A 115758-nucleotide genomic window follows, 5' to 3' on the forward strand; every position below is an offset into this window, starting at 1 on the left:
CCAAAGGAAAAGGATGAGTGGCGCAGTGCTCACTTTCCAATATTTTTGCCTTTTCGAGTTCATGGCCTCGAAATATATCAATTAAATTCGAAGTTGGTAAACATGAATGCGTTCAAATTGACCATGTTCCATCAGACAACTTTTAAATTAATATGATTACGATAATATGAGAAAATACCTCGCTTTCTCTTAAGACGGTTTTGCCGGTTGTGGACTGGAAGGAGGTTGCTATTGACACCGAAACCGAGAGTCTTCCCCGGACCCGCTTGTATCGTAAAGGGACTTCCCCTGGAAATGCGCACGCACCGACTTTGGTACCGAACAGAGTGGACTGCAACACGGTCTGTTATTGTACATTCTGTGTGTGGTTTTTGTTGTTCCGGTGCGCGGGTGTCGATTCCAATTCGATCTACAGTGACACAGTGGTGCACTAGAAGAATCATTCCACATCAGTTGGAGTAGAAACTTGGTTGAGGCTAGTCGTGTAGTTGCTGAAATTCCATTTCACCTTTGAATATCCAAAATTCGGTTTGATTTGAACTATTGTTAGTTGGCTGTTTGGGTACAAGTATAGCATAAAAACAAAAATATATGCATTTTTGTGCAGTTCCGTATTGTACTGTATACTCCCCGGAAGTTGCTGGGACTTGGCTTGTAAATGTGCCCTTTCTTAGGATGCTCGTTTAATAATGTTCTTCGAATTAGTTTTTTGCTGCGTGAAAAACGGAAGAGTGATGTTCAAGTGTGGCAACAATAAGATTGTTCAAATAAAGGACTCTCGACATGAATTTCTAGTGCAGACTGCACTATTGTAAATTGCTGAAAATGTAGCTCGAAACGGAGAGCATTGTATAATCCTGTGTAATTGAAAAGTGCATTATAAAGTTCGCGGAGTGGCCTGTTTACCAAAGTGTTATAAGCTATAATTCATTTCATATAATTTTTAGCGTAGTATACGTAAGAAGCAAATAGTCGAGTTATTTATACAATAGTTAAATATATAATACGTGTAACACATCGCTTTGAAGCTGTCTCACCCTGCTAGTAGTTAAAAATGTGTTCAAATATGAATGCCATATTTGTAATAAGCGCAACAATTTACTGTATAGGATTTATCATATCATCACATTATTGTCTAGGATCACAAAATTTAATAGGTAAGCCCCAATGAAATTGGATACAATCTTTTTATGCTTAGGTATTTTGTTTTTTCGTTCCTTCATGTAAGAGCTCTTAGGGGGTATGGGAATGACCAAATAAGTGATTGTTCGTCGCATTCTGTCGTTATCTTTCGGAACTGCTTGGTTTTGCTACTGTTGCCAGGACATTAATATGTCTTTCATGTCTGTTATGTAAGGATTCAGTAACATAATACCGAAGGATTGCAGTGAAAATGACCGAAGCAATAAAAATTGCTTAAAGCAGATGAATTATTTAAAGGGGATGTTTAGATTTAGCTAGACAGTAATGAAAAGGGAGGCCTGTGATGTGATTGCTATGATGTTATTTATTGCTGAAAAGACAGTAACTTTTCCGATTATCGATGAAACACATACAGTACATATATGGCAGGTATTTAATCGACGATGTTGGCAACAAGTTTTAATTCATTCCAAATAAAAACCTACCAACGGGGAAGAAAAGGGAAATCATCTTTGAGAAGAGTTGTGCCACTATAATTCAAGAGGAGCATGACGTCCTGCATGCTGAATTGAAACTGGTAATATATTTGATGGAATTTGCTTACGATGGCGTTTATTTATTAAATTCGTTCATTTTCAATTTTGCAAAAGACTAGAAGAAGTTGGTTTAAACAAATTTTAGTGTATACAGCACTTCAAAAGAAATACGGCAATTTAATTTATTACGAATTCATATCTATATTCTCAATGTCATTTGTAAAATTTGCATTTGATACCGAAAAATTTGATCCTTTGTCACTATCTGTTTTCCTTTACGATAATAACACTGGCTAGCATGGCTACGAATGTTCAACTTCAGGTTGTAAGTTAACATTGAGAAACCTTTAACTTTTTTGCAAATTTATACTTTCGATACCTTATATTCTATGTGACGATATGTCATTTTCTGGGCCGAAAATCAGAGCTTAAGATTTAATGGCCCCAAAAGCATGTGCCAGCTTCCAATGAGCCGTACGTCTCCATGCCAACAGAGTTCTTATATTCATGTGTATTTATATGTGACTCCTGCTAGCTTTTATGTGGAGTATAGGTCGTCAGTATAGCCCCTTTTTATTGCTTGTAAAGATATTGGCAACAACTTTTCCCTTGACCTGTATTACAAAGCCTCTATTTCATATTTTTGGCTTTTGGAGAAGTTGGGAATTGCTAATTAATCACGAGTATTTTCTGTGTGTGCTCCTTATTTTAATTAATTGAAGTACTAAGAAGTTGATAGCTAAATGGAATGGATGGAATGGATGTTGCTAATGATGCTTTCGACTATGGTTCTCTAATATCTATTTGAAGTGATTCACGTTTTCAAGGTCATAATTACCAATTGTTAGGTTTTGCCTTATCTTCGACGTAGATAATTAGTCTTCTAGTCTTCTGTTGATTCCTTGTTGATTCCTTTAATTGTTTAAGCAACTTCGTCCAGATAAATGAGCATTTTTTTTCGTATCATAACCAACCGGATAGAATATTGATTTTTTTCCCCTAGTTGTGTGGATTTGTGTTCACTTTAAAATCGTTTGTGTATTGAAATCTGATGTTTCTTACATAGATTTGATCTGATTTTAAGGACCTTCAAAAAAATTGGATGGGTCGGGGATGTTGTTTCGTGATCAATTATATTATATATTGCTCTTTATTCTCAGATACAGTTGATAACTTTGTTTTCAACATTACATTTCTTAGTTCTGCGAAATTGCAGACTTCAAACCCTCCTAAATTGAAATGCTCTCTTTTATCGATTTGAGGATTTGGTTTTTATTTACGTAGGTTTGTGGGATAACATTCTTGTTGACTATTGTAAAATCAGTGACTTTTGTATGATCACACTGGGAGGTACTACCTTACATCGAAGTATCAAAGAAATCTTTTGTACCACAAAGTTGGGTTGCGAATGGTATCGGTAAGCTTGTGAAGATCTGTTACAATCGAATTCCTAATGAATTTTGTATGAATGCATTCGATTGGAAAATCTAATATTTGCTTTTACCGACAAATATGCTGTACTTTGAATACCAGGTATGCTCTTGCGATTAGGCTTTCCATGAATATGAGCGTTTGGCAACGGCTTTTTGGGAAATTTCATTCATTGGCTGGTTCACCTAGTATTTACCTTAGAACAAATACAAATTTGAGCTCCGAAATCAAAAGAATACACTTGGAGATTATTAGGGGTACAGTATTTTGATTTACACGTGGCCCACCAATGCTATAGTTACATGTTTCCTATAGGAAGTACGCTTTGTCTAGTGGAACTTTTTGTATTTAATTTGAGTGCGGATTTCGGATTTACCGAAATCAACTTTTTCCTGTAAGCTGTAGTTTATGCAATTCAAAATTGAAGGCTTTCATCTTAATTTGCTGTACGGAAGCGGCAGTGGTATTTGTATTTTCACTAGATGCCGGATACCAATCGACCCAGTTGCGAATGAAAACCTGAGTCAAAATAATCACGGGCGAGCGCAACGTTTGACCACATTGTATCCTAAAAGATTACCGTAACCCTATATTGAATCGTAGCGGTCTTGAATCAAGTGCTCTTAACACATTTCATTTTATTATTATTAGTAAAGTCAGAATGTCATCTTAGCTATCATCCTCTGAGAATATAATAATCTATTTAATGCAGTGAACGCACTAAAACATGTGCATATACAATTTTCTCCGCAACATTGAAACAAAAAATTTATTCAGTTGAGTGTTTGGGTACTTCTTCGATGGCGCTAAATTCTAAATCGAACCAATTATCTCGATTCAAGACCGCGTCCTCCAGTTAGAAAATCTTAGAATTGATCTGCAATTTGCATCCACTGAATCCACCCAACGTTTCCTTGGCTTCCCTTTAGGTCGGCTAACGTCGGCTTTGCCATTCAACGCTCATTTCAGAATCCTTCCCTCATGCATCCATCCGATGTGGCCAGTCCATTGCAATTTGCGGATGCTGGTGGGTCGGCAAATAATTCGTACAATTCATGATTCTTATTCGCCTTTCTTTCTTTCTGTTCGAAGATATCGATCTTCTTTACCAACATTTGGCTCAAGGTCCACGTCTCGCATCAATACAGCAACACGGGATGAATTAATATCTTATAGATAGGTAGTTTATTGGGAGGATTGCATAAAATGCTTTATGAGCTGTAGTAATTTGCCTTTAAATTTCGTGTTTTTCGTTTCCGTCCTTCGAGAGTAGGGCTCCTAGGTAGATGAATTGGTCCCCCTGTTCGAAATTATACTCGCCCATTGCAAATGTTCTGCATACTAATAGCCACCTTTGTAGTTTGGGTTATGTATTTCGTTTTGGTTTCATTGACCCTAAGCTGCCCTTCATTCGCTGCTGACTCGGACTTCTCGAACACTTCCTTTGCATGAAGCATCGATCGGGCAAGAATATCCACGTCGTCTACGTACGCGATCAGTTGCGCGGATTTTACCAGTAGCGTACCTCTGGTATCAACTGAGGCCACCTTCCTGACGACGTATTCGATCACCAAGTTAAAGAGATTGGGGGCGAGACCATCTCCTTTTTTAAGTTCTGACACTATAGGAAAGTTTTTGGCTACTTATTGAGGACAATGTCGTCTGATATTCAAGCAGTGGTCTGCCATTATATGTATTTCCTGTTCACTTCTTTTTGGAGTAAAGGTCGGCCACTTAGTCTTAGTTTTCCTTGAGACTATGTTTCAGTTTCCTTATTGTTGCACATAATGTTATGCAATTAATAAGCGTTGTGTCCGGATAGCTGAGTGATTAGAGCATAAGGCTGTCGTACGGGAGGTCGCGGTTCAAATCTCACTGGTGGCAGTGGGGTTTGTATCCTGATTTGACGTCGAATACCAGTCGACTCAGCTGTGAATGAGTGCCTGAGTCAAATCAGGATAATAACCTCGGGCGAGCGCAATGCACATTGCCTCCTACAGTGTGTTGTAGTATATCGTTACGGTCTTGAATGAAGTGCTCACTTCAAGGCCCTGATCCAATATGGATTGTTGCGCCAACGATTTTTATTAATTGATAAGCGTATAACAGTGTCACAGCATAAAGGCGAACACAAATATCCATGATTACGGGGATCCGATTCGGCAACGACATCGAGAGGTTGACTCTCAATCATCTCGACCATTGCATCATTATACTCATGTTCAATTGAACATGAGCCCCTAAAAACGCTCTTTTAGTAACAGCTATAAGGTTTGCAGGAAACTTATCAAAATGACACTTCCTTAAGTCAATCTTAACACTCATGTTACTTGTAATGTCATGGAGGGCTAACAACATTCTTAAACCTGGCTTGTTCTTTTCTTGCTAAGAAGTTCTTTATAATTGTTACCAAAGACAGCCGTCCCTTCTTACAGAGTTTTACTTCCTGGTCACTCCTGTTTCCAATGGTTGCTTCCAGTTCAGTTGACTCATAACACAAAAAAAACAAAGATTAATCGTGAGAGCCTTCTGCTGCCTGTAAGCCGAGGATATTTTTTATATCGTTATAAGATGAACTGAATGACAATTGGTGCCGGTGCATAAACAATCCCGTTGTAAACATATTTCAGATTCGCTTTAGAATTATCAATCAGCATTCCTTTGGGTTTTAAGTGGTAACGCCTAAATTGCTGAGAAGGCTACTAATATCATGCCAATGAACAAAGTGTTTATGATCTAGTGGCGTCACACGTTTAGATCACATCCGAAATGAGGATATCCGCGATTGTTATGGGGTTGCACCGATTGTATAAAAGTTACGAGAGAGGCGTCTTCGATTGTATGGTCACGCAATTCGTGCCAACGAGAATTCACTTGCCAAGATTGGTCTGAACATCGAAGTCGATGGTAAACGACCAAAAGGCAGACCTAAATAACGGTGGCTTGATACGCTAGATAGGGATTTGAAATTCTCGAGATTGCACCCAGATCAGGCATTCGATATAGCCAAATGGCGAAGCCGATCACGACGAGCCGACCCCGCTTGTGAACGAAACAAAGGCTGAAGAAAAAAAAAGAAAGAAGACCAGTCGACCCAGCTAAGTCAAATCAGGGTAATAATCTCGGCCGAGCGCAATGCTGACCACATTGCCTCCTACAGTGTACTGTATAGTACCGTTACGGTCTTGAATGAAGTGCTTTAACACACTTGAAGGCCCTGATACAATATGGATTCTTGCACCAACGATTATTATTATTATCTTTTCAGCTAGAACGAACGGCTGGTGGTTGATATTCGCTCGTAACTTGTATTGATGAAAAGTGCTAACTTTTTATTCAGCATCTTACACGAATATTTTAGTGAAAAAATTACAAATTTATATGTTTCACAAGGAATTTTATGTACCAATTCACTGCAAAAGAACGTTATCATTGATACGACCACAAACAAACTTGTCCCCAGCCGCTAAAGAAGTCGGCTGGCTGGAATATCGGCGAATTGGAGGTCCCGCCGACTGAAGATAACGGACAAATACTCTCACCACGAAGTAGATAAGAAACAGTGCGTGCAATTCATGGGCTTAAAAATCATAAGTCGCCAGGAGCCGATGGAATTACAGCCAAACTGGTTAAATATGGAGGCGGGAAATTGCACCAAGCGGTTCATCAATTTATCCTCAAGGTGTGGCACAGCGAATCAATGCCTGATGAAAAGGGGGATATCACGCAGTACGGATAGCCCCACACTCCCTGAACATTATTGGCACATAGCAAAGAGGCTTCATTTCAGACAAATCAGCAAAATATTAGATTTTTTCTTTGCACAACTGATGGAAAAACTGTTGATATACGACCATCAGAGAGAATTCGGTATCTCGACAAAATTGATACGACTGATTATGCTGACCTTGACCAATGTGCGAGGCCAGATAAAAGCAGCAAGATCTCTCTCGAGACAATTTGACATCAACAATGGTCATCAACAAAGGCCTATCGTAGGCCAGGACGCCAGATAGCCTTTAGGGATATCAAATTGGTGGACTTCCGCGCAAAATCGGGATACCTGGAGTTCCTTATTAAAGCAGGCCTAGACCGGATACCGGTTCTTGTGCCGTTGATGATGATGAAATAATTGCAGGATATGGTTCAGTTTTATCAAGAAAATATTGTGTGGGGTAAGTTATTCAAAAATGGTTGAGTGGTTCCGTTCTGGTCACCAGGTAAAATGAAGGAATTGTTGTGCAAAATGACCCTTATAGCTTGAATGGACTATAGCTGATCACAGTTCGGTGAATTGTCCACCCCACGAGAGGGAGTGGAATTCTTCCCGGGTTGGTAGTTTTCTCGTGGACCCGAGCTAGAAGCCTTACTGAAAAAACAGATGTAGAGGGGCCCCATATAATTTTCACTCCGGGTCCAGAGTTTCTCTATAGCCATGATTATGGCATAACATGGATGGCAGCAAGAATTTTCAAAGAAAAATTTTTTTTTGCAAAAAAGGGGCTCGGGCTGCTAATGAACTCAACCTTTTGGAGTGTATCATAATGGGGGAAATGTGATTTAAATGAAATTAAGATCATGCTCGCAGTTTTCTTTGATTTCCTAAGTGGCTAAATTAACGCGTTATGAAGCTTTTAAGGGGGTCATCCCGTGTGAAGATCGTTTTTTGGCTTTTTTTTAGAAATTTTTTGTGAAGAACTGGATAAAGATACAAATACGAATTTTTCACCATAGACTTACTAATAACTTACTAATAACTTAACTGACCATTAATCTGCTATACATAGACCATGAACCCTAGGTTTCTTGAAAAGACAAAAGTACAACCTAGGCTTATTCGATATTGTTTTTTTTTTTAATACGAACTTATGCTTTAGGACGTAATAAATACTTATAGAGTTAAACCATTGTCGTATGCATGGATTTGTCGATATATATCTGCGATAATCTTTCATATAATTCAAACAATGATGCAACACATTTATTAGGAATTCTATTCTTTTTGTGTATATGCTAAAACAAATTAAGTGATAAGATGGCTTTTGTTACAATCGATATGTATCGCATCAGTGGTATACATAGGTGACAATATTACCAGTAACACCATAATGCTTGCGTTAATACTACGTTTTATTATATTTGTATATGAAAGCCTTCCACGTAAGCGGGTCTGTAGCTGGTCTCTATATCAGTACCAAATAAATTATTGGATTTGCCAGCTAGATGCACTTCCGGCTAAACAAAATGTGCACCTATTTGAAAGAATAGAGTAGTTTAATAGAATCGATGATAAGTTTATTGACAGTCAATGCAATGGGTCATGATATCTTGATTCGAAATGATTAAAATAATTATTTTTTATCCTTTCACCCAGCGCGTCTGTTCCTGGATGTATACGAACCGGTAGTATCCTTAAACCTTCCAGAGGTACTCATATTCAGCTTCCCTACATGATTTGAGCCCTAAGTTCTCTTGAAAGCACAGAGGAAATACAAATAAAGTATATAATGATGTTGAAAATAGGGAGTGCTAAAGTCAAGCATCTATTAATTAATGAAGCTTTACACATGCAGAGCGACAAAACAGTTTATAATTGTTTCCTTGTTTGTTGCTTTTCAAGAATTCGCAAAGGAGTGAACATTAACTGCTCAACAAGCGAAGAAATGCTGTTATCAAATTCGTAGAGTGGTTCCTTTTTATGTTGAACGAAAAAATTGCGTGACCAAAGTAGAGAGCCCCGTGGTTTCACATAAATTGTCGCTCTTAGCATTGAGAGACCGGAGTTGTGGACATCAAATCTTGCAAAAGTTTTACTGATGTATTTAATATTTGCTTATATTTTTTGGTCTATGAGTTGAAATGATGGATTCGTTATTTGCTTTATATGTTATGTATAAATGCCATTTTTAAGGGCAACAACAAAAACCGCACTGGTCAAACACAAGCACGAACAAGAATAAGGATAGGGGAATACAACTTTGAGACCGTTGACAATTTCTCCTATCTAGGGTCGAAAATCACAACCGATAACAACTACGATGATGAAATCCGCGCACGGTTGTTGTCAGCCAACAGAGCCTACTTCAGCTTACAAAGACTGTTCCGCTCGAAACGTCTCACCATAGGGTCAAAGCTCTTACTGTACAAGACTATGATCTTGCCAGTCCTCATGTATTTCTCGGAAACTTGGGTTCTTAGCAAGAAAAATTGCGAACTCTTGGCCGCGTTCGAGAGAAGAATCCTCCGAAGAATTTTTGGCCCCCTACATGAGGATGGACGATTCCGTAGCCTACACAATGACGAAATCTATGAGCGATACCATGACCGTCCGGTTGTGGATAAAATCCGGCTCAATAGGTTACGGCGGGCGGGTCACTTAATCCGTATGGATGAAGATGATCCCAACCGGAAAGTCTATAAGGGCAATATCTATGGTAGGAAAAGAAGACGAGGCAGACCCTGCCTAAGATGGAGCGATGGCGTGGGCCAGGACACCAGACAGCTTTTAGGGATATCGAATTGGTGGACCTCGGCGCAAAACCGGGATGTCTGGAGTTCCTTATTAAGACAGGCCTAGACCGGATACCGGTTGTTGCGCCGTTGATGATGATGAACAAAAACTTAATAAAATCGGATTTATCTTTGTCTTTTTTGTCGTTGGAAGATGTTAATGTTCAAAAGCTATCTGCGGTACTGCCATTTCGGTATTACATCGCGAGCAAGATGGATTAGTTACGAACTACTGCTCGTGTTGTTATTTCCGCTTTCCTCCGGAACTCCAACGTCCTCAGCAAATTCTGAATTGTCTAAATTAATTTTCTGACCGCTCTCCAAGTTGCTTCAGAGGCTAGAATCTGGTTCACGAAAGTCGTGAGTGTCAATAGGGCTTCAGTGTTTATTTCAACCTTTCCGCTTAGAAGTTAGGCTAGGTCGTAGCTAATTTAATTATGACTTCGATTAATCCATTTTGAAACATCTAGGATAATTCTATAAGTTTTCATCGAATATGTTCGGGTATTAAATGAAACTCTCTTGGTTGATACTTTTCAAAGCTGGTATCAGTTCTGTCATTTGATGCAAAAAGAGGGAGTACGAGAGCTGGCAAATGACTTTTAGATTCTGTGAATCAACCAAATTACTAAACTGAGACTGTATGGTGTCTAGACTCCGAAATACCCCCATACTACCGATTTTGGTGGAAATCGTACTATTCCTAACAAAGTGATAATAGCTCAAAGTTGCCATTTTTTTGCAAATTTACAGTAATCAAACTAAATAGTCAGACATAATACGAGTATATGCACTTTATACCTGGAGGCCGAGCTTCTGGTTTTCTGTTTGTTTATTTTTTCATCCATTCGTCAAAGTAGGCGTTATAAACCCAATATAATACTACCTAAATCTCATTCCGAATAGTGAGTGTGAACCTATGTGTTTTGGAACTGTTGCAGAAACTAATCGTGTAATGCATGAAGTTCATCCTGAATGCACTTCACTCAAAAGAATACATGGGTGGTAACTTTGCGCTTTCGGAATTGTGATCTGTATGTGAAAGGGAGAGATTCCTTGGGCTGTGGGGATGTGGGGAATTCAGAATCTTTTCAATTGTGATCAATCAATTATTTCCAAGCATTCAAGCTCTTTGAAAGGACTAAAAAGCAAGTAAAATGGAAAAGGATTTTGCGTCAAATTGTCAATAGTTGTGCAAAATGGTTATTAGGATAACTCCAGTGTAAAAAATGCGTGTCAAGTTTGGACATCCATCAGAATTGGCAGTCAAAAAGAATGTGCATAGTTTCAAAGTAATGCTTCACAAGTGTTGAGATATCAAGGATATTGTGTACTATGAGCTATTGAGTAGTTAGCGCTATTGAAGTGTTTTGTGTTAAATATAAAGTTAGAACCCCCTCTGACAATCAGGTCGGAGTGAATACTGAAGTCATTCACAACAAAGCCTCTGTAACACTTATAAAGGGGAATGGATGTCGCAATAACCGCAGTTATCAGATAAATGAGATGAAGCATCAACAAATGATCACAACCATCTGAAGAATGTTATCATTGATACGGCTACAAACATACTTGGCCCCAGTCTCAAAGAAAGTCGGACAATGAATGTAAGCTAGCAACGGAACGGAAAAATGCTACATACCGGGCAATACTGCATCCTCAAAGAACAGAGGCACAGAGATCACGTACTCCGTGGAGTGGAGTAGCGACTTCAGTCTGTGAACTTGAAATGCACAAGGAGAAACCGCACCAGGCGCATAAGTCTTACCAACAAGTCAGCAGAATGAAGCTTTATACATTTCGATGTTCATCCTGCTGATACAAAGAGGCAAGTTTTATTTCCTACCTTATGGACATATTGGAGCAATGGGTTGAGTATTTTGATGAACTGCTCAACAACCAAAGTATTGTCGAGTTGGAGGTCCCGCCAATTGAAGTCGACGGACAAATGCTACCACCACCAAGCATGGAAGAAAGAGTCCATACAATCCATTGGCTTAAAAGACATGAAATTACAGACGAATTGGTTAAATTAAAATTGGTTAAAGAGACGAGCAAATACACCAAGCGGTTCATCAACTGATCCTCAAGATGTGGGACAGCGAATCAATGTCTGCCGATTGGCAACGAGGTATTACCTGTCCTATACATCGCGCGGGATATCACGCAGTGCAGAAATTATATTGCTGAGTACCATCTATAAGATATACTCCGCTATCTTACTAGGCCGAATAGCCCCATACGTCCTGAACATCATCAGCCTGCGGCGCAGCAGGATTAACAACATTCGAAATAAATTTCGAATGCTGTTAACCCCGCTGCGCCACACGCTCTCCTGCATCTCAAAAATTACACATTTGTAAAAAGCCCATACCAAAGAGGCTCCACCCCGGGCCAAGCAGAAACAGATCAGACTTTCTTTGTGCGGAAAGCGATAGCATAGCCAGGGTAAAATTGTACACGGCCACGCGAGTATTCGGTAATCCGACGAAATTGATAAGACGACTAGATTGACGCTGACCAATGTGCGAGGCTAGATAAAAGTAGCAGAATAACTCTCGAGACCATTCAACAGCAAAAACGGTCTAAACCAAGGTACGCCCTACCATGTATCTTTTTAAACTTGGCCCTGAAAAAGTAATCCGTGATGCTGATGTAAGTGTGACATTATGGGAAGAACAACCCGTGATGTACAGTCCACCTTCATCCAGATCGAACAGGAGGCAGGAAATGAAGGCAAGACGGGGTACATCGTGGCAGCACCAAACACGAAACAATCAACAACATCAAGTGGCACTGGTCAAACGAGAAGAATAAAGATAGGAGACTACAACTTTGAGATCGTTGATAATTTCTCCCATCTAGGGACCAGAAAAAGAATACTTGGCAGACGCTAAAAATTCCTGGCCTCCTTCATGAGGATGGACGATTCCGTAGACTCTATAATGATGAAATCTATGAACGATACCACTACCATCTGGTTGTGGATAAAATCTGGCTCAACAGGTTGTTGGTATGGTAAAAAAAGAAGAGAAGCAGCCCCTGACTGAGATGGAGCGATGGCGTAGGTCAGGACACCAGAACGTATGGAGTTCCTTATTAAGGGATGCCGGACACCGGTTGCGCCGTCGTTGATGATGATGAGTGAAAAATTCTTAATATTATTCCAGCATAAATCTAATCATAAGGTGGGTAATATTATCTGCAAACTCACCACACTCCACTATTATTAGCAGTTGCATTAGATGACATTGCACTTTCTGAGTAATTCCTTCATTCACTACATACCAAGGCAACATTCAATGATATTAGCGCTATAAAATCATTTTTCTAAAGTATTCAATATTATCTAATTCATGAAATCTGAAAATTGCAATATGATCAGACAGAGAAGAAGGGTATTTTCTCTGAGGTCCCCAAAGGATTTTTGTAGTCATGATATGGGATGCTTCGGCATGTGATGGGGAGACATGGTCTTGCCAACCGTAATAATAATGGTGAAAGGTGTATAGACCCCTGCAATTTTCACCGTACATGATCGTAAGTCTTTCATTCGTATCACATCCGCTGCATTTTGACCTCTCATAGATTTGATAGCTGTCCACTGCAACTTGCGAATTGGAAGTAATGCGGAATAAATAACAATGAACAGAAAGAGATTGTGTGGATATCCTATATTTTAACTAAAAAAAACCTCTGCCTTTCCTGGGGAATTGTTTTACTCACTAATTTTAAGATTATGGAAATTGAGAACTTTCCAATGGGTCGGAAATATGTTGGAGATAAGTGATTGTTAAGTTGTAAGAGGGTCAATTGAGAGCTTCCTGCTACTGTGACAATAATATCCAAAATAATTGTGGGCTGCATGGGGGACACCTAGGAAGCTTGACAGATAAAGTGCATTCTGGTTCCTGTTCAGGATCTGCTTGCGCATTGATAACATCAAACTCCTTCGGACCATAGGCGAAGATTAGCTCCCCATAACACTTATTCATAGGTTTCGAGTTTTTATTGACTCTTGTTTGGGGATACAGATTGAATAATATATACCATATTTTTTGAGAATTGCGGGGTCCTAAGTTCGCATCAACTTGATCCCGGGCCGGACCAAATGCATCAAGTTGATGAGGACTTAGGACCCCGCAACTCTCAAAAAAATATATTCAGCTCTGGCCAGGCTCTGATCAATATTATGAGCGGATTTGCGCTCAATATAATCGGTAGTCATGCTCTACGAATTATATAAAGGAGCACTTAACATCTGCGAGCCGCTTAGGTCACGCTGCTCTCAGGGCAGAGGTGAGACAGCGTCTGAAGATTTGCCTCTTTCCTGGTAAAAAATCGTAAAGCCGTGTTTGCCTAATAATACATACCATGTTTGAGGTTCATACTACGTTAGTTTGTCTGTGGTTTTATGTTTTTTGTTTCAAAATTAAAGGAGAACTTTTAAACCATTACGAAGTAGCTTTAGCTCATTCTGTCAATAAGCTATTGACTATAATACCGGTCTATTGTGCATTCAGATCCTGTCAAAATTAATACAATACTTTGCTGTTAATGTGTTGTTCTATTCCAGGCGTATTCATAATGTTGATGTTTGTTTATACACTGCAATAAAATGATTCATTAACCTTGATTTGACTTGATGGAATTAATAAATGTATGAAATATAAATGACAGGATCACGATGGTTATTCAACAAAATATTAAGTAGATTTATTGGAACTAATTGAGCTGGAGTGTCTACCAATTTAGAGAGAAAAGGTGCTCCAAACAAATGCGTTAACATTTTTCAATATTGTGTTACGCACAACTTCTGATATGCATAGCTTTTTTTTTCCAGCATATACAATAATTTTTCTAGGAATTTAACAAAAACCGCTTACGATAATTGAATACTGGAAAAAAACAATCAAGATAGAGTTTTTGATTTTAATTTTTAGAGCAACAGGAAAAGTAGGTTTTCAATTTGAACAGAATTCTATTTGTCTTGAAGTCCGATTTATGAATATGCTTCTTTCATCCATTTTCTTTATATTATTATATTTTTTTCGAAACGTTCTCAGTTTGGATGTCATTTATCGAATTGGTTGCCCAACCATTCACAATGTGAGAATACTGTTCATCTTTTATTTGACATTGAATGTCATTTTTCGTTGATGCGTATTGAAAATTCGTATTATAACAGGTGATGTGGCTATAACTTCTCAATTATCACTATTGAATTAGTTTTTCAATATGCTGGGGTCATCTTGTTGTTTTCCAATGGAGAATATTAAGGCCATATTTCCGGCTTCATTTTCAGATCCATGGTTATACTGAGGACTTGCTTCGTATTAGCATTTTTGCTGTATTGATTTTCGCGAATCATGTTTTCGTAATATGAAAGGTAGTGGTAATTGGATTGAGATTTACTACTAGAAACTAAATATGTAATTGATTAATAAGAGGAATAATAAAATAAACAACTACCAAAATTTTATTATGGTGAGAGAGAGATTCATTTTTTGTAAGAAAATTATTAAATTATGTATGTCAAAAATCCAACAAAATTGGGATAAACCACAAAATTTTGCGGCAGGAAAACACAATTTTCGCATTTGGAAAGCGATTATTTCTACACAGCTTACTCTATTTTCACAAATGAACCTTTTGCTTGAGGAATCGCCTGGTATAGAGTTTATCCAGAAGTTTTGAAGCAACCTGTATAAGATTTTAAATAAACATAAAAATTTCATCAACTTCGTATATGTTTATGCACAAATATGGTATATGAAACATTTCTGCTGATTTATAATTAGTATGAGGAAAAACTATTCAATATCCTCAAATTTCATCTAAAATCTTTCGTAAATATCATATCCTTTCCCAATGTAAAAGGATAATACCGCGTAAAGCCACACAAAACAATTAACTTTTATTGGCCCTCATTGTCTTAAATCTCCGAAAATAATTTCCGTAGAGCGTGACATTGCACCCTCGTTTATTGCTTCTGTGCACAAAAAACAACAATTCGCCTGTTAGCAAGGTTTCCGATATTTTTGCATATAAGCTAATGATTTAATCCCATTCTTACGCCGACTTTCTCTCCTACAAATTGCACATGCCCAAAATACAACTATCATGAAAACTCGGAAAAACCCTCTGCATTAAGATATCTATATTCTCTCTACATTTAACTCGGGGGTATGTCTTTCAAAAGCATAACAGACTTTATTGTAAGTGACAACATTTCAACGTCGAACGAAGGGTAAGTGCAGGAGAATAAATGGTTGGCGAATTTGTCGTTGTTGTTGTTGTTATTTTTATTTGGGCCTTCCTGTATCAAACCCCCGTCGGTGTTAACAATTCGCCACGGCCGATTTGAATGTGGCAAGTAAATTGTCGAGTTCACTTGTTTATCGGACCCCTGTCTAACATTTCGTGATTTATCCCTTCGGAATTGCACACATTCTTTTATAATTTTCATTTATCATGTGTGCGTGCATAGTAGAAGTATTCCCAGGAAATTTACACGTATGTTCTCTAGATTATCCCTTGGAAAGAATATCAGCATTATTTTCAGTGTGCATATTGGTTTTTTTTTGCAGAATTTATCGAGGAATGGGGCTGTTATGATTCGGAAATTCGGTTAACGTGTGGCCATTTAGATTCAAAAATAGCAATTTTGGAAGCAACCTTTTCTCCAAATTGCACTGAAGAAGAATGCATAAAAGGTGATCTGAAAAGGTAAGTGAATTTCTTCTTAATTGAATTGAATTGACAATTTTTATGTCAGTATCGTTTTAATATATGAATATGAAATATGAATTTATAATATCACTAACGTTTACACTTGACAGGTTAATGCGAGGCCATCCTCGATCTAAAGTCGCAGGCTTCACATCTGCTGAAACAGAGGCAGGCCAGAGATTCCTTGAGACACTTCGCAAAAGTGATTTGAACTCTAATGCAGAGCTAGTCGACGTAGAGTCAGAAAACGTAGAAAATGTAGAACCTGTTCCCCAACCTAATTACTTAGTTGGGGTAAAAGAAAAGCGCGCCTCCTTACGAGCTTCTTTAGAACGCCTTATTGTTAAGTATTTAAGGCAAATATCGCCAAGTGAAAATTTTCAAGAGTTCGGTAAACAATTGAAACGGTATCGGCGAAACTTATTATCATTATCGGAAACCCAATCTGAGGAAATAGGTTATGATTCAAAACCGGATCGAGTAATGATCGGGGCGCGTAACGTTTCGTTTGACGATTACGAGATGCAAGATCGTGCCGCTAGTAGTGAAGATCGTTATCGAAAATTTTACGAAAACAGAGCTTTTTGTGCTGACCAGAAACGGAAGATCGGTGCCCTGCAAAGGCTTCAAATAGACGAAACATTGCGGAAACCAAACGACACCAGGCAAAATATCCGTAAAATTTTAAATAAAAGGTAAGTATACGCTTAATTAAGATGAAATGCATGTATATTTACTTCAATAATTTAATAGATACTGTCAGCCCATGTTAGGATTTTGAATATTAAGGTTCAAATGGGATTTTTGAAGGCGGAACCATATCCATAAAAGCTTCCAGGATTTATTTTCACTACTAACATTGACCATGTGTCCTGTAATATGTTAAAAGCTAAGTACGCACTACTATCTAGGAAGTCCTTGTGTCCCTTGCAATTTATTTCCCCCAAATGGTACACATAACATAAATAATATGTTCTCCCTCATATAACCTGCCATTTGCTTTGGAATGAAGCGAAGTAGAATATGAATCATTTATAATTAGGGAGCGTCAACTTACACTCAACCTGCCTTTTAGGAATTCCAGATATACATACAGTAGACAGACTTCAAGTTGTTGCAATGTGTACGTGCAAGTTGTACAGAATACGTGCTAATTACACTACTAATTCAGAGTAGATACCACATATAGAGAAGTAGTACTAAGAGTATTATCATCTCAGCAACAGAATACATTAAAATGTTATTAGATTCGAATAATATTGGACTATGAAACAATTTCGAAATCATATTAGAATTTCATGAATTTCATGGAAATTATTCTGAACAGATAGGCGAGAAATGTTATCTGTTACAACATACTTGTACATATGTATACAAACCCAGTTTAGATTGCGTTAAGAGTTTTTCAGATTTTGATTGCATCGAATAGTTCGTGGTGATGGAAACTTTGAATTCAATTGATTTTGATTTGTTATTCATATGTCGCAAGTGTCGAAAATAATTGAAAATGCATCAACAAATTTTAGACAGTTCAAAATTTACAATTTCATGAAAGAAACATCACAACCTCTACATAGTTGATTATAAAAACGGGTCACATATGTATGGATGTACATTAATTATTTAATGGAATTTTCGTGAAGTTTCGCAACCTATCTGCATTCCTGTTATGCTTATTGTCACTTACGGTACCTGATATCTTCTTGCTACTTTTGAAGAGAAGAAAAGTTCAGATGTTTTCACTATTAATTTTTTCAATGCTAGCGGATCAACTTTTTTTATTCTTTGTAATAACCAACAAAATTGTATATCAGTTTGTTCTTATATGAATTCAAGAATACTTCTACTTCCTTGTACTTTACAGGGGAATGAAAATATGTACACTAGTCCTGGATTGAAACAGTTTGACAATTCTGTTAAACTTTCATCTTTCAGATAAGAAGTTATGTGAAATTATGCTGCACATTTTTCCCGCTTCGCTTCTGAATTGAGTTGTAGTTTATACAATATATATAAAAAGCTTATTAGAAAACAGACAAATACCACATGACAATTGTCCGACAATATTTTAAATTAGAAATGCTGCTGCTGTCAAGGGTTTGAAACAAGTCGGGACCCGGAAGCTGATCGCTTCAAGTATGAAAGGTTTTGTGTATTGCTTATATAAACCTAGCTGGTAAGGTTTATGCATTTGGTTTGGCAGACTATTCACTTGTCTATGATACTGACATTCAAATTCTTAGAATCCAAGAAATTTGCACAAAAATGACAACTTTGACCCATTATAACTCTGTTAGTAATAGTGCGATCCGATGATTCTGGGATAAACTTAAGGGGGGTTCCCAGTCAATTTGTAAAAATATACTAAATACATTAATAAATTTTTATTAACTAGAGTACTTTGAGGTCTAGATACCATATGCATGGACCAGTGTTGGGCATATATCCGTATTCGAAGAAGCGAATATTTTGGTATTTGCACAAGTGAATACGAATGCGGCTGTATTCTCACGTCCGAAAATGAATACAAACGTATTCGTATTTACGAGTACGAATACGAATTCTGTTGGATTAATACGAGTATTTCCAAGTGCGAATACGGTCTTTTTGGATTGGAATGTGGATAGCGAATAATACCGCCTTAATGATCTGCCCATATTGTACGTATGTATGGTGAAATCGGACTTAATATCCAATGAGAAAATTAAAAGGCTTTGCAAGTGTAGACAAAAAAGTATGTAGATATAAACTCGAAAGGTAATTTTAAGCCTGAAGAATTGCGAAGACATTCTTCTTCTTTTGTGGTTAAGCCAGCCTCAGACAGTTTGTATCAGACAGCAAGCAGACAGATATTTGTGTCTGAAGCAAACAGGTGGTTGAGCAACTCACACAGTCCGTGCATATAAATAATTGTCCCTTGCGAAATATGCATACCCATATAAACATTAAGTTAAATGGGGAATAGTTCCTCACAGTGCACACATAAATTTGCGTACATCTCCTTAGCAATTTCGAACAAAAAGAATAGGTAGAATAAGAAGTGGAACGCTAAGATTTCTTTTTCAATGAATTATGATGCTGCAACCATTTATGACGAAAGGTTTTAAATTATAGTTTATTAGGAAATTTAACAAAATATATTTTTTTTCTATTGAGTTTTTGTATTTTTGTTAGTTGGATACATTTATCAGACAATGATAATGCTAAATTTCCGGGATTTTCACGCTAAGCAGCCATCAATTTTTTTTGCTGCGTCTTTGAGGCTCCTAGACGTTCTCGACTAGATCTAAGTCCGCATTCCTGGCCAGACGATAGGAGTCAATTACTTCATAGCCATTTTCAAAAACTATCCCAACGAAAAATCTAAAGAAAATTATGGTGTTCCATGCACATTGTATCCGAACTCCGAAATACTCTCCGTTACGATATCTGCTCAAATACTAGGTCCATCCTATGCATCCGATGCAATAATATATATAGGTTTTAATATGAAGCAGCATTCTAAAAAGTTTGGTGGAAATCCTACTATTATTAACAAAGTTATAGTATGTTAAAGTTGCTTCTTTTGCGTCAAATTATTACTCCCTAATTGAATTGAATATCGGGTATATTCACACTACGGGTTATACATATAGCAATAAAACCAATATTCTTACACAACAAATCAACAAATCTTTCTACACCTGAAGCGCCCAACTTTCTGTTTCCGACTGGTTTGTATCTGTTTTGGGTGAGCTTCTTCACATTTACTGAGGAAGCTCTTAGTGTGAGTTCTACGAAGTTAATCGATACCTAAATGGTGCGCAATTGCATTTTAACTTATTATGCAAATGCAACTGTCATGCATTCAGAGTTCCTTACAAACTTTCATACCTGAAGCTTTTAGCTTCTGGTTCCTCGATTTTTTTTTAGTAAATCAACCAATTAGACAGTGAACTATGATTTTCCCATCAGATAGCAGATATGCCCAAACCATGACTAATAGACTCCCCGCCTTATTTTCACTAATGACGGAAGTTCTTCTACAGTGTAATCTGACAAAACTCTCAAAGACCGTCTTTGGAAAAAAACTGTTTCAAATTATCGACATTTTAAATTTCAACCAAATTCGAACGCACTTCTTTGCTGCTTGTGAAACTTCCAGAAACGTACGTTTTATCGCCGCCCATGTAAAGATACGAATGAAGTGCCTTGTGTACCTGTGTTCGGGCATTATTTCCGCCAAAGCCTTGTAAAGATTGTCTTTGCACATTAACTGTACTCCCTCCAATGCATTGTTTCTATAACTTTTACGCTGGCACATGTAAATCAATTATATAACAATTTGTCGAAGATTTTCATTAATTTAATTTCTCACACTTGTAAAATGGAAAATATGTTTGAAGCAATCGATGTGAGACAAACACTAACCAACATTACAATACTTTTATTTTACTTAGTGTTACTGATATGCGGTAAACAACATATTGAATTTCCCGTTTTTACATCTTTCTTTTCGGGTACGATGTACTTGACAGAATTTATAGCTTGCTAAGAGGTTAGATATTGTCTTCTATTTGTAATCAAGCCTAAAATTGATAGACCAGTAGCTTACTCCAAACTACAATTTTTATTTTACAGTGTAGATATATTTCGGGAGCAACTAACCCCCTTCATCAGCACAAAGCTACTAAAAACTAGCTTGCTACCATTACTGTCGAAACATAAGATTAATTGAATTAATTTCATGCAATAATTTCTTACTTCTTTGCTAAAAATTGATTGGTTACTTCAAAAGTAACAAGTAATAAACACTAAACTGTACGCTTTCACGTAGGTAAGACTCAAATTGCTCGCTCCGTGACTTCACCTGGAGTGTCAACCAATCACCGCGTTTTCTCTTCCGGCGCTAATTTTTAAACCATTATAATTAATAAATGAGCGTTTCTTATTGGGATTTTTTCAACGGATATGGTAATTGGCCAGGTGAAACTACTATTTGGGCGTGAAAAAACAGAGTTATTTTCTGACACAAGGAGTTTTCTCCGCCGAGTTGATGGCAATACCGATTCATATGAGGACAAATCTCTTCTGATTTGAAAAATAGTTTTTCTGTAGACATGCTTCTCTGGTCCACTTTTGTATTAGTTCGGCTTTCTTTATTTCATGGTCTTTCAATCGTATATCAATCGATAAAATTCCACCTCTGGTGAATGATATGGCAATCTACTGCAATATGCGTTTACGGACGGCTCCTTTAAACAGAGAACGTAGCATTTCGGAGAAACTAATTCTATTAGAGAAGAGCGGGTGTATTATGAAGTTAAACTAGTTTTTGTTAGTTTTTGTTCACCAGAAAACTATGATCTCTTTTAATTGCTTATAGTTTCCTTCTAAGTTGGATCTTTGTAAATTTAAAATTAATTGGACATAGTTAAAATGAGTGTCGGACACATACTATTAAACGGGTTGAAAGTGTCTCCTTATATTTACACGCTAAACCAAAGCAAAAATGTTAGTTTCTGCAGTACCGCCATATTTAACCAATTCGTTAGGCAGTGGAGTAATCGATATAACAAGACAGTCAAGGTTTCAGAGAATCAACTGACCAAGCCGAGGATAGGGTAATTGTTCAAATATTCGAGCAGTGCTGCATCGAACTTACCACTTGCCCGAGCAAAAACGAATTTTTTTGGTTACAGATATAGCACCACAGCGTTGACGTCAATTTGGAAAATGTTAGCAATGTGCTGGAGAGACTATCAATCGTGAATTTTCGAGGGTAGTTTTTACTGATTAGTAATTGCTTTGGAGAGGATAATGACTAAAAACGCACTTTTGAGAGAATAATACAAAATGAAATTTCTTTTCATATACTTCTGCTTCGACTCGATGTTGCCTACTTAAATCCTTTCTGCTGCATAGATCGTTAGCCTAACTATGACAGATACGTCGCAAAAATTTCAAAACGCATTTGTGTTTCTTGTAACTGTATTTTGTTTGTAGTTGAGAGCGAGAAAAGTCTTCATATCCAAAATGCGATTTTTCAAATGGGTTTTTCTCAAAATGAGCATATTCATATTTTCGGGAATGCTAACTTAGTAATGAACCGACCATTATGGCGTTTGGAGGTGTGATTGTTTATTGAACAGCAAAGAATATGAACCAATTTTGGGATGATATTTTTTGATTGATTTTGATTATTTTCAGCTGTTATGAGATTAATATTCTTAGTAAGTGAATTAGTAATGTAAAATTAAATCCCTTTTGGTTTGAGATAAAAATTGGAGTCGCTACATGCCTCGCAATTGGAGAACTCATTTTACGAAAGTCAGGGGGATAATGACGCGTAACTTATTTTTGCTATTTTTATGTTATTTTTGGTTTAAATTATTCCAAATTTCAAAAGTGGTCCGAACTGTGATTGATACATATAGTGTCCGAATTTGATTGAATTCTAATTAATTCTTCATAAAAAAATACGTGAAAGTAAACCTTTTAATATGGTTTCCCCCTAATTGACACAGTTACTACTTAACAAAGAACTCATAGGCAAGCTCTGTAAATAATTTAAAAAAAGCTGTATTAAAAATGACAAAAACAAAACATCAAGCGACATTAACTTTCTACCTCTAATCAAGAAATTTTCCAGTAATTTGATACGAAAAAAAATCAATCTGAAATATTTAGGATGGAACTCATAAAGCTTCCTGTCATAGTTGTAACGTCCCCCATTGAGGAAGTTCGCCTTAACTTGAATATACCCAACAGCCAACCAACCTATATATTACTATCAATTGTATTGCAACGTTGCGGTCTTAGCCCCAAAGTGATTTTCTTGTCTAGGTGATATGTTCGTATTATCCGATATAGGTGTTTTACTAGAATTCCCTCCTGTCCAATGTATTTTTTCGACTGCGTATGTCTTACCACTTATTGGAACATCAATAATACTATCAAGGTGTGCTCTTTGAAATCGGGATCGACTTGCAAAAGACGGATTCCTAGGGTTGAATTTGTGGTAAACACATAGTAGGGAAATAACGGGGCAAAAGCAATGTATTTATTTTGTTTTCATTCCATTTAGTCAATAAATTTTGAGAGTATTTTATTAGAACTATCTTTGTTTGTCCCTGCTTTCGTATTTAAGTATCCTTAATGTAACTCGACAGGCGAGTACTTGGATTAGAAGCACCATAAGGTCTACAACATACATACATACTGTAAAAAGCAACTTTTGACTCGATTTAGTAGTAATTTGTGTCCTCCAAAACAATTTATTTGTGAATTACAAACAACAAATCTTTGAAGTAAGATTGTATACGTACAAGCATACTCAGTTCAATTATATCCATTCTCCCATATCCGTTTGTTTCGAGCCACTAACCGAGCAAATCGATATTAACGTCGAGCAGAAGAAATGTGAACCAACCGATTTCCTTATATTGCCAGTATTACAAAGATGATGGTGATGATGGTACTGATGGAGCATAACAGTCCAATGCTCATGAATAATTTATGGATTGCAGTTGATCCGTTTGTATCCTTTTATGGATACTTGAAAAATATATTTGACTTGCAATACCAGATAGTTTTTCCGAGATTAAAGGGCTAAGATCTATGAAATACAGTCAATGTGGTTTTGGTCGATTTCCACTTTACGAAAATGGCCTGTGAGTAGTGGTTTCGCAACAATAAATAGGATGCGTTCTGGTTTTTTCTTTCTTTACAGTCCAATCTTTAGAAGATTATTCTAAGAAATTCCATTCGTTTTATACCAATTGTGTATGTATTTTCTAGTATGCAGTAATCTGTTGAGTATTGTACACATTCCATACGAACGATTCCGTTTCGGTCATTAATTATTTTGCGCATATAACTTTATTAGAGGTAGAAGACTAGTAATTATGAATTTAGATGAGAACTCTAACGCGTGGTTGAAATCGTTTGTAGGTCTGTTGCTTTGAGAACAATATACGGAAATGGCATGGGTAACTTTTCTAGTATTTAGCTCTCATAAATCAACACAGATGAAAATTGCTTTAAGCCTTTTAAGGAAACAACAACAACAACTTGAACAACAATTTGAAACTGAAATGCAATCGTACACATTTAATACGCTCAGTAACTTTGATGAAGTTTGTTTTGAACTCTGAAACATATTAGCTTGAAATATAATGATATGCTCAAATCGAGTTCTTGAGAGTTTCAAACAAAAAACTGGGATTTCAGTTACGCATTTGCTGTTGTTTATACATTCAATGGATCAACTATCTTGAGCCGTATATATACCATAATTATAATACAAAAAAAATGGATTTTCTGGCGCGACAGTTCGTTGGTGGGGGGGGGGGGGGGGGGGGGGGTTGGGGAGTTGTGTTTTGGGTGAAGCGCTAGGCTCTCGTTACCCAGGATTCGAAACCATATTGTCATGAATGTTGTGTTTGTTTGTCTTTTATACTTGTCTCGTCATTGTGAGTTTATCACTAATACAGCATTAACCGTGATAATGATGAAACTGAAGCAAACTCTCACTGAAAATCGAAATGTATAGCACTGAAATTTAGATGAACAAGTCGGGTAACCGGAAGCCGGGCGCTTCGGAGATAATGGTTTTGTGTTCATCCTATGTGAGAAACTCTCTTTCCACGATTTTCCATTCATACTAGCTAAGAATACAAAATATTCCATCATATTTTGCCAAATCCCAAGTCACATAAACGTACATACAAATCAACGATATAAATACTGTGTTCACCCTAAAATAAACAAACATTGCCTATTACCGCATGACGATGCATGCATATATATGTGTGCATCTAAATTGATGTAACGCATCTTCACGCATTTCCACTTTACTTCGTGTACAAAAACATACATATATATGTTAGGTACATTAATTAAAAACCGTTGGTAATCAGAACATTCGTCTATTATTTTGGTTACTACCGGCAAGCTTTATTAGCATATACATATACATACACATGTCTACCTGAAGTAATTGACACTGAAATGCAAATAACTAAAAAAACTCAAAAAGGGAAAACCAAAAGGTTCCCATCGACCCCATTTAAGTTCACTTTATATGATGATGACGTCATACATGGCTTGGGTGCCATAAATTTACCTGAATTGCGAAACTTTGATCTCTTATAACTTTGTTAAAAGTAGTCGGATTGCCTTAAAATTTTGCAGAATTATGTCCTATATAATCGCAGATTTCGGAATGGGATGTATTTTTAGGCCTAGATTTCATATAGTTGCATCATTGTGATTTTTTTCAGATTTTTCAGTTGAGTAGGTTCTGAGAACGAGACCTGTTTTGTATCTTATCTTCCCTATGTTTCATCCAATATCCGAAATCCGAATACTAATTGAGTCCTTTCATTTGATACCCGACATGACCAGGTTCTGTGAAAAAAATTTACACCCTCCTTTCGCCCCTTTAAAATCCAACCGTTTTCTTATTATGTATTTGCCCCTATTATCCGAACCACGATTATAATTTTACATCATTAAACATTAAAATGGCGGAGTTGAAAAGAAAAATCTTCAAAAATCGCGTCTATTTTTCATTGAAAATCCAGAATAAAAATGAGAATTTATTAACGGAAATACATAATTATGGTTCACAACTATAGGTGTGTAGAATAGTATGTAAGAATTTTAAATGATTGGTTTAACAGACGTTTAATCTAAAAATAGATTTCTGGAAACCGTCACATAGAAAAACTACCTTAAATGTATGAGGGTGTGGAAAATTGGGATTTTGTTAGGCAGGACAAGCTTCTTGACATTATTCACGAAAAACACTATAACTCTGTAACGATAAAAGATAGAGTCAATTTTCCATGGAAGAATTTTGCTCAAAAGAGCGGTGCTTTCCGCCATTAAAATTTCTACCATTGTCAACGGGATGGTCCAGGTAGGTCACTGGTTGAAGGCCTGGGCTGTTGCTATTCAAACCTCATTGGTGTCAGTGGGATTTGTATCGTGACTTGACGTCGGATACCAGTCGACTCAGCTGTGATTAAGTACCTGAGTCAAATTAGGGTAATAATCACGGGCGAGTGCAATGTTGACAACATTGTCTTCTACAGGGTAGTGTAATCCAGTACTGTACCCTTACGGTCTTGAATAAAGTGCTCTGCAAGGCTCTAAGCCAATTGAATTGTCGCGCCAATGATTATTATTATTATAACGGGAAACTCTGTGTACTTTTTTCTCACTGCTTTTTTTCTGTTTCGTATTGCCGTATAAGTTTTATATATTTATTTATTTTTGTGGACATAAGCATAAATGAAATTCTACTGTATTTGACTACAATTTTAGTAGCACTTCGAGACAAACAATTAATTAAAATTATAAACAAGTCGGGAAATCGGAAGCCGGGTGAATCAGATATAAACAATTTTGTGTTTCCTTATGTAAGGAAAGATGAATGCATGACAGTTCCGCTTGTATATACATAGTTAAAAATTCATATACTGGACGCTTCAGTTATACAAGGTTTTGTGAATTTCTTACATAAAAATATTCGAGTGGATGTTTGTCTCATTTGTACCTGGCACGTAATGTATACGCATATATTATGTCAGAGTATTTACTTTCGTGTGCTATTGACATTCAAAATCAAACTTGGCGGAATCATGCTCTAGCCCATATCGCTTTCATGATTCTAGGATGAACTTAAGATAATTTGTCACTCAATTACTAAAAAATATATTAACATACTATAATTAACTTTATTTGAACAGTTATCGGTATAGAAGGTATTTTTTTTAACACATTCAATTTATTTACACTGCTAAGCTTAAGGCTATTACTTAATACTAGAACTTATTTCTAACGACATTAGTCTTTTCTAGAAATTAACCTAAAGCTTAATAATAAAAGTAATATACAGTTCAACTTAACCTAAGCTTACAAGCTAGTGGGGGGAAAGCCAGGAAAAACCCCCCATAATATTAAGATTGCGTATGGAAAAATTACCGGTAAAAGGATGGGAGAAGGATGCATAACGGGAGGGTTAAAATTATTGGGAGATGGAGTAGACAGTGTCAGAGCGATGTTCGTTGTAGGGCCGATGGTAATACATTAACCTACCGTTGCGAAAAACGCGACCTAAGGAGTGAAGGTTTAGGATGTCGGAGGGGGGGGGGGGGGGTATAGAAGGTATTTCAGAGTCTAGGCAATTTATACTAGCAGCTTCGTGTTTTTTTTTTAGATTTTTGTGTTGTGTAGGTAGGCTCAAGAATGGGTCCGTGAAAGAACTGGCCATTTTTCAGCTCCCGCTCTCCTACATTTTGGATAAAATTTTACAATTGAGATCAGCCCCCTCAAATTCGACGCAGAGCTATGTAACTTACTACATGTGTGTGCGTTCACAGCTCCCACCTTCCTACCAAATTTGGTGTCAATCGGTATAACCGTTTTTGAGAAAAATGCGTGTGACAGACAGACAGTATACTAAGTTTAATAAGATTTTGTTTTACACATCTAGACACAATTTTGATACTAGTAGTGGAATTTCCACGAAAATTTGCAAATATTAAGTGAGGTACTATCCTCTATGCTACTGTTTCTTAGAAAGCAGTTAAGGAGATTTCCACCTTTAAACTCCACGTAAATTTATGTCATTCTCTGTATGCATGTATATCTACTGACTGCTTTGGAGAAAAGTGCGTATAGCAAACAGAAAGGCAGACAATAAACCGTTTTGAATAACGGACTGGGGGAAAAGTAATAATTCATATGTGGGACTTTAGTATTTAGCTCGTATGTCAATTATTGTTTCACACAAAACTTTAACAGCTAGTGTGAATTCTGTGAAGAGTTCCACCCCCATCACACATCCTCGCATAATTTTGGAACCTCCGACGAAATTAAGGGTTCGCCTTACATGTCATGGCTGTCTCCCACCGCCCCAACGGTTGATTTTGGACTCCCCCAATCCTTGACAGTTCATTGCGAATATTTGCTTGCGAAATTTGGACCTTGCTCCGTAAGTCTTGCTGATAACAAATGTTTTTTTTCTTCAGCTCTTTCTCGTAAATCAGCGCTTCCCAACTATATTTTCAAACTTTATATTTAGCAGATCACAAAAACTTTTCTTTCATTGACCTTAGGAAGAATTTTTGGCCGAAAATCTGTATTTTCGACTGGAAAATTGACCATACTTTTAGGCATTTTGCTTATTAAACTGATAAGACACATTTTTTTTGAAAGTTTTCAATTTTTCACAGATTTTTTGTTCGCTTCCATTTCGCCTCTAAAGAAATATGAGCTAATTTATTTATTTAAACTATAATTTACTTTCTTTTTATTTTTCATTAAGGAAATTTACATTTTACTATAGAAATTATTATTAGTCAAATTTTTTCCAAGTACTTTATGTTTTTCTCTGCACCCCCAAAGCGTGCAAACATTAATTTATTGAAAGAATCCCATGATGCGCCATTAATATGTTAGTTCGATACCGTGAGGACCCGACATCATATATTTTGAGTGATTTGAGTCATACATTCACATTCTGGAACATTTTTTTAACATTCTGTTGAAATGCGAATGTTTGTTCGTTCAGTGTCTCCGACATCTCAACCAATTCCAATTTACCTGAATAAAAAAAATAGCAACTTTGTTATACTTAGGATATCGTCGTTTTATTATTGTGGATCAAATATCCGTGTCCACTGCTTCTTTGATAAATCATGGCGATAGAATGCGAGGTCATCAAAACTATCAACAACTTATCCAAAAAATATGAATCCTAGCAAGCTACAATTGACGGGTATAGTGATACACGTTTAACGTTGGTTTTCTTTTCAACGTTGTTAATTCAAACAATAATCACTGAACTGTTCGTACTATTGTTTCCAATTATATCGTGATTGCCTCGCAAAAAAAGTACAATTTAACGGGGTCTCTACAATCTTTCCACTGTTCCGCTCTACATATTGTCTCCAGTCATCGTACTCAGGGGGTTGATCTTATTCGGTATTTAAACCGAGCGAGAAGATATAGCAGACTTGCAGAAATTGCAATGGCTGTATGGAATTTACTGCATGTATGGAATTTACTGCATGTATACCCCTCCTTACAAACCACATTGGCTAATATGCTTTAATTTTTGTGGGGTGGGATGGTTTCCGTTACTTCAAAGACAGTTGTAGGAAGTTCATGTGGGTGAGATACGATTTGTATTAATATTGACTTACTTCTCTCATCTCCTTGATTGCTTGCTATCATATAACCGATGACTAGCATATCGCATCTCTTACTGGAACCATCCAAGAGGCTGCGACGCTGGTTAAATTCTTCTATCTTTCAGAGTTAATAGTGGTCAGATATGAAAATACTTTAGTTGCCAGTTTAGAGCTAACCAATATGTGCTATCGAAAGTGAACTGACCGTATCTATAAAATGTTCATCTATATTATTATTTTGTTGACTTTGAGGTGGATTCTATTTCTGGTTACGAATCCTCAAATTGAGTCGAATAAAGGATTTTGATAAATATGTGCTGTTAGGCTTTATTGAAATAATGTAGGATAAAAAAATGATTCGTAGCTAAAAGTTGCCCAGACGAAAAATCTGCGAAAATACTTTTTAAATATTATTGTTGTGCAACTTAATGGTTTCAAAAAACCTTACTGCGATATAGCAGTATGGGTGGAAACCCCTTGTAATACATTCAAGGATAGTCTTATCTGATTTAAGGCCCTGAAAAGCGTTTTGTTGTCTACATGTGCAAATGGATCCATCCCATTATTTCTGTAAATCATCCAGTGTTCGAACCTCCTGAGCTTTGCTTCCAGCGCGCTCCTGGATATTCTTACAACCATACATGCAGTAAGAATGTCCGTATTATAATATTTTATATGCAAAATTTACTTATGAACATTTCTATATCTAAAATTGGAACAACTGAAAGAAACGGTCTATTTGCAATGTTTATATGTCGTTTCACTTGGTCCCCGTCGCTGCTTTTTTTTCTCGGTTACTTAGAAAGGAAGGTAAATGCATCCACGCAATTAATATTATAGTTCCCACAGTTTCCCATTATGTTACTGGTGCACTTCATCATATTGGGGTAAAACATTTCATGTTGGTTACGCTGTCCATAAACTGAGTCTAAACTATTCATATCGTCCGTGAACATCAAATGCTAGTGGACCTAACCAATAGCATACTGGTGATCGGTACGTAATTCTTCCAGATGAGGCACTTATCTCCCTGTTTTAGTTTATTTGAAATCGACTATGTTTGATCCGTTCTGGATCATCTAAGTCTAAAAACTTTTCGATGTTCTCCATATACGACTTCCATCTTTTATCAGAATTTTACTGCTTTTACAGTAACCGCGGTGGCAATTATTTGACTGTTTGATATCTTGGAAATGTACTGTAAACATCTCTGTCTTATTAGGATTATTCTTGCGATACCGGCAGCAGTGTTTATTTATATCAATTGGGATTGTTGTTTGGATGCGTCTTGTGATTTGCACATGGCTGCTTTAGTGCCCGTTTTAATGAAAAACCGTGGAACATTTAGCTCAGCTATTAAATGTACTAATATGATAGTATTCACTATTAATACAGGGCTGCAAATATTTCCCTGGAATAGTGAATTTCCTTTGAGTTGGGGATTTAGGATTCAACTAGAATAGAAATTCGTAGGTTAAAACCTGCGAATATTGAAGTTAATTTACGAATTAGACGTTAGTCACACTTCGAATAAGGATTTTTCGAATAGGCACACGCGCTCCTCGATAATGGTATCGAGGATGTCTGGAGCTCGGTTCCTTCAACTTGAGTACGAGTTTCAGTAATCTTGGCTGAACATTTTGAATATGAGTGGATTGATGGGACTCTGAAAAGTACTCCCTTTTCGCTTGCGGCACTGTGTCTCTGTATCTTGGTAAGCCTAGCAATAAAAAGACGTAAATGTGATGTGATGTGGAATTGTTTTTCAAAGCTTCCGCAAATTGCACTCTTTTGATCAGGAAGCCGGTTTTATTTACTATTTCAATTAAGACATTCTGATTTTCGTCGCTCCCTACTGCTGCATTGCATGCTGGATTATACGTCCAGTGTCGGCTTTTTAGTACTAAAAGTACTAAATTAGGTACCCTTTGAAGTTCATCAGTACCTTCTTTTTCTTCAGCCTTTGTCCCATTCACAAGCGAAGTCGGCTCGTCGTGATCGGTTTCGCCATTTAGCTCTATCGGTTTTATTGACCTCAGTACTTTTTCTCATTTTCAGTATTGTGTTTAGTTAAATAAATACTTTTCAGTACTTTTAAACAGAAAACAGGATCATCAATAAACATGGACCTCTACAGGATGTTTTAGGGGTTGCAGGAATATTTTATCTTTCAGCACTGTGAATTACCGAGAAGAGGTAGAAGTGCGCAATTAAGCCTGGGAGTACACATTTATATAGAGCATAATACTAGAACGGCCATGAGAGAATTTGATATATATCCCGACGAAATTGATAATACTGACTAAGCTGACTAGGATGTCCTATCATGCGTCCTCTTTAACCTGGCCCTGGAGAAAGTGATCCGTGATGCTGAGGTAAATGCAAGGGATACGATCCTCTAAGTTCACCCAACCCGAAGACAACGGAGCGGAGGTGTCTTCCATACAGAAAACGAGGAGTGGCGGAGTTCTCGTTGAAGTGGGCCCAAAGACGACTAACAAGAGTGCGTTCTGCAAAACGGTCAAGGGGTTATTGGGGGAGAAGGCTCTTGCTTCCAGCCTAGAGCTCATGTGCTCTCTAGAAATCCGGGATCTTGACTGCTTCAAAGAAAAGGTCGAAATAAAGGAGGCGCTATCGCGTGAATGTCCAGAGGTAACACCTCTGTAAATGCTCGAGGCCAAAAGCTCGCTGTGGTGGAAGTCCCCGAGCAATATGCGAGCAAGCTTCTTAGCAGCGGAAGCATCAAAATCGGATGGGTAGTATGCAGGATGCGAATGCGGATAGTTTCCACCAAGTGCTACAGGTGTCTGGACTATGGACACACGTCAGCAGCTTGCAAGGATTCGGACAGGAAGACAGCATGCCGGAGATGACGCCAAGTGGGTCATCAAGCGAAGACCTGCAGTGAAAGTGAGAGTTGTGTTTTCTGCAGAGATCGGGGCGCGTTTGGTGAGGGCGTCGCACACACTGCGGACCCGGGACGGTGTCCGATCTTCAGGGCGGGATTGGAGAAGGCTAGGGTACGAGCGACATGATCCGCATTTTACAAATTAACATGCACCGGAGTGCAACCATTCTAATTCTAAAAATGGCCGCGAGAACCGGATCCACGCCAACGTTTCGGCGCCCAAGCAGTAAAGGAAGCATTCCTGACATCGCTTTTACGTCGGAATCTCTGGCATCATCGGTGGACGGGTGGCGAGTCCTAGAAGACTTCTCGTCATAGCTCTTTGAGCAGGCAGGGCGGCGCTAGAGGGCACTCCGGGGGGTGGTAGTTCGAAGCTGACACCGTCACAAATTCAGTGATGAAATTGATAATGACGGCGTGTGAAGCTTCCATACCTCGGAGAGGCCCCAAGCGCGAAAAGCCTTCTATGTACTGGTGGACAGCAGAAATTGCCGATCTATGGAGGGAGTGTCATAAGCCCCGCCGTTTGGCACAACTTTGCATGCCAACGAGGAGGCATATGCCATAAAGGCACAGTATAGATCAGCAAAAATGAGACTCCGCAGCGCTGTAAATAAAAGCAAAGCTCGCGGCTGGCAAAATCTTGTTAACGAGGTGAATGAGGACTCGTGGGGACTTGGCTATAAGCTTGACACTCGGAAAATCGGGGCTCTGCGGAGGCCCTGCATACTAAGTACCGACCAGGTGGACCGCATTGTGCGGGCATTGTTCCCCAGACTTCCTGTACGGGTTGATGTAAATAGCGCGGAAAGCGTCGAGGATTGCCCCCTTTTCACAATGAGGGAGCTCGAAGAAGCGGTTCTCACTATGAAAAACAGGAAGACGCCAGGCCCTGATGGCATCCCGGCGGAAATTTACAAACTGGTGTTCCGCTAACGGCCAGAATTTCTGCTTGAAGGAGGGCGTTTTTCCTTGTCACTGGAAAGTGGCCAGACTCGCGTTGATCAGTAAGGGTAAAGGAGACCCGGAGCTCCCGTCTACATACCGACCACTGTGTATGCTTGAAATGGCCGGAAAAGTGTTCGAGAAGCTCATCAGGAGTAGACTCGCTGAAGCGATCCGTGCTGTCCGGGACTTATCCCCAAGGCAGTCTGGGTCCAGAACAGGGAGATCTACAGTGGATACTGTTATGGAGGTCGTAGATGCGGTTCATCGAGCCGAGGCACACAGCCGCCAAGCTCGACGGATAATGCTCCTCATAACGCTGGATGTCAGAAATGCCTTCAATTCCGTAAGATGGGCAGATATGCCAGGCACACTAGAAAACTCTTTCACATGCACGGTTTCAGCATTGCGTTGGGAAAACCGAAGTAATCATCTTGACCAGAAGGAGAATCTCGACCCTACGTCCCATATCGATCGGCGAGTTGACAATAGAGTCAAAAGTAGCGGTTAAATACCTTGGTTTAATGCTCGACTCGAAGATGAGCTTCTTCGAGCAAATCAAAGCAGCAGCGGACAGGGCTGCAGCTGGAGTCGCGGCCTTGGCTCGGCTAATGGCGAATGTCGGGGGCCCTATATAAACGGGAAGGCGCAATCTCCTGATTGTGTGTTCCGCAATGATGTGGTGGACGACGCTGAACACACTTTTTCTATTGCGAGAGGTGGGACGGCTTTCGTCAGCAGCTTTATGCAGACACAGGAGAACTCTTTCCAGACAACATTGTCAGAGAGATACTGAACAGCACTGGCAGCTGGAATCGTATTGCGCATTATGTTCGGGCTCTTCTTATTCCGAAGAAGTTTGGACTCGACCGGCGGAGGGATCGTACGGTAAGGGATTCGCTGGACAAACAATTCCCTTCCTCCCCTCCCCTCCCGTTGGTGAAAGCAATTCCCTGACTTGAAGGCTCCCAAAGCCGAGAGAGCGGGGGGGCTAGCCCGAAGTAATGTGTGAAACGGTTCCAAGCTAGTTCTCTGATGACAGGAAGGTGTTTAGTTGGTAGTCCGACACCGTGTTGTTGCGGGAGTCCAACACTCTGTGCGTAAACGCATTCACCTACCTTATTCCCCAAAAAAAAAAACGATCAAGCAGGCGGCGCGAGATCTTTGCCTGCACATCAATGAAGGCAAGGGAAAGTGTATAGTGGCAACGTCAGCACCAAAAACCAACCAACCGACAACATCAAACCGCACTGGTCAAACGGGAAGAATAAAGAAAGGACACTACAACTTTGAGACCGTTGATAATTTCCCTTATCTAGGGTCAAAAATCACAACCAATCACAGCTACGATGATGAAATCCGCGCACGGTTGTTGTCAGTCAACAGAGCCTATTTCAACTTACAAAAACTGTTCCGCTCGAAACGTCTCACCATATGATCAAAACTCTTAATGTACAAGACAATGATCTTGCCAGTCCTCATGTATTCCTGGGAAACTTGGGTTCTTAGCAAGAAAAATTGCGAGCTCTTGGCCGCGTTCGAGAGAAGAATCCTCCGAAGAATTTTTGGCCCCCCACATGAGGATGGACCATTCCGTAGCCTACATAACGACAAAATCTATGAGCGATACCATGACCGTCAGGTTGTGGATAAAGTGCGGCTCAATAGAGGCGGGTCACTTAATCCGTATGGATGAGGTTGATCCAGCCCGGAAAGTCTATAAGGGCAATATCTATGGTAGGAAAAAAGACGAGGCAGACCCTGTCTGAAATGGAACGATGGCGTAAGTCAGGACACCAGACACCTTTTAGGGATATCGAATTGGTAGACCTCGGATGTCTGGAGTTTCTTATTAAGACAGGCCTAGACTGGATACCTATTAATTGTTTAGGATAAGTGAGGGATCCTAAGTCCACAACCACTTGTTGTTGGACCGGACCAAATGGAGAGCAACTTACTCCCACGTTTATTTGGTCCGCGGATCCCTCGTTTGGGGCATGGCACCCAAGCATTAAAAATCGTAAGACAAACGGTTTCGTCCATTCATCCTTATCCTAAACAATTAATTTAGCTTTAGCCAGCTCAGGCTCAAACTATCGGTTTCTACTGGATATAATTCGCACCCTTGGCGTGTTTTCCTTAACATATAAATGGAGCGTTTTCCATCCGATGCCACTCACGGTCACGCTGCTCCCAGGGCAGAGGTTGAGGCAGCGTCTGAAGAGTTGCCTCTGCCCTGGACGAAACCGTTTGTCTTACGATGGATACCTATTGTTGCGCCGTTGATGATGATGATAACACTAGAAAGTTCGATTGAAATATAATCATATAAATTTTTCACTTCACTTCACCTAGCCTAATAACCTTTTTAATATTTTCAACTTGCCTCGAAGTTGGTAATATATTGAAAGGAGTTCATTCAGATCCAAGCAATTTGATTGGTTCACTTAAAGGTGATCTGATTTTGTTTACAATAACTGGCTCACCATTTGGTTTAAAAATAGAGATTCAAAAGCATATTTCCCAATTCAATTCATTAGAGTTTTAATCTTCTTCATTCATAATATGAGATTTCACGCGCTTCCCATTTTGACAATGTTCACCCAGCTACTTTCCAATTTGAGATAAAAACCGCCCATTCATACTTAATGTGTTAATGTAAAATTTGCTCACTATATTCTTGTTTGAATTAAGCCTTTGTTTACTTCACTGGACCCGCGAACTTGCTCCATAGTTTATATTCGAGACTTATTTACGTATACACGCTGGCATACAACTCATAAAAACGTAAACAAAAAATATATATCGTGCCAAATTCACGAGTAATTTCTTCAATGAACATATTGAAATTAACTTGCCAGAAAAGCTCGGAAATTTGTTTTGTCTGAATTATCAACGAAAGATAATCGATCCTAGGTACTGAGGCTGAGACTGCCAAGATTCTGGCAATGTGTGACTTTTCCCTCAAGTTTGTTGAGTGGTCTAGATCTATTATTTTGGTTTTTATGGAAATGTGCTGCAATGAGATTCAGTATTTTTGTTGAATCTCTTCCAATATCGTATTATATTATTTCAGATGTCTTCAGATCTATTTTGGAAAAATATACTGTTAAATTAATGAGAAACTAGATTTGATGATTCTACTTTGATTAATTCCATTCAAATTAACTTATGAAATATACTTTTATTTTTTTGAACATTTCAGTAGGTAGTAGATAATTTAGAACTCTGAAGCTTCCCTTGAATTGGTTTGCGATTGCACTTCCTATTCGCCAATAAACGCTTGGTCCTCCACATTCAATTTAGATACAAAGTGAACTACGCTCCTGTTTTCTTCTATCTCCCTAAATCACAAACTACCCTTGGTGCCCAAATCAAATAGGAAAAATCAATAACATATGTTATATAGTCAGTTAACAATTTTCCCCAACGAACTCCTCAAGAGAAACATAATACTTTATGGACTTTCCAAAAGACATTTTCGACCCTTTTCGTCTCACCGTTTCCGGATTTATCATTTCCGCAAAGCATTTCACTTGCAACCTACCGGCAAATTTTATTTTCACCCAATATTGTAGATTGCATAGAAGTATATTCTTGGCATCATTCTCAAGTGCCACCCTATTCGAAAATGCAACCCTGGCCTTCTACACATCAGTGGTGGCCAAAAAATAATCAATATCAAGAAAAGTTTCCTTCTAAGATGAGGGTGGCTTAAAGTTAAGAAACATACTTTTGCTGAAAACAAACTCCTGATGAAGGAATCTTTCTGTTTAAGAAGTATTTTCTGGTGGCAAAGAAAGAGAGTGATAGTCCCTACTCCAGTCTTATGCTACGAACGTGAATAACTGCAGGGGAAGGAAAGTATCCAAAGTTGGTAGTACTATGATTTTGAGTCCGTACGCAAGATAAGTGTTCACAAAGACAAATGGAAATATTTCCATACAGCGTGCATGAACGCCAGACGAGACTTTGCACAATCTAAAGAAACATATGGTCCTGATTCTTTCCCGCAAGGTAAATATAAAAACTTATATAATCAGGAGTCTGCAGGAATGATGAGTGAGTACTGTAAAGATGCACGGGTCTTATCTTCGCAAAGATACTTTGTCTGTTGTACGTGTATTTTCATCATCTTTCATTTTGTCCCCTTCTCCACTGTCATTCTCTACGTCGAATGGACTCCCTTATTTGTTTTCCACTTGAAAATGTTTTCTCGGCTGTTCAGTGAAAAGTATGCGGCATGTTTAATGGTTATCCTTGAAATCACCACCTCAGATAAACTGACATTGTGGCTATACGTTGCTGTTTCAACAAATTATTTTTGAAAAATGGCTGTTAAAAACTTGTGTATGCTGTCGTCAAGAGAAATTATATATGACGTGTGTTTCCATAAACGAATGTAAATATTTCTAGTCTAGCTTAAATGTTTTAAAGATATGAGAAGGATGAAGCTTTTATATGCACTCTATCTATCTGAATTGAATATTCTTTCCTGCCCAGAATAGACTTAAAATGAAAGACAATACTTACTTGGCCTACTATCATAGATATGTGGAGCGAGAAACTTTCGTAGTGTACTTATGCAAGTACAAGTATGTTAAAGTGAAGTACTGTGAAAAGTAGTTCTCAGGAAAAAGATATTTTGAATGAAATTCCATACAGTCAAAGTATGTATTCTTCCGGTGAACATATACAATTGTATGTATCTTCCATTCTTTAAAAACAATAGAAAGGCTTAAAAAGACTGCACTGGTTTCAATACCACAGACAATTGTTATGTGAGGTTTTAAAGTGTCAGTATTAAATTTTTTATATATACATATATAGATACAAAGCTGCATGTTTGTGGAAGACTTTGTTGAAACCAAAGAGGCTTTTGGCTATAGCCTAATATTCTCAACGACGAATCTTTCTATTGTACTTCTTGAATGTCATGAAAAAGTATCATCATTACAATATTTTGATAACTGAGCACATACCAGTTGTATATTTGGGTTCACATCGAGTTAAAAATTAGAAATTCTAATATCGGCCTCCAAATTCAAGCGTTAATAATTTTAGTTTTATCGCATTTTTGATTGATATTTATACAATTCTTTTCTGATCCGAATGGTAAAAATTTCGTACATGAGAATATTGAATCAAAGAGAAGGCATGTTTCCTTAATTGTAGAATATTTGATAGCCCACAAGAACAGTTCCAGGATGACAGAAGTATCGAATCTGTCCAAGGGAACTGCAATTTACTTTGTAAAATAAAATCTAGAAATACACAGAATAGTAATATTCTCGCATCCACTAGATTTAATTTCTCTGTTAATGGTATGGTTTTCTCTTGTTTCACAGTTAAGCGAAACCTAATCACTATGTGGTTTCTCTATGGATCTTTTGGGTTTACGGTCGAAAAATAATCCAAGGAGACAACACTTCAATAATAATTACTTTAGTTTACCGCTTCTTTGCTTTGCAAAAAATGTACTTAATTAATCTGACAGCAGTGTTGTGTTTTTAAGGCTCCTGCAAAATAATCCCATAATTTTAACTTTTGATTTACTCAAAATTCTTCTACACTTGCTTGCATATTAAAATATTCTGCTAATTTTCTCAGGGATATGTTAACAGAATAGTTAGCATCCTCATGGAGTAACAACTTTTTAAAGAGTTTTCATGAAGTCGGTATTTTTTTATGAGCTGTAAACATTTAACCCCCCTAGAATTATAGATAGAATATTTTGCTATTTGTAATTTTAATTTCGGGCTATAATGTACGATTAGTGAAGGACTAGGATCTTCTTCGATGAGAGATCCTCAAGATCAAGAGCCTGTGTTCGCAGGACCTTGTTGCAGCCAACTTACGCTACCAGGTTAACGGTAAGAGGAGAAACGTCATAGTTGTCTCTGCTTAGTTACCCTATGATTTTTTGTATCCTCCGCAGACGCAAAAACTACGGGATCTGGTAATGCATGCAGAATCAAGTGGCCTTGAACTCTTGTGATGCGAAAGCTCAGCATATTTGTTGGGGCAGTAGCATGCAATTCTAAAAGAAGCTGTTTGATTTTATCACTTCAGCTGGTCTGATGACCGCGAACGTAGGGTGCGCCCTTCGTTCGTGGGGCCAATAGGAAATGAAGTAATTGACATTGCAATCTGCACTTTAAAGTAGTTAGAGTTGATTAGAGACTGACGAGTGCCAGACTAGATGAGATCTCACTCTCAGATCATCGTTACTCAGATTATTGCAGGCGAACAGTCTTTAATACAAAGACGAAATTCGATAGAAACGGATTGGACAAAGTGGAGCTCCCTAGGTGACTAAGGACTCTTTTGGCGATAGAAGATCAATTGGAAACTCTGAATCGCACATTTTTAGAGTCCTTTGAAGAGGCTTCCCCTATTTCCCGAGGCCAACGCGGTGAAACGGTTCGATGGTGGAAAAACTCCGGAAATCAACCAGTCGACTTCTAAATCGTGCTTGCAAAAGCAATAAGGATGAAGACTGGTTAAATTTCCGGAACTCACAGCGTGAATATAAGAGGCTTATAAAACTCCTTTAGAGCATACTGTGAAGAACTGGAAGGTGAAAGGGATACTTCCAGGCTGTGCAAAGTCCTTAATAAAGATGAGTCAGCCAAGTTGGACTCTAACTATTAGAAAGTCGGGTGGTACTTTCACGGACTCTAGAGTTGAGTCTATACAGACTCTCTTGAAAGTACCCCACCCGGGGATCTTAGAATTAAGAAGAGAATTGGCGGTTTCTGCAAACTTTTCGACACGAAGGTGTTGCAAGGGAACACTTCAAAGCACCTGGCATGGATGGCATCTACCCAGCCATGCTAAAAGAGGGTATAGAACACTTAGAGCAACTTCTACGAAATATTTTTCGAGGATGTCTTACTCTGAGCTATGTGCCTTCCTCTTGGCAGAAAGTGAAGGTAGTAATGGGGAAGCGGAATCCACTGAACTTTTTCTATGCGAGTGTCCTGCTTATGAGCGCATCAGACATCAGATGCTTGCTGCTGATGATTACATCCACTAAAGGAAATCCTGCGATAAATAAACGAATCCGGGATATTTCGTTAGACGGGGGAATCGAGTGCAATGGACCACTAGATTCTGAGTGCTCAGAGCTATGTTAAAAAATAACTTTACTTGCTCGTTTAAAATAAAGTTTTTCGTGTTGATTTTTGTGTGTAGGCTCAAATTTTGACCGATTATTTATGTGCCTAGTAAATCATAATTTTTTTAGGGAAGTGTACGTGTTATCCCGCAGCACGTGAAGTGTTTCTTGGACCAAGCTTTGAGGGTTTTAACTGTTGTAATCGACATTGCTGTGTGAAACTTTAAGTAGGATCTGATTAACATTTTTCGGAATATGGAAGTCTCAGATATGTACACAATGCCTCCAGCTATAACAGGTGAGGCAAAGAAGCGCGCACCGGCATGAGGTGGACGAAGATAAAAAAAGGCAGAAAATTTAGATAACGAATGGCAATTTTATGGTTTGGGGGTGACAATTTTTCATTTTTTCGTATATTAAAACTTTTCAAAAGTGTCAAACAGTAATTTATGCTCTATTCCCTCCAAATTTTGATTATATTATATCTTAAGCTATGGAAGAGAACCAGTAACGAGATTTTGATTAATAATTTTTCTTGAGAAGTTAAAGTTAAAGAAACACCTCATCGGCTGACCCATCTCCGTATGGTTCAGAAATGTACATCTAAATCAAGTACCCGCGCTCAGAAACTATCAATCGATAAATCGAAAATGGTGCCTCTGTTTGACATCTAGCCCTCAAATACCTACTACTCTAATATCTGCTCAAATAAAGTTGATAAAAGTGTATTACTATACTTCCTAAATTTGGTTCATATTAGACACGCAAAATTTTGCGGTTATACAAGCCATAATAGGAGCATTATACTAAAAATTTTGACGGAAATTCTACCAATACTAACATTGCTATTTTTTTATTTTATCCCCCATTTTATATCCAGTGGGAATATGCTTCAAATTTATTATTACCGCAGTCAGTGATAGGCAAGTGATATTTTTTTCAGAAGAGGGGCAAGCACAAAGCGCGCACAAGCATCCATGGCGGCCAAAATTTGAACTCCGCGCAAGAAGATTGAGAGGCTGGCACCCAATCCACTCAACCGTTACGTCGTCAAAGCCTTTAAACAAGCTTATACAATTTAAAGAAAATCATGGAAACGATGATGACTTAACATTGACCTTCGAAATAGTGGCTGCAGAAAGAAAGAAAAGTTCTGAGTGGATCTGAAAAATAGAATGCAGAGACAGAATCTGGTGATTATGGTGTATTCATCAGAGGAAAGTGATTGATACAAAATCAGTGATTCGAGAATTATCTAAATTGTCACAAAAATAAGAGGATAGTTATACTAGATTTTATGTCGACAGTAGGAAGCAATTGGGTAGTGTTGTGCAAATAGTTTCCAATCAAGGATCAACGTAAAAATATATACAGGATCATCGAAAAATCCTAGGTTTTATTGACACTTGCTTGCAGTATTTACGTTATATTTTCTACTTTTGAACAGTCGCATTATATCCCATGTTGGTTTTCCTTAATAGTAGTCGAATATCCTTCACTTCAGTACCTTTATAGAAAAATATTGAAGAATTGCACAAAGCAGGACACAAGACAATTATAGTCTTTTTTGAGTGCTTCCCCGAAACTTTCAAATGTGGCTTCAAGTAAGACGCGTTTAAAGTTTTGGCAATCGATTTTTCGTAAGAAAACCCACTAATTCGATGTTCCAAAATTGTATTTTATGTAAAGTGTTGATAACAGTGTAGGATCGAGGATATTATATAGAAGGAACGATTGGAGTAGCTACTGCCGGCTAATTTTCATTTCTATACATACTGCGCGCGCTTCATTCTTTGTGCTATAGCTTTAAAAAATATTTTGAATGCCTGAGGTTTTATCTGTACATTTTCAATATGCCATGCTGTCGAAATATGTAAAGAATGTCAGTATATTCTGACCCTGCTGAACAATCATATATTTTGCCACCATCTGTATAAGTGCAGTGCCCTTATGACGGGAATGAAGGGGCTAGTGAACGCTGGCGGAGATATGAAACGGTTTTAATGTCGCTGCCGCAGTTCGAATTCTAGTTTTAGAATGCGATAGAGCAGTTCAATCCAGAAGATGAGTTGCTTTGGTATTATTATAGTTGTTATCGCAGTACATATCAGATGATCTTTTGTGGCACAGGGCACGCCTTGTCTAGATCAAGGATAACATCTAGAAAGTGTGAGTAACCGCGCGGCGTATATTGCATCAAAATTGCCGCAGTTCTTGGTTCATAGTAATTTCAATGATATCAGTGTTTGTTCAGGATGGGCTCCAAAATCTTCATAACAGAGGTTATGACCGAAACGGATAATTCGAACATTCCGCTGAACTGCCTTTCCTTGTTCATATTGGAAGGTCTATACTGTCTTGCCAATCAGATGGTTTTATATCCCCATCAATAACCCGATTGAAGAACTCACTGAAACTTCCGACACTTCGCTTTCCAAAGGTTTTCAGATCCTGTTGACTTTCCCGATTTCAGTTTACTGTGAAGCCCTTTTTTAATGGTCTGATGAGGTAACAGCAATCGCTCGCTGGGGCTAGTTACTCTGAGCCACGTTCTTAACCGAATTCCATATTTTTCAGACATTCGTAATGGTCGCGACTGCTGCTGCAGGATAGCAATTAACGCAGAGTTCTTTATCGCTACAACTGCAGTTACTGTAGATCTGCTACTTCCATACATGTTGCCACCGATATTATTTCTTTTTGTTATCGATGACTTTCTTCATGCTACTTTGTCGGGATACATGGAGGAGTTCAATGGATTATAACGTCTTTCCTCAAACACATCGACTACACTCATGACATCTGTTTGCTCTCTTACTGGGTCATGGACCTCGGTCAACTGCCTCTGGATTCGGAGAGAAAGGCATCTAGAGTTGGACTAAAGATAAATACCAGCAAAAACCAAGCTTCTCAGTCTGACGGGTTAACACTCTCCTTATTTACATTAATGGTCAGTACATCCAAGACGTTGATAAATTTGTATATCTAGGAAACGTGGTTCCTGTCGATGGTGGCACCGAATTGGATGTTGCCCGACGCATAAACAGCGCTAGACCCGCTGTCTTGTAAAATCTTTAAATGCATTTATCTCAACATCTGAAAGTTGAAGCTGTTCTGTGCTATGTTTTTTTCTCTTTTGCTACATTTGAGTAGAACATAAAGAGTGACCCCCATTGTCAATCGAAAGCTCCAAGCCTTCGCCAACAACTGTCTGTGACGTATCATCGGAATGCGCTGGTCTGATACTATTATAATCGAAGAATTTCGTTTTTTGGTCGGCGCACAGGCCTGGTACCCGTACGCAATGTGATCGGGAGGCAGAAGTGGCAGTGGATGCATCACACCCTAAGGAGGGGCGACAATTACATTGCTGACTATGCCATGCAGTGGAATTAACTGGCCGGCCAGTTTCGAAGATGATGTATAGTAAGATTTAGAATTGTGCAGCTATCCCATCTACATTTTATTTATCTTTTTCTCAGTAATTTTATTTTATTTGACTAAAGATTGCACTGGATGCGTCGGCTTTACCTGGAGTTGGGAATAGTATATTATATAAAAACAGGAGTTCAGATTGATAAAAACGATTCGCAACAAACATATTTGGTAATTAAATAAATTAGAAATCGCAGATAATTACGCGTTGCATTTTTACTAAAGTACGTTTTCGTTTAACTAGTACTAAGTTTTAACGAATTTTCGCATGCTATATTTTTCACGATAACCTCCAAACTCAACCTCTATTGATTTTCTGACAATTAGAATGCTAAAAATACATACTGCGTATCATGTCTTCACCACGATGTTTTCCCCCAAAATTTTTGTATGGTGTATGTAAAAAATTAATTGGTTGGTAATTTGCAGGTGTTTAGATCATATCTTTGTGTCGGACAAATGCTTAGGGCTTGTCATGTGATTCGTTTAGTTTGAGGATGATTTTAAACTCCAGTATTCGGTTTGTTGTAATTTGGACTATTCCTCGTTCAGATAATGTTTTGCATTGCTCGTTATTTCATTTGGATCTATCTCAGCAGATGACTTTGAAAACCAGAGGTAACCGTCCCTACATTCCTATAATTGTATTCCCTTTTAACTTGTAAGGTTCCATAACAATAGGTTTTTTGTTAATTAGAGGCCAAAAGCCGTAAACACAGGTTAAAGTGTTAAAACGCATCATTCTTCAGTTAGTGCTCATTGCCACATATTTCATTCTGAATGCGTGATTGTTTCAAATTTACGATAGAAAAGGCGATAAGTACGCTTGGGTAACTGCAGGAGGAAGAGAACAGGATAAATGTTATTAAATTGGGGGAAAACATTTTCATCAATGGTGTTCACTGTATTTATCTGCTTCGAATAATTTATGAGATATAATTGAAACGAGGTGATGGCGGGTAATATTGGAAGAAAGTGGAGGGAAGTAAACAACCGGCTTTTTATGTTTTACACACTATATAACATCCATTACGGCAAAGGCGGAGTGCAACGGAGAATATGCGGAGAAATATAAAAATCGCATTAGCACTTATGAAAAACATCGAAAAATATGCAGTGCAAAGATCAGTACATGGTTATAAATATATTCAATTCTTTATGTTGTCTGAGGTCGACATGCCATCTGTTAGACAAAACTTTAGTATTTGGAACGACTTCGATGTTTCCTCTCTGGGAAGTACGTTACAATCCATTAATCTTTCCATTGGCATGCCTGAGCCTAATAGACTAAGAGCCTATTAGGATCTGAGGCATTCATCCATGAAACTCAAACTTATCTTCTGATAATGCCATATAATTACACAAATTGATTTCTTATGATATTACCGCTAAGATGCTCGCACCATATGGATAACGTCAACTGAGTAATGCATTGCTGTAAAAAAGTGTACTAGTTCAACACGAAGGTCATTATCGTCGATCCCAAAATACACCCGTGCCATGTATCTGAAGCAAATTCTCGATTGTGTTAAACTACCCGTAAAAAGATCAAACAATTGGCCATTACATTGTTAGGCGGTAACATATATAGAGTGAAACGGTTCCCTTTTCAAAATAAAACTTACCAATCATCAATACAAATCGAATAGCATAATTTATTCTATTGATCAGTGTCAGTAGTTAAGTACTTGAATAGATAAGCGCCTAACTGAATAGCTAGTATCTAATTATAATTTGGACCTACTCAGTTCAAATAGTTTGAACCCTAGGCGCAGGGCAGGAAGCAGTACCCGTATATGCGCTTACAAATGTATGGAAGCCGAAACACGTTAATACTATAGTAAATATGTTCATCCAATAATTAACTGAAAAGTAAGAAGGCATGCTTACTGGAATTGATTAGAACGTATCTACTTTGTAATAGATTCGAATCAAAGCGCCTTTAAGCAATAAACTGTATTTCTTTTTGGTATGAAAAACAATTGTATTCTGTTCTGTATAGTTTTATTAATTAAATTTGATAGCCTACCGGCTGCCTGAAATGTGTACTTATTAAATATTCCACAAGTGAATTGTTATTGCTTGCACTAGGTGTAGTAAAGTGAATGTACTGTCATTGTTTTCTGAAAATCATACAGTAGTACGTATCTACTTGAGGCAAAGATCCACCGTGTGTATGTTTTTACGTATTGAGTTGAATACATAATTATAGATTTTTCGGTAAGATGATGGCAATATTTCGCGTTCAAAAATACACGACATCCTTAAATCTATGTTTGTAGAACGGTACTGCTGACACCGTTCGAATAACGTAAGTCTTGAACAAATTTAGCTACTTTTTTCGATATTTTAGCTAAAATGTTTCAAATAGTCCAATGACATGTTCAGACAAATAGTATATGCACAGGTCTCCATATTTTAGTCGCAACTTTTGGTTTCATTTCTGGGACTTATTTTTAGACTTGCCTTTAACTCAATAAGGTCATATTAATATGAATGATTCTTAGTATGAATACAAAAGCAATGTCCTATGCTATATCCTAGTATGTTTTGCTAACAAATATTTTGAATGAAATTGCAATTGTCATATTTGTACCATCCTTTCCATTATTTCAGATGTTCCGGGAAAAATCACTGCAGCTTTCTTTTTGCTGCCGACGATCCATTAGCAGTGCTATGGGATAGTGGTCTAGTTCATATCAAATATGTTTGTATGGATGGTAAGTATATTGTGATATCACAATGTTATGAATATTAGTTTGAGAATTAGGTGGAGGCAAAAACTTGGGTGTTCCAGTTCAAATTGATTTCGTGGTTGGTATTTTCTGTGATGTTAGAGCTGGAACTGGGAATATAGGCGACCTTATACTATTATTTGGTAAAAGCAGTAGTATTTTCGTGAATTTTCTATTTGCACAGCATTGCTTACTACTGCATTGGAATGACTGAGATACAGTCTTATGAACAAATCATTACGAAAATGAATGTCCCAATAATTCATATAGTGAATCGGGATTACCATTTATCGGGAGTGCGAAATAACGAAAATTAATTCTGGGTCCTACAAATTGGAAGGAATTAGGCGAAAATACAAATAATCGATTTATGAATTATCGGGTTTCCACTGTATGGACATATAGTACAAGTGAGAAAACATTCAGTGCACATATTGTTTCCTACATTTGATACCAAGTCGAGAAAACAAAAGCTGGACGCGTCAAATATGAAAGGTTTTGTGTAATTCTTATATAAAAATGTTTGAGTGGACATTTGTCGTATTAGTACCTAGCACGTAATATAAATGCATATGTTATGTCAGGATGTTGGCTTTCGCGTATTATACTATTATTAACTTTATTTGGACAGATCGCTTTGGAAAGTATTTCGGAACCTAGGCATCGTATAGTGGCAGTTTTGTGATTTTTTTTTCAGTTTTTTTTTTGGGTTGTGTAGGCTCTGAGAATTGGTCCGTTAAAGAAATAAAATGATCGCTTTCTTCTAGTTGTGACATAGAACCCCAGTCTTCCGTTGGCGATTATTTAGCTTACGGCAGAGGTATCAAGATGGTCTATTTGATATTGGTGCGAGCGCAGACACATCACTCGCATTCGCATTTGAGCCACAATTACGTCAAAAGCTTCCCTTACTTAATTAATACATTCAGGAACGAAGGCCCTTTGTCAATTTGTTTGGCCGAGATCACCTCATCATATGATAAACGCAGCCAATACAATTACGTCTATCATGTTAAAAAATATTGCAATGGCCGTTGCTTGGTTAGCCTCTTACACGTATGTGTACCCAGCATCTGGTATGTTATCTGCATCCGACTTATTATCGTTTCAACTTTGGACTGCTATTGCCTGCAGCACACATATAGTGCATAATTGGCAATAAAACGGCCACCTTATTTTTAAGGTCCCCATACATGCAAAATGGGGGTGTAAATTTTTTTTTCATCAAATATAGTCGTGTGGGGTATCAAATTAAAGGTCTCGATTAGTACTTTCCGAAGTCGGTCTTAGTTTTGATATTTGTTGAAAAGGTGGGGAGTGCGGGGGGTTGAAAGTGGTCATTTTTTTAACGAACCCATTTTCAGAAACTACCCAACCGAAAAATCTGAAAAAAATCAGGGGACTGCCACTATATGGTGCCTAGGCTCCGAAATACCCATACCGATACCTGTTCAAATAAAGTTAATAATAGTACATTACTAGAATTTTTAGTAATTGACAGGAAAACCCCCCTTAAGTTCACTCTACGCTTCTCTGCAAATTCAAGACTATGAATGTAAATATTATTTGAAAGTGGAAATTTTCACATAATATATGCATATTTTACGTGCTACATGCTAATGACAGAAATGCACACTCAAATCTGTTTATAAAGGAAATACACAAAACCTGTCATACCTGAAGCGCTGAGCTTCCGGTTTCCCGACTTGTTCATGTCCTATTTTTGTTAAATTCCTTCCGAATAAATCTTTTACATGGACGCACTGTGCTTACATATGCGATTAATTGCTTCAAAAGTTTCCGCCAAATTGATTGTATTAAAAAAATTATCTGTATAAATTGTGGGGCCTAATTTTTTTTGGAAGGGTAGGTGAATACATTTACGTCGTCGGACTACCAGCTTAACACCTCCCCGTTGTTAGAGAGCTACCTTGGAACTGTTTATTACATTACTTCGAGCTAGCCCACAAACTCTCCCGCCTTGCGGAGCCAAATCAGAGAATTCCTTTCACCAAACGAGGGGCGGAGAGAGGAGGAAGGGAACTGTCAGTTCAAGGCACCCCCTGCCATTCGCTCCTCCACCGATCAAGCTCTGTCTTCTTTGCAACGAGAAGAACCCGAACGTAATGCGCAATACTATTCCACTTGTCAGCAAAAAAAGGTATGATGGGTGTCGTCCATAACTCCTTTGCAAAACATATAATCAGGATGTCGTGCCTTTCCAATCTTATGCAGGTAAGATTGAAAATCTGCATGTCCACTTAGGAGCTAAAGAAATAGTTAGTTTCACAATGTTTCCAATTCAGCCACTTTCCTAAGTTGCTAATGAGCCGCGCAGTCTATCTGCTTCTAGTTTCATTTTGCCAAGAGAGTTGCCAATCATCTAGTGTACGTTGCCGTTCTTCACGAGCAACCACCTCCCTTGATTCTTCTCCCTTGCACTTGTGTATGGCTTTCCGCTCTTTAGTAAGAAAGGCAAGGGGGGTCACTTCCGCGATTACCATCCGGTTTTCACTTGCTCGAAAAAGCTCGTCGTTGCGTCGAGAGTCCATGGTACTTTACCGTTGGTTTTGACTCGATTATGGACTCGCCGATCGATATAGGACGCAAGTTCGTAAATCTCTTTTCTGTCAGGATGACTACTTCGGTTTTTTCCAGTGCAAGGTTATAACCATGAGCAGTCATCCATCTGCTTACTCGTCGCATCAATATGCCAAGTCTGCGTTGCGTCTGTTCGACAGTGCGTCCAGTAACAAACGCCGCGACATCATCTGTGTAACCGATCAGACGCGACTCTTCTGGCATGTCGAGTCTAAGCATACTATCACAGGAAGCTTTGCAGAGCTCCGGCCTTAGGATCAATCCCTGTGCTACCCCCGATGATGTAAGTATTTCTTCGTCGGCTTCTGCACAACTTTCTGGCATTGATTCACTTTACGTTGTTGATTCTACTGCTTGTCAGAGGAAATCATTGCCTTCAATGGAAAGTATATTTTGATTCAGACAACCACCATACTTTATGCCGTATTTGGCCGATTTTGAAAGTGGGTGTTGGGTAAACCTGGTATGACCTCTGTACGGAAACAATTGTTCATTGGTTGTCAAAGGATTGTGTAGTGTGTATACCGCTTCTAGATTCGTTTGCGAGAGGGGCGGCTTCGATGGTACGATCACGTAATTCGCGCTAACGAGAATTCACTTGCCAAGATTGGTCTGAACATCGAAGTGAATGCTAAGCGACCAAAAGGCAAGCTTAAACAACGATGGCTTCATACGCTGGATGAAGTTTGAAAGCCTCGGGATTGCATCCAGATCAAGAATTTGATGTTATATTCTGCGAGGCCTTGGAAAAAGACTAACCGTGTTCGAGAATAAACAAACTTAACAAAGAACAAGTGCGAAAAATTTGTACAGCAGTTTGGTAGATGAAGATGACAAATAGGAAATCGGAGCCGAATAGTTGTATAGTGCGACATGGTGAACTCGAAATCTTCATCACAAAAAAAACTTTGATGGACTTGGATAAGTTGGATAGGTGAAAATAGTTAAAACTATAGTTTGGAGAGATGGTGATGGAAGCTAACTGATTGAAAAGTTAATTTTTAGGACAACGTTTAGTCAACATCTGTTGTTTAATATATTTGATGATAAATGGACTGTCACTGTTGTATATATGGTACGCATTTATGGTAGACTTTTATTTTCGTCTTCGTTCAAAACTAACGCAAATAATATCATGTTTTTTTTTTGTTACCAACTAATAATTTAAAAAAATCTCCAATCTATAAATCATTTGGCCCTCATAGAACATCAAAGCTGCACTGTCTTTCCTTTCCCTCCGGTTAATTAGAATATGATACCCACCAAAATGAAAATCTTTTCCAATAGCGCCAAAATTTATGTGGTTCCAACATCTGCTTTATTTTCTATGTTTTAACGCCGCGACGCCAAATTGGATGTAGTTAATTCTTTTTGGTATCTCTCATCTACTATAAATAGAAGAGGATCAATCACTGAATGTACAGAGATATTTGTAAAATACGCACCCCATAATCTCATAAGCAAGTGTTACGAAGAAGTTACTCTACTGTATAATCGAAATATTTCTACCTCAGTTATCACTATCGACAAAATGTTAGGTATTAAATGGGTGAATGGAATATAGAGTGATTGAATGAAATTTCGCATCCTTGAAAAGAGACCATTGAACATTTTCAAAATTCACGTTCTATATTAGATTAGTACAAATCTAGAGCATTTACGGTAACACTTTTACGGAGACCCATATGGACGTATACACATGAATATTGACGGAAAAATATTCATGCATCAAATAGACGTTAGCACGCGCCATTTGAAGTTTTACAATTTTGGAAGTTATAGTAAACATATGGCTATAAAATATGCCAAATTTTCTTTGATATTATGAATATGTCTTGTCAAAGAAGATCTGATAATTTATGAGCTTATTTACTTCCCACGATAGTGAAGATATGAATTTACTACGAGCGCGTTCACGAATTGTGTCAAGTTCAGATTTACTAGACATAAACGTTCAGCCCAGTTTTGTATGCACGCAAAAATTTCATAATCCAGTCCTCGATTTTAAAATTTATGTTAGATTTTACCTCATATCTACTTCATAAGATACTATATTAGGACAACCATCATATCAAGTTCAAATTTAGGGCGATATTGGGGGAATTTGGTCTATTATTGAGTGGTTTCTCTCAAATTTAAGACTCATTTTAAGTAAATGTGGCAAGACAGATAGGTATGCGACCATGAGCTTTGATCCAAAGATTTCGCAATCCTGATAACGTGATCTAACAGAAGAAAACTACTACCAAAATTAATATCCTTAGGCTCGGGTCCCTACCCTAGAATGCAATAACCTATATGGGAGATGCCTTTCACTAGTGAAAGTTCTGCTGGAAGCTAACAGTAAATGGAAGGAGTCCTAAAATATTTTATTAAAATGAAAAATGAATTTATCTGACCAAATTTATTACATGTCCGGATCGCTGAGTGGTTAAAGCACAAGGCTGTCGTACGGACTATTTGATTGATGTCCGATACCAGTCGACTCAGTTGTGAATGAGTCAAATCAGGGTAATAATCTCGGGCGAGCGCAATGCTGCCAACATTGCCTCCTATGGCGTACTCTAATCCTGTAGTGTACCGTTCCTGTCTTGAATGAAGTGCTCTAACACACTTCAATGCCCTGATCCAATTGGATTGTTGTGCCAGCGATTATTATTATTATTACATTTATTACAATCTAATAATAGTAAACAAAAAGTGTACCTTTTCACTGATTCTTTGTGGAAATTAATAGTCTGCAATTAATAGTCCCGTGCAATGTCACGGGAAGTATTTTCAAATCATTGGTGAGTCTTCCGCTCGCCAGTACTTTTTAAGGTTTTGTGTAAAACAAAACCTAATTAAAATCAGTTTTTAGCCAACAATGGATTTGTCGCCCTTCTTCAATATATGACTGACCTCCTGCCACTACCGCCTTTTAATCAACTCGTCCACGAATTTAGCGCTGTTAATGTCCTGCCCATTAATACAAATAGGGAGAGAGCGATGGCCGGTCAGACTGAGATCCTTGGTTTTATTGGTGTTTGTCTTCAGTCTGACTCTACTTACCTCTCTTTCCAAATGCATGGCCAATGTCTATGATTTGGTGCGAGAACAAACATATGTTTTCAGCGTTCTCGAGGTATTTGAGGGAACATGCTGTGGTCCATTGAAGTCTAACATCCTGCAACGGTGACAAAATACTACCCTGACTGACACCACTTTGAACCTCAAATTCCTTTGAGATTTTACCTCGGCGGAGCACGTCCCATTTTGCGTTCTGATAATAGCTAATAGTTTCTCCCTAATGCTTCCTGCGGCACTCCAGATAGATATTTCTGATGACGCTGTGGAACACCTCGAAATCGATGGAGAGCAGATGAAGCGAAGATCTAAACTCTACACACTGTTCCAAAATGATCCATAGGGTATTGATGTGTTCAATGTAGGAGGATCCACAGCCTTCGAGGTATTCCATAATTCATTCCAACATTATTTTAGCTGTGTGGATTGGTGAGTAATATATATGAATTTGCATGGCGTTTAAACGGTGGCTCCCAATACGTGCAAAAGGGGTGTGCAAAGACTTATTTTTTCTAATGTATGTGTGTGGGATATCCATTGAAAGCTCTTAATTAGTAATTCACAAGCAGTTCCCATCCTCATATCTAGTCAAATAAACTTCACTTTTGAAACATGTGTAAAATGTGTGCAATGATGAGACAAACCTTTGCGAAGTAGTGACAGTGATGTGACAAACCTTTGTGTTGTAAGTAGTCATGGCGGCTGCTTTGATCTCTTCCCCGTCTACTTTTTTTACCACTTTCCCAAAATGACGTTTTATATTATACACCTAGTTCATTAACGTTTTAATTTTTTTATATACATTTCCACCTATGTTTAAAAAAAATAGTTCCATAGTTACGCTTCCCGAAGGTGTGGAATTTTTACCTACTAAAACCACATCTCACTAAGCATCGTGTGAGATTCCCAATTAACTAGCTTCCCTTGCATATCTCGAGTTCACATTTATTGGGGAAAGACCTTAGGATCAACTCCGTTGGTTTTATTGTGGAATTGGCTATTGGAACATAAACACAAAAATGAGAGAGCGAATGAGAGTGAACAGATACGAATCCAATTGATTATATGTCGAGTTAGGAAACCAAAAAATCTTTCCAATAATACCAACAAGGATAGACCGATATTTCGAGGACTAGTCTTCCTCAGCTAGTCTTAGTCTCGGTATCAGTATAACGTCTATTAGCACGTTAATGAAGTAGAAATCCATTTTTTATATTAATCCGTTTTCCTCTCCCAGTGCGCACATTCCTGTGATACTAATCATCCTGAATGTACCAGGAGGCGTCTACTATGCTTCTCAACACTTTGTTTTGAAAGTTTGAGTAACTTTCAAATTAGTTTCTTTGGCAATGATATTGACTTAACGCGTTCAGTACCCGCTCGAAAACAAGCGTTTTTGATAGTACCCCATCAACCTCTTTTTCTTCTTCGTAATTAGGTCAGTCCAGAATCCAATGGACTTACTGTTTACTTTGAAGTGTTGAAGTCATGAGAGAGGTTTGAATTAGTGAATGTGAATGTGTTAAAAGTCTATTTATATAATATATGATTAATTTGTTGTTGATTGTGAACTGGAAATCCCAACAACTAGTTACTTTTTCCGTATCTAGAATGTAACGCTTCCTTCATTTCTAAAACATTTCTTTTCCAGCTGTGCTTAGCAATGTCGAATGTCGTGCTTAAATATTTAACTTAATTTGCCTGTGGCAGGTCGTTTCCGTTGAGAATGATTTTGTATAAATGGAAGTCCCGTTGGGAAGACTTTTAGCAATAACATTGAGTCCGCTATCCGGACACAACCTTGAGAGGTCTGTTTTTATCTTCATATGTGCACAATGCATTTTTTCTCATGTTTAATCTTTTCTGGAAGGACTTGTGTTCACTTGCTTTGGCAGTAAATATGTACATATGTATAATAGCTGTAAAGTATTCCAGAAGTTAAAATTGAAATTAAAGCAATTATTATCTACTCCTTAATTATTGTTATCATCAGAAGGTTTTTAAGTATTTGAACGGGTACTGTTTATTTTAATATAACAATTGATTATTGTGCAGCTAAAGTGCATATGAAATTGTCAAGTGATAGAAGATAGAGAATTTACGGTATCCATACTACCTACAATTGAATTGCACATACCGCTAAGCTCCCAGTAGGTCCTGACTAGACTTGTCAAGAATTTGTTATAAGTAGAATTAAAGATTTTCATGTGATCTAATTCCAATTAAATGACAAGACGACACCTGAAGCTCGGCGCTACAGGTATGGAGCGTTTTGTGCATTTCATATGTGTTTTATGGCCTTATTAATTTTTTTTTAGGAGAAATCTGTATGAGATGTATTTGGAAGTGTAAATTTTATGTAGAAGCACCTGTTAATTTTTTCAAATTTACGGGTTGGGTATTCTGAGAATAAATGCTGTCTCTTTTCAAATTTGTTCTTTTTGATTCCTCACTCTTCTATTTGAAAATCGTTGTCAAATCTGAGACTCGCTTTGAAGAGCAATAATCGAGTTTTGCATCCCTTTTTCGCTTACATGTTGACCCCGTCCCCTTAAACTCCACATAAAATCGTGCATTTTACTGCCTGCGTGGGATTTCGCAGTCTGCATATGTGTACCAAATTTCATCTCATTTCCGAACCTTAACACATTATTGCCTGCGATTTCCTGCTAGAACTATGTCGTGTCATGGATATTATTTTGTAAGTGAAGTAATGCGAAATATTTTAAATAAACTCCAATAAATTTTATTTATATTGAAAAACTTTTAAAATGTTTATTTGGTATAAAACTGTGTAGCAATCACTTACATGGTTTTGCTGCGCTTTGAATAGCATACTTCCTACCTTCTAGTTCGATTTGTTTTTACGCCAGCGGCTATTTATTCTAAAACATGATTGTTCAGTGTTCCTGACAGCCTGAAAAAGCGCTTTAAGAAATACAATATGGTCTGCCAGGTAGTGTGTTGCATTCATTTGATCACAGAAATCCAAATTTTCGTGATCAAAGTTATTCTAGACTATCTATCATACAACATTACCACCAACGTTTTGTTAGCATTGCTGACTTTTGAAATAAATAATGACAGAAGGGAAGAGTGAATTCTTCTTCCAGTTTTTTGCCGTTTAGAGTTGCTTCTTTAAGAATTAGCATATGTAACTCATCTTAAAATTGAAACCTATACCCATATGGATGGGTATATACTAAATTCTTACGGAACAGTTGGAGAGATGGAATATGCCTTTCGTCCATGCTACATATATGATTAAAAATTCCAAACTTTAAGGTGATTTTGTATTCTTCCAATGGTTTTCTAAAAGTCCTTAGCATTTGGTAGGTTCAGAAATCTTCGAACGTCACATTGAGCCGTTTGTGGTTGTTCTTTATTAAATTGTAATTGTCCTGAGATAGTTTGAATCTGCTGCTTTGTTTTTTTTTCATTTTTAGTTTCCACACGACTGATGTTTCTTAGATGAACGTTTATTAAAATAACCCGTTATTACTTGACATTTTATTGAAATCAATCAACCCTTCTACGACAACCAGTTAAGATCAAAACGGAGAGAGTTTAATTTATCGTGGCATATTGAACCGGATTTACTCCTAACCAAACAATTGTGGTATCGATTACAAATTTCTTCGTTATATAGTATGCATAGGCTACGGAATTGTCCATCCTCTGGAACCCGACCAGAAGTTTGCATTTTTTTTTGCTAAAAATCCATTCTGGATAGAATTCGTGAGGAGGAAAATCAAGTGAATACCAGCAATACAATCATATTGAAGAGATAAAAAGATATAAAAATAAAAAACTATTTACTATTGTTCTTAGACAGTAGTAGTATCTCTCAAAAATAAAGTAATCAAATTTATTGTCGGGGCGCAATTGTATTGCCGATTGCAATTAAGGATAAACATATCCAATATGCACTGCATGAAAGCGAATTACTTAGAAATGAAATTCTCTGCTTGTTTATTTAAAATCATTGATTTTACTGTTGCGATCATATCACAGTTTTGAAAAAAGACTTTTACTTCTTTGCAAGGTACCAATACTTCCATAATGATCTTTTCAGGATAGCTTATATGTTATAATATAGTAAAGTTGAACTTCTCAAGTCAACTTTTTAATATGAATTGAGATCATATCACTTATCTACTATAATCATTTGAATCATTTTTCAGTATGTAAGTCTTTCAATCGTCTTACAAGTCTAATAAATAAATTGACTGTTAAAAAAAATATATATTTCGGAAACTTGGGACTTACGAGGGTTTTATATATATATATATTGTATCAACAACAAACAGACAGACAGTAAACCGATTTTAATAAGGTTTTGCGTTTACGCAAAACCTTAAAAATGGCGACATTGCAGCAATTCTCTTGAAATCTGTCGAATTTGAGATGCTGTGCGGAATGTAGTATAACTAATTTCAAACAAAAATCGTTTTAATCGTTTTAAACTTGCTACGCTGATAGTTTTTAGATATATTTATTTTTAAAGTATTGCCGAGTATCTTAGATTCAATCGGAACATACCTGTTTGTGATCTGTGGCCACGTTTTTCTGTAATGAGTTATTAACGAGTTATCCACCTGAATAAAGATAAATATAGTTCCAATGAGCTTGAAAATGTAACAGTCTCCTTTCTTTTTAGAATTTCATTAACGCTGGCCTAATGGTCGTGCAAGTTTAGAAGGTTCCTTCAAATAAATTTGATAATATGATTATCGAACAGTTAAACCTCTCGCGTAAACATGGTTGTTTCCATAATATCCCTCATACCGATATCTTCTTAAATATACATAGTTAATAATGGTGCATTATTAATTTCCAGAAAAAACGGTCTTAAGTTCAGCCTAGATGTACAATTTTCTAGTGAGTAGGATGTAGATGGATCAGGTTATTGGAAAGTTTGAAAGAAGTGTCCAGTTTTAGCATAGTGATAGTAGGCCAAATTTGTTCCTTTAGCGTAAATTTACTGCACTGTAAAGTGCCCTAATGGAATGTCACTATCACATTAAAATAAATGGTCTGACATATTAAATGGATATACACTGCGCACGAATATGTAATGTAACCGTCGGGTGCTGAACATTGTTACACGAGAAATACATAACCTTTCATACCTGAAGCGCGAGTGTTCCGATTTCTGATGCGTTTATTGTCTCATTTTTGGCTAGCTGTGGTTATGGACATAAACAGTCGTATCGGCAACTCCACTTTGATTACTAGAAGAAACGTAAGTAGCGTCAAGAAACACGCGGAGATTTTCAAATGGCAAGGCAGAGAAGAAAGGAAAGCTAAAAAATTCATATAGATCCGAGATTTGGTGTTACCGTTAGAAAGAAGATAAAATCGAAACCCTGAGCGAAGAAAAAGTATACATTTTTAAGTACCAACAAATATATAAAGAAGAAGAAAAAGTAAGGGTAGAGGATTGCAGGCGACGTGGATCCTTTTAGTATAGCGAGGAGTTTTTGAACAGAAAAAACTAGAAAAGCAGCAAATTCACTATACAAAATATAAGCAGAAGCGAATGAAGATATAATTGTCAAAAAAATAATTTCCTTAATTTTTTATGCCCTTCGGATTTGAAAACATTTAAAGAACTTTTGAGTTACTTTTCGTACTACGTATTACGGCAGCAATGAGTACTATACTCACTGCGACACTTCAAGCTATTCTAAATCTACCCCCCATTCACTTGGAGGTGAAACGGAAAGCAGTCAACGACGCATATAGACTCGATAATATTGGAGCGTGGAAAGGCGGCCAATCATACGGTCATGCGTCTATTTGGAAATTCGTTGACAAACATCCGGTAGCTCTGATGAAAAGACATACAGTGCCGTACTCACCAAAAGATAAGAACGGTCGATAAATGGCCATGAGTCTTTCAGATTACAGACTTAATATTCTTCACCAACGGGTCAGTCATGGAATGCAGATAGGGCGTGGGCGTGTTCTCGGGGAATCCGATTATGGAACTGGCCTGAACCCTCGGAAAAATGACGACCATATTAAAGGCGGTGATATATGCCATTTCATTGGCAGTAGAAGAATGTCTCCGATAAAAATGGAGGGGTCGCACAATTCGAATCTGGCATCAAGGCAGCATTATCAGCACTAAACAGCAACGAACGACATATCAAGTCAGTTGGTGTGGAGTTGTCATTAGGTACTCCTGAAACTTAGCCGACTGAAGGAAACATTCCTGATGTGGGTGCCGGGCCACTCAAACATCGCTGGTAATGAGGAGGTTGACAGACTGGCTCGCCGAGGGTCTGGATTCACGATGGTGTGGTCAAAACCAGCTTTTGGCATCCAGCTATCCAAGGATTCACACAGCCAAGTGGAGAAATTTGAACTCTTGCCAGAGCGGCTGTTGTCCCTTAAGAAATAGGACATGAAAACCCTAGTTGGGCTTTTAACGGGACACTACTCCTTAAACTACTATATGGGAAAGATCACCACCTCAATCTTCAGATATGTGCAGCCAATGTAAGGAGGAAGAGGAAACGGCCCTGCACTTTATATGCAGCTGCGCGGTCTCCTCAAATCTCAGACGAAGACACCTTGGTAAGGTTTTCTTGAATGAACAATCTGCACACTCTCTGCCTCTGGAAAATGTTCTCAGATTCGCTAAAACCTGTGAACGCCATAGGTGGGAAGGCATTGAATAGACGATTTACGGGGATAGTACAATGAACCTAACAGTGGCTTGAGTACCCGGAGTTGCAGCTACGCCCAGTAAACAAAACTAACTACAAAGATTCCAAGGAAATTATCCAATCTATTTCGATTGCTAAATTAATATACCATTATATACATATATGTACATTGAAATGAGGAATCACATTGATGAAATCTTGGCCTCATAATACATCCCATTCCAATATCTGCACAAATAAAATTAATAATAGTATATTGCCATGTTTTGAAAATTTACCGGAAAGCCTCCTTAAGTTCAGCCTAAAGGTAGAAAATTTGACATCAGCATAGACGATAATATAGGACATTATCCAGGAAAGTTAGAAGGCAATATTATTAACAAAGTTATAGGTCATGGTTTCGCATTTCAGGTAAAGTTATGGCACCCAAGGCATGTATGACGTCATCATCATATACAGTGAGCTTATATGAAAGGTGGGGCCGTGGGGACGTTTTAGTTTTCCTTTTTTGACTTGTTGTAGTTATTTGCATTTCAGTGTCAATTACTCCAGGCAGACATATGTATGTATATGCTAATAAAGCTTGCCGGTAGTAACCAATGACATGTGTATTCTGTTTACCAGCGGTTTTTAATTTATGTACCTAATATAGATGTATATGTATGCTTTTGTGCACGGAGTCAAGTGGAAAAACATCAATTTAGATGTGCACATATATATGCATGCATCGTCATGCGGTAATAGGCAATATTTGTTTATTTAGGGTGAACACAGTATTTATGTCGTTAATTTGTATGTACATATATGAATCTTGAGGTTTGACAAAATATGACGGAATATTCTGTATTCTTAGCTATGTACGAATGGAAAATCGTGCATAGCGAGTTTCTCACATAAGATGAACATAAAACCTTTATACCCGAAGCGCCTGACCTCCGGTATCCCGACTTTCTTATATTTTCTCTGAATGTAAAATCATTAAAGTACCAATTCGACATCATCATCATTATCAACGGCACAACAACCGAAATCCGGCCTAGGTTTGCCTTAGGAACTCCAGACATCCCGCTTTTCGCCTAGATCCACCAATTCGATATCGCTAAAGTCTGCCAGTTATGCCTGAATATTCCGCATCTGCCCGGCAGCCGCAACGTAACTGGGAGGCTCTCGCCTGTTTGGATTCTACCAGCGCCCGGCGATGAAATAAAAAATAATTCGGCCAACCAGCCAGACATGTTTGTCTAAACTGGGAGTGAGGATTTCTTGTTTGTTTAGAATGTGAATGAGAATTTTATGGACATTTTTACCGCTGGTGAAATTCTCGTCTCAAAGCCTTCCATTTCCTGAGTGGAACTATTGCGGCTTGCCAGTATGTGAATGGTGCATTGAGTTCAACTGGTGGGCGGGGTAACCGACAGGCGGAGCTGTCTGGCGTAGCGTCTTGACCTACGCGGTCGTTCCATCTGAGGCAGGGTCTGCCTTTTCTTCTTTTTCTAACATAGGTATTAAACTTATAGACTTTCCTGATTGGATCATCCTCATTTATACGGATCAGGTAACCCACCTACCGAAGCCTATTGAGCAGGACCGAACGGTCGTGGTATCGTCTATAAAGTTCGACGTCATATAGGCTAACAAATCGTCCGTCCTCATGTAGGGGGCGAAAATTCTTCAAAAAATTCTTCTCTACATAATCAATACATAAATAAATAGACATCAATTCAACATATACATTTCCCAACTTTTCCTTCTGAATTGCAATATGAACAATGTGTGTCCTTAGATATTGCTATAAATTTACATAGGCGAGTAACGATGAAGACACTTTCAAGATTAAGTACCATCGCTTGTAAAGTCCTGCAGCTGTACATACACATGCATGCATACATATGTAAATATCAGACGGCTGTTATCCTGAAATGTATTCCTACTGAGAAGAGTGTATTGAGTGCACTTTCAACTGCCTTGAACACAAAAAACACCGGAACGGCGACTACCAAACGGCCGGCGCACCAGTCGAATTATACAAACAACTTGATTTCATGCATTCATTCCCAACTAACGTATGTATTAAATCATTTGATATCCTGATGACACGGTCTTTTTCAGGGACGGCTAGTTCCCTAGTTGCTCATTGTAGCCGTCCAATTTACCTTACTGCTTGTCTATCTTTTCGGTGGATTCACGCTCAGCTGACCGTGGCACACGTGGAATTAATAGTCAGCCGTTCAACTCAACGATGTAAACTGTTCCGTTGTGTATTGACTTTAGTAAAGAGCACATTTACGACTAACGAAAGACTGAAGCTATATTTATGACAATTTGTTTGAATTAATTTAGTTGGCAATTTACCGTAGGGCGGTCTTATTGAGAAATACTACCCAACGCCTGCACAATTCAATTTACGTTACAACTCCAACTCTTTATTCTATTTTTATAAGATCTGAGATATAACCTGATGACCTTATTTACACATAAATTTTCGAAGATGTTTACTTGTACGGAAGTATCGCTTTTCACAAGAGGGATCATCAATACGCTATATTAGATGCACCCACGTACTTGCATGCATGCTCTTCGCCATATGTGCCGATGAGGACGGGAAGAGATGAGTATGTCGAGTACGTTGCGGAAGATAGCGTAATATATTTCGAAAGCACTTCAATGTAAACTCGATGATACTTGTCAATCTGTTAATTTATTCATTTATATCTAAATTGTAATAAATACAACGGGTGGAAACAAAAAATATCTCAATTTCCGTTGGGCTTTGTGTCAGGAAATTGAAATGCTCGTAGCTGGTTGATATGTTTTTTTTTTCAATGAATTCCTCTTCGTATTGAAAGAAGTTTTTGTGATCCTGATGACACATCTTTTGTAGTCTTTTGTATTGAAGGGACTAAGCCAACATAAAATCCACATATTTAACATACCGACTGAGGTTACGAATATCGACGAGGTAACAATTTTCCAATATTAGAAACGGGGTTATTCCAATAATATTATCTTTCTTTTCTTTATTCGTAAATAATATATGGTGGCAACGTCAGCACCGAAGACGAAGACGAACCAACAACATCAAACCGCACTGGTCAAACACAAACACGAACAAGAATAAGGATAGGAGAATACAACTTTGAGACCGTTGACAATTTCTCCTATCTAGGGTCGAAAATCACAACCGATAACAACTACGATGATGAAATCCGCGCACGGTTGTTGTCAGCCAACAGAGCCTATTTCAGCTTACAAAGACTGTTCCGCTCGAAATGTCTCACCATAGGGTCGAAGCTCTTACTGTACAAGACTTGCCAGTCCTCATGTATTCCTCGGAAACTTGGGTTCTTAGCAAGAAAAATTGCGAACTCTTGGCCGCGTTCGAGAGAAGAATCCTCCGAAGAATCTTTGGCCCCCTACATGAGGATGGACGATTCCGTAGCCTACACAATGACGAAATCTATGAGCGATACCATGACCGTCCGGTTGTGGATAAAATCCGGCTCAATAGGTTACGGTGGGCGGGTCACTTAATCCGTATGGATGAAGATGATCCCACCCGGAAAGTCTATAAGGGCAATATCTATGGTAGGAAAAGAAGACGAGGCAGACCCTGCCTAAGATGGAGCGATGGCGTGGGCCAGGACGCCAGACAGCTTTTAGGGATATCGAATTGGTGGACCTAGGCGCAAAACCGGGATGTCTGGAGTTCCTTATTAAGGCAGGCCTAGACCGGATACCGGTTGTTGCGCCGTTGATGATGATGATGATGATTCGTAAATTACTACTTTTAACAATTAACTAATGCAAATCTTTACTGGAAATAAGAGATCATATTTTTCTGCATTTGATGGCAATTACTATCAAGGATTTGATTAGTGATTGATTTTTGGCTTCTTACAGGAGGATGGGCGGTTTCGTAGCCTATATACTCGTATAACGTTACAAAATGTATAAGCAATACCCCGACCGAGGCTGCAGTGAGCGAATCACCTAATCCCTATCCAGCTCAGAAAGTCTATAAGGGCAATATCTATGGTAAAAAAGAAGACTTGGTAGGCCCTGCCTAACTTGGAGCGATAGCGTAGGCATACCGGATAGTTGCAATTGACTAACTTCGGCACAAAACCAGGATGTCTGGAGTTCCTCACTAAATCAGGCCTGGATCGGATATCGGTTGTTGCGCCGTTGATGATGATGAATTCTTCTGGCTTTTATGTATCAACATTTAGGTTCTCGAGGTGTCATTACGACTCTTTCAATTTGGGTGCCTATTGAAATGGATATTGATATGCGCAAATATTTGTTGGAAACGAGAATTGCATCAAAAGCCTTTGCATTCACCCAAAGGCACAGTGTGGTGTGCAATTTCCTCAGCTGGAATTATTGGTCCCTGGTTTTTTGAGGAAAATGAGGTTACAGTGACACTGTATTCGGACCGGTATGTAAACATGCTACAGAATTTTTTTTTCCCACGGATGGAAAATTTGGATTTGGGGGACAATTGGTCCCAACAAGACGGTGCAACAGCACACACTTCAAGAGCATCGATGACTGTTTTGAGGGAACACTTTCCAGAGCGCCTTATCTCAATTAGAGGCGATTTGGAATGGCCGGCACGCTCTTCCGATCTTTCCCGTTGTGATTTTTTTCTATGGGGTTTTTTGAAATCCCGTGTTTATGTGAACCGTCCAAGAACCCTACAAGATTTGAAGACCAACATCCAAGAAGAAATTGCCAACATAACACCTGCTATGCTAACAAGAGTCATGACAAACGCCAGAAATCGGTTTACGCAATGTATGGAGAATGGGGGACGTCACCTAACAGATTTGATCTTCAAAACAATGTAAATAAAAACTTTAGACATGTACCTACATTATAAAAAATAAATAAATATTTTCCGATGCATACAATAGTTTTTATTGAGTTTTGAAAAAAGGAAGTTATGCTGCCGCACCCTGTATTTGTCAGAAAGGCGGGAAGTAAGAGGGGTGGAAAATGATGATTTCTTTAACGGACCCATTCTCAGAAACTACCCAACCGAAAAATCTGAAAAAAATCATGAAATATTCTCCATATCGATATCTGTTCAAATTAAGTTAATAATTGAACATTACCATATTTTTAGGGAAATTGAGTAAAAACTTCCTTTATATATTTTATAGTTATAACAATTTATATTAGTATAGAATATAATATGGACCATATTGTCGTTCGATAAAAATCATACTATTACTAACAAAGTTAGAGAAGCTCAAAATTGGCTTTACCGTGTACTTTTACTGCAGCTAAATATCAATACCCCACTAAAGTGAGTAGTCTGACATGCTAAATGCATATACATAACGGGCTACGCACAAATGAGATAGTTCTGCACTCATACCTGAAATGCCAAGTTTCCGGTTTCCCGACTTGTTTTAATAAGGAATAGTAGCAACAATAAATTTGACAAAATTGGCAGGGAACACAGTGGCGCAGGTTCTTTATCTCATCTCTCGGAAGTCACGGTAATTCGCGATATTTTCTCAATGCTTCCAAGAAAAAGAAAAGTAACCTAATAATATCTTATCAAGTTACATTACCTTCCGCTACGATAGCCCAGCGCCCTAAACATTTGAGCCATCCGGACAGGGGACAAGTTACATTGTTAAATGCAATATATAGCTACTTAATAATTAATTAATTAATTCTTTATCACGGCCGTGTTTTTCCTGTTGTTGGAATGGAGTCTGGTGTTCCTAGTACGTTTGATCTCAATGTAAGTGGTTTGTCTGTTATGTCAGTCATTCTGTTGATGAAAGATTGTTTCCAAAGAGTTAAACTGAAAGAAAATTCTCAGGTTTTGATCATAGGCAATTTTAAAGTTGTCTAGGGACATAATTTATTTGATGTTGTAAGGTTTTCATAAGAGTCTTTGTTTCTGTTCTAGCAAATAATAACTGTTTCGTTTGAAGTTCCTTCGGTTTCTTATTGAATGATCCTCAGAGTGGGATGTAGGAATTGTATAGATTTCCGCTGTCTGTATATTGAATGCAATAGCTTTGTCCAGATCTTATGGTACCTACATATAAATTCCTCATTCTTGCGGATATAAAATTCAAACTTGTTTTTAATTAGGACCGTGTCTTCTAGTTAGTTTTTGATGGGGAAGAGCTTAGTTGATAGACTTAATAAAAATTGTCAATATAAGTAAAGAGTCTATGAAATTTTATAGTAGTTATATGTGCGTATTCATATCCATGACATTATCCTTCGAAAATTGCCCGCTACTATTTTCTACGACTATTTGTTCGCCTAGATATCTGTCACAGTAAAAGTTGAATTCAACATCATCCTTAAATCTAATGAAACCAAGGGGGTGAGATCTTTGGGTGAAGAATGAAGTTCGGTTTTTCGGCAGGTGTTTAAATCATTATTCTAGTAATGAATACTTACCCGCTGTGGAATTATTACGCAAAACAAATTCACCTACTTTTTTAGAATGTTTACTGAGGTTTGATGTTGATGATTTTATACGGAAAAACATGATACCTAATTTATTGATTAAGCCACAGAAATGATCCTGAAAGTGAACGTTTTTATGATAATTGGAGTATCTATAAACCCTTATGTGTTTATATGAAATGCTGCTATACATTGATATTTACATTTTGGATTTTTGCTCCGAAGCGCCTCCTAATTTTTTGACATTTTGAAAAAACTTATTAAAATTATTGCTTCAGAAATGTATGACTTTCAATTCGCGAATTTATTTGGCCTTATACTGCACCAAAATTCAATACCAGCAAATCCTAAATTGTAAACTTACGAAAGTGAAGAACACCTAAAAAGTTAGCGATTCCTAACATAAAACATGATTTTAGTCATCAGTTCATTAATTTTGTCAAGTTCACTTCCACCCATGAAAATTACATTGCTTTGATAGCACTCGTACATAATGAATTAAAATTGGCAAAAGCCATATTGCTATTGCAAATTAGTAAATGTTTATTCAATGCATAATTTATATGAAATTTTCATTGACAACTAATGGTTATGTGTATGTGTTTTTATGTGAGTATTTTATATCTAGTAGAATATAAGACGTGTTAAACAACTCTTTGAACGGTTTTATTCAAGTGCGAGTGAACTATGAAAATTTCATTAACGTAATGCAGTGAACTCTAAGCGCAACTGAAGAAAAAGACGGTGCTTCTTCGATTATCCAAGTTAACGGTTATTGCAGATGGTTAGCATTTACATAGGTGGGGACGAACTTTAAGATATTTTCACTTTATTTTTCAACCCTTTTTCGTTAATTATAAAACAGATTCAAACACTGGAGAATAGATAAAGCCAGTTTTTCAAGTCTTAAAATTCAGGCTACAATTTTTGAAAACAAAAGCCGTATATCGGAAATCAGTTATTTTCTTCTTCAGTGTTGATTTTCTTCTAGGTTTTTTTTTCTATTTTAGGAAAGCTCTTAGAAAAACGACATTGAAGTATCTTTTTTTTGTTCTTGTTGCACAACAATATTTTCCAACAGCACAAATCAGCTGGATCATGTCGTTAGCGGTGCATTGGGCAGAGATCAGAGAATCATCGGACCAGGCTGAGGGATTTAAAATTTGGTACAGTGGAGAATACAGAGAGTTCTGCTTGTTAGCTTTTGGGTTGTTTTGCGAATGATCGGAAAGAGAGATTTTTCTTTTCGAATGGAATAATACTTCCCAAGAGAAGTATTAAAGTCTAGTTTGAAATGACGCTCTGTACGGTATTGGCAAACACAAAACCTTATACCCGAAGCGCGCATCTACCGGTATTCCGATTTGTTTTGTATCCATGTCCTTCATTTCTTCTTCCTTGTTAATTTTTCTTGTTTTAATTCTTTCCATTTTTTTTACCTGTTTCTTGGTTTTTCTTACAATTTTTTCGATTCATTTTCTTGATCTATTTAAATTGTCATTTTCTGAATGCTAGTTAAATAATCCTTATCTCCAGAACTCATAATTTCGACAGGTTTCTAAAAATCCCACACAATTGTATTTCGAGTTACGTTAAGTTATCCAATTGTGCATTAAAATTTTCTTAGAAATATAATAATATCTAGATGAATCTTCAGTCTGACTAGGTTTTCACTATCGGAACACTTACTTTCATGAATTATTGCTACAGCTACCAAACCTTTTGATACATCTTAGAATTTTGAACCAAAACCGTATTAGGAGAATAATCTTGGATGGTTTGACAGAAAGAAAGAAAGAAATCATATATTGAGAAAAAGACACATTTAACAAAATAAGGACTAACGGTTTCGTCCAGAGCAGGGCAGCTCTTCAGACGCTGCCTCGCCTCTGCCCTGGGAGCACCGTGACCGAAAAAACAGGTGGAAAACGCTTCTTTATTTAATCGCAAAAACACGACAAGTTTATGAATTTATAATATAATTTTAGCCAAAGCTAGGATCCAACAAGTGGTATCCGGTCTAGGCCTACCTTAATAAGGAACTCCAGAGATCTCAGTTTTGCGCCAGGATACATCAATTCGATATTCCTAAAAGCTGTCTGGTGTTCTGGCTTATGTCATCGTTCCATTTCAGACAGGTTCTACCATAGATATTGCCCTTATAGGCTTTTCGTGCTGGATCATCCTCATCCATACGGATTAACTGACCCGCCCACCGCAACTTATTGAGCCGGATTTTATCCACAACCTCTCTTCGGTATGGGCCAATAATGTTCTGGGCGTATCGGGCCATCCGACCTAGCGAGATAGCGGAGAATATCTTCTAGATGGTACTCAGCAATGTGATACCTCTATAATTGCTACACTCTGTGATATCTCCCTTTTTATATATGAGACAGATAATGCCTCGTTGGCAGTCGTCAGGCACTGATTCGCTGTCCCACATCTTGAGCATAAATTGAAATTAGTATAGCACCCTGAGTATAGAAATTAGAGCTTAATGGTGATAAAATAAAAGAAAAACTAGACTACATTGGTTGCTTTCTGCGAAATTAATATCAAAAGAAAGATAGTTTCGGACAGGAAACACACCAAGCGGTCAAGGTTGCCTTCACGTGGAGACTATAACAATACTCTTGGCATTAAACAAATGCTAGGCAATATTAAAAGTGGAACATAAGCTATGAAAAATTTCCTATCTTACCATTTTGAAATTATAGATTATTTCTTTTCACTCCTTTATTTAAATTAAGTAATTGGTCTCACGCGCACATTGTTACACTACGATGATCTAACTTTGTACTATATGTTTTATGTTGCTACAACAATAAGATTTCCCTTTCTTTCTCTGCTGAGCCCTCCTCTAGTCACTCATCATATGTACCAAAAAATATTATATAAAATAAAAAAATAAAGATTTAAACCATAGTTCACCAAGCCAACCTACTATTTACCCCATCGAATCTATTTGAAACAATGGTTCTCCCATTTTCCCACATTGATTCATATGTAATTTACACGGACAAACCATGAATGAACCAGAATCAGGATAATGGAATCGTGCAACCAATTAACCCACATGGTCTACTTTTGGCAAATTTAGGATAGATAGTACTTAGTCACTGTGTCAAATAGAGCAGCATTACCTATCCAAGCGGGGATCACATCTAGTTTCATTTAAGATGAACAAAGATAAAGTATCCAGGACAATCATGTAATTACAAGGTTATCTGTGATGCACCAAAAATTCCATTCCATTTATATATATGTTTTCACTGCGTGCTCCTGTACCTACGAAAATAAAGTGACTTGTGAACTGCACGATTTATAGTGCATCCTTTAAAAATGTATTGTCTGATAAATGTGCAATGAACCGTAAAGCACCGTGACGAATGCATGAATATAAATTCTAGGGGTTGACGAAGTTGAGATAATATAACTGTATTTTATATATTGTTGAGTACATTATTGTAAAATAATGCAATTTTGGGGGTAGAATAGAGAAGAAGGGATGAAACATACAGAATATCCTTCTAAATTTTTCTCATTGTCTATGAATAATTTCAGCTACTTGTTATTGCAAGGAAAGAGAATTTTACTTGAAAACACTTTGATTCTACTGAAACGTATTTGGATATGAATAAATCAATCCAGGGAAAGACAAAATTCAAATTGATTTGAAAGAGAATTCTTAAAATCCAAATAATTCTGAATATTTTTCTTTACTTATCGGAATATTTTCCGATCAATTGGAATCTAAAACCATCGCGTATTACTCATTCATTGCTTTATTTTCTTTGATCATATAGTATTTGGAGGAATTAAGCGCTTTGTACATATCTAGCAAAATCGGAGGAATGCTGCCAGCACATCAAATTGTCTGAAAACACGACAGAAACAGATTATATCTCATCGAGTTATTCGACATGTGCGTTTTCCGGCAGGTTTCGTCGACCGATAAAACGAGAAGCAATTAAGGCAATATTCCTTTTTATGGCAACGAGAAAATCGAGCAAGTCAATTCACCGTAAATTTGAAAATCGATATTCAGCTAAAGTTCCCATTGGGGAAGGGAAGAAGGAGGAAATTATGCCATTCTTGACCTAACCCACTCTAATCTACAGTGCTGGCATTGGGGGCGAAAAAACTCTAGGTCTGATATAAATATAACTAAGGAGCGAACACGGAAGTTGGCAGAAGTAGGGCACGTTATTCAGGTAAAAGCACGTTGAGCTTTTTCGTTTGACGTGGAGTAAGTGGTCGCTTTTCGTTTCATTTCATGGTGTCATAAAAATTTCACATGCCTAAAGTCAAATATCCTGAAGTGACGATATTGCTGAGAAGAGAATTTCAAGGTGTGTCTTTAGCTGAGTGTTGATTCACATATCAACGGATATCACATATAATTATTTATGTGTTTACTGAAACGCGTAAGAACTGAAGTTGATTGATTGATGGACACAATGTATATGCAGACGCACGAAATGAAAATTGTGCTGTAGTCCGGAATAAATAACTCTCAAATCTTCTAACTTTTAACACGAGTCAAATTGACTGGAAATCAACCAGCCTACATTTTGGCATTGACCTACAATCCTGCACTATCCCACGCGATGAAAATTGCGTGTGCAAGGGTGTTAATAGTTTGCTACTTAATGAATTATCTATTCCCCTAGGAAAATCATTTAAATTTGGACAAATGTGCCAAATGACAATTCGTCGAGATGAGGGGGTTGTTAATTTTCGAAACGTGCAACCTAGTTCGACCTCAAATGAAGGGTGGTGACATAATAGTTCAAAAGTTAATGGTAGATTTCAGTGATGTTTCATCTAAAAAAAATTAACCAACAATGGTCAATCTTGTCGTTTACCTCCTTTATGAGCTTCTGATCAATAACATTTTTGGGGATCCAAGAAAAATGGTAGCATGATTAAAATGACTGTGTAGCGTTTGGATCAAGCACAGAGAGGAACGTATATGACCTCCTCAGGAGTATCAAAAATCTGTGCATAAAATGTTGTGATGCTGACTAATGGATGTACTCGTAGCTCAGAATCATTAATGGTGTTTAAGCGAATATCAAGCAGGTCACCTGTTAATCCAGTGTGGAAAATAATTGGATGTATCATAAACTTTTTCCGATATACTAGATTTTACTCACTTGATTTTTTGTCTATCATCTGCATATTATTGACATGACTCCAAAGTTGCGAATCTACAAAATGGTATTTTGTGAAAAATGAAGGGGCAAAGTAAATCAATGTAGGCTATCCAAATGAAATCAAAGATGAGTTAATTAATATATAACCGTTAAAATGATAAAATACGTCAGATTTGTGGATTTGGCTTTGTATCAACAGTATGGCTACATGTTTTTCAAAAGTTGGAATAAAAATGTGCGATATCATCAAGGCAGAACAGATTTCACTTCAAAGGTATGCCAATCATCTACGGCCTTGCCCTACATATACAGTATGGTGAAAAAGTGGATCCATAATTTCAAAAAATAAAGTTTAAACAAATAGTTTTTACACTTTCTGCATTAAATTGGTAAATAGTTTATTTTTTCAACCAGCAAAGCCTGACATTACATAGGATAAAACAAAAAGGAATATTTTCACTTTGGTTCTTCATAAAAATTAATAAGTCTTATCAAGGGGTATTGGTCGAGTTTTGCACCAACCTTTGGTGATTAGGAATTCAGTATTTAGTGAAATACCTCTTTGTTTCTTTCAAATGTTTTATCCTAGATCACTACATGGGTGTTGGGGTTTTCTCTAAATTCTCTATAGGACTCAAATCCGGGATCTGTCCATGATACTTTGAAACGCGCAATTTATAGGATGTGATCCATTCCTTTACACCATGCTCCACCATTTCCTCAACTGCTAGTGGCCGGGTTTCTCGAGTGGGCCTTTCATAGTGCCATGTCTTACCATCTGGATGGAAAGGATATATCTTGGTTTCACAACAATAAATAATCTTTAAATAGTAACATAATGATAAAGGTTGAATTTTCCAATCTATTGCCAGAAAGAGAAAGTGATGCTCCTTAAAGTATAATTTATAAATTATATGATGGATAATTTTGAATTTTCAATCCAAACCCCAGAGGATGAGAGGATGGGAAGAGTATGTGGGAAAAAGGGGAAGATCCCCCCTCTCTGTTGAAAAATCGCGGTGACTATCCCTCTCAAAAACTGTATGGTACCTCAAATTTGAGCGATTTTAATATCTTTACGACATGAATTTCTTTCTCTCTTTAGTATTCTTCAAAGAAAGTGTGGACTTTTACTTTTCAATTATATGGTTCACACCGATTTTTTCATTTACCGTCTATCGGCTAAATTTGGATTCGAGGACACCAGATCCTTCCTTAGGGTTTTCCATAAGTCCGGTACTTGGTAAACGGGTTGATGGGTGCCACGTGACGAGCTTTCCCGGGGTTGATTTTGTTTAGCTCCTCGATCTTTTGTTATGAGTTTTGATTTAGATTTAGATACTTTTTGTGTTTTTAGTGTCCAAACGAGTTCTTAATGCATAAATGACTTGTCATTTTTTCAAAATTGCTGCGATTTCGCGGCGTCATTCGCAATTTTTGGCCAATATATCTTTTATAACTGAAAATTTTCGCCACAAGAATAGTTGTTAGTCGCAAGACGCCCAAATAGGCATCATTGGATTTCAAAATATTACAATTTTCTGAAATTTAAGTACCATTATAGCAATCACAAAATTTTGGTGCAAAACTGGTCCAATGGGCTATTCACGTATTTCTTGGGAAATTCAGAAAATCAATCATCATCACCTAAGCGTCATCGTTGACGATTTCTTACAATATGCCTCAGCTCCTCCCAGAACTTTCCGAGAAACTTGTGTCCTTCTGCACTAATTTACGCTATGTGGGTACAGAGCGACTTACTCGTGGGATAGTAGGTTACATTGCATGGTATAGCCCGAATTTTCAAAACCGATGCCAGAATTTCGTGGTTAATACTGTTTTAGAATTTTTTCCGGTCTGCATGCTTGATCAGTAACACAATTGCTTTCTTTTCTTCTGCATTTATATTATATTTTTAATATGAACCACCGAGCATTAGAAGAATTATTGTGACTCATTTGGAAACGAGGTGTGGAGTTATTTTACACTGAAAACCCCACCTGGCCTATTTTTTCATGTAACAAAGCCCCGAAGTCCTGTATTGAAGCGTTGGTTTCATTAGGTGTCAGTGATTTGCAAACATAACATAACATAAATGTGTTCTACTCAATAATTAAATTGATCGCTGTTCGCGTTAGCGAAATACCTCTGGCGTCTCTGCTCGTGGTCGTTTTATCTATATGTTATAAAAATCGTCCTGAACTTTTTTTCTTCTAAGAACATTTCATCCATCTACCTTTTTCTTGTTGTTCACTTATACATAAAAGGTTTCATTCAAATTATTTTAATATACATAATGTGTCTTCTTTTTATTAATGGCGCTGCAGTTAAAGGTGAACGCGTCCTTCGGTTTTACAATTTTGAAATCGATCTACTGTGTAATCTTATTGTAAAATGCTAGTTTCGTTTACTTGTACTGCATACTACGTTACTGCATAATACGTTTTACTTTCAACCACGAGTATTGTCCAAAAGCTATTAATAGCTAACTTTTGTGTTTTAAGTTACTCCAAACTCCAACATAATATATATATACATATTTTTTTGTCAGTAATGTGATATGCCTTTTTGAAATCCACAAATATCTGGTGTTGGTCACTTGACAGTGTTTGGTTCGTAGTGGATCATCCAATTCTTATTCGCTTTGGCACTTCTGTTGTGCTTAAGAAAGTTTGCACGACTAATGGGCTTACCAGTCCCCTGAATGGGACATAGTGCATCCACCACACCTGCATACCATCATCCTCAGTTCGTCGAAATATGCTTCAGTTTCCTAAGGTTGTATCAAGAAGCCTTCATGAAGTTGGAGCATAACGATGGATTTGTCCTTTCTTAGAGTCTACGCTACTACCGATACCTGGTGTGTACGGCGACACAGTTCTTCGTTCGAGATTGTGTCAGGCCAGAGTACACAAAAGAGAAGCCAGATGCAGGTGTCAATGAAGGCTTGAAGCCTTCAAATCAGCGTGCCGATCACTTTTCATGTGTTTTTCCATACAGAAGAAAAGATAGACGGTGCCCTCGTCGAAAGAAACAACGTTACTTACATGTACAAATTTTTTTATACTCTCGATATTCTGCACATTAATGCCAATAGAACGAATGCGATAATCAGGTAGACTTCATCAAGATCAAACCTCTGTCCAAGCGAAATGGTGAAACCGGTCAAGACAAACCGACATGCTTTCGAACTTAAGAAAGACTGAAAAAGGAGAATCTTCAGTCCGACTATGCGCGAGTAAAATTCGCCGCTGACATTTTCTGTGTTCGTTGCTTTGTCCGAGTTTTTCGACTTTGGTCAAACATCGATGCCCTTGTTTGCTAAGCCACTAAAAATCGATTTACATTCTAATGCAATTACATATTAGTTATTGCTTACATGCATATATACTTAAAAGAAGAAATCATTTGCTGCAATTAATTCGAATGCAGTCTGTTCGAAACGAGAATTCGTGTTAATAAATCTATTAATCTCAGAAATATGTATAGTGCAATCATATATAGCAGTTATCTTTGTTTTTTTTTTCTACATTCGACTATTGTTAGAAGGCTTCATCTAAAACGTATCGACGGAAGAGATTAAATAAAAGTCACAAATGAAATTTCCATAAAATTATTGACTATTCATTGATAATCAATTCATCAAAGCAGCCAGGATCAACTAAATCCTTAATTGGAATATTAGGGCACGTTTTCGTGACACGTGTTGAATTCTGTGTAAACTCAATGACAAGTCCTTTGTACACCGTGTCCAAGATGGTAGAGGACACTGACGCTTTTGATAGGCAAGATTATAAATTATTTCACTTGAAATCACTTAACATCTCAAACTCAATGGCATCTTAAAGCACAAATGTTCCTATTGATTGTAGTGTCCTTTCCTTTCTCGTTAAGTCATTAAAAACATCATGAACTCTGTAAATGTTTGCCACCAACAAACATTATTAACAACAGTCATTCCATGTAATGGGATTTATTTGAATCATTGGAGCAACATAGAAATCTCAAATGGGGGTGGACTTTCTATCCCCTGAGAAATATGCCACATGCATTTGTTGTGAATAGAAATCTCTGATTGTGTTAATTATCAGGAGATGTGTTGAGATGTTATTTGCTTCTATATGAGATTTACGACTATTAATTATAATGGTCGAACTCAGGAGCGGAGCTCTCGGTAGGTAACAGTAAAGGCTCATTCAATTCCTTAAACTAATAATTGTTCACTACTAGTTCCTTAAACTAATAATTGTTCACTACTCTAGCTAGTGGGAAAAAGTTTACCGGATTCTTTTTTGTTAGAAATATCATACATAATTTCCTGTTTATGTAATTACCACTGGATTTTTTTTCTATAATGCATCGATGGTAATTATTATAACTTGCTTGCCTACTGATAATTAGAGAAAATCGTTTTATTTTGAACCAGGGTCGGCTCGCCGTGATCGGTTTCGCCATTTGGTTTTATCGAATGCCTGATCTGGGTGCAATTTCGAGGCTTTTAAACGCAAAATCTTCGTCTCCATTACCGCAAGACGCCGTTCATTGTCTTTTATATGAGTGACCGTGCAGCGTGTATTGCGTCAGTAGTTCCGCAGTTTTTGACAAATACAGCTTGATTCACAGTTATTCCAACGATTTTGCGAATACGGTTGTCAAGAATGCGTTCAAAAATCTTCATGGTATGGGAACTGGACTACCTTTCTTTTTCCATATTGGAACAGTGGTACTTTCTTACCAGTCAGATGGTGTTCTTCCTTCCTGAATAACCCAATTAAAGAATACACTGAGCCACAGTGTTGGGTCTCAGCTGTTCGCTTTGCAGAGTTCAGATGCGATGTCGTCAGGCCCTGTGGCTTTCCCCAATTTCATTCGTTTTATTGCCTCCTCGACTTCAGTTGCGCTGACAGGTGGAACTGGTCCAAATGTCGGCAATGATTGTGGAAGTGGAAGAGGAGCAAATTCTTCAGTTGAGATCGGCTTGTAGTATTCTCGCGATCTATCCGTCGCAACTCAACGGTTGGTAAGCAAAGTACCGTTTTTGTCATTAACGCAACAGAAGTGTTCGATATCCTGTGTACGTTCGTTACGGCTTTTAGCAAGTCGATACAGATCTCTCTCGCCATCCCGAGTGTCCAGTTTATTGTAAAGATTTTTGCAATCGTCCGCTCGGGTGACAACGACTGCTTTCTTTGCTTCCTAGAGGCGTTTCTTTTCACGGACCTTCATTTCAACATCATCATCCCAAAGCCAAGTATCTCGGTTGATGTACCGCTTACCCGGCTTGGTGACTCCGAGGGTTGCAGAGGCCGCTTTGTGGATCTTTCATTTAGTTCAACGATTCTTCCACATTCGTAATGGCCGGTAATCATGTGAGTGAGATCATTTCTTCTTTCATTTCACGAAATCGCCACCATTTAATGCGCCGCGAACCAGTGCGTTCCTCACGCTGTTTTATCGTTGGCTTAATTCACAGGACGGCAATCAACAGCCGATGTTGAGATGCGATGGTCTCATAGGGAACGGCTTTGCAATCAATGACAGTGCTAAAATGTCGGCGTCTTATGAGAATATTGTCGATTTGCGTTTTACTGTTCCCACTATAAAATGTAGGAAGATGAGACAATAAAGAATTTTAACAATAATTTTTAAAATTTTTCCGCCCTAAAAAAATTTTGTCTGTCTGTATTTTCTATCTTTCACCGTTTTCGACATTTTGCTCCTCGGTTGATGTTCTTTTGATGGGTAACAAATTCACCACATCCCAGACTGTATGCTCGAAGATTTGAGCATTTTTTAACCATTTTACGTAGAGGAAATTCACCATGGCACACATTGACTGTTCAGGATCTCAATCGATGCGCTTTCGAATTCTGTTGATGCTTTTTGAAGTTGCTTTTTGTACGGTATTTAAACATTTTGGAGATGTTTGATGCCACGGAGCATTCTTCAATTGCACATTTTTTCCGTTGTTTTTTTAACTCATTTTACTTGCGCAAAATATAGAGATAACAGAAAACAAGTCGGGAAAGTGGAAGCTGGATGCTTCAAGTACGAAAGGTTTTGTGTATTTCTTAGTACGAAGCACATAATATATCCATATTGGCAGCCTCCTGATTTCAAATTTTTGTGTTGGGTAGTTTTTGAGAATGGCTCCCTTGAAGAAATGATCACTTTTAACCCCCTCCCCCCGAAGAATGTTAGCATGTCAGGAAGACTGGGATGCGATCAACTCCATGGTCGTATCTATCCAGAGCAAACTGCGAAAGGCAGAGGAAACTAGAAAAGCCCGGTTACGTATGCCGCGTAGAGACGAAAGGGGACCAAGCTAAAATGAGCTGACTCCGCCCCGTGATGTAATACCGTACGGTGGTTCCACGGGGCTTGGGGGGAATCGGGGGTGGTTTTATTCGGTAAGAATCCCACACGCTAGCGTGTCCATACCAGTGTCTTTTGAAGATTTCCACCTCTTCAAAAAAAAAAAGACCGACAGACACTAAACCGATTTTAATAAGGTTTTGTGTTTACACTGTCTTTGTATCTTAGAAAGAACTCATATGAAACTCACGAAAAATGATGTGCCACTTTGAAATTCTGCAACAGGCAATTTATGCTCTTCTTCGAATACTAGTGACACTTTACGCCCATGATAAAGGTGACATCTATGAATGTTTTTTCCAAGCGATCGTCCATTTTCTTTTATAGATAATAAATTAAACCCAACGTGAATTAAAATTGAACAAGATTATACAATATTATAAAAAATACAATGCACTTTTTTATGCATCTCTAGGCTACCACACAAATCGCTATTGCAACGAGCATCTCACAATTGGATATGACAATTCTCCTAAGAGGCGACAGGTTGAGCAGCCGAAGAAAGGCGAGCCAGTAGCGGAAGCTTTAGTTCAACAAAGAGATCAAGTTTTGCATTCAGTGAAAATATTAAAAGCGAATGATGATGTGGAGAGCATTCCGGTTGAAGAAGTTTCGCAGGAGCGAAGAAAATCGAACAAATTAGAAAAATACAGGAAAAAAGACAAAGGGATTTATTCTCAGGTAATTATTTGAAAAACGTGGTAATTTTAAAACAAAGTGTAAACACACAGCACAATTAACTTAATACTGCAAAATTTATTGCCAGAATGATATCAAATATATCCTCTGTACTACAAATGCTCATTAGATTCAATGGTGATTTTTTCCAGAAATTACTAAAGTCAAATTTTAACTAGAAGTTATCAGATGCTTATATACATAATTTATTGAAAATACAATTGTTTGCCGAATTCATATATAGTTAATTGAGAAAACTTTAGATTCATGTATAATAGAATTGTAGGGTAGGCTTAGAGAATGTCAGAATAACTCTATTAGAAAATACCCTCAATTAGCTAAGCGAAATGAATTATAAATAAAAGTCAATTATTATATTATACGATCTCTTCCCATTTGAATCAAGTTAAATTATCAATTATCAGTATATAATTCAGGAGTAAACCAAGCTCGGATATTTTTAAGGTTTTGTGTAAACACAAAACCTTATTAAAATCGGTTTACTGTCTGTCTGTCTGTCTTTTTTTTTTTTTTTTGAGGAGGTGGAAATCTTCAAAAGACTCTGGCCTGGGCACGCCAGAGTGTGGGATTTTTACCCACTAAAACCACCCCCCGACTCCCCCCCTACCCCGTGGGACCACCTTTAGGCATCATCCTTGCCAGAGAAATACTCGTGGTGGATGCTCATTTACAAGTATGCTCTATGTGCTGCTTAAAATTAAGTCCTCCGTCTATCATCACTCCCAAGTATTTGACGGCCAGCTTGGAAGTGATGATACGATTCCCGATTCTAATGCAGGCGTAATTTCTTTTGCGGCGCTTAGTGATGAGGACCGCTTCCGTCTTTTCCTCCGCGAGTGCCAGTCCAGCACTCTCTAACCAAGCCTTAATAACACTGATTGCTTCGCTTGAGTACAACTCAGCATCCTCGAGATGCTTTGCAACCACAACCAGTGCTATATCATCGGCGTAACCCACCACTGTCTGTCTGTCTGTCTGTCTGTCCGTCACACGCATTTTTCTCGGAGGCGGTTATAGCGATTGACACCAAATTTGGTAGAAAGGTGGGAACTGCGAACGCTCACGCATACAGTGAATTGCATCCTTTTACGTCGAATTTAACGGGGGGTCCCCATACATGCAAAAGGGGGTGGTAAAATTTTTTTTCATCAAATATAGTCATGTGGGGTATCAAATTAAAGGTCTCGATCAGTACTTTTCAAAGCCGATCTTAGTTTTGTCATTCGTTGGAAGGGTGGGGAGCGCGGGGGGTTGAAAGTGATCACTTCTTTAAGGGGGCCATTCTCAGAAACTATCAAACCGAAAAATCTGAAAAAAATCAGGAGGCTGCCACTATGTAGTGCCTGGGCTCCGAAATACCTTCCATGCCGATATCTGTTTAAATTAAATTAATAATAGTATATTACTACAATTTTTTGTAATTGGTTAGAAACCCCCCTTAAGTTCATCCTAGTACCATGAAATTTTGCAGTGATATAGGCATGATCTTACCAAGTTTGGTGAAAATCGCACTATTACTAACAAAGTTATAATACCTCAAATTTGTTGCATCTTTGAAAATTGAAGACTATGAATGTCAATATCACCCGAACGTGGATACTCTTACATAGTATATGGATATATTACGTGCTACGTACTAAGAAATACACAAAACCTTTCGTACCTGAAGCGTCCAGCTTCCGGTTTCCCGACTTGTTTTTTAATGCAAAAGGAGTTCACGGTCTTTATCGCGTTATTTAAAAATCGGTCCTCTTCCTTGTCAAGTTCCATCGTTAAGTTTTATTACATTTGTAGTTTTAGTTTTTTTACAATTTGAAAATTATTGGCATACCTAGATTTAACTTATTACTCATTAATACTCATTATATCGTAAATATGCAAGATGGAATCATTTGAATTGACTAAAAAAAAGTCGTTTCATTGTAAAATATCAGTTGCCTGCATTCAGCTAAATTTCAATGGCATTTGTTATGCAGCGTATGTGCAGCAATCATTTATCCAATTGTTCGATTCATTTTTTCTATCTCAATTTATGTTTCAGAGCAATTGGTTGCATAAAGATTATATAAGAAAATATCATATAGATAATATTAATCCATATCCTTTCTAAACAGGATTTCAGAGTGCTCAAAATACTGCCAAGTAATTTGGACGATTTCAACGATATAGAAGAAATAGGCGATGAAATATACTTCCGTACGGACGAAAATAAGGATAGTAAAGATGTCTTTCCAAGTGCTCTCGTGCCAACAGCATTAACATTAGCGTCGGAAGTTAATTCAGAAAAAGTTTCTATCCTGCCTATACCGCTTTCGACACTCGGGTATTCAAATAATTTAGAAACTAATGATAGGTTCCCGGCTAATGGGAATCGTGATTTTGATCTTAGTAAGTTTGAAAACATCACTATTATCATACGTGAAGGTGAAGAGTACTTTGTACCGTTTCCTAAACCAATATTATTTGACAATATAACTGCTAAAGAACCCACAACAACAACTAGTCCCTTCCTTGCGGCAACTACAACCACTGCCACTTCAACTGTATTATCCTCCTCCTCAATATCGACGTTAGAGTCATCAAAACCACCACTTCCACCGCAGTCTATGCCACCATCATCATTGGTAGCAACAACAATTTCAGCAATGAATCCACCAACAACAACAGATGGTATTCTTGCTGCTGGTGCTTCCCATATGACGTTTGCAGAAAGTAGATCTTTGTGAACTCCAACTGAGGAAATAAAGACGCCTGATTCAAACATATATATTTTGCAGGTGCCACAGATAACAATGGTCTCTACTTGTATAGTGGAACTCCTTCATCAAAACATCCAGAGGAAATTGAAATGAGCAATGAACAGGATATTGAAACGCCACTGCCTACGGTTGGTGAGTTAACAATACAAACGCCGAGTAGACAATATACGACTGTTTCCAATGAATGGGATGATAGTCTCTACGATAACGTGGGGAACGATGGAAACAAGAACGTAGGTGACGACGACGAGGACAATGATGAAAGTTCAGAAAGTGGATACCATGCAGGAATTCAAAGGACTTACTACGGACCACCCAAACCTCAAGGATTCACTATGACACCAGGATATCCGAAGTTTTATATTGGCGAATGTGAATGTAAATGGAAAATATTAGCACCTATCTCACAGAAGATTCGTCTAACCATTCTAGATATATCTTTAAGGAGTAAGTGCAATTTATTTTACAATGTAACCGCTTTATGTCAGCTTAGTGAAGTTTAAAATTTTAATTGATAGTTTCAATAGAAAATTATTAGAAAGGATATACATTAAAGAATATTACTTTTATTTAACTTACAGCTGAAAAAAGTTGTCGAGATTATTTGGAAATTTTTGACTCTAAATCGAGAAAAAGTCTTTTCAAGGGCTGTGATGAGCCGAACTGGCCAGTGGAAATAATAAGTAGTTCGAACGAAGTTGAGGTAATAATTTTGTGTACGATAACTGCTTTTTCTCTATATAAATAACAAAACCGTTAAATTGCACCTAACAACTTACAGATAGTTGTGAAGGCGACAACGAAGTTTGCCTACCCAAAACGAGGTGTTCTGATTCATTATTCAGGTGAGTTATCTGATGGAGGTATCATTTAAGTTTTTCTGAATATATCGACTTTGATAATTTAATGGCAATACGTTACTCTTGGTATCCCCTAGTAAGTTCCTTTTTTTTTATTGAAGGCTTGTCATAGGATAATTTTTTCGGTCTAGTTGCTTGCGCGGGGTGTGAGGAAAGTTTAACTAATATGTATATATTTTTGAATTGCTTGCATTGAGTAAGAAATAAATTACTTTTATGCTATAAGAATTTTACCCATTCTATAGGAATGTGAATCTGTTCACTGTGATTAATGAGAACCAACCAAATATTCTCAAACATTATTTACTACTTATTGACCCCTCTCATTGCTGCTTAGAAATTGACAAGACCAAACTGACTTTCAAGAGTCTCCAAAATTTAAAAATCTTGGAAATCCGAAATCACGAAATTTTTTTGGTAGACGATAACAGCGCCGATACTACGGGTTGCAATGTCTTCAACTATGAAGTTCGCAGTAGCTTCCTTGTTTACCAAATAATAATTTGAAATGATACTTCTTCAACCAGAAAAAGGTACTGGGTACACTGGTATGTCGATGATAACTATAAATATGGATGAGCCTTTATAAAATCGAGTTGTCCTTGTAATTTAAAAAACGTTCACAAAACTTTTCTTCTTACCGATATTATGTACGAACATAAGCGAATAGTTCCGGCATCCAAACATGTTAGCCCAACTTGTGAGATTTTTTCGGTTTTTTAATTGTCGTTCTGATTCATCTGCATTAACAATATGAATAAAAAACAATTCTGAAGTACCATAAATCTTGGTAGGAATCGGCACTTCGTTCGGAAGTTTTTTTATTTAAATCTGCCCTTCTGGCGCGATCATTCAAACGATTCTTCTTCGAATTCGGGACGTTTAAATACAAAAAAAAATTATATTTGTTCAAGCCAAAATGTAATTGAGTTCATTCGATTGAGTGGTTATAATAGAATGACTCTTTTCCCCGTCTTTTTATAAGATCGCTAATTTGAGTCCCTAACCTTCATTTACTATTCGCTAAGTATCTGGTTCTGGCTAGGAGCGAGAGGGGAATCCTTTATAGAAATTTTCATTCGCAGTTGTGCAGAAGCTTTTTAAACATTATTGGGGAAATGTAGGGTTAAATCAGTAAGAATAACGCACGAAAAGTTCGGTCCTCAGGCATGTACCTACTTTTCATTTCACTATCCTCTAGAAGAGGGCACTATTCACATTCAAGTCTGTTATAATGGTATTTCCATTTTCACACTGTACAGCTGGACAAGGACCGGTGAGAGTCTCATTTTCTTCCTCGCGAAATGAACCCCTCTGTCAAAAACACATGCCATAAAATACAAACCTCAAATTAGATTTCTCCGATTTCTCTAATTTTAGCGCTGGGATGTCTGACACCAACCCCGCCGATGCACGGGCGATTCGTGGAGCGAACGGACTCTTCGGCAACATTCGAATGTGAGCCGTCGTTCGTGTTCCCCGATTCAGCCACAAGTTCACGCCAGCTGTTGTGCACGGATCAACACATTTGGAACGGCACTCTGCCAGATTGTGTCGGTAAGCATCGAACTCAGCTCGTCGGCTTGGCCGGCACTTTTCACCAGTGTCCTTTTGAGCCTTGTGTTGTGTGAAGTTTTGTTTCGCGAGTATTGCATGAATATTGGTTAAACGTTTGAAAAGCAGTAAATCTTGGATTGGTTTCTTGCTTGTATGTAATAAATCTTATCAGTGCTTGCATTTTTTTGTTGCTTTCGATGATAGCACGCGGTCGGTGCTATGAGTCATTTTTCGTTCGTTGTTTCCCCCACGTTCTGTGTTATTGCACTCTGAAGCCACGCAATGCTGAAAGCGAGGCACGCGCAGATGTTCAATCGCATGGTACTGGAACGGAGGGGAAACTAGTAGCTACGATAACGCTTTCCGTCATTAATTTCACATGTATTGCTGCTGCACTTTAAGAAGCACATGTGGTTAGAATCTCTGGTTGAGTGCAACAGTGATGTAGTGAAATGATTTTACACTTTGGAGATCACATTGGACTCATTAGTCATTCCTTATGCTAATTTGTTTACGCATGCTCAATTTAGGGAAAATATTATGATTTGCTGATTAATTCTTAAGACTAAGAAAATAATGAAAGTGCACGATGCGTTCATTAAAAATGAAAATTACGAAATAAATATCCTTCAAATTTTTCATAACATCTTCAACATAGTTGTGTGCTCAAATATTATAGGATACACTCTGGGAAAATGCAACTTTTCCTCTCTTCGTGTACGTTAAGAAGTATGTCTCTGTTACGTGATCAATCTTTTTAGTGTAAAGTCTAAATGACCAAATCAAGATGACACTTTACACTGAATACTACGTTAATGCTCAGTAATGCACATGCAAAGTTAGAAGTCGTTTGGATGGCCTCAATACGGTTTTTGACTGTTAGGAAAGTATAGGAACACTTAAAAATTTAATATATCTCATGGTCTCTGGGATTCGTCAGTGTATTGCACGCGGAAGAATTGGCGACATTGAAAACCTGGTGATGGCTCCGGCACGGTCCGAACCATAAGCATAAGATAGCCATTCTGACCGACAGTCAAGCAAGGTGGAGCAGTACAGTACACATTTACATTGCACTGATCAGACGTGGCGGTTCGCTCAAGGTCACCCTTCTCTGGGTTTTCAGTCATACGGACATAGAGGGAAATGAGCAGGCCGACTGACTGGTCAAACGGTGCTCTGCTTTTGAGAGTACCGCGATGGACGTCGTATTTTTCACCTGCGCGAGTTTGAAGAGGATTTGACACTTCTATAAAAAAAACCAGGCAGACGCGGACACTGGCCTTTATAGGGCCCTGCCTCCAGACTTGGCATAGTTCCTCTGCAGTTGCTCATCATCATCATCAACGGCGCAACAACCGGTATCCGGTCTAGGCCTGCCTTAATAAGGACCAAACATCCCGGTTTTGCGCCTAGGTCCACCAATTCGATATCCCTAAAAGCTGTCTGGTGTCCTGACCTACGCCATCGCTCCATCTTAAGCAGGCTCTGCCTCGTCTTCTTTTTCTACCATAGATATTGCCCTTATAGACTTTCCGGGCTGGATCATTCTCATCCATACGGATTAAGTGACCCGCCCACCGTAACCTATTGAGCCGGATTTTATCCACAACCTGACGGTCACGGTATCGCTTATAGATTTCGCCGTTATGTGGGCTACGGAATCGTCCATCCTCATGTAGGGGGCCAAAAATTCTTCAGAGAATTCTTCTCTCGAACGCGGCCAAGAGTTCGCAATTCTTCTTGCTAACAACCCAAGTCTCCGAGGAATACATGAGGACTGGCAGGATCATAGACTTGTACAGTAAGAGCTTCGACCCTATGGTGAGACGTTTCGAGCGGAACAGTTTTTGTAAGCTGAAATAGGCTCTGTTGTCTGACAACGTGCATGGATTTCATCATCGTAGCTGTTATCGGTTGTGATTTTCGGCCCTAGATAGGAGAAATTTTCAACGGTCTCAAAGTTGTATTCTATCTTTATTTTTCCCATTTGACCAGTGCGGTTTGATGTTGTTGATTGACTGGTTTTTGGTGCTGATGTTGCCACCATATACTTTGTCTTGCCTTCATTGATGTGCAGCCCAAGATCTTGCATCGCCTGGTCGATCTGGATGAAGGCAGTTTGTACGTCTCGGGTGGTTCTTCCCACGATGTCGATATCGTCAACATAGGCCAGTAGTTGGGTGGACTTAAAGAGGATCGTACCTCTTGTGTTTACCTCAGCATCACGGATCACTTTCTCGGGGGCCAGATTAAAGAGGACGCGTGATAAGGCGTCCCCTTGTCGTAGACCGTTGTTGATGTCGAATGGTCTTGAGAGTGATCCTGCTGCTTTTATCTGGCCTCGCACATTGGTCAGGGTCAGCCTAGTCAGTCTTATCAGTTTCGTCGGGATACTGAATTCTCTCATGGCTGTGAACAGTTTTACCTTCGCTATGCTATCGTAGGCGACTTTAAAGTCGATGAATAGATGGTGCAACTGTTGTCCATATTCCAACAGTTTTTCCATCGCTTACCGCAGAAAGAAATTCTGATCTGTTTTTGCTGATTTGCCTGGAGTGAAGTCTCTTTGGTATGGGCCAATGATGTTCTGGGCGTATGGGGCACCGACCTAGCAAGATAGCGGAGAATATCTTATAGATGGTACTCAGCAACGTGATACCTCTATAATTGCTGCACTGTGTGATATCTCCTTTTTATGTATGATTCGCTGTCCCATATCTTGAGCACAAGTTGATGAACCACTTGGTGTAACTGGTCGCCTCCATATGTAACCAATTCGGCTGTAATTCCATCGGCTCCTGGCGACCTATGATTTTTTAGCCGATGAATGGCACGGACTGTTCCTCCTATACTTGGTGGTGGTAGTATTTGTCCGCCGTCTTCAGTTGGCGGAACCTCCAACTCGCCGATGTTCTGGTTGTTGAGTAGCTCATCAAAGTACTCAAGCCATCGCTCCAATATGCCCATTCTGTCGGAAGTCAGATTTTCCTCTTTGTTTCGGCAGAATGAGCATCGAGGTGTATAAGGCTTCATCCTGCTGTCTTGTTGGTAAAACCTGCAAGCCTGGTGCGGTTGCTCCCTGTATTTTTCGACTTCGACAGGCCCGTTGGTTCTCCCAGGCTTCCTTTTTCCGTCTGTGAAGTCGCTTCTCCGCTCGACGGAGTTCGTGGTAAGTCTCTGCGCGTGCCCGCGTTCTTTGAGAATGCAACATTACTCGGCATGCGGCATTCTTCCGTTCCGTTGTTAGCTTACATTCATCGTCAAACCAGCCGTTGCGACTCCTTTTGCAGCTGGGGCCAAATATGTTTGTGGTCGTATCAATGATGACGTTCTTCAGGTGGTTGTGAAGATCAGTTGTTGATGTTTCAACTCCAGGTCCTCTGTTGACTGCGGTTATTGCGGCATCCATTTCCTTCTTATTGGTTTCGCGGAGGGATGTGTTGTGGATTGCTTCAGTGTTAACTCTCATCTGATTGTCAAAAGGGATTCTGGGTGGTGTTGTTATTCGAGCACAATGCCAACGAGATAGTGGCACAATGCCAACGAGAGCTGGGTGGATTTTGCTCCATCATCATCAAAACGCCACACCATAGTGCTAATCGGACTGACTAACTGACTGATACCTATCCTAACTGTAAACAAAAAAAATATGTCAATGTTAACATGGTTTTCGCTGCTAAGAGAGCTTATATAATTAAACATAAAATCCGTCAATTGAAAAAAAATAGAGACATACGATCCAAACCCCGGTCGTGAGACCATCACATACTGTTGCGAATCAGTGTGAAGCGTCTTACTCATACCACTGATTTCACTTTTTCGGCTTTTTACGTATTTTTCGATGGATGAACCGCTACGAGCAATTCCTAACGATCTGAAAAATCCGTTTTTAGAATAAAATATACAGTGTGTTGCAAAATAATCGGGTAAAGGATATGCTAGATTTTTTTTCGATTTCTTAACTCTTTAGCTGCCAGGCATTTTAATTTTTTTAAAACAAATTCATCTTTAAAATACTGAAATCACAATAACTCAAAAATTATGATAGGTGGGGTATTAACGCTGGTTCGTAACTAAGACCTTGCTCTAAAACATGAATGTCCTGTTGGTGTTTTTCTCTCCCAAAATTTTGCTGTTTAACCCAACTTGGCTCCAATTTTAACATACTAATGTACTCATTATATTACAAAAAAAAAAACGAATTTTTATGAATTTTGTTAACATGCCAAGCAATTTATCAATTACAAAAAAATATTAAGTTTCAATTTCTTAACCCTTTACTTGCTACAGTCGCTTTAATTTAAAAAAAAGTTGCCGCCTTTACATTACTGAAGTTGTAATAACTTTAAAGCTATAACAGCTATGGCATTAAATGGACGCTGAATCGAAACTATGATTTCATTCTAAAATATTAAATACCTGTAAAAGTAAAGTAAGTTGTGTAGAAGTAATAACCCTATGAAAGTAAAAATCCTGCAAAAAAAAACTATCTCTTCTTCACTTTGATAAAATTATATTAATATCATTTTATCCTAATTACTCAATTAGTGGTAGTTCTAGTAGGTTAAATGGGAAAACCTTCAATGAAAAAAACATCAAGTGCCTGAACCTAAACGCAAGCTAATCGGTAAAAAACTTTCACAATTGATAAATAATTGACTTACGGAAGGAAAACACATTAGGAAAACTATTTTCATCTGCTGTTCTTGGGATTTTTTAGTGGGGAAGAAATAATTTAAAATTCAATTAAATTTGGGCATTGTATTAGTCATAGTTCGAACAACTTTTGTGTATTCCGCAGAAAGTCGTAACTAGAGTTCTTCAACTCCAATTTTTATCTGCAAGCAAAAAGGTTTTCATTTTGTATTACCAACATATTTTATAAGAATATGGACAATGCATTCATTAGCAAATAATAAAAATTAATTTTTTCTCTACTAATTTCGCAAAAAAGGCACCTTATGATACGATACGATATCTTCGCAAATGTTGGTTCATATTCTTGGTAATTTTGTAAAGATACCTCCAAATTTCATAATGATCTTTACTTACTTTCACTTACTTTTTTAGTTACAATTCCCACAAATGTGAAAAAAGTCATTCTTATTTGAAAAATTTGGTGGGAAGGTGGGAACTGTGAACGCACTAATATAGTCTTTGGTATAGAGCAGCCTACTGGAAAGTTTGGTGGAAATCCTACTATTATTAACAAAGTTACAGTAGGTCAAAGTTGCCTCGTATGCATCAAATTGGTTTTTCCTAAGAGATAATGTCAGTAATATCTCGAATTTAACATCAGGTACGTTCAACGTATATACACTACGAACCATCTATAAATGAAACCCTCGTGTACTTGAATAGTATTACATGAACGATCAAGAAAACCGTTCATATCTAAAGGAATTCATTGTTTTTTTCTCATATTTGTGGCTTATGTTTCGAGATTTTTAACTACCAGTAGTGAATATTATTTTATGAGAGTAAGGTTTGTTTCTTGCAAGAAAATGAGCATATTGCATATTTTGAGATTCAAGAAAAGTTAGGTTAAACCACAAATTTTCGGGGGAACCAAACAAAATGTTTTCCGCTGGACACTTATTACTCCTAAATAATTTATTTCCACAGGTTTTTTATATTTTATAGTAAAATCCTAAGATTTAGCTGTTTCTTTCAATGGTGCAGCCATGGTAGTTTTTGAGTTATTACTATTTTTATACTTAAAAGGTGACTATTTTCTTCGAAGTTTAAATGCTTATAGCAGATAAAGAGCTAAAAAGTTGAAAAAAATACTTAATGTTTCTTGTTTAGAATTGCATAAGGAATTCCCTCCCATACAGCTTCTCCAGTCACTTTGAAACACTCTGTATAATATTAACCAATGTTAAGCTGATTCCTAGTAGTTACATAGAGCTCAATAAAATCTGTCCGCGATATGATAAACATCCTTGCCAATATTATTTCAAACGACCACCAATCATAATATTCTTTGTGTATTTGGTCAAAAATTCATAGATTGGAATACGAAATTCACGAGTTGTTTCCCAATAAATCAATAAATCTTTTGACAAATTGCGTCACGTAAATATCTCATAACACCCAAATTACACTATTGTTCACTATTCTATTACCTTCTGATACTTCCGGCAAAAATTCAGGATGCACAACACCGTTGTAAACAATGAAAATAGTCAAAGTTTTTGATTGAAAATTACGTTTTTTGAGTCACGCCATTCGTAGCACCCTATTCATTCACCTGATATTTGGATAGTTCCACGTTCAGTTTAGGGAGGGTTTAACATTTTTTTCCACGCGTGGGGGTAGTACTTTCCGAAGTTTTGGCATTGATTACAACGGAGAGAAGTGCGGGGGTCCGAAAGGGGTCAGTTACTTCAAGAACTTGTTCTCAGAAACTATCCAACCCAAATATCGGAAGCAAATATGGTGATCCATTTCACGATATCTAGTCCTCAAAATACTCTCTATACCGATGCCTGTTTATGAAAATGAATAATAGTATATTACCAAGTTCATTATACTCATATGTAAGTATATTTTTTAGAAATTGACTGAGAACTTCCTGTGAGTTTATCCTAGAATCAGTAACAGTAATAAAGGCTTTATTATTGAACACGATACTACTAAGTTTGTTGGAAATCGCACTATTACTAACAGAGTTATAACAGGTTAAATCTATCACTTTTGTACAAATCTATATGTGACTTTAAAAGTCAGTATCATACTAACAAATCTGACTTGAATAAATGCATAAACATTACGAGCTAGGCACAAATGGGACAAATGCCGACTCAAATATGTTTATATGAGCAATACGCAAAGCATTTCATACCTGAAGCGTTTAGCTTTCCATTTTCCCGATTGTTTAATTAATAATACCATTGATAGCAAAATATTACGCTCCATTATTCTGTAAAAGCCTCTAAACTGCAATACAAATAGTTATCGCTAGATGACATTTGCAACATTGCGATATGACGAAAGGCTCATGGTATTTATTTCAAGGAATGAAAAGCAAACGTCTGCCTTTGAACAAAGAGAAAATTCACCTCTTTAGCTTCAAATGATGTTTTTGCGATTTCTAAAAAATTAAATTTTTTGAGTTACGACACTCTTATCTATCGCAAGGGCGCGATATGTTAGTGCGTGTCTATAAATTGATTATTTCTTTCGCGGATCCATTTTTTTTCTATACTCAAATATACAAGAAATGCAAAGAACCTTTCAGACGTCAAGCGTTGAGTTTCCGGTTTTTGACTTGTTTTCCTAGCTAACAATATGCATAACGGTTACTGCTTTGTTTCTTCACTCTTTATCTCTTATCTATTCCTACAAATTATCATTATTTAGTACAGAAGTAAGAAAAGACATCATTTCGTAACGAATTATCATCAGATTGCTAGGCAACTTTCTTGTATATTGTACCTGCGCGAATATCGATCCTTGAAGAATTGGGGAAGATTCTTTTATTTGCGGAATAATAGAATTTGGGGAAGGGTATATCAATAAGCACTACTCTGCCACAAAGACTTTTGTGTGAATCAAATAGTTTTTCACGTCACGAAACAAACCTAACTGCCTTAACTTAAAGGCGAATCGATAACGAATCGTTCAATATGTAATTAATAAATGTCAAGGATAGATGCCCTTGTTTAAAACTGTAGGTGTTGATGGATGTTTTTCTCCCGTTCTGTTTGTTTCCTTGAATATTTTACCTGGACCCAGAGGTGAGAAATACGGCACAATCTTAATAGGAAAATTTCGGCTAGCAAATTATTTGTTATGTGCCGCTGCTGTATTGCATAATCGAATCGCTTCGAATTTTTAATTAGACTGTAGATGCGGTTATCTAATGGAAATGGATGGAACTGCAACCCTGGTTGACCCCGCATATAATGGTTTCTTTGCTTTTTACTCACTGAAGGGCGCATTTCGCTATTTAGATTGTCATCACTAATCTTCCATCTTTTAGAGCCACTTCGACGGCACTGATGGTTTCTTTGAAACAAATTTAAAAATGTTAAACCTTGATGAGATTTTATAAATCATTTATGTAAATTCCCCGTAAGAGTGTGGGGGGGACATAACCTTCAACCACCTGACAAGAGAGGCCACCTGCTGACTTTCAGATAGGAAAACAAATTCAGTTCCCTCGAATAGTTCTTTATCTTACTAAACTATTTTCGATTCTTCTTTATCTTACCAATTAAATTTTTTGTTTCATTGATAACTTGGAAATCCGCTATGGGGAGAAACATACTGACTTAAATGACAATGCAAACTGTTCAGCTAGATGAATGTCATACAAATTCAGTAATTACTCCTATCGACGAAGTATGTATACGATATTTTGACTTTATAGAATTTATTGGAATCTGCGTTATAAATTACCTTCATCTACGTGGAACCGATTAGATTCTATATTTTATGTACCGTAATTATTTATACTTTGTCGATAGTGAACGTTTCATGCTGAGCATACTGATAGTTATAGTAAAACAGGTTGGCTTACAATAGTCTAATCTCTTCCAAGGGGCCAAACTCTATATTTATGATATAAGTGGATTGATTCCAATTTGCAGCACCCAGAACGTGCTGGGTTCTATAATGAAACAAGGCAGGCATTGATTGATGCCAAGAAATAAGGAAATTTTTTGTAAGGATAGGTGGATCTTTACATTGAGCAGATCTGACTTCTGTGCAGCATTTGTTTACTATATTTATTCATTCCTTATAGTCAACCAATTATTCTTTATCCGTATAATAAATATTTCTAGGTTTTTCGTATTATCTAACGGCGTTATCATTATTATGATTAGATATTATCAGGATATGAGTCCCTGGCCCAAGAAAATAAAAAATTGGCCTTCAGCGAACTCCCCCATCATATTGATTTTCTCAGATAAGTGAACTAATACCTTACTATGTTATCGATTTTACAAAGTTGAAAGCTGAAACTAAATTTCAATAAATCAATTTGACTTGCGAAATGTACAAAATCCCTACTATTGTTTGAATTATGTACTACAATTAGACAAATATTTTGATTCTCTGAAATCGAAAGACAAACGAGCTCAAATGCTATCATAGAAGATAGAAACCATCGTTTCAGTACCCATATAAACATCTAAAATAAAAAGCTAATTACAGTAGTGATAAATTTATATAGTAACACATTATTGTAGCTATTACTATGAAGAACTGGGAAAACTGAAATTTGCTACGAAAATTAATTCCTGACAACACATTGTTGTCCACAATAATGCTTGTGCTTTATAATGGTTGCAGAGTAGAATCAACAACACTTTGTAGGAGCATCGGGTAGATTAGCTCCCTTATGAGTCTTTGTAGCCATCGCTACTAGTTTGTCATCTGCTATTACATGCTGCTTACATAGAGAAAGTGTGGTAGTTTATAATTCACAAATTTATAGTTGTGTAGAAATAAGACCTTTGCAAATTGAGTTTCCTGAGGTGATTCGTTAGTCGAGTAATTTGGCTTTTGTATATGAAAGAGAGGCGTAAGTTTTTCCCAAATATAGTTGCGTCAAACATAAAGTGGAAGTCTACTATTTATGTGGTACATCTAAGTAGAAGTTGATTGCTAAATTTCCATTAAGCAAAATAGAGAATACAAAATTCCACAACGATGCTTTTTTATGTATATGATTCCGATTCCAAGATATTGGATGTGTGATTTTTCGATTTTTGAAAGAGTTAAACTTAAAAAAATAGTATTGCCATTTTCAATCTACTGCATAATATTCTAGTATTCTCCAATGAGTAAAACATGTAAAAATCTGAGGAGGCAAGGCCAGGAGAGTGGTAGAGTTGAACCAAATGCTGCCAATCTAACTTCGCATTTTTTTTCTGAGTAGTGTGATGCCCCATATGATACACATACAATAACATGATTCATTAGAGATGGCCGTTTTTCTCTAATGCAGTTCACTGAAGACTGAGAATAGCGATCAACAACTGATCTTAGCAGTTTCCTTCAATAGAGCTTTTCCCACCCCTGACCTGACACACAGAGGAGTATTTCGCTTCAAAAGTTGTTCAAAATTATTTTCTCGCTTTTATCGATTTGATATATAATAAAAAACAGTTTAGAGTCGTTATAATGTATTTAAAACAACGGTCCACACATAGAAATGCCAAGAATGTGGCCATAGAAATGTGTGGAAAAAAATATTTGAAAACAAACACAGTCATATCAATCAGATTTGCTTTCCTCGTCTTTACTTGACTTGCATCCAATTTCTCCGGTGGCAATAGGGTATTGGAGAAGCTTCTTTTTTCAGGACTTTCTGCTCAACAAAGGATCAGAACTGAGAAGAAGTCTGTTTATTATACACCTATTACACCTTTCCCATGCAAACTTTCTTGCAACATTTTGCCGGTAAACGCGAAAGTGTTTATTTCGGGCATCAGTCGCCTCTTCTGCTCTATGCATTATGCTCAAAATCTTATGCATTGTCGGATTCCAGTCCCAACCATGTGATTCAGATTTTTACAGATTATTCTGTAAATTTCTCGAATTTGTCAGTATTAATTGTGTCCATTTGACAAAGTTCCTAAAATGATATTACATTTTTTATTACGTTGATGTCAACTCCTGTGATGCGAGAAGAAATTTGAGGATCTACGAAAAATTTTCTTGAAGTCATTGGAATTCCCGAAACCAGCCTTGGGAATACCCACCAGCAACATTTCCACTTTAAATGGGTTTCCCATTTTCTCTTTTGCTTCCGCAACGATTTTTTTATCTTCTTCTGCCCGAGCTTGTCATTTCTTTATCGGTATTTTAAATGATAAATGAAGAATCGGATCCTTGCGTGTAGTATAGATAATGCAAAATTAAGAGCTTCAGGGTTTTCAACGGGTTTTACATTGAATTTATCGCTCTTTTGACATTTGCCCGCATTTATAACATCTCATCGTTGATGCCGTATTTGTCACACAGTTGTGTCGATCATCGTAAACTTCAATGTGTGCTTTATTTGAAGAAGAAAGTTTCGGTCATTTAGTTCTTCTGAATTTTTTTATTTGGTCTTCTGTATAGCCGATTTCTTTATTGGTGACATCTTTAATTTCTTGTATAAAGCGGACTCGTATTGTTCGGCAATATTTTGTAGAAAATGGACTGGGTTCTGCCAAATTACCTTCTTTTGGGCACCAATATTGGATTTGATCCACAGGGGATAAATGAACTCTGAAAGATATTTGCGTTATTATCTGTGCTACTTTGAAATTTTGAAAACTGCTCTAAATTGACGTTCTGGTTGGGAGCGTGAATAACTTCGCATTGTTTTCTCGCCATATGAGTTCCACGAAAATGGATCATGTTCTAGGCAGTTTATTGCCACTGACAGTGATAGTGCCCGGAGCTTATACAAAGGAAGTTAAGACACCGGGGAGAATAGTTAATATAAGATGACAAGCTGAAAGACCTGGAAGAGGGAACATCTTAAAATTCTTATCGGTTATAGGCTTGATCGACTTACTATAGTTAATAGGTATACTAAACAATTAAAGGGGCGCAATAGTTCTTCTTGGACGCAGTGCAACTACCCTCGACACTATTATTATCAACTACGTCAGAACGAAATCTGCTTATTTGGTGTAAATTGGAAAGAACATCATTCCTTAATTATCTTCTTTCTAAAGTGGAATTTAAAAAAAAAAAAGAAAACGGAAATAAAGGAAGAATAACTATCCACATTGAACCATTTCCAAATAAAGTTCTATTACAAAAGATCACAAGTGTCCTTTGGGCTATATTGTGAATTCATAATAGATTCTCAAACAGAAACTTTTTGCTTAACATTGTTCCGGTCTTTTTCGAACAATATTATGAAAAAGCTGCACAATCGGCTATGAATGAAGATGCTGCCCAATGCTTGTCATTGGTTCACATTTGAAAAGTTGTACAAATTAACAATTTTATTTCGTTCAACGAGATACATTTTAGTTATCGTAATAATTTATCAGTACAATCTGGCTGATATTTCTCATATATATCAGTACCCAGTTGCTGTGGCCTTGAAATATAATAACGATAAGGCATTCCTGGAAAACAGAGCTACCACCATAACATCATAAAGTTTGAGAGAAAATTTTACAAAAGATAGGTTTATGTATTACTGACAAGTTAATCAAATTATATTTTCATGATAAAAGTGCCATTACTTCAACACATCAGACGGAGCTTACCTTCAATAAGTAGACCTTGTTTGTACTTGTCATACTTAAATCAGAAAACAAAGGGAAAGTGCAAAATAATCAAAACTGTGATATAAATAAATGTATAATCTTCTTCAAACAAGTGTCTGTGTATTTAATGTTTTTCTATAATTATCCAAATTTTCAATGTAAACTTTGAAAGCAAGCAATCAAAGTCGTATAAACTATGTGGTATAGGTAAGCTTAAATTTGATTTTTACAAGTTCCAATTCTTAACGGAATCAAATGTCAGAGTGCCAATAAGTTTTTCAGCACCTTCTCAGCAATACCATATCTCTAAATTTTAATATGTTAAGTTTTCAGTAGATATATATTATATTTGATGCTTTTATGAACAAACGTTTATACGGCCAATTGCTTGTAATTATTAGAAATGTTTCTGCCTAATGAGAGTCAAGGGTGAAGCCGAAGGGTTTGAATTCGATCTAATTCTGAAAGTGAATGTGAATGTTTTCTGGTAGGTCAGTTAGTTATCCTCCGTGGAAAGAATTTTCGAAATATCAAATCTTATCGAATTAACAATACATTTAACTATGCTGAACGAAGCTACTGTCCAATAAGGGGAAAGAATATAAATTTCAAGCAAAATCAAGCAAGCAGAGCACTTCCATACACAAGTAGGTTGGGGCCGACCCTTTGTTTGTCAGAAGAAGTTCCAAATTTGCTTGAAATGTTAGTAGCAAGCGTCCCATTAGTTGATGAACATCGAAGATGTTTTCGTCTGAACAACATGTACATCTGACGAGTTATGTCGGCCACTTTTAGACTCCCTATGTTTAATATGTGTAAGACATGCAGTCTATGCCAAATAATCGAAAACTCACAGCAGTTTGTGATTATGTGGGATTTGGAAAAAGCTCCACGCAGCTGCGTAATGGAATATCTTTAGGTTCGTCCAAGAACCGCAAGAATTCTGTTAGTGTATGCGATGCTAGTTGGCGCAACTGCATTATATCAGTGCCAAAAATGTGACTGCTGATTCGACCGTAGGCTTCCTACTTAAATAGAAAGTGTCCCTTGTATGATATTTTGTAATGTTCTGATTCTGGACGTATGTGCAGGTAGATGTTTTATTTAAGTACATAGAATCACTCCACCCTTTTAAATTTAAAACATAGAGAGAGCGAGTCTTTCTTCAATCGCACGTCAACCAGAGATAGACCCCTGCTTCAGAAGGCTTTTCTATCTTTGAGCCATCCATGAAAAGAACTTCCTTACATCTTGCTTTGCATACATTCTTCTGATCTGTCCCAGTTCTCTTTATCTGTGGAACTATTATAACTTTATAATTTCTATCAAACCGATGAGGCTCCGACAATCAAAGGGCGTTATAGGGATTAGATTCAGTTTGTGTAACATATTTTCCTATGCTCTCTGCTGTTTACTTCCACTATTTTCTATTAAACCTAAACCAGTCTTAAGTGATACATTTAAAGCTGCTTTGCCGGTCAGACCTACAGTATTTGCTCTTTCAGATTACTTTGCAGTGGAAATGCTTTCGGTTCACCTTGGTCTAAAGGTAGCAGTGCTGATTGTCGCCTTTTCCAAACCTTAAGTTATTGGGTCAAGGTGCATGACTCGGTGTGCGAGCAAGGAGATGTTATCAGCATAATAGAGGTGTTTGATGAAAGATGGCAAGGTGCATTGAATCTCTCCACGTTCTCCAGCGACGGCAGCGAAAAGAACGTCTCGATAACGAGAAGAAAAAGTATCGCTGAAAAGCAGCCCTTTCGGGTTCTGCTTCGGACCACAAATTCCTCGGAGATTGCAGTACATGGTTCTTAGCATCATCATATGTCGCTCTAATAATAGCTACTAGTTCCTCCGGGATGTCTTTTCTGCGTAAAGCATTCGAGATTACAATTCCTATTCGGGCCATCGAAAGCTTTCTCGAAATCGATTATGCGGAGGTGCAGTGGTGATTAGCTTCTGCGTAGAGCTTCCTGGATTATATTCCTTGTCCACATTATCGAAACTGATCTAAACACCGCACGCTGCTTGTCAATGATCCGGAAGGTGTTAAGTTGGTTGGTACAGGAAGAGCCGGGATCCGTAGATCCAAAGTCTTCTTTGATGCTTTCCAAGACAATTTTAACTAATAGGAAGTATAGAAGTACCCGTCCAGATGTCGCACTTACTTCCTTTTCTGCAACTTTTGTCTCGTTCACAAGCGGGTCCGGTACGTCGTGATCGATTGTGCCATTTTGTTTTATCGACCTTTTGGTCGCTTACCATCGACTTGAATGTTCAGACCAATCTTGGCAAGTGAATTCCCGTTACCGCGAATTATGAGACCATACCGTCGACAACGCCTCTCTCATAGTTTTTCCCCGATCTGTGCAACCTCATATCGATCGATAATTTCGGATGTGATCAAAACATGTGACGTCGCTAATGCAACGCAAAATCTTCGTCTTGATTATTGCACGACGCCGCTCATTGTCTTTTATAGTCGGTCAGAACTTTAGAGTAGTAAATTTTAGATTTGAGGCCTTCGTTGCTACATCGATCACAAAGAACACTACTTGTGGAACGCCACTTCATCCAGGTTGTGCTAATGCGTGACGCAACCTCATAACATAGTTCTCCATTGGCTGATAGCATTGATCTGAGATAATTAAATCGCTCAGTTCTGGGCACTCAGTTCTGCTATTAGACGCTAGGAAAATATCATCTGCATAAAGCAGTGGAAGTTGGATGTCCCGTGTGACAGTGTCCAAAACAAGAATATAGAGGAGCGGTGAGAGGGCACTTCCTTGATGAGCACCAACAGAGACACGAATGTTTCTCCATGAGTAATCGCGCGCGGGAATTGTGTCAGTAGCTTCTCTATAGCTTGATTCACGATTATTTCAACGATTTCACGAATACGGTTGTGAAGAATGCATTCAAAACTCTTCGTGGAATGGGAAAGTAACTGGTTCGGAGAGTAATTTGAACATTCTACTGGAGTACCTTTCTTTTTTCATTGTGATACTTTCTTGCCAGTCAGATGGTGTTCTACTTTCCTGAATAGCTCGATTAAAGAATTCACAACCACCGGGTTAGGTCCCAACTATTCGCTTTGCAGAGCTCAGACGCGATGTCGTCAGGTTCTGGTGTTTTCGCGTCGCCCATCGATAAGCAAAATATCGTTCTTGTCATTAACGTAACAGAAGTGTTCGATATCCTGGGTGCGTTCGTGTCGGCTTTTAGCAAGTCGATACAGATCTCCCTCGCCATCCCGAGTGTGCAGTTTATCGTTAAGATCTTTGTAATGGGCAACTCGAGTGACAGCGATCGCTTTCTTTGCTTCTCGATTATAGCGATTGGTCAGAGAAGACGATGTGAGTATTGCAGTGGTCAATCATCATGCTGTAACTGTGGGGCAACACAAGCTAAACCAAATTACAACGTTATCAGCAGAACTCCAAGCGGTTTGGCTAGCCACTGAACATGCATTGGAAAAAGGTCATAAGAAAGTGGTCATCATTACGGACTCCTTACACGTGTGCCGGCTCCTGAGCAAAGAGTCTACCTCTCACTACATGGTCAATGAAATCCACAATAACATCAAATACATGAACTGCGAGGAAGTAATCATAATGTGGGGCCCAGCAAGAAGCGGCATCAAATTAAATGAAAGTGTTAATCTGGCAGGTACTGAAGGTCAGAACAGCGCCCCGCTGATGAACTATCACCTAGCACCCATGGACATAAACCATCTGATGGGCAACCAAATAGCAGAGGAGTGGGACCCAAACTATTAAAATGACATTCGCTCCAAAGGAAAATTCTTTGCAAAAAGTTTCCCCCATGTACCTATAAAACCTCCGAAAGACCGATCCACACAAAAGGTGTTGCGAATAAAAACTGCCAACAGGATCATGTCAGGTCATTCCTATAATAAACCATGTCTCAAAAAAATGAAAATCATAAGAAATCACAGTTGCAATACATGCAACGCGCAGGAAACCTTAGATCACATCCTTTTCAAATGTACTAAGTATATCCAAATTAGAAATAATTTTAACTGGGATAAATCCATCAACTCTGTAGAGTACCTGCTTGCAGAGGACCTAAATAAACACCTACTAGATATTATCATTTTTCTTGAACAAGCAGACTAAAACTAGCACTAAAATAAAGCCTAGGTATAAGCTTACCTCTTTATGATTACAAGTCAGATAATATGCAAAAGGAAGTTTACTTCTTATTACTTAATCACTTTAACATATTTACAAATCAATATAAGGCCCAGTAGCCCATATTTGTCGTAGTCATGCTAGCAACATAGACAACAGTCTAGCCAACAGTGTCACTGAGTTACTGTAGGTAGTATCTGGTGTCATACATCGTTACCCTGCCGGGACGACGTGGAACAAAACGAAAAAACACAGAAACACACACATGATTATAGCGTTTGACACCAAATTTGGTGAAAAGGTGGGAACAGTGAACACTCATGCATACAGTGAGTCACGTCCTTCTACATCGAATTTAAGGGGAATACAATTTTTTTTTCACCAAATATAGTTATGAAATCAAATAAAAGATCTCGGTTAGAAGTTTCCGAAGCCGGTCCCAGTTGTCACATGTGATGGGAAGGTGGGGAGTGCGGGGTGTCGAAAGTGATCATTTCTTTGACACAAGAACATTCCCAGAAACTGCCCAACTAGAAAATCTGAAAAAAATCAAGAGACTGCCACCATATGGTATCTAGGCTCCAAAATACCCTCCATACCGATATCTTTTAAAAAAAAAGGTAATAATAGTACACTACTATAATTTTTAGTTATTGGCTGCAAAACCCCCCTTAAGTTCATCCGAGAACCACGAAATGTTGCAATATAGGCTATAACATAGAATATGATCTTACCAAGTATCTTACGTACCCCACCAAGTTTGGTGGAAATCGCACTATTACTAACAAAGTTATAATAGATCAAAGTTGTCGCTTCTTTGCAAATTCAAGACTTTAAATATTAATATTACGCGAAAGTGGATATTCTCATATAATATATATGAGTACATATATTACCTGTTAAGTACTAATGGGACAAATGTACACTCAAATGTCTTTATAAAATAAATGCACAAAACCTTGCATACCTGAAGCGTCCAGTTTCCGGTTTCTTGACTTTTTTCGATGAAAAAACGACATATTTCAACATGAATAACTTGAAAACTATTACTTGTACAAAAAATTTTCACAAGACATTTTTTGCTTAGAATCGACCATTTAATCGACTTCTGTGGTTATTTCGAAAAAAATTCAACCCCGCATGGGGTGCCATACTCTGCAGGGGGGAGGGGCACATTGGCGCTATATAACTTTTTTTTCTTACGTCATCCTCGACTTCCACCCGAAATTTCCTATCAATCGGTCTTGACTGAAAGAATTCGGAGGTCGAATCCGATTTTCGATTTTAATGACTGGACTATTTGCCCTGATACAAAACCCCTACGTCCTCTTTTTCTGTGGAATCAAATGTAGTTAATCGCAATCCCCCAGGAAATAAGACTACTTAAAACATTAGTTGATTCAAAATCGAATAGAACATTTAAAGTAATGTTAAAAAAGGCTGGATGTGCCTTTTTCCCAAAAGAAAAGATGGCTTGATTTTCAGGCTATATGTACATATAAATAGTATCCTTCGGCATCATTATGGTTTGGAACATACGATTTCTGCTATATACATATGAAATCGTTAGTTTTTTTTATTTTCTTCTTTTATTGAATTTTTTAGTATTTGTAATTATTTCCAGGATTATATCTTTGTAGAAATTTGGCATCTATGTTGATGGATTCAAGGGAGACCTTCGATTAATTTCGTATTTTTGCATGTAACTGATTTAGTGAATCATAAATAAGTATATTTTTTCGTTGTAAATGTAAATGTTCAGAAATTTTCTTAACTTGTAAACTGCAAGTAATATTTCAGTTCTCGACGCACTTGGAATCCTTATCATAGTGCATAAAAAGTTGTTAAACTTGTTTACAACTAGTTTCTCCTTCAGTTTAGAAAAGTGAAGCGAAATGAATGTGGAAAACTACATACCTTTCCCGCGTCTTAAAGAGTACATTGCTACCCGAAATCATACAGGTTATTTCCTATCAAAAATTCGTGTGTTTACATTTCTTGTCCTCTTTTGGTGCACCCCCATGTGAAATGAATTTATCATCATTCAATCTTACACAAACAACAACGAAGGGCCGACGGCCTCTTTATCACAGTTGAAGTGTCCGCTTGTTCACATATCAGAGCGCATCGTGACTCATTTAGCCAAGCTATCTTCATTTTCTTGAACTTGAGGTCTTTCAAGCTTGATCTAATTACACTCGTTAATTTGTTGCACTCGTACATCACATCCAATGCTGTCTGCTCATCTCTCTTCTCCATTAAATTAGTGTAATTGCGAGATAACATATACATCCGGGGAGCAAGAGTCGCTCATAGTTGTACATGTGCTACGTACATTTATTTTCACATGCATAGATCAACTTGTCGTGTATAATCTTCAGTAGTAATTTTCGCGTTGAGCCCATAACAGTAACAGATATCGTACGTTGATAGCTTATCACAGTTTGGTTAATGTGATTTGATTTTGGTTACCATACAGTATTTTTTGTGTCGTTTTTTTCTTTTTGGTCAACCTTGCAATACTGCGTGGGTATTTTCTGTGCCATTAATTTTATCGTTTGCTCCTTTGTATACTTTTTCATTTGAATTGTAAAGTTTTTTGCATTAAGTCCTATCATTGAAAATTCCTCCCAACAATTTTGCAGAAGAAGACGCAGTTTCTAGTCGCGGAATTGTTTCCGGTTCAAATTTTGAGTTACACAAAACTGAAAGTGCGACGGGTGCAAAAATGGGTTTTGCTGAAGCAGACACTGTCCTCGGTAATATGCAAACACCATTTTTTATTTTAGATGCTTAATTTATGTTCGAGATGATCTGGTTTTACTAATTTGATTGTTTTTCTTTTTACTTCCTTTCGCCCGTTGAATTTTTCATATCCAAAAGATATTATCGTTCCATCGATACTGATTGTTGCGCTTTTCGCTGTGAACGCCATTATATTCGTCATCATAATGAAACAGCGGAAACGAAGGTATTATTTTCTTTCATTCAATTGGACATAGTTTTTATTTTTAAATTAGTTAAAGGCCAATGGCAAATTGAGATCGACTGACTTTTATTAATCCTGATCAGAAAATAGTAACGTTGCGAATACGAAAACTATGAGAAAGTAAATCACAATTCCAACCATTGCGATTACTCTTCCCAAAGATGCTACAAATAATGAAACATTTTCAAAGTCGAGATCTCAATTTGAGGGCTTTACATATCATTTCAATTCGTCCCTAAATCACGGTTCATTTTCCTTTTACAAAATTCAGTTCTCACCGGATGGATACCGAAGCCAAAGAGTTAGCGGAGCTGTAGGAATGAGTGACATGGAAATAACAAAATGTAAAGTGCAGACTATGTTTAAGGTTATTACTTCTAAAGCAAAACCGAATCCAGCTATATTATACAACTAAAGAAAACTATGGGGAGAACACATAAAATTAAGAATTGACTAAAACTCTGCAAAGTATTGCAAAAACTCAGTTAAGCCAACCATCCTGGAGCCCCTCTGTCTCGTGTATACTTCTACTATCCCTGAATTTTCAGTTAAGCGGACAAATAAGATGTTCACGTATATCCAAATAATTTGATCATATCACCTCGTACAGTAACTTGCTTCTAAATCGACTAAGAAATTGTATTAATTGATTAGATTCTTTTCATAAAAATTCCCGCTTTGTTCAAAAAGTTTTTGTTTGATTATCTAGAAATCTGCTCCATACTGGCGATCACTTGCACTGTTTACCGGAATAAATTTGACTGTGTACTGTACCATTAGCAACACTATTAATTTAGGGAAATCGAAAATAGTGAATTGAATCTACACAAAGAGAATGAAAGAACAATTTTTGATACTTCATATTTTTAATGCCTAAATGTTTTTCATATATCGCTACATAGACATAGGCCACTAGACGATGTCCAATGTAAATAGAGTAAAGAACTGAACCGAAACTTGAGAGTTAATAGGTTTTTGTATTTTTTCCTGTTAATGATACTATTTTTATTGAATACTTAAAAATTGTATTGCAACATGGGTCAGAATAGCCGAGTGTTATATTTTTACCTGAAGGAACGGCAACATACTATGTATGATTTCGTTTTTAATTGTCTTACATTTGCGTAGGCGCTGCATTTTGCTTTGATTCAATTACAATAAATAGAATCACAATAGAAAAAATGTTAACATAATGAAAACAACTGTTGTTTTATTCCTTCGAATGTTCTTATTATTTTAAAGAGTAGAATTCAAGCCTCGAGCATGTTTTAACTTCCTTTTGCTTGCATTCGTTCAGTTTAGAACATCAGCATTCATCATCTGCGTTTTGAAAATCAACATTGCTCATCACATCATTTCGATCATCATATTCTAGAATACGTTTTGGTAAGATACAAATTCTTCGTGGGTTAATTGTTGAGTCTGCAAGCAAATGTTAGTGATTTTAGAATTTACATTCCCTTTTTGGGTCATATGGAACTAAGAAGCACAAATTCTAAGCACTTAAGTTACAGAAATAAAGTCGCTTCACATTATTCCCTGGAAGTTTTTCTTGGGCCAACATTTAAGAAAATTCCGATGTCACCGCTCATCACACTTTCATCGATTAAATTGTGTCTCACTGCCAGTTGATAATACAAATTTCAATCGATTTCAGATGCTTCAAATTCGACAACTAAGACTTCATTCTTACAGAAACTAATTGCAAGCTTCTATAAGTGAAGGTTTACTTTTCATCGTAGCTTACGTTCTTTCTAATAAACTTTCTTCGCTTTCTATAGATTATTGAGTATAATATCAATAGTTTTTACGTAATGTATTTTCTTGGTGGAAATAAACAATTCTTCAATCAAACTATGAATAGAGTGTTTGTTATGTTTTTATTTTTACAAATTTATTTTTAATGATAAAACAACAATCAAATTGAAGTTTCTTAAAGCCAGAAAAGGAAAACACCGAAAATATGGACCAGATAATACAAATATTCGTATTTGCGAACTTTTTAGGATGGAAACTCAACATTACTAAAGTAAGTGCGGTTATTACATTACATGCGGTCAAACATCAATAATATAATCTATTAAGAAGTACAAAGTTTTGGACCCCCGTAACGGTACGCTGTTCGACTACTAACCTCTCTGTTAGCCTAGGAGGGTTTTACACGTTGCTTCCGGCTAACACTCTCGCCTTAGGGAGCCTTCAAGTTAGGGAATTCCTTTCTCAAACGGAAAGGAAGAGGAGGGAGGTAATTGTTAGTTCACGGAACTCTTTACAATTCAGTCCCTCCGTCGGTTGAGTTGAACTTTTTCTTCTTCGTAACAAGAAGAACGAACGTAATGCGCAACACAATTTCATTTGTCAGCGGTCCTTAGCATCTCTTTGAGAATGTTATCCAGGGAGGGCTTTCACAAGAAAAAAAGGTGTGATTGGCGTCGTCCACTATTCCATTGCCGTTAGCCAACCTAAGGGGGAAACCATATTAGAAGGTTTGTTTTCACCTACTTTTTGAGGTTGTTTTAGAGCGGAGAATAATTTGGACATTATATTAGTCATATTCCGAACAATTTCTGAGATTTTTTTAAAAAAATATAAGCCGAAAATGAAAAAGTTACACGACACTATTCCGCTGAAGGTCGCAACAAGAGTTGTTCTACTGCGGGACGTGTACTGACTTCAATTTTTATCTAAAACCAAACAGGTTCTAATTTTACACCACTAACATATTTTCTAAGGATATGAATGCAGTTAGAAGTAGTCAAATCAATCAAAAATTTTGCAATTGTTCAGAGAAAAATATTTCTATTTTCACCATTTTTTTCACTAATTATGCAAAAAAAACACCCTTAAAAATATGATATCATCCCAAATGCTGATATTCTTGGTAATTTTGTAAAGAATCACATATCCAAATTTCAGAATGATCGGTTTATTACTTTTTGAGTTACAATTCCCGGAAATGTGCGTTTGAAAAGTCAACTTCGAATATAAAGATAAAAGAAATGCAAATATACTCGTGCAAGGGACTAACGCCGAGTATTTATAAATATTATTATTATTACAAAGATTCATAAGGACATAAAGCGACTACCTCTTGGGCGCTTGGCACTGGGACTACGCGATAATCGCTCGGTTCCATGTCCATAAAATCTAAACGACACGAATTTCGCTTTGAAACTTCTATAGTGTGTTCAAGGATAGCTAAGCTAAGCTATGCAATGAAAGTGAATTCTGAGAACCCCCTAATATAGTTTCCCTACTTAAGGCTGCAAATCCAGCTACAGCCTTATCCGCTGCTGCTGCTTTGATTTGCTCGAAAGAGCTCAATTTCGAATCTTGCGTCAATTAAAGTGTTTGGATTTGATTTTTATATTTAACCATTAAGTTTGACTTTTATCTATGCTTTAGGCTCAAACCATGAGCGGTTATCCGTCCATCCATCGGTCATCCCCACCATCTATTTATTGACTACGTCCAGCCAGCAGCGAACTTCTATTTATCGCGTTGCGAAGTCTACTTTTAGCTGATCTGTACTTTCTAATTGTGGTTTATGCCCCCTCCCGGGTGTTTAAGGTGTGTATCTGTCCTTTTCTCATTGGGGAATCAGTATTGAAAACACTTCTGCTCCACCGCCTTTGCGACTGACCTTATAGCGGATCTTGTTGAGAACTTCCACGAAAGTCTTTCTTCCGTCGGTTTAATGAGCAGAATTGGCGGTCTAATCCTCTTTCGCCTATACACCTTTTCCTTTGGTGCTCCACCATTCATATTTTTTTCTTCATATTTTTGTTTGAGCCCTGGAGACATTGTTAAGATGCGCTTTTTTTCCCAGTTCGCTCTGCTACGGTCTATCTGCGGTCCGTTTCGTGCTTATAGTGCCCTCAGCAGGAAGTGCCGTTGCTTCTAATTTTCTCGGTATTTTCTGTTCTCATGTCTGCCTGTAGACGAAAATTCGTTTCACACTTTTGCTGACGTTATTCTGAAGGAAGGTTGAAATTTACGTGCGATACCACCTTTTGGTTGTAGGCAAAATCCGCCTCAATAGGTTGCGATGGGCGGGTCATTTAATCCCTATGGGTGAAGATGATCCAGCGCGGAAAGTCTATAATATCCATCAATATCTATGGCAGAAAAGGAAGATGAGGCAGACCCTGCCTCAGATGGAGCAATGGCGTAGGCCAGGACGATAGATAACTTTTGGGGGTATCGAATTGGTTCACCTCGCGCAAAACCGGGGTGTGTGGAGTTCGTTATTAAGGCAGGTCGTATAAAATTTCTCGATAAGCCTTTCTTCTTTGGTTCCCGCAAATTATTTGAATGCGCTCCTTCTCGACTTATGCCCAAAGTATCCTGTCCAGTTTCAACAATTCCCTCTGGTTTCAGCCCTTGATGCCTCCTTTGTTGGGTGCTGCGGTAAGCGACGCATTTCGTACTGTTTCCAAATGCAACCAACTCTTTCACACATATGTATGTACATGCACCCTGATGACTTGCAGTGGAACAGGAACAGGAAACGTCAAAATAATGTTGATCTCATTTGCCAGTTAATACAAAGCGATTTCTTTTTAATGCTGCTAATTCTAGACCAACACTTCGAACTGTACTATCTGCGTTTCATTTGATTTACAGAAAAACTTTTGTTATTTAAACTATCGGAAGTTTCACAGAGATATAATATTATTACGCATTCATAGAAATGTTTTTTCGATTTCTATTTCACTGTTACTAGTGCTAGGTAAAAGTAAATTTGTGTGAAATCTTAAATTGGAAGCATTTTTCATTCTATACAGGCCTGACAAGGGAAGAGTGAAAAGGGGGATTCGCCCGAGCCCAAAGTGGAATATGAATTTTTCCCGAAAAAAATGATAAAATGATTTGCGGGCGCCGCAAAATGTTTACCCTGGGCTCGGATCGTCTCTCTACGGCCTTGATTCCATAGCATACTGAGTAGCGAGAACGATTGTGAGATCTTTTTCCTTTTTTGAACTTATGTTGTTCTGCAACTCTTCACTTCGCTTTATCATAAGGTGAACTGGTAGAATATGCCCCGGTTTAGCTAAAAATACATATTTTTTTTACTGATCATCCGCCCTGAACTTATTTTTTATTTTGAACGAAATGTGCGTAGAAGTAGTTCTTCCTGGTGTTGTCTTCTTCGTCTCATTTCAATAATTCCCGTAAATTTCATGATGCAGCTTCAACGTCTTTATTCTTCAAAGCTTCAACACGCTTAGGCAAACTCTTTATTTTTCCGGATATATTGTAGCATATTCCTCATAAGACAGGACCGCCTTGTGTTCTTCTCTATTCGATCAGCAGGTAAGTATGAATGCCTTCTCATTGGGAACATCAGCATAACTTTTATATTTAGTGGGGATTTGTGGAGTAGGATAAGCGATGCATCATATGTTGGTTTTTATTCTGACTACTGCAGCCATTGGAGAACAGTCAGACCAATTCCCCCCTAGATCGAATAACAGGCATGTGAGCAGACTTCTCCACACTGGACAAATGAGAATTATGGAGTAAAAACAAGCCACATTTGAAAGAAAGGAGCTGCTCAAACGGGCAATCAGCCAACTGCGGAGCTATGGTCAAACCTTTCAATGATCTCGACTGCTTGAAATACTACGCCAGAACGATAATCGAAAGGCGAGATCTATTAGGTGAGGCTGCGAAGAATGGTTTATACTTTCCGCTCCAGGGAGATCTGTCGATGATGCTTATTAAGCACCTACCGCTGACAAAGATGCGTGAAAGTAGTGGTACCAGACGAAAGCAGGAAACCGTTGGCTCCCAAAGGCCCCGCTTGGACCTTGATGGATCAGACGCATTGGTTTATGGAAGAGGAACGAAGAAACCCAAAAATTCCGCCGCAATTAAACACAGACTTTCCTCCGCATGCCTATTCTCCTGGAAAAGCGACAATATGCTGGAGATTCCGGCGTCAGGCTGAAGCGGAATTCACTCCCTGGGGCCAAACCAAAAAGCGAGTAGGAATATTCAACAACGTCATCCTCATGCTTATAGTATCAAAACGCACTATTGTAAAGGAGGGAAAAACCTGTTAGTTGGGCGTCCATAGCAAAGTGCACTAAAAGGTAGAGCGTTTTGTGTGAAATGAAACCTTATTGAAATCAATTCAGTGTTTGTGTGTCCGTTGGTCACGCGAGATTTATTCGAAAACGGCTGGAGCGATCATCACGAAATTTGATCAGAATATGTGGTCTATGAATGGCTCCACTGGCAACGAGTAGTGTCATATTATGTTGAGTTTAAAGAGGGGGGAGCGGCGCTGATACTGCGATGATTTTCTAACGGCTCTGTATTAAATTTATGCTGATACATGAGTCGTTTTTATCCCAGTATTAAAAATCTTCGAAGCAATTAGAGTGTATCAAGCTGATGACCTAGACCAAATGAAGCCAAACATTGAAAGCCAATAAAAGAATTAAGTTGCTTATTACAGTCATCCCCAATAAGAACACTATTGATGCCCAAAGTAAAGAATCGCTACAAGTATGAGACTCTGATGGTCTCGACAAAACTTAAAAGGAGGATAAAAGTACTGTTTAAAGCCCCCTGTGCAGTTTGACAATCACCGGAGGATGACCCGCATACATTTCAGTTCTAAAGACATCGCAAGGTTCTGGAAAGACGCACAGTGAAACGCCCTTTCAATGTCAACGAACACCCCCATCGCATATTCGCCTTTCAGAATTGCGTCTTCTAACCTTAAACCAAGGAATGAAGAGCAGACTCACAGGATTTTCCACGCGGGTAAACCTGTTGGCTTTCAATTAGTAGGTTCGACCTAAGCACCTTCTCGTGAATGTGCCGCTCAACTAGTTTCTCCAGACCTTTCAGTGAGAATGATATTAAGTTCTGTGGGTTCTAATAGTTATGTTTCCCAGGTTTGAGTATGAAGACTGCCTTAACCTTTTTCCAAGAGGACGGCACGTCGGCCAGAGCAAGCCATACTAGGAAAATATTTTATAGAGCTCACTGCTTTATAACCTTCTTTAGCATCGGTAGATAAGTGCCGTACATGCCAGGTGCTTTGAAGTGTTCAACAGACAGTATGGTAGCTCTCACAGATTCTCACAGTGTTCCATTTTCCCTTGTAACACTTTCGTGTTGAAAGGTTTGCAGATATCAACTCCCCCCTCCCACTACTGTCACTTGTTTTCTCGGATGGCGTACTTAGACTCAACTCTTGAGTTCGTGAAATTTCCATCTGGTGGTGATGGTAAAATCGTCTGGTTGATTTCCTGAGTTTTAACAACTCCCCTCGGTTAATATGACAAACTTCTTCAAAGCACTCTAAAACTATGCAGTTCAGAGTTGCCAATTAATTTTCTACTGCTTAGCCATCTATGGAACTTTACTTTGTTGCCAAAAAATTCATCGGTCTTTGTCCAATCCGTTTTCCTAAGACTTCGTCTTTGTATTACCATCTGCTCAATAATCAGACTGAAACTTCGTCTAGCACTTATAAGTCTGTAATCAACTCTAACAACTTTGGAGTCCGCTTCTTCTTGGCTCGAAGGACGCGCCATATATTCACAGTCATGAGACCAGCAGAAGTGCATTTGCTACTCCCCCAACAAATATGTTAAGCTTTTACATCACAACCTATTAACAGTCCAAACCTACTTCATTCTGCATACGCTTACAGATCTTATTTGGGCACAGGACACAAAGAATCATAGAGTAAGTAAGCAGAGGCGACTATGACATTTTTCCTTTGCCATTAATCTGGTGTTGTAAGATGACCGTAACCACTGGATCTAACTAAATATCCCAGTCCCATTTGCTGATTCAATACCATAGACTTTGGTAGGTCGAACCCAAGATTCTTGTACTAAAAATATAATATATAAGGACATTCCTGTAAATTTACCACCTTTGCTGCAAGAAAAGAAGGGGCATAATGTTAGTTAATTTAACTTAGTTTGTAGAAATAAATGTAGCGTCATTCGAAAACCGCCGCTAACTGAAGAGTCTGCTCGTCCAGTGTGGGTCTCGCCGGGATTATCAGCTAGTCACCACTTTCCGCTGAAAGTTCCACTAACTTGCGTCCGATCTCTCTGCATGGATCTGCTTCCATACGGTATTAGACCAGCCGCGTTCACATCACCAACCTTCCTTTCTTCTGCTTTTCTTAGTAGAGGTGGAAGAGAAGCTTCTGACAAGCAAGTTTTAACATGTGTTCTCCTCTTCTTTGTAGCTAAATTTTCTTCCTCTTCCGTTTTCTGGAAGAATTAGGTAACAGTGCCAAAGACAGACCGGTCTTAGTTGGGTGTCCAGTTCCTTTCATGGAGGAAGTCACTGCACTCTCATCTCTGTCTGACATGAATTGGATGGATCCAAAGTCTGTCACTCCTTACCACTGAGAGATCCAGAATGTGTAGCTTTTAATATTGTATTTTAGACAAGGTAGGAGCCGACGACTGATGCGAAGATCTTTTGTAAGATCGTGCTGGAGGTAAACAGTTTAAACATTTAATATAGGTTTACACTTCAAATAAATTGAAAAAAATAAAATAATTGCTTTCGTTTATTTTTGATAGAATTTAGCATTAATACAACAATAGACTAATTGTTGATTTGACTTAGAGGCAATCTGTGACTCAAATAAACTTATTGTTTGCAGTTTAGTTAATAACGACGATTAATAGCGTTATTTAAGAATACAATAAAAAGAAATACTGCGAAATTCGAAAAACTGTAATGACATTGCTTATGCGTGATTTAGGATAACAGTGCTTTCGAAAAAAAAACTAGGCATGGACATTTTTAAGGTTTTCTGTGAAACAAAATTTACCATGAAAACCTCTATGTTCATCGTAGAAGCACAAAATGTAGTACCGTTATAAGCAATAATATAATACATTGTTTTGGGAAGTTTGAAAAAATCCAACTATTATTAACAAAGTCATAGAAGATCGAAATTGTGTATTTCACGTGAATTTATCGCACTCTAAGGCGTATATGACGTCACCATCATATAAAGTGAACTCATATGAATGGTGGATTTGAAATTTTGAGATAAATCGATTAATATTTAAAATTTTTAGGTGTGTACGAATGGAAAACGTGCATAGGAAGTTTCTATCACAAAACCTTTACACCTTAAGTGTCCAGCCTGCCGGTATTCCAACTTGTTTTTTATTTTTATATGAACTGATGTAAGTTGGCCTATCACTCAGTAGTCACTTTGGGTTGAGTTTCAGGGCAGTCTGCATATATACATAAAAAAGTTAACCTTGACAAATTCGTAGTTTCTGATTGGTTTGAGGAATTAATGAACTTTTCATTTTTGTTTTGTATGGAAATAAGGGAAAATTGGTAGTAGAGTGGAAATATTTTAAATATTATCAATTCTAGATTTTTTTTCCACATTATTAAAGCATAGTCATTACTTATTTCCGAGCTGTCACAAATTCGACAGATCTAGGCCTGCCTTAATAAGGACCTCCAGACATCCCGGTTTTGCCTCGCCCTAAAAGCTGTCTGGCGTCCTGACCTACGCCATCGCTCCATATCAGGCAGGTTCTGCCTCGTCTCCTTTTGCTACCATAGATATTGCCCTTATAGACTTTCCGGGCTGGATCATCCTCATCCATACAGATTAAGTGACCCGCCCACAGTAACCTATTGAGCCAGATTTTATTCACAACCTGACGGTCATGGTCGTTATGTAGGCTACGAAATCGTCCATCCTCATGTAGGGACCCAAAAATTCTTCGGAGGATTCTTCTATCGAACGCGACTAAGAGTTCGCAATTTTTCTTCCTAAGAACCCAAGTCTCCGAGGAATACATGAGGACTGGGAAGATCATTGTCGTGTACAGTAAGAACTTTGACTCTATGGTGAGACGTTTCGAGCGAAACAGTTTTTGTAAGCTGAAATAGGCTCTGTTGGATGAAGGCAGTTTGTACATCTCGGGTCGTTCTTCCCATGATGTCGATATCGTCAGCATAGACCAGTAGTTGGGTGAACTTAAAGAGGATCGTACCCCTTGCATTTACCTCAACAGGTGCCAGATTTTAATAAACACTAGCAATTTATGCCAATCAGTTAGGTTCGGAAGATCTCACTTCCTGAAAATATTCAGCGGCTTTCGTCGCGGGTGCTAGTCGTATGTTAATGGGAAAATCTGTCGAGTACGTTTGCAGAATAGCGTACTTCTGCACCGTTTGAACCAGACTATGCGAAGGTCCCAGGACATCTAAGGAAACCGCAAGGGATTTAGGCACAGCACTTACATCATTATATCTGTCCGTGTGCTGCACTGCTCATTCTCTAGCCGCTTTTCATATCCACGTCATTTTGAATGGCACACATAAATTCCTTCATTTAAGCAAAGAGCTACCCAATACACTACACTATGTACTACAAATGCAAATCGGCAAACGGCTACCAGATACAATTCACGTGTTTACCATGTACTCATCAATTTTTGGTCTGACTTCACCTGACTCAGAATATTGAAAGATGGATCCTTCAAGTTAAGTGGAGTCGGGCCTTATAAACATAAAAATTTTATCATGGTGAAACAGAGATTAATTTTTTTGTAAGAAAATTAACACATTATGTAAATCAATATTCGAGAAAAATTATGTTAAAGAGCAAAGTTTTTGTAGGAGGAAGAAAACTTGACAAGCTCTTACTGCTACATAGCTTATTCTATTTCATATACTAGAATGAAGTGATTTTTTAGAAATTCAAATGCCGCGGCAGCTTCTTCTTTTTCGTTAGTCTTTGTCCCGTGCACAAGCGGGATCCGCTCGTCCTGATCGGTTACGCCATTTTGTTCCACCAAAAGCCTGATCTGGATGCAATCGCCAGGCTTTAAAATCCCTATCTAGCGTATCAAGCCACAGTTGTTTCGGCCGGCTTTTTAGTGGCTTACCATCAACTTCCGATGTTTAGGCCAGTTTTGGCCAGTGAATTCTCGTTAGCGCGAATTACGTGCTACGATCGGTGCAATTGATCGCGGATATCCTTATTTCAGATGTTGTCAAAGCATATCACGCCTCTAGTGTTACGCAACATCTTCGTCTCCATTACCACAAAACTGTCTTTCATAGTCGGCCAATACTCAGAACCATAGAATGCGACATTGCGGTAAATTCTAGATTTGAGACTTTCGTTAATACGTCGATCACAAAAAATACTAGTTGTGAAACGACAATTCATCCAAGTTGCGCTAATGCGTGAAGCAATATCATCACGCGCTCCGGCATTGGTCGATAGTATTAATTCGAGCTAATTAATTCGCTCAGTTCTTGCTAGGTCACTGCCAGTGGTAATGCCTGTTTTATGGGGATCGGTCATCAAAAATTCTGTTTTATTCAGATTCAATCTGAGACCGTGTTGCATGAGGTGATTGTTTCATTTTTGGACAATTTACTCGAGATGAAAACGGAAAACATCTCTCGCATAAAGCAGCGTATAGGGCGCTGGACGCTGGATGTCCCGTGTGACAGTGTGCATAGCAAGAACAATTAGTAGTGATGAGAGTGCGTTTCCTTGATGAACACCGACAGAGACACGAAACGGTTTTGATACACCCACCACACTTCGAAATTGACTTTCCGGATCGTGGTAGAGCCATTGAATCCAGTGCAAGAGTTCTTTTGGCACTGCGTGTTGTTGTAGAGCATACCAAATGAGTTCGTGTTGCACACGGTCAAAGCTTTTCTCTAGATCCACAAATGCAATGTAAACAAGGTGATGCTTCTCAAGGTGTTTCTCTATGAGAAACCGCGTAGCGTGTATTGCGTCAGTACTTCCACAGTTTTTGGCAAACCTCCAAAAACTGTTCATAGCATGACAAAGTAACCGGATCGGACGGTAATTTGAATATTCTGCTGGACTACGTTTCTTTTTCCATATTGGAACTGTGGTGCTTTCTTGCCAGTCAGATGGTGTTCTATCTTCTTGAATAACCCGATTAAAGAATTCACTGAGCCACAGTGTTGGGTCCGAGCTATTCGCTTTCCTTTATAATGTGACAATTACCGTAATTTTCTGTTCTCAAGACAGTTTAGCGTAGAAATGCTGGCTTCTATTAAAAATCATTTACCTACAAAATAAATAATAGATTCCGTTATTTTGATTACCTAGTAAATTATGAACAAAAAATTAAAAAAATCATGATCAAAAATCGTGTCATTTTCTTTAGAAGAGTGCCCTTCTATTAATAGAATTAGATGGTTCTCCAGAATGTTTCTGTGAACATTTCCATCACCAATCCTTTTATCAGTGCTAATTGTTCAGTCCAAATCCCTTTGTGCATTTTTTCAATCGAAAGAGACTTCTGCAGTCTTCGGAAACCGTCTGCCCCATTGTATTCTTTGCCACAAGCAGTTTGGAGCCGACTCCGCAAAACCATTCTCCTTACCAAGCGATCCTCACCAGCGGTGGTTTTTCTTTATAGATCTATTAAATCCAAATCTGCTACTCTTCTCTACTCTTGTCACTTTCAGTCATTTTCTCTACAACGTGAAATTTTTGACTTTAGATAAACTGATTTAATTCGAACCAAAACACTTCAATTTAGGCTCAGAAAAAAATATTAGGAACATCTACCCGGAAATCTTGAAGCTCCATCGGGCATCGGCACATGTTTGCATGCTTCTATGCTAGCCTGGCTCGGGAATGTGGGGGAGTCCTTCGAGCACTTTGCCTCTTCATGTGTCATCGTACAAAAATTCACGTGTCATTTTAACCGATGCATGAATCTGCACCGGATCCTGAAAATCCAACAATATCCGAGAGGATGTGTGCCAGCTTACCAAAAAATCAACGCCTGAACTAAAACTGCAAGATGAAAATAAACAGACAAACATTGCCCATTGCCTAAAATAGTATACTTATACATGCACGTATATAAATTGATCGCACATACGTATATTTCCGATTTTTAAATCTCCCTTTGCATGTATGGGGGGGGGGGGGTCTTTAAACTCCACCTATGTCTATGTGTGGGATTTCATAGTTCCCATTTGTCCACCAAATTTCGTTCGGATTGGTTTAGCCGTTTTGGAGGAAAGTGCGTGTGATAGACAGACAGACAATGAATCGATTTTAATAAGGTTTTATTTTACACAAAACCTTAAAAAGGAACGCCTCGAACTCCGAATCCGAGTGTAGCGAAAGGGAAGATCCACGATGGTTCTCCTGCCTCAGATATATTGTGAGTCACGGCCTTCGAGATTCCCGCTCTGCCTTGGCATTCTCAGGATATTATATAGGAGTATGCCCCTTATTAAGGAGATTTTTGCGGGGTTAGAGAGGAGGAAAGGAAAGCTAACATCTGTTAGGTTTTTCTAAAATAAATAAAATTACTCATTTTAAATTAATGTCAGGATAGGAATTATGAGATTGGAAGGTGTAAATTGGAAAAGCTAAGGGGTGTTAGAGCATGAGAAACCGGAGGAATACCGCATATTATTAAAAACATTGTCCCGTCAGATTGTCCCTATGTAAGGCAA

The 115758-nt window shown here is 37.8% G+C and overlaps 1 protein-coding gene and 1 long non-coding RNA gene across 6 annotated transcripts; both read left to right on the forward strand.

Annotated features, from left to right (window-relative positions):
• The first annotated feature begins 404 nt into the window (after positions 1–404).
• On the forward strand, positions 405–104268 carry LOC119650983. 4 transcript variants are annotated; one of them, XM_038054246.1, is made up of 13 exons: positions 447–1157; positions 16211–16349; positions 16463–17047; positions 46561–46664; positions 77420–77685; positions 79818–80415; positions 80481–80909; positions 81044–81165; positions 81244–81307; positions 82703–82879; positions 101912–102025; positions 102150–102237; positions 102527–103454. In XM_038054246.1, the coding sequence occupies exons 1-13, from the start codon at positions 1055–1057 to the stop codon at positions 102570–102572; spliced, it is 2835 nt and encodes a 944-aa protein (XP_037910174.1). In that variant the 5' UTR covers positions 447–1054; the 3' UTR covers positions 102573–103454. The 4 variants fall into 4 exon arrangements, with proteins under 4 accessions (XP_037910177.1, XP_037910176.1, XP_037910174.1 ...); XM_038054247.1 differs by lacking the exon at positions 82703–82879; XM_038054248.1 differs by lacking the exons at positions 101912–102025; positions 102150–102237; positions 102527–103454 and adding an exon at positions 103913–104267 and having other exon boundaries at positions 406–1157.
• On the forward strand, positions 94764–101156 carry LOC119650984. 2 transcript variants are annotated; one of them, XR_005249403.1, is made up of 3 exons: positions 94764–95319; positions 100891–100995; positions 101056–101139. It is a non-coding gene; the product is annotated as an uncharacterized LOC119650984 (long non-coding RNA). The 2 variants fall into 2 exon arrangements; XR_005249402.1 differs by having other exon boundaries at positions 94768–95319; positions 100891–100968; positions 101067–101156.
• Positions 104269–115758: the final 11490 nt, after the last annotated feature.

The sequence above is a fragment of the Hermetia illucens genome, chromosome 3 (genome assembly GCF_905115235.1).
Source record: "Hermetia illucens chromosome 3, iHerIll2.2.curated.20191125, whole genome shotgun sequence".
NCBI classification, from domain to species: Eukaryota; Metazoa; Arthropoda; class Insecta; order Diptera; family Stratiomyidae; genus Hermetia; species Hermetia illucens.

What these genes read in the sequence shown, in the direction of transcription:
- LOC119650983 (XM_038054246.1), top strand. Translation starts at nt 1,055, where the DNA reads ATGTGTTCAAATATGAATGCCATATTTGTAATAAGCGCAACAATTTAC. An exon ending in ATAAAAGGTGATCTGAAAAG is followed by an intron (nt 16,350 to 16,462) that starts GTAAGTGAATTT and finishes TACACTTGACAG; the next exon opens with GTTAATGCGAGGCCATCCTC. An exon ending in ACAAAGGGATTTATTCTCAG is followed by an intron (nt 77,686 to 79,817) that starts GTAATTATTTGA and finishes CTTTCTAAACAG; the next exon opens with GATTTCAGAGTGCTCAAAAT.